Source organism: Rhineura floridana, chromosome 5, assembly GCF_030035675.1.
Source record: "Rhineura floridana isolate rRhiFlo1 chromosome 5, rRhiFlo1.hap2, whole genome shotgun sequence".
Classification (NCBI taxonomy): domain Eukaryota; kingdom Metazoa; phylum Chordata; class Lepidosauria; order Squamata; family Rhineuridae; genus Rhineura; species Rhineura floridana.
In genome coordinates, this window is record NC_084484.1 from 92,322,121 (window position 1) to 92,466,299 (window position 144,179).

Below are 144,179 nucleotides of genomic sequence, written 5' to 3' on the forward strand. Positions count from 1 at the left end.
AAGAGAAAGAAAGTGTTTCATTATTTGAAAAAATTAAAATTGGATATAATTTGTTTACAAGAAACTCATATTCAGAAGAAAGATTCCAAATATTTGATTTGTAAAAATTTGGGTGAAGAATTTATTTCAGCTGGACCAAAAAAAAAAAATGGAGTTGTTCTCTATATTAACCCACAATTGCTTCCTAAATTGGTATTATTGGACGATAGTGGTAGATTTGTGGGGGTTGAAATTACTTTACAAGGTACAAACATTTTGATAGTGGGTATTTATGCCCCCAATGAAGATAAAACAAGGTTTTATACAGGACTTATGGAAAAATTGTCAGAGTTTTCATATGAGCATTGGTGTGTCATGGGTGACTGGAATGGGGTAATCTCACCAAAAATTGATAGGCTTTCTGAAAAAAATATCAAAGAGACACAAGGTAAATTACCGAAGATTTGTTTTGAACTCATGGAACATTTAGAATTGGTGGATACCTGGAGATATATAAATGATAATGCAAAGGAATTTACTTATTTTTCAGAAAGACATAAAACATTTTCGAGGATTGATATGATTTGGATGTCAAAAATTTTAGCGAAGGATATTTTTAAAATGGATATATTACCAAAAACTTTTTCGGACCACAATCCTGTGATATTAACTTTAAAAAAAAAAAATCTTGGATTTAGATGGAGACTAAATGAATCTTTATTACAGAATGATAAAGTAGTACAAGAATGTAAGAAGAAATTAAAGGAGTTCTTTGAATATAATTTATATAAAGGAACAAGTGAAAATATTGTTTGGGATACTAGTAAGGCATTTATGAGGGGATACTTTATTAAATGTAATTCTGAATTAAAAAAAAAGAAACAACAGAAAATGCAATTAATTTTGGAAGAAATAAAACAAAAAGAGGAAGAATTGAAAAAGAATCCAGCTAAAGTTTCTATTGTAAATCAAATTAAAATGTTACAGAAGCAAGTATCAATGTTGACAGTTAGAGAAATTGAAAGGAAATTAAATTTTGCTAAACAAAGGACTTTTGAATTTGCAAATAAACCTGGGAAATGGTTAGCATATAAATTAAGAAAAGAACGTCAAAAAAATATTATTTTAAAGATACAAGAAGGAGATGAGACGCTGACAGATAATGTAAAAATCAAAAAGATTTTTCATCAATATTACTCAACATTGTATAAGTGTCAAGAAATTCCATCTGAAAAAATAGAAGAGTATTTATCTAAACAGAATTTGCCGAAAATTACAGATTTTCAGAGACAAGTTATTAATGGCCCTATTACGTCAAGAGAGATATCTGAAGCTATAAATAAAATTAAATTAGGAAAGGCGCCAGGACCAGATGGGCTATCTGCAATGTATTATAAATGTTTGGAGGAAGAACTCTTGCTACCCTTACAGTCTACAATGAATTCTATTTTGCAAGAGGGAAAGATACCGGATAGTTGGAAAAATGCTAATATAACATTAATACCTAAAGAGGACCAAGATTTAACTAAAACAAAAAATTATCGGCCAATATCTCTACTGAATAATGACTATAAAATTTTTACAATGATTTTGGCTGAAAGATTGAAAATAATATTGCAACAATTTATTCAGGAAGATCAATCAGGGTTTTTACCTAAAAGACAATTACGTGACAACGTCAGGAATGTTTTGAATGTGTTGGAATATTTAGAACAACGAAATGATAAACAAGCAGCTTTGATTTTTTTAGATGCTGAAAAAGCATTTGATAATTTGAATTGGAAATTTATGTTCCAGGTTTTGGAGCAAATGGATTTTGGAGACAACTTTATAAAATGGATCAGATCGATTTATACATCACAGAAGGCCCAGATAATTGTTAATGGAGACTTAACGGATTCATGTGAAATACAAAAGGGTACAAGACAGGGATGTCCATTATCTCCCCTTTTATTTATTCTGGTTTTAGAAGTGCTGCTTAGAGATATAAGGCAAGATAAAAGGATTTCGGGATTAAAAATAAAAAAAGAAGAATATAAATTGAGAGCATTTGCTGATGATTTGATAATTGTACTAGAAAACCCTTTGGAAGGAATTCATATATTGATGGACAAATTAAAAGAATTTGGACCGTTAGCAGGATTTAAGATCAACAATCAAAAAACAAAGATGTTGGTGAAAAATTTAACTTTAAGGGAACAGAAAGAGTTAATGGACAAGACAGATTTTACAATAGAAAAAAAGTTGAAATATCTAGGCATCATCATGACAAATAAAAACTCAAAGCTGTTTCATAATAATTACGAAAAATTATGGACAGAGATTAAGAAAGACTTGCTAAGATGGGATAAACTACAACTGTCATTAATGGGTAGAATATCTGTGATAAAAATGAATGTATTACCGAGAATGATGTTTTTGTTTCAAACAATACCTGTAATATCCTCTGATTTACCTTTTAAACAATGGCAAAAAGATATTTCTAAATTTGTATGGCAAGGAAAAAAACCAAGAGTTAAATTTAAATTACTTCAAGACGCTAAAGAAAGAGGAGGACTGGGATTACCAAATTTGAGACTTTATTTTGCTGCCTGCTGTTTAGTCTGGATAAAGGAATGGATCTTATTGAGGAATAAAAGACTATTGGATTTGGAGGGCCACAATCTGAAGTGGGGATGGCATGGATATCTATGGTATGACAAAGTAAAAGTAAACGTAGACTTTAACAATCATTTTATAAGACGTTCTCTGTTGAAAATATGGAATAGATACAAACCAAGGTTTTATTCGAAAATACCATTATGTGTCTCAAGTCAAGAAGCGTTTTATAGAAGAGAAATGTCTGGAAAAGAGAAATGGTTAACTTATCAAGAACTATTAGAAAATGTACATGGAGAATACACAATGAAAGAGAGAGAACAATTGATAAAGGAAGGATATAGTTTTCATTGGTTTGCCTATTTACAATTGTTAGAAAGATATAAAATGGACAAGAAAATGTATGGGTTTGAAATAAGTAAATCTGATTTTGAAATAGGTTTGTATACAAATGATGAAAACATAATTGCAAAAATGTATAAACTTTTATTGAAAATGGATATGGAGGAAGAACAAGTAAAAGAGTGCATGGTAAAGTGGGCAAAAAATTTTGGTCATAACATACAAATGGATCAATGGGAAAATATGTGGAAAAAAGGCTTGAAATTTACATTATGTTATAATCTTAAAGAAAATTTTTATAAAATGATGTACCGTTGGTACATGACTCCAGAAAAGCTGTCAAAAATGTATAGTAATGTCTCTAATGTTTGTTGGAAATGTAAACAACAAGAAGGATCTTTTTATCATATGTGGTGGTCATGTAAAAAGGCGAAATTATTCTGGGCACAGATAGGTAGGAAGATGCAAAAAATTTTAAAGATAAATATTCAGTCAAAACCAGAATTTTTTTTACTGGGTTTTATGGATAAACAAATAGAAAAGAAATATGGAAGAATATTATTATATATGATTACGGCAGCAAGATTATTATATGCACAAAAGTGGAAAATGGAATCAATACCAACAATGGAAGAATGGCTACTGAAATTAATGGACTTAGTAGAAATGGATAAATTGACGTGTTTACTTAGAGAAAAATCGACAGATACATTCCTTAAGGATTGGAAGCCTCTCTTAGACTTTTTGTCGAAAGATCAAAATAAAATGATGATACTGGGATTTGATGATTAATTAAGACAGCTTATGGAGAAAAGGGATTCTGTATGTACATATTAAGGGACAGGTTTGATGTATATTATATACTTATAGCTGATCTGTGACAAATCGGAAGTCAACCATTTTATTTTTATTTTTTGTTGTAGTATTGTTATGTTTTTTCTTACTTTGTTTTGTTTGTTTTTTGGAAAAATTTGAATAAAAACTATATAAAAAAAAAAAAAAAAAAAGAGAACTCTCGGGTGGATGCCATCCGGGCCCGGTGATTTGTCAGTTTTTATATTGTCCATTAAGCTTAGAACTTCCTCTCTCGTTACCACTATTTGTCTCAGTTCCTCAGAATCCCTTCCTGCAAATGTTAGTTCAGGTTCAGGGATCTGCCCTATATCTTCCACTGTGAAGATGCAAAGAATTCATTTAGCTTCTCTGCAATCTCCTTATCGTTCTTTAGTACACCTTTGACTCCCTTATCATCCAAGGGTCCAATTGTCTCCCTAGATGGTCTCCTGCTTTGAATGTATTTATAGATTTTTGTTGTTGGTTTTTATGTTCTTAGCAATGTGCTCCTCAAATTCTTTTTTAGCATCCCTTATTGTCTTCTTGCATTTCTTTTGCCAGAGTTTGTGTTCTTTTTTATTTTCTTCATTTGGACAAGACTTCCATTTTTTGAAGGAAGACTTTTTGCCTCTAAGAGCTTCCTTGACTTTGGTCGTTAACCATGCTGGCATCTTCTTGGCCCTGGCAGTACCTTTTCTGATCTGCGGTATGCACTCCAGTTGAGCTTCTAATATAGTGTTTTTAAACAACTTCCAAGCATTTTCGAGTGATGCGACCCTCTGGACTTTGTTTTTCAGCTTTCTTTTTACCAATCCCCTCATTTTTGTGAAGTTTCCTCATTTGAAGTCAAATGTGACCGTGTTGGATTTTCTTGGCAATTGGCCAGTTACATGTATGTTTAATTTAATAGCACTGTGGTCACTGCTCCCAATCGGTTCAACAACACTTACATCTTGCACCAGGTCCCGGTCCCCACTGAGGATTAAGTCCAGGGTTGCCGTCCCTCTGGTCGGTTCCATGACCAACTGGTCTAGGGAATAGTCATTTAGAATATCTAGAAACTTTGCTCCTTTGTCATGACTGGAACACATATGCAGCCAGTCTATGTCCGGGTAGTTGAAGTCACCCATTACTACCACATTTCCTAGTTTGGATGCTTCCTCAATTTCATATCTCATCTCAAGGTCTCCCTGAGCATTTTGATCAGGGGGACGATAGATCGTTCCCAGTATTAAGTCCCTCCTGGGGCACGGTATCACCACCCACAATGATTCTGTGGAGGAGTCTGCCTCTTTTGGAGTTTCGAGCTTGCTGGATTCAATGCCTTCTTTCACGTATAGAGCGACTCCGCCACCAATACGTCCTTCCCTGTCCTTCCGATATAGTTTATATCCAGGGATAACCGTATCCCACTGGTTTTCTCCATTCCACCAGATCTCCGTTATGCTCACTATATCAATGCTCTCCTCTAAGACCAAGCACTCCAGTTCTCCCATCTTGGTTCGCAGGCTCCTAGCATTAGCGTACAGGCACTTGTAAGCAGTGTCTCTCTTCAAGTGTCTTTGGCACTTGTGGTTAGGCCTGTGGTAATTTTGCTCTTCTGAATTTATATCCTGTGTCCCTGCTCTCACAATGCCTACTTCTAGGCCTACCCTACACCTCTAGATTTACCAGCTTTTTAAAAACTGCCCTTGTGTTTGTGCCTTAAATATTTCCATCTGCTAATCAGGTTAATTGTTGTGCCATCAAAAATTACACATGCTGATACCTGCAGATCAGACTGTAAAAAGTGCAGCAGCAGGCCAGTTAGGCCATTTTCTTGTGGTGTGAATTCCCCACCCCCAAGCCCTTGGATACTGTATGAGTTTTCCTAAGTACAATTGCCCTAAAGTTTTCTCTCTTTCTGCCTCAGCTCTTCACTTGGCCTTCTCTTTCCCCTTTTCTTGTCCTCCCCATCTTTCTTTCTCTCTGTTTTGTTTCTCCTCATTCAATGGTTTGGTGTGCAGCTCCTCTCTCTCCCTGCCCTCCTCCGTTTTCCTTAAGTTTGCTCCTGCTTCTTCCTAGCTGCTTTTAGCAAATAGTGCTACTCTCCTTCTCCCACCCCCTGCCCCTCCTACTTGCCAAGGAAAAGGCATGAGCCATGAGGTGATTTTAACTTGCAGGAAAAAGTGCACAGTCATTAGCACTAACTGATTGGGTTAAAGAGGAAGTGATTAATAGAAGTGTAGTAATGGGGGATTTGGGGGCTTGAAAGAGACATCTGGTTCAAAAACCCTTCTCAGTGGCAGAACCCACCATGTGCAACTGAAGTCTTTCTTGGAAGAACAAGGCCTGCTGTCATCAGACCACATTAGATTATTTTACAAGGCAAAGGCTCCAAAGTTCATTTGCCGCCTATAAGCTTCTAGGACAAATTTTCCAAACAGGTGAAGTATGCCACAATTTACTATGGGGGAAAAAAAGGGGGGGGACTTGTGAGTCATCATTCAAGCTGACCGGAGGTACAATCTTAAATATGTGGTTTTGTTGAGTTCTGAGTGAGCAGAATCATGAGAATGTATTATAAAAGCAGCATTTCAAGTGTAACATTTGATTTCAAGTGTTGGGGTATCAGTGAGATTCTGTTATGCCATTCTGTTAATCTTATGGATAAAAAAATTATTCTACTACCCCCTGTGTGTGTGTGTGTGTTTATTTTTAATATTGTTTTAGGCTACTTAGATGTGTAGCAGCCAAGGCCAGCGCCTTGTAGGTGTTTTTCTTAAAGTAACTGAAATGTAATTGTAGTGATTATTTTTGAGAAAAAGTAAAGTAATCAGTTACTTTCAGAGCAATTGTAATTGTAACAGTAATTACTACTTTTTTGGTCAAGTAATTGTAATTGTAATTTATTACTTTTTAAAAGTAATCTTCCAAGCTCTGATTCTCATTATGTGGCCCTGGGAAGATCTATTGCCTTGTTAAGCTGAGTTGGGACTCTGAAAAATGCTTGTCAAAGTTGACTTTGAAAACTGGGCAGCACTTGACAGTGAAGAACTTGGAGGCATGTGTCTCTGTGTGGTCACTTCTACTTGTTTTTGAAGTATCCTGACAAAAGTGGTGACTTCCTCTTCAGTGCACAGTTAAACTATGGAATTTGCCCACAGATGTAGTTATGGCCATCAACTTTGGTGGCTTTAAAAGAGGATTGGACAAATTCATGTAGGATAAGGCTGTCAACAGCTACTAGTCCTGATGACTATGTACTACTTCCAGTAACAGAGGCAGTATGCCTCTGAACACCAGTTGCTGGGAATCACAAGTAGGGGGAGAGGGCTACTGCAGCCAGGTCCTGCTTGTGGGCTTCCACTAGGGTTGCCAGGTCCATGGCCTGAGACTGATCCTGTATCTTTAGGACAGCCTTTCCCAACTAGTGGGCCACCAGATGTTGTTGGACCACAACTCCCATCAGCCTCAGCCAGCATTGCCAATGGTGAGGAAAGATGGGAATTGCAGTCAAACAACATCTGGTGGCCCACTAGTTAGGAAAGGCTGCTTTAGGAGAAGAGAAGGTCAGCCAAGTGCAGGTGTTCTTGCAACTCTGTAATGGGAAAAACCAGAAGGTGGTCTCCCTCCCCCCTCCACAACTTTTAAAGATACAGAAGACCTCTTGGTTGCCAGGCCCAGCCTCCAAGACATCTTCTGTATCTTTAAAAGTTGTGCAGGGGGAAGGGAGAATTTCACCTTCTGGTTTTTCCCATTACAGAGTTGCAAGAACACCTGCACTTGGCTAACCTTCTCTTCTCCTAAAGATACAGGATCCGTCTCAGGCCATGGATTTGGCAACCCTAGCTTCCACAGGCATCTGGTTGGCCACTATGAGAACAAGATGCTGAATTAGATGGGCCTTTGCCCTGATCCAACAGGGCTCTTCATGTGATCTTTTGTTGTCCAACCAGCAAGCCAGAAGCAGTCATCAGTTTTTCTGGGGTCAGAGCACCTCAGACAGCCTCAATCATGAAGTTCTTAAGATGTACTGATGTCTGAAGCTAAGCTTGGAGTTCATTTGTTTTTTCATGTTCTTTCCTGCAGTGCTGTCCCATAATGGCCCACTTGCAGCTCTCAGAAGTGTAGCCCTGCAAAGAGACTATTAAGCTGCAGAAGCCCAAGGCAGTGCCTAGCAACCATCTGCTGTACCCTGTAAGTACTTACCTGTTTTTATTGGCCTACCTGCTTGTCAGTCTATTTTCAGGCAGAATTGTTTCCACCTGCAGCTCTCAGATGTGTGGCCTAGCAAGAGGATATGTAGCTGCAGAAGCCCAAGGCAGTGGCTAAAGGACAGTGCCTGTTTGGTGCCAATGAGGGACCATGCTTATACAAAGCTGGCAGGGTCTACCTCAGCTGGGGTGAGGGGCTTCTGCTGGTGTAGGTATATCCTAGTTCCCTCAGCCTGGCATAAATACAAGTTGGATTGCACCTTAATTTGTCTGAATGTATGTCTATTTAAAACTGCCTTGAATATTGAGGATAAAAAACAAGCCAGCTGTGAGGCATAAATTTATTTAATTTTTTTTAAAGGTCAGAAAATGCTACTATATCATCATATGATTCAAAATAGTTCAGCATTGTTTCATCATCGCTTTGTGTTTAGATATACCTATATCATAAATCTGAAAGTAAAGAACAGAAAAGAGAGCGCTTAAATAGGACAAATTTGATAAATATCTAATATATCTGTTCATATATTATAACAAATTTATTTAAATTTGTATGCTGCCCTTCCTTCCAAAGAAGCCCAAATTGGCAAATACCAAAATGTTAAAATAGTACATTTCAAAGTCAAATCAAAACATATTTAAAAAACATTTTAAAATAATGATATACCCTTGCAGTTATTAATTTCACAGTTGCCATGGTCAGTATCATCCATCAAAGCCTGGGTAAGCAGGAATGTTTTTAAATTTCTCCTGAAAATCAGCAATGAGGGAGACAATAATAATGAGGGAGATAAAGATGAAAAAGAGGACAGACCTCCTGTACCTTTAATTAATATCATTTGTAGGCCACTTCCCATCCAGGATCCCGAAGTGGTATACAGAATAAAATCCAACATTAACATGTTAAAAACATATAAAATCAAACAAGTACTGAAATATACATAATATAAAAATATCAATAGCAAAGAACAAACAAATGCCAGGGATATGCACAGTGTCTAAAATGGGCCAGTGACCCAGCTGGGGAAAGCCTGAGTAATCCAATGTGTTTTTCACACTTTTTCAGAAGCACCCTACTGTGGATGCCTCCCCTATAGGAGTGGGGGAAAGAGCATTCCAAAGAATGAGTGCCACTACAGAGAAGGCTTGTTTCTATGTCATCAACAAGCAACACATCATAAAGTGGGATGACCCTAACAAGGCCTCTTCTGACGACCTTTATGTCCTAGCAGGTCTGTATAAGGTGCTCTTCTAGGTATCCGACTCCCGAGTTCTTTAGGGCTTCATACATCAGCAACAAAACTTTTAAAATGGTTCAATAGCTAATAGACAGCCAGTGCAGTGCTTTTAGCACAGGCGTAACATGTGCACGACTGTATTACAACAAACATCTTGTCCGTGCCCTCAAGCCGCAAAAACTGAAACAGATCCCATAAAACTAGGTAAGACTCCATTGGACATCCATCTGATACTGTATCAATAGTATCAATTCAAGTTGGCATAGGTTTTATCTTCAAAGTGTTTTAAAATTTGTCACAGCATGACTCAAGAGTGCAAGCATTCAATTTGCTGGGGTATATGAGAATAATCACTGCACCACTTGGAAAAGCAATGCTGGATGGCTACTCAAGGCTGTGATGGAAGCAGCAAAACAAGCTTCTCTGCAGCCTTCACTGCCATGCAGTAGGTGCAATTATGCGCTCTAGCACATGTCTAGATGGCTTCACTTTGAATCTTACACCACTTGCACTTTAGGTTTTGTTGTCCTGGTATACTGCAGAAAACCAGGAAGCAATCTGGGCTCTACAGTGCAGGACAGGACAATTGGGAGCAATCATGTCAAGTGCCAACCCCCATCTGCATTCCATAGTGACACAAAGACCTCAACAGGATCACCACCTGGCTTTGGTTTTGGATTCCATAAGTCTCCAAGGGCAGACCATCTTAATAGGTTCCCCAATTCTACCAAAGGTGACTAGTACCATAAGTCCAAGCTTTACCAGAGTAACAGTAGGGGTGAGTTAAGCCCCCCTCAATGTCCAGATTGCCCTGTTCACACACTGAGGCAAAGAGCAAAACAAAGGTATGCCCTGCCTTACACTTTGGCCCAGACAGACAGCCCCATGGTTGCAAGCCATGAAATTCCAATGCAGCTTCAGTGTGGATACTGAAGTCCCTCAGAACAAATGTAATGGGGTTCTCAAGCTTGAGACCATCTCTGCCTGCTCAGTTAGGGTGGGCAGTACACCAACAGCATCCCCAATCTGTCTCATTGCCCCAGTGTCATGTACAGGCCCTCATAGCCAACAGCAAGCCACCCCCCCCCACACCTGTGTCTCTCTTACAGCCCTGCCTCCAACAATGGCCCAATATAGATGGCTGCTGGAAACTGCTGATTCAACAGAAGCCCTCTGACCAGTTCAGTAAGTCTACTCAAGAGGAAGATGCCACAAAGAGGTAGCAAGCAAATAACAAGCACAGTCTCTCAGTTCAGGCGGCTGGTCTTACTTCTTTCCCTCCTGCTGCTCTGGCTTGAAGTTACACCTGCTGAAATTCCTTCTTTTACACAACTCTTAAAGGTGATATAACCCTGCCCTTTATTTTGGATCTGGAAACTCTAGTGACAAAATGAAATTGAAAAATCAAACAGATTTATAACTGGTTTTCAAAGCACTGCCCTCTCCAACAGCCCAGGGTCTGACTGTGTGCTACACACAAGAGAAAAAGAACTTTAACCCATATTCTTACTTACTCAAACTGAAGATCTCAAAACCACCATTTTGACATTGTAATGAAGCCTAAGCACTGCCTGGGTCAACAAATCACAAGCCTGGCTCCCCTTATTGGCTACAATCCTGACAGTGGGGGATTAGAGGCCAGAGCTTGGAAAAGTTATTTTTTTTAAACTATAACTCCCATCAGCCCAATCCAGTGGCCATGCTGGCTGGGGCTGATGGGAGCTGTAGTTTAAAAAAGTAACTTTTCCAAGCTCTGGCTAAAAGCTGCTATACAGATCCGTTAAAAAACAGATTAAACAGTCACGGGGGGCTGACGTTTTGGTGTATATCTCGGGAACCAGACGACCTAGAAACGTAGTGTTTTTTTTTAAATTGAAGCTGAGAGTCCGGAGATTAAGGTAAGTTAGCTGGAGACCTGGAGGGAACCCCCAAAACTGGAAACTCCAGCTGAAAATCGGACACCTGGTAACCCTACTCCATCTTGCACCCCCTGATTGACTGCACCTCCTGATTGACTTTACCCCGACCCCCCCTTGGTATGCCACTTGCCTGGGCTGGAGGTTTGAATGTCCCGCTCTTTGGCTGCAGAGCGTTTTTTCCCCCATCCTGCCTGGGAAGCCACTCAGGCATGCAGCCCAAGAGCAGGCAGAGGATTCAAACCTCCCACCTAAAATTCACAGCTGATGAGCGGGCAAGGCCAGGCAGGATGGGGAAAAAAACTCTCTGCAGCCGAAGAGCGGAAGATTCTCCAAGAGGGAAGTGGCTGACGAGATGGCAGCTGCAGGGCTGAAGATAGAGAAAACCACCCTGCCTCCCGGTGCCTAGGGGCGGCTCTGGGTGTCACCCCCTCTGATGGTGTCACCCGGTGCAGTCTGCACCCCCCTAGTGACGCCGCTGTATGATATCTTATCCTTATAGAATGGGTAAGAAAGCTTGCTGCATGAAGGAAACAGGAAATATGTATGTCTTCTCCATCATATTCCTGTCATATAAGCAGTCCTGCCTTTATCAAACACTGAGGAGTGAGAGTTCCTGGCTTCCAGAGAATGGCATTGAAAAGCAAAGATTCATGAAATGGCAGCTCATTGGGAAATGCCAGGATAAAGGATCTTACTGGTGTTCACCAGTTTTTAAAAGGGCACTTGCATTTGTATGCTACAGCATTCACCCCATAAAAGAGATAAACAATTAACAGCGAAATATTTCTCAAGGTCACCAAATGGTGTGGTCATGGGAGCCCAGGAGGAATAGTCATTGGTCACTCAATAACAATGTTGTAGCTAATGACTATTATAACAATGTGATATATAATAGGTTCCCATGGCATTACCACAGTTGTATTCCATACAATTATAACGAACACAAACCAGGAGTCTCTCCACACCCCTTGTTAAAATACTGCCATTTGGATCCCATACTGTACTAATAAACCCTAAATGGAGGAAGCAAGTTGATGAGTCCACCTAAAAAAAGTTGCTTAATTGTATCTGTCTTGAAAACCAGATGGAACTTTATTATGGTTCAAATGATTGTGTAGGTATATGTGGTGGTGGTGAGCTCATCATTATAAGGTTGATAATAACGATTAATATTGTTGAATACAGCTACTTGATTTTTCATATAGATTTCTGAGATATTGGAAGTTTATGAGTTATGTTTTACATTTGTCTCAAGTTACGCAATAGACATGAGTGTCCTTCATGATAAAATCATAGAACTGGAGGGAACCCTGTAGGCAATCTAATCCAATCATGCAGGAAATTCAGAGCTAAAGCACCCCCAACAAATAATTGTTTAATCTCTCCTTGAAGATCTCTAGCAAGGAGGAGCCCCCCACCCCTCTAGGTAACTGGCTTTATTTTTAATTTCCTCTAACCATCAAGACATTTTTCCAAACTGTCAGCCAAAATCTCCCCTCCTGTAACTTAAGCCCACAAGATCTAGTCCTGTCCTCTGGGCCAGCAGAAAAATCTTCCATGGGACAGCCCTTCAGGTGAATGCTATCTTATCCTCCCACATGTTTTCTATTCTCCGGGTTAAACATACCCTGTTCTTTCAACTTTTCACATAGGATTTGTTTTTAATATTGTTGGCTATCAGTTCTCCTCTGAACCAGTTCCATCTTGTCTACAGCCTTCTTCAAGTGCGGTACTCAGAACTGGACACAGTACTCCAGATGAAGCCATCCTTGTGCAGAATAAAGTGGAACTATTGCTGCCCTTGACTTGGAAATAGTACTTCTGCTGATACAGCCTAAAATCATATTAGTGATTTTTACTATTGTGGTACTTTTTTGTTATTTTAACTTTTGTACTTCTTGGGGTTTTTTAATATAGTTTATGGTTTAAGAATCAACATTAAGTTACACCTCAGCATTCATAATTCTAAATTAATTTTTGAATAGGTATGTATTTCCGTACTTTTTGAGCATACATTATTGAGAGCTGAAACTCATATTTAGGAGGCTGTAGTGAATTTCAGTTTTCATGTATTCACAAAGTATGTTTGGGACTGTCAATGTTCACCAAAGTTTGGACATTCACTCTAGCACATATATTATAAAAAGTCGTATCTAATTGGTGTCCTTCCAGTGATAGAAAGCTCCTTCATGCAGTGGAAGCTTCCATCAGCAGAATATGGAGCAGAGCTTGGAAAAGTTACTTTTTTGAACTACAACTCCCATCAGCCATGCGCTGGCTGGGGCTGATGGGAGTTGTAGTCCAAAAAAGTAACTTTTCCAAGCTCTGATATGGAGAGAGGTGATATTTGGTGATTTTCCCTCCTCCCTATAGCCCTCGCGTGTTACCTGCTGTGGTGTTCCAAATGGTCTCCCAATGTTCTGGAGCAGATTTTTGGTGCATGTGGGAGCTATGGGGGGAAAAGGAGTTATCACCAAAAATTCACACTCTCCCTATTTCACAGACAAAAGCCTCTGTTGGATTAAAGAACCTTTGATCAACAAAAATGTGTGGAAAAACCCACATGGGCATTATAGAAATATATATCAGCTGCCCATGGACGATGTCTATGAAAGTGAAGATATGGATAGACTATTGGGCTATAAGTTGACTGTTGCTTCCCTAAGCCTCATGAAGGAAGGAAGGAAGACAGCTTCTGTATGGTTATTTGAAGCACTGTATTCCTAACAACCTGTTAGTCATTAGTGAGATTAGTATTAATCTATTATTTGCAAATGGCTTCCAGGTTCACTGAGGAATAATTCAGCGGACTGGGGAAACGCTCTTTGAACAGGGAGATATCTTCTCACAGAGGTAAAAAAAATGGGTTTTACAGCCTCAGCTATTCATTTTTTTGCTTCCTCCCTCCTCCCTTTACTGGTACAGCTGAACAGGGCAGCTAATAGCAACATTTTGAAAACAGAGCTGTTTTTCATTAGGATTAATGCTATACAGTGACACGGCTCCCCAAACATAGTGTCTGATGTGGCATTCATTCAAAACTTTGCTGATGGTTTAATGAGAAATCCCATATAATATTGTAATTATTTTTGAGCATTTCCTCCCCCCTTCTTGTCACTTCACAAATATTCTGATTTTAATTAGGAACCTGGAGCCTGAAAGCCAAGAATTCTCCCACCTGCCACCACTTCAATTCTTCTTTGTGTTAATGTTTATTTTAAAGTATAATTCAGCTGTCATAGAAACAGTAACAGGGTTACACCTGACCTTGCTGGAACAGGTTCTGAGGAGAACGTGCATTTTTAATGCATGCTGCACTTGAGCTATTTCATCCCCAAGAACGTGCAAGCAAGCTTCGTTTTCCCTTATATTATACTGAATACAATGAGAAAGCATAAGAATTAATTAACCATCCACTGCAAGTGGCCAACTAGTGTTCATTGATTGGTTGCATCTGCAGGGGTAAGCTGTTCTTTTTTTGTTATGTCAGACAGAGTCAAAGAAAGGTGGAAGACAGAATGACATCACAAGGGCACCATGGTTTAGGTTCCAATTTAAGCAAATCATCTTTTAATCTGAACAACAATTCTGACAAACTTGAGAGGTTCATCTACTGAAACTGAAACCATCTGTTCTCTCTAACAAGGATATGTTCCAGAATTGAGGCATGTGAGTGGATGTGAATGACATGCATGTTAAAAAGGAAATATTCAGCTTGGATGTTACCAGAATTTAAAACAGCTTTTCTCAGAGGCAGGACTGGTGCCAAAGGGCAGCCAGGTTTGGCTCTGGCTGAGGGCCCCTACAGTCCAGAGGGGCCCCTAAAGGGGCCCTCCTTAGGGTGTGGGGGTAGCACTCCCCTTCCAGAATCCTTGGCAGGGTTGACTCCCAGCCCTGCCGCAGATCACAGAGATGGAGCTCCTAGCCCGCCCTATAGACTGTGCAGGCCCATGGTACATGCCCTCTCCACCTACCTCTCTTCCCTTTCTGTGAATGCCCTGCATGCTGTGCACGCAGATGCCATCAGCCAAGATGGCAGCAGAGACTTCTCTAAGGGGCCCATGCCCCTATCACTATCTTGATTGATGGCAGGCATGTGCACGCACACAGCATAGCATACATGTGTGCCATCAGCAAAGATGGTGGCAGGGGTATCAGCCCTTTAGAGAAGCCTCCGCCACTATCTTCGTTGATGGCAGTGACCTGCGCACCCAGCGCGCAGGGCATTCACAGAAAGACAGAAGAAGTAGGTGGAGCGGTCCCTCATGGTCTGTGGGGGGGCTGGGAGTGGGGGCCCCAGTCATGCCTGACACCAGCCCTGCTCAGAGGCCTGCCATATATACATGTAGAAGTGCCTTGCTGTATGTCAGGTTGGAAGGGTATTCCCCCCCTTCCCTGCCCACCACCTGCTCTATGAGATACCCAGGAACTCCTCTTTCGTCTGCTCCCTGCAATGTCCTTAGGTGAAGAGCAAGGAAACAGGCACTGGCTCTGGGTGCATGTATTGAGTTCTGTCCCCAGGCTTAATTTGAGTTCTGGTGCAGTTCTAGAACTTGTGGAAGAGCAATAGACAAGAGTTTTCCTGGTTATGTGCTCAATGCCTTTCTCTCCTCACTGAGTAGCATCCGTCAACTTCAAAGTTTATCTCAAACTAGGTACAGAGTTTGAGGCCCAGCACCGTTATTTTTATAAATTAGACCGGGGTGGGGGTATAGCCCTCCCGATGCTGCTTGACCACAGTTCCCATCATCCCTGAACACTAGCTATGCTGACTGGGGCCGGTGGGAGTCCAACAATGTCTGGAAGGTCACAGGTTCTGTACCTCAGCAGTAACCAGTACTCTGTCTCTTCCTGCTGGAGAGTGGGGAAGATGATATTTGAGCTTACCACCCATTGCCTAAAGCTACCTGTGGCCCTCCCAATGTTGTTGGACTCCAACTTCCATCAGCCCCAACCAACAAGGCCTATGTGCGGACATATTAAGAACAGTAGCTTGGCAGTATCTGGAGGGCATCACGTTGGTGCCCCCTGCTCTAGGAAGCTCTTCTATTGAGGAGATGGACATATATTCTAAGCACTCAAACAGCAGTATTGAACAGCTGCAGGAATTGTGATACATCAAGCCAGATGGTACATTAATTGTTGATGTCGTTGAGGGGAGGTGTTCTATTGGAGTTGTAGTCCAGCGACATCTGCTGAAACATGGTTTCCCACCCCTATTTTACTAGTTAAAGTCAACCAGCCCTAAACCAGTGTGGTGATATTACTACCATGATGAGAATTGGGAGATAGCACCCATGCCACCTGCCTCATGCAAACGTTGAGGGACTGTTCTATCCCAGTGAACTTGTTTGGGAAGGGCCTAAGCATTAGAACAGTAATGTAACTGGTCAAGGGATGTGCTAGAATTCCACCCAATTCAGATTTGGTACCGAATTTTCCAATAATTTGCTTATTCTCTATTGTTGCTGATTGGATTTTTATGTAGCAATCTTTCATGGCTATTTTCAAAAATGGATTTCTTAAAAAAACCCACCTCTAAACTATCAATATTAAGAATGATAATTTTATCAATATTTCCTTTCATTTATTGATATTTCCTTTAACAATATTGATATTAATATCAATATTTTTGTAAGGGGGAAAGTGGATCAGTAAAAGCAGGCTGGCGGACAAAGAATGAACTCAAAGCAATACCGGCCTGTTAAGTTGACGGAATGCTTTTGAATCAGAACTGGCCAGCAGATCCCATCCCTAAACTAGCCTTTATTCTTCAGTGGCTACACATCTTTCAAGTGTGTGGAGCAGGCCCTGTTAGCATAATTGGCCCCTCTGCTGGTGATCTTTGGGGTCAATGGTGCCTTCAGGACTCAAGAGTCAGATTTGGTAATCCTCCCTTCATCCTTCTGATGCCTTAGGGTGCTCTAAAGCCTGCCGTGTCTTCCTTTTCCTCCCAGCAACTCTGAACCTGCCTCTTGAGGGGGGTTGGAGAGGAGAAGGAGGAGCTTCTTTCTTCTGGCCAGTTTAGGAATTGGCACAAAAATATTCCTAATCAGCCCCACTGATGACCAACTCATGCTGCACTGTCTGATATTTGCCACTGTGGGTGAAAACTGCTGCCAGGGAAAGGTGTGGTCACCTTAAACCTAGCCATGTCTGCTTTTGATTGGCTGAGTTGCACAAGGCTCTGCAGATACCCCAGCTGCTTCCCTGTGCTTCAAATGAGTGGAAGCAAAATCCTACTCCCACCGTACAGGTAGGGGTGGAGAGTTTTGTTTTACAGACTTCCAAGCCTCTGGCCTCAGAAAAAGAGGCAAAATCTTCCTTTTTTAAAAAAGTACTGAATGCAGAGGATCAGACGTATAGCATGTGCATGTAATCCCTGAAATAAGCACCATGCAGATATGCTCCAAGTTATGTATTACTTATATAGTCCTTTTCCTTCACCAGGTCAAATAATTCATTGTTAAAATGTATTGATGTGTGCAATAATAACTGGAGACATGCACAATACTTTTAATACAATCCACATGCTAATTATCCTGCCATATCTACTCTCAAGGTGGCTTAGTCCTATTGATTTTAATGGGGCTAAGCCAGCTTGATTTTAACTATACCGCCACAAGTAGTCTGTGATTCACAGCCTTCTGTTGCAGGTCTGTTGCTTGTTTCTAAGTTTGTTAGGCACGCATTATGGCTCAGTCATTAACAATGACTAAAAGTAAGTAATTGGTTTAATAAACACAAAGAAAGAAAGAAAGGGAATTTGTCCTTATTAAATATTCACAGCTTGAGTAGTAATGGCTAGAAGAGAAGGTTAATTTTTCTCAGCTATAGTAGGAAGTGCAAGAGCGAGGACAGAGGCTTCCCACAGCAGTGGTGTCCTATGTCACCTAACACTGCTATGCCACGAGAAGGACGAGGAACTGAACAATATTGGATCTGCCAGCACACCACTTTTCCTAATGAATATATAAAGTTAACACTTAAGCACAATCCGCTTCTCATCAAGGATCTCATTAGTTTCCAGGAACTTTGTAAAGCCAGCTTCATGGAGCTTGTGATAAAGTGCTTTCAGGAATGACGCTTTTGAATGGATGTTTTCAGCAAAACCAAACTTTCGCTTGCTATCACATTTCACGCATGATCTTTCCCAGTGCAATTAAGTCCTCATGGGGTTCAATAGCTTCTAATTTCTTCCCTTCCCTCAGGACATACTGTACATATGGACACATGCAGAAAATTACAGGGAATGGGAGACTGTAGTCACATGTTCCATACCGCCAACTAGGCCTCCCTTTTTGTATGCAGTAAGTTACTGGAGATTCAGATATTGATTACTTTGACTAGGGATGGACAAATCTATCCATTTCAGTTTCTCACTTCTCCACCCTCAAGTTCAATTCACCCCATTTCCGCATCAATTTGTGAATGTTTCTTTAAAAATTCGCACACAAATATGAATGCATTTTTGTTCTGAGTTCTTCTACACTATATAATGTGGCTTTGTACATGATTCCCACTATGATGTGAATTTTGTGCACACTTTTTGGTTAGAAAACTGCTTCCCAAAATTCACAGAAGTGTAGATTGTGAAGAATAGCTCTGTTTTGGTTTGGTTCAGGAAGTATGATTTAGGCAGTGAAACAGCCTCAAACCATCTCTGTCTTGTGAACGCAGTGCGTTGAGGGTTCTTGCATACTCCCCTAGTCTGTATCTACACAGACACCTTATATGACAAATGTTGTTGTCACCTGAGCTTCCACAGTTTTTGCCAGCAGTTAGGTCTGTCTAGGTGAGCTAATGATTGGAGGTCCCACCAAAGAACATACTAAGGTTTAGGGATATCTCAGGAAAAAATGGGAGTTCAACAGCAGATTAACTTTATAAATCTTATAATATTTATTCTTTGCATATTAAACATCTTTACTGGTAATGCATACAGTGACCTTAGCCATTGAGTCAGAATCAATTATGATCAGAAGTCAAATATTAGGCTTGTATATCAGTATACATTGCAGTATAATGTTAACATATCTTAAAGTATAATGAGCTATCAGTTCAGACTTATATATTATGCAAGTTACACTGCTATAATTGTGAAGTCATATTGCAAGGAATCAACATCAAACAAGTTACATTTCCACATAAATACATTTCAATCTCTTGTCCACAAAGAAATTGAATCATCTCACCCTTGTGGGAGGCAGATCTCCGATTATATGCAGCAACATAGTAGCAGTGTATCTTCTGCCAAGTCTCCAGGGAGACTGGCCAAATACTGCTCCTGAATTCTATTTATAGGAATGTCTCAAGGCTATGACCTTGCTCAGCAGCTGTCTAATTAACAGCTGCTTCTATGCAGCATCTCTCCATGTTGCCTTGCAGAGGCAGCAAGTGGGACCAGCCAATGTTCCAACTAGTCACTTTAACCAGAAGCAGGTGTGGTCCACACCATATAAGGCAGCTGTAGCTGGAAGCTAGGTGTTGTTATCTCTTTTGTTTTTGCAAGCAACAGTACATTGGCTGACTGCCCAGAATTAGAAGGGGGGGGGAGAGAAAAACTTGTTCCAGTTTGGACTTTACAAGGCTTGACCAGATACTATGAGGAGGTCTGCATACCTAGACATATAATATTCTATGCATGGGGATTAATACATATAAAGACTCTTAGATGAGAAATTTACACTTAACATAGGGTCAGTCCATAACAGCAGGTTTGCATGAAAGTGATAAAATTTCCCTAATCTTGGTCAGCAGAGAGAACTTAACTACCTAGCACTTTCTCTTTTTCTTGGGCATGGGCTATAGCCTACATACTTACTTTCAAGCTACTTCGGGTAGCATCCATTTATGTGTTCCATCAGCACAATGATTTATGTTTGCACAACCAAACTTCTCCCCCCTCCTCCCCCATGCCTTCCCTAAATGTGTTCTGGGAGTTCCCTCAACACTCTGGAGCAGATATGGGAAGAGTGTGGGGTGCACACAGGGGGAGAGAAGAGAGGAAGTTCTCTTCTGCAAGTGTAAATCCTTGAGTTGATGGAATGAGTTACTTAGTGATACACTGGACAGAAGCCTTAGTTTTCTGATTGTCTATACGCAGTTCATTTCCTAGTGTCCAAGATGTCTGCATACCACTCTTGCAGCAAAGTAAGGATCTTAAAGGAAAGCCTAGGTCAGGAGGTATGAAAATCTGCCCTGAAGAATTCTGTAACTCAAATAAACTATGCAAACTGTAATATATTTTTTATTCTGGTTGCACTCTGCCCTCCTCCACTGAAACTGTAGTGTTATATGACTGGGAGATTAGGGCAGATGAAGCTGTAAGTTATTGGTTTATACCAGTGATCCATCTAATTCAATATTGTCTATTCTACCTAGCAGTAGCTTTTCAGATACTTGGGATCAGATCTTTCTCATCCTTGTTATGCAAGGTCTTTGGGGCTGGATATTTCACCTGGGTCTTTCTGCAGCTTTGTATCTGAGCAATGTCCTTCCCATACCTAGGGATGGAGGAAAATTTCATCTGGCTCTCAGTTTAAAACAAACCAACCCAATTTGCTGGTCCCAGACTTATTTGTGTATTGGAATGCAACTAACAGTCAGATTGTGCTTTTCTCTGAGTTTTGGGATCACTTTCAATTTGAAAACAAACGATAAATGCCTTTTAGTGGGAAAAAGTTATGCTACGTGAGTGACTTCCTCCTTGAAAAGCCATTCTGCATCCTGAATGATTGGACAACTACTGCCCAATACCAACTTATCCCCTTTTGGGGCAAGGTAACTGAGAATATGGTAGCTGGACTTCAGGTGTGCTTGGAGGAAACTGATTATCTAAATCCATTTCAGTCTGGCTTTGGGGGCACTATTGGCACTGAAATAGCCTTGGTTGCCCTGGTTGATTATTGGAAAAGAGACAGGGGGAGTGTGATCCTGTCAAGTCTTGACCTCTCAGCAGCTTTTGATATCATTGCCCATGGTATACTCCCAGAGTGGTTCTATGGCAGCCTTTTCCAAACTTTGGGTCCCCAGATGTTGCTGGACTACAACTCCCATCAGTTCCAGCCAGCACGGCCAATGGTCAGGAATGATGGGAATTGAAGTCCAGCATCATCTGGGATCTCAAAGGTTGGGGAAGGCTGCTCTATGGGTTGGGAGTTGGAGGCAGAGTGTTACGGTGATTCTGCTCTCACCTGCAGGGCTGCTAGTAGAGAGTGGCATTGGGGGACCTCTGCTTAATCCCTGTGGGATCACATAGACTTCCATCTTGTCCCGCATGCTATGTAACATGTATATGAAGCTGTTGGGAGCAGTCATCTGGGTATATGAAGTGTGGTTTGATCAGTAAGCTGATGATACTCAACTCTATGCCTCCATACTAACTAAATCAGGTAAGGCTATGCAGGTACTGGATTGATGCCTGGAGACTGAATGGGGCCAATAAATTGAGGCTGAATCCTGACTGATGGGTGCACTCTTGGTGGGTAGTTCTTGTGTCTGAGAACTGGGAAGATGAACTGTTCTGGATGGAGTTACACTCCCCCTAAAGGGGCAATACTTAGCTTGCACATACTCCTGGATCTAGCATTGTCATTTGAGGCCCAGATGGCTTTAGTGGCAAGCAGCATCCATATTTGGCTGTGGCTGGTTCTTCCTGGACATAGATAGCCTGATTACAGTGACTCATGCTCTAGCAACCTCCCAAATGGACTACTGCAATGTGCCTACTCTTGATACTACCCTTGAGGACAGTCAGAAAGCTGCTGCTGGTACAGAATGTACCTGCACATGTTGTGAGTGGTGCAGCAAGAAAAGTTCATATAATATTGATCTTGGGAAACCATATGTCTTTCAGCTACAGAAGCAATTCAAAAACAGTTCATAAGATCATTATTGTTCTTGACAGGAAATATGTCATCTGCTATTGTTAGGTTTGAAATTGACATAATTTCTGCTGCAAAGTCATGTCCACTATAATATGATTGCAGCACATGGAGAATGGAAGGTTGCCTAAGCTGTATTTTGAAGAAATGACCTATGTAGATAATTCATAGCCACATTTTTGGCTGTACTCCCACCCCGTAAAAATGGAACAGATGTGGTGGTGGTGGGGTCAGGAAAGGTGTGTCATCATTCTCAAACTTCTGATGGCTTTCTTTCCATCCACAATACTCCAGAGAGATTTCTTAATCAATAAACCATCTTTTTAATTATCAGCTCCCAGGACGACAATTCACTGACCGTCAACCAGCCATTAACATCCTTTTGCCTATCGAAAGATATGGCCAGGATAGATGGCACAGGTTGGCTAGCTTTCATAACAATATCCTATATCTTTTTTTAAACAAAAACAATAACAACTGCTTTATGGAAGCCACATGACAGTCAGAAACACTTCAGAAAAATATATCATAAACAGTATTTACATTACCTACAGGAATGAATGGGAGTGTGTGGAGGGGATGCTGTGGAGCCAGCTTCTCCACACTGGAGTTGATGCAGTTCATGTGGATGTGGGAGTGGTGCAGGGCAGCTGTGAAGCTGGGGCTGTTTGAGAGCACTGGCAAGAGCACCAGATTGGGTCCACCAGTATGCCCATGCAGCCCTGACCTTGCTACTGCCCTGCTCCACCCACACCCCACCCAGGTAAGCTGCAGCAATGCCAATGTCAGGAGGCAGGCCTCACAGCACTGCCTCACCATGCCAGCAGCTCCAGATTACCTTGGCTGCCATATTCTAGAGAATAGGGATGGAAAGATCTGTCAATTTTGGTTCTCTCTGTTTCTCATTTTCTAATCTTAAATTCAGTTCTCCACATTTCTGCAGCAATTTGTGATTTAAAAAAACAAACCAAATTCTCATGAAAATTCTCCAGCATTTTAATGCAATTTTCTCCTAATAAACACATTTTTGTAGGCAGCTTTCACTAATGTACACATTTTTGCAAGCAATTTCTCATCATGAAATTCATTTTTGTACATTATTTTCATTCATATATTCATTTTTGGACCTACTTTCCCCTAACATTTGCATTTTTGTGAACATTGGTTGATTGTTGAACTTCATTCCAAAATCCAAATAAGTGCAAATTTCAATGGATGGCTGTGTTTTCATATTGTTTCAGAAAATGTGAATTTGATAGATTCAGCTTGAAATGCAAACTGAATCTAATTTCTCGGAACGGAGAGAAGAGGAACAGGACAAAGGCTGTTTGGCTTGCACAGGCCAAAGCTGCCATGATCAAGAAATGTCATTTCCCCAATGGATTGGAGCAAGAATCTTATAATATATGAAAATATGATAATTAATATATGAAAAGAACATCACCATACATTCAAAACTTTCACAACTCTCATTGGATAATAGTCTGACATTTACTATTTATTCTACAGTAACTCGGAAAATTCCATTTACCAGCAGTGATTTGATATGTTGGATAAAAGCACAAGAACCCCTTTCTCTTTAAAACTGAACCTGTGAAACTCAATAGACAAAGAGAAATTGCCCACAACATCAAAACCGTTGAAGATTAATACTTTGACAAAACTAGCAGAAATTCATGTGGATGCAAATGAGAGAAATTTATTACATGGTCAGGCCATTTTTAGCTTCATACAAGTGTGTCTGTTTAGATGTTATACTTTTACTGCAGATGATTTCATCCATTTTTTGCTCCCTAAATTTTTGGAGATCAAATGAGGAGCCTTTTTTAATGGAATTTACTGAATGTTAAATCAGTTGTTTTGAAATAATGCTTCTGTGCCCAAATGTCAACTAAGCTAAAGCACTGAGAAGAGGGAAAAAAGCCATAGAGAACAGTCACAGCTGTGCTAAATAAAAGGAAGAGACAATTTAATGGAATTTTTCATACTTTGCAGAAATCTGATTGCTTATTTTTCTCTATGTAGATTTCTCATTAAAGTAGCTACAGCTGCTGTATGAAAATTGTATTTTCCCCCTGTTGATTGTGGTACTAGAACTTGTGCTGTATGGTGAGTTTAATGCTTTGTTTGGATGCAGAATAGTTTCAGAATAGGGGGAAATGACAACACAAACTCCTGTTTATTAAGGGGGAAAGACCTAACCTCTTTAAAGTACTTTCATGGTTAATGAATTTTAAAAATAGACAGAGTTACACTACAGGAAGGAATCTCCAGGGTTATGAAGTTCAACTTACTACAGTATGTAGGCTTCAGTAATTCCACACAATGTATGCCAGTTTTTTTTAATTAAATAAGTGGACATACATGCACAAATGTAAATGTAAATGGAGGTAGTGAAACTGCAATTTTTTATTATGGCCCAACATGCATTGGAAGGTGGTGAGGGGAGGGGACGGAATCAAGCCTAATTTGTAAAAACCATTCATAAGGGCAATGCCATGAGATTATTGCAAAACTCAGCTTACCAGAGATGTTATTAGGAGGTGGCCAAGGGGTCCAAGACCATGAGTCTTTTGTAGTTGGCCCCATATCTCTTGCCTCTTTCCCCCTCCACTTTTAAAAACTTCTTTTTACTTTGCATATAGGACAATTGGCTGCAGTGCAAAGCACAGCACTACCATCTAAATTTTCTAGAGGCAGCTATACATATAAATTAGCATATTCAAATATAAATTAACATATTTGAATATTATGCAAATTTGTGACATGGCCTGTTCCCTGAGTCCTTTAAATACTGTTGCGGAATTCTTTTGGTTCAGGTTTGCGTGAACTCTCCAAAGTGGCTAGGCCCAAAATGTATTAGTAAAATGTATTAGTGGAACTGCTGAAATTGCACTTATAAAGCTAGGAGAAGAAGTAGAGTAAAGGTTATAAATATATGCTTGCTTTAGAGGTCAAATACTTATTAAGGAGATATGATGGAAATGTAGGGAAGAGGTTGGAGTAGTTGTGTCATGGAGTAGTTGTGTCATGGAAAAGGAAGAGAAAAAGTTATCTTGACCTGCATATTTTAGAACATATAATAATGCTTATGCTATGTTAAGAATGTTTATACCAAGTCATTGTATTGATTGACATATGTTGACGTGAAGATTGAGTAATCAATGTAACCTTGAAAAGAGTATATAAGAAAGATGTGTGTTTTATGAAAGGGCTTACATAGAGACTTGTTCTCTGTGCACCTCTTCCAAGCAATTGCTTGTGAGTAAATAAAGACTTCTAATCAAAGAATCAATTGTTGTGTCTTGAGAGTTTGGTTAGGGCCTCCCAGCATTGAACTATAGCAGGCAATAGCCTATTTAGGCTCCTGCGACAATACTCACAAGTGCCCCTTAAACTTACAATAAACTTACATTGCCAAATTCCTCTACATGATTGCCAAATTCCTCTACATGATTGTGGAGACAGTGATACATGATTTCATGGAGAGAGGCAAGTGTGCACAAGGTATGCACACAAGGAGCAAGAGCCATTCCCATCACAGGAATGGGGGAAGGTGAGATGGCAGCTAGACAGGGGAGGTTTGAGTTGGCAACGCTGGCTTCACTGGTGTGTACCCACTTATGGGGCAAGCCACCACCAGCCCAGATGTCCCCCAACCTTGCTGCTGCCTCATCCCACCATCTTCCAGTAACTGCACCAGGATGATACCACTGTCACTCTGTCCCCCACCCCCACTGGAAGCCAGGGACTGAAGCTGCAACCTTTTGCTATAGCTATTCTATTTTGTATTCTCATTCCAGAATGCGTACACCAATTCTTCCCAATCCACCTAACAAACATTTAGCACAGTCAAAGCCTATAGTTTTGGATATATGGCTGAAGTTTTCCACTCTGCATGTTTCACTCTCGAATTGACCGGGAACTGCTTTAGCAATAGGCTATCCCATGGGTAGATGGACCAGGTGATAAGGAGCAGAGGAGAAACATGAGAGCACCTGTCCTCCTCACTCCCTGATAGCCCTGCTGGCCCTCGGACTTGTCTCTTTGGGGCAGAACTGTGAAGGAAGTGAGTGGAACTGGCTGTTGGTGATGATCACCGCCCATCCAGAGAACTACAAAACCAACACTGCTAAGGAAAACAGGGCCATTTGTCAATATTTTTTGTGTTTGGAATGCCTCTTGTGCAGTTGAATTATCTGAGGGCACTCCTTGGTAAGAGAAAAGAGTAGCGGGGGGGGGGTGCCGTTTCACTCATCCTTGTATGAGAGTCTTGGATGGGAGATAGCAACCTGAGTGAGAGCCAGATTACTGTCGGGAACCGTACATCTGTGTGATTAATAGGTGGCAATTTGTATTGTTATTTACACAGTTTCCTTGTCTCCTTGGTGTTTTTGCAGTTCTTTTTTTGTTAGGTGATAGTGACTAGAGATAGTGCTTGGTGACTGAATGGGATTTATTGGAGTGTTTGAGTGGATGGTGTATCTCTGTGTACTGGTGGATTTATGTGCGGTGTGAGGGTAGAATAGAACGAGTGCTATTGAAAGAGTAGTAGGTATTGTATGATTTTTGTAGATGTAAGGCAGAATTTGGGGTGCTGTGTGGTGTTTTGTGAGTCATGATGTGCCGTGGCAAAGGGGAGGTTAAAAAGGAAAGGGATCCCTGACTCTAATGATGTTACAAAATGTGGTGCTATGCTTTTGTTTTGTTTTTAAAGATTTAATAGCATTATTGTATTGTACTGTAGTTTCTTTTAATATTGCATAGCACTGTATTGTATTGCAGCTCCTCAGTTTCATTGTTTCACAAACTGCTTAGGGACCATCTTAAGTATTAAGTGGTATATAAATATATTTAGACAGACAGACAAACAAACAAATGGGTAGCCAACATTGGGTTTTCCAATTGTTGTTTGGCTACAACTCTCAGCATCCATGTTTATTAAGCATGCTGTTGGGATTGGTGGGAGTTGGAATCCAACAACATCTGGAGGGCACTACATTAGCCAACACCTGAGCCACCCCACTGCAGGCTTGAATATAGGTGCCAGAAATGAAATAATATAAGGAAACAATGTTAAGCTAGGCCTCCAGGAAGAATCTGAAGGCAACTTAACTTCAAGGAGAAATATGACCATCCACCATCCTGTCATGATAACTGCATTCCTACATGCTCTCTGCTTCACAGCTGGTGGATACTGATGATACCATGAGGAATGTCTATCAGCATGTCGTTTAACAAAACACACTCTTCTAAAACTCTCCTGTCTGTAAGACAAAATTGTTCTGCTTTTCCAGCAAACTAGCACTGAGTAGAAAATACCTTATCTTTGGCTGGAGGAATTAGATGTCTGGTAAAAGGACTGAGAAGAAAGAGGTATAATAGGAATAGGTAGAGTGTGTAGCATAATAATGGTTTGTGCATTTATTTATTAAAAATATGTTTCTGCCTTTCTACTACCATCAGTATAATTATGGTGGTTAACATAATAAAGAAAAACATATTACACAGAACCACATAAAACACAAACTGGACAGTAAGGACCCATCCACACTACACATTTAAAGCACTTTGAAAACATATGGCTTCCCCTGAAGAATCCTGGAAACTATAGTTTAACCCTCACAGAGTTACAATTCCCAGCACTCTTAAACTACAGTTATCTGAATTCTTTGGGGAAATGATGTACTTTAAATGTAAAGTGTGGATGTGACCTAAGAAATAAAAAATGTAAAATTACGGCATAAAGGTAACAGAGTGCTGTGCCACAATGTTGCATCCTCCAAGTACCACTGTTTAGGGAGGGGTGGAGAATGGCTTCCCCAACCACCCCAAAACAAAAGTGCCCTTCTCACTCCCCAATAAGTCATTTAAAGAACATTGACTTAACATGACATCTGAAAGACAGAAGTAAGGAGGCAGCCAAAATGTTTTAGGGAAGTGACTTTCAGAATTTGGATTTCTCCATTGAAAAAGGTCCATCCTCTTTCTGGTCTGTGTTTGACCACCTATGTATAGATTCACAAAAGTCTTTGAAAGGGATCAAATCATCTTTCATTGTGTTCTTTATTCAAGGATCAAAAGAGTGTTCTAAGGGAACCTCTATGAATGAAAAAATGATGAAACTGAGGTTATCATACTTTGGACACATAATGAGAAGACATGATTCACTAGAAAAGACAATAATGCTGGGAAAAACAGAAGGGAGTAGAAAAAGAGGAAGGCCAAACAAGAGATGGATTGATTCCGTAAAGGAAACCACAGACCTGAACTTACAAGATCTGAACAGGGTGGTTCACGACAGATGCTGTTGGAGGTCGCCGATTCATAGGGTCTCCATAAGTCGTAATTGACTTGAAGGCACATAACAAAAACAAGGGAACCTCATGAGCCGCTTTAGAGCAGAGGACCTCATGTAGGCTACATTAGAGCGAGCTAGGTTCTGCCAAATTCTAGAAATTCCTGTAAGGTTTTATCAGGGATTCCTCCATGATGAGATTAGCAATGATGAACAAGCTGCCCCAAAACATTTTCTCAACCACTACCAGCCTTCCCCTGTAATCCACAGCTGCAGGGATGTTAAGTGTCATGTAAGACACATTCTCAGTTGATGTGGGGCAAAGGTGAAACCAGACAGGGCTGGCCAATGCCCCATGTACACCCTGGAACACACCCCAGAATTCACTGCAGCATTACAGTGAATACCTCTGAATGCAGATATGGATTAATTCCTCAGCACACAACTTGATGCAGAGTGGGTTCCCTAAAGACAGGAAGTTTGAAATACTCAGACACTGCCTTACAGAAAGAGCAGAATCTACATGCAACAATTGTATCAAAACATGTAACCTGAATCACAATTCTGGGTGCATAATTGAATAATGGATTATGCCATTCATATTAATACTAGATATATTATTCTCTTTCTCCCTCCTCAAGTGGTGATGAATAAATTCTTTGCAACATAGTGTGGGCAATCGCTTCTTACGCATGTGTTATCTGTTCAAAATACTGTATGAGGTATTTTGAAAAAACATATTGGCAAAAATTGCAATTTGAGAACTCGGAGGTGGGAAAGAAAATCTGCCTTTATGCACAAACAGTGGCTTGGGATGGAATCACAAATTAAGTGCAAACAAAACCCAGATGACTACTTTTGTTATGGAAATGTCACTTTGGGAGGGTATGCTCTGGAGCAAAGAAGTGGCTGCCTCAGTCAGGGAGACAGTTACTCTTCTCCAGCCCATAGTTTTCCCAATGTAGCTCCTCCTAATCTGCTTCCTCCTATGGGACTCCAGAGTCTTGTTTACCCTTTCAACCTGCCACTTCTCCAGTCTAATAATAATAATAATAATAAAATTTTATTTCTAAGCCGCCTATCTGGCCGAATTAACGGCCACTCTAGGCGGCGTACATAAAAATTTAAAATACAACATATAAGTACAATTATAACATCAGTCTCTAATTAATCCCCCCCCCACATCTTTACAAAATAAAACCAGATTACCCAGGAGTCCCGTAGGCCCGCCTAAACAGCCAAGTTTTCAATCCTCAGCGGAAACCTGCCAGGGAGGGGGCATGGCGAAGGTCATATGGCAGAGAATTCCAGAGTGTGGGGGCCACAATCGAGAATGCCCTCTCTCTGGTCTGCACCAGCCTAGCTGTTTTAACTGGTGGGACCGAGAGAAGGTCTTGTGAGGCTGATCTCGTCAGGCGGCATATTTGGTGATGCTGGAGGCGCTCCTTTAGATAAACTGGACCGAAACCGTGTAGGGTTTTAAAGGTTAACACCAACACCTTGAATTGGGCCCGGTAAACAACTGGTAGCCAGTGCAGATCTTCTAGCACTGGAGTGATATGATCACGGTGGGGGCTGCTCTTAATCAACCGTGCCGCCGCATTCTGTACCAGCTGTAATTTCCGGACCATCTCCAAGGGTAACCCAACATAGAGTGCATTACAGTAGTCTAAGCGAGAGAAGACCAGGGCATGTACCACCCATGGGAGCAGATGGACAGGAAGGTAGGGTCGCAGCCTCTGTATCAGATGTAATTGATACCAAGCTGCCTGGCTCACTGCCAAAACCTGAGCCTCCATAGACAGCTGGGAGTCAAGAATGACCCCAAGGCTGTGAACCTGGTCCTTCAGGGGCAATCTTACCCCATTCAACACCAGGTCAATATCTCCTAACCTTCTCTTGTCTCCCACAAGCAGTACCTCGGTCTTGTCGGGGTTCAGTTTCAGCCTATTACCTCCCATCCATTCACTTACGGACTCCAGACACTTGGAAATAGTATCCACAGCCAACTCTGGTGAGGACTTAAATGAGAGATAGAGCTGAGTGTCATCCGCATATTGGTGACACTGCAACCCAAATCTCCTGATGATGGCCCCCAGCAGCTTTACATAGATGTTAAATAGCATGGGAGAGAGGATAGAACCCTGTGGCACACCACAATTGAGAGGCCAAGGGTCTGAAACCTCATCTCCCAATGCCACCCGTTGGTGCCTGTCTGAGAGATAGGAACGGAACCACCGTAAAACCGTGCCCCCTATTCCTATTCCCTCCAGGCGATCCAAGAGGATACCATGGTCAACGGTATCGAAGGCCGCTGAGAGATCCAGGAGGATTGAGGAATGAATGTTCTCCCCTATCCAACGCCCTCCTCAAATCATCCACCAGAGCGACCAAGGCTGTTTCAGTTCCATGTCCAGTCCTGAAGCCCAATTGGAATGGATCTAAATAATCTGCTTCCTCCAAGTGTGTCTGTAACTGTTTGGCCACCACTCGCTCGATCACCTTGCCCAAAAATGGTAGATTAGAGACTGGGCGAAAGTTGTTCAACTCTTGGGGATTCAAGGAGGACTTTTTCAAGATGGGCTTTATTACCGCCTCCTTGAGGGCAGATGGCAATGCACCCTCTTCCAAGGAAGCATTTACCACTGCCTTGATCCCTTTGCTCAGTTTCTCTTTGCAGCCCACAGTGAGCCACATGGGGCAAGGATCAAACAGACAGGTGGTCGGCCTCACACTAGAGAGCACCTTGTCCACTTCCTCAGAGGGAAGAGGCTGAAACCAATCTCACCGGACCGGAATGCAACTGGCCATCTCTGGCCCACTTCCTGTATCCACGGCGTACGGAATCGTGCTCTTCAGGCGCTCAATTTTATCAGCAAAGTGTTTGGCAAATGCATCACAGGAGGTTTAGAATGCTCCATGGGTTCCTGCGCAACTGGACCGACCAGGCTTCGGACCACTTGGAACAACCTCCTGGGACAACACTCTGCGGATGCAATAGAGGCAGCAAAGAAATCCCTCTTTGTTGCCTTTGTTGCCACTTGGTAGGCAGCTATTGCTGCTCTAACCAGTGTCTGATCGTCTTCGGAGCGAGATTTCTGCCACCGGTGCTCTAGTCGTCTCACCTCCTGCCTCAGACCCCGTAAGCGTGGTGTATACCAGGGTGCAATCTGAGTTCTATTCAGGGGGAGAGGACATTTCGGAGCCACCTGGTCTATTGCCCCGGTGATCTTCCTATTCCACTCTGCCACCAGGGTTTTGACCGGGCAACCTTCTGACGGCTCCAAGTCTCCCAGCACATTCAGGAATCCCTTTGGCTCCATCAGGCGTCTGGGACGGACCATCCTAATAGGTCCCTTTCCCCTGCGGAGGGTGTGCGGCAATGAGAGGTCCATGTTCACCAAATAGTGATCTGACCATGACACGGGGTTCGAAGAAACAGCCCCCATTTTCAGAGCACTTCCTTCCCCTCCCGAGACAAATACAAGGTCAAGAGCATGACCGGCTACATGGGTGGGCCCAAAATTACTAAGGTGCAGTTCCCAGGAAGTCATGGTTTCCATGAAATCCCAAGGAGCTCCTATGAGAGCCGCCTCGGCATGCAGGTTAAAGTCCCCCAAAACCAAAAAGTTGGGGGAGAGAGCCCGCATGCCCGAGACAACCTCAAGCACCTCGGTCAGGGAGTCAGCTGTGCAGCAGGGTGAGCGGTACACAAGCAGAATCCCTAAACTGCCCTTAGGGCCCAACCTCCAGTACATGCAGTCAACAAACTTGGTCTCGTGGAGAGGGAGTCTGGCAAAACTCAAGGACCCTCGGTAGATGACTGCCACTCCCCCTCCCCGCCTACCAATCCTCGGCTGCTGTGCGTACTGGAAACCGGCTGGACACATGGCCTCAAGCACAGGAGCTGAGGCCTCATCCAGCCAGGTTTCTGTAATACACAACAGGTCTGCATTCTCATCCATGATCATGTCATGGATGAGCAATGTTTTCTGTACCACAGACCTGGCGTTACACAACAGCAGTCGAAGGTTGGATGGAGTCGTACATCCCCCAGTTATCTTCTGGTGGTGAGCAGGCCCGGAACAGGGGATGGATATTATGCATCTATCCCTTGTTCCCCGAAACTGGCCTGGCCTGCTCCTCACACCCCTCCAGCATCTGCCGCCTAGCCTCTTAATATCGTGGCTTCCCACCCTCCCCACAGGAACCCTCTCTGATATGCACATGTCCCCCTCCCACCTGGGACTCGAGCAGAATCCCCCACCCCCAGACAAGTCCATGTAAAGTTGTCAAAGTGCTTCGTTGTCCTCCTCCCTTCACAAATCCTGTTCTTCCGGAGCAGCCGGAGCGGCCATATCGATGGTACTCTTTCTCCTCCTCTCTTCTGTGTCTAAGTCACAAGGGACAGGCAGGCAGCCCCCCAACCCACTGCTCCACGTCCTCCACGTCCTCAACCAGCCAACTCCCACACTCAAGAGACATCTTCCAGCGGCGACAATAAGGTCGCAGCGGCAGCTGGCAATGGAGAACACCAGTGGCCACCGAAGGGCATGAGCCAGGGCGCCCGCCGGGCCGACGCCCCCAATCCCCCTCAGCGGCACAGGCCGCGTCCGAATTCTGGCTGTTCTCCGCGGCGTTCTCTCGCCACCGCCGGGCTGCCAGACCGCGCCCAAACTCTGGCCGCTCTGCACCGAGGCAGGGAAGGGAGGCCACGTCCAGTCTCCGGTCGCTCTCCGCGGCGCTCTCTCGCCGCTGCTGGGCCATGCTCAAACTGCGGCCGCTCTCTAGCCGCCGCCGGGCCCAATGCTCTCCACGGCCTCTCCATGTCTGGCCATTCTCGGCGGCACTCTCTCGCCGCCGCCGGGCCCAATGCTCTCCACGGCCCCTCCACACCTGGCTGTTCTTTGCAGCGTTCTCTCGCTACCACCGGGCCAATGTTCTCCGCGGCCCTCCGCACCAGGGCAAGGAAGGCAGGCCAGGCCCATCTCCAGCCTGTCTCCGGCCACTCTCCGCGGCGTTCTCTCGCCGCCGCCGGACCGATGCTTTGGCCGCCCTCCGCCTTCCGCTATGTTCTTTCGCCGCCACCGTCACTCTCGCTCTCGCCCCAACGCCACACAAGGTAGGGAAAGTAGGCCTCATCAAGTAAAGAGGGGGGTGAGTCCCAAAAGATGTTAAAAGGCGGTGAAATAGGTGTTAAAGAATTTGGCTTACGGAGCTCTGACTATAGCGTCGTCCTCCTATGCCGCCATTTTACATAAGTCTAAGGCATCCCTCCGCAGAGTGGTTACACACACACACACACACACACACACACACACACACACACACACACACACACACACACTGCCCTGTAATATATAATTCCTCTCTCAGTATTTCAGAAGATGAGGCCAATTATTTTCACAAGCATATTTTATTGTAGACTCTGAATGTTGAGGTGTCTGGCTGGGAAAAACAACTAAGGAATATGCTCCCATTAAAAACAAAACAAAAAACCTTTTCCTCTTACAGCTTGTTGTTCCAGCCAGTATTTTGGCCATTAAGCTCAACTGGTGAACAATGAGTGAGAGCCCTACTCATGGAGCATGCAAACAAAGCTTAAGCAATATTTGCTGACATGCTTTTGCACTGCTTTCCTAGAGGTAAGCTGAACCTCCTTTAACTCAAAAGAGTTTGAAACTGAGAAACGACACTCTCAGTCCCAGCAGGAATGGATTTTCTCAACAACTGAGATGCTACAAAGCATTGAGAACAAACATTCAGAAGTACTTCAAGATTAATAAACCTTGCAAATACCTACAATTCTATCTTAATCAACAATCCTTCTATACAAGCCCATGGTTCCTTTATTTCTTTGGTCTGAAAGGATTTAATTCTTCCCTCAGTTATCCGGCGTTTCATGTGTTCTACGTTTTGAAAGGCCCTGAATGTTCTTTTCAACAACAGGAGTTGTTCTTGGTATACGGACAAGATAGTCTGAATACACAACACCAGTCCTGGCATGGCTGCATTGGCTACTAATTAGTTTCTGGCCCAATTCAAAGTGCTGATTTTGACCTATAAAGGCCTATGCAGCTCAGGACCCCAATACCAGAAGGACTGCCTCTCCCCACATGGTCCAATTCTGCATGTACTCCCTCCGAGGGAGGTACAGAGGGTGGCAACATGAGAATAGGCCTTCTCAGTGGGGGCTCCCCATTTCTTGAATGCTCTCCCCAGGGAAGCATGCCTGGCACAATCACTATGCTTTTAGGCACCAGGCAAAAACATTCTTATTCAGCCAGGACTTTTTGGACCTTAATTTTCTGCTTATCTTTTAGTAGGGTGGGGTTAGTTGGATCTCCTCTTTTATATATATTACTGGTGTATTTTAGGTTGTTTTATCCTTGTTTTTTACACTTGTTTTTAATGTATCTTTTGGAGGTTGCTTTGAGTTCACTTTTCTGGGGGGGGGAATAGTTCCCACCCACCACCTCTCCCAAAATGAATGGAAAACCCTTCAAGATTGGAAATCTCCATGTGCAGCTTGCCCAGTGCGGCGGAGCTGCAATGCAACACTACCTTCTTGGAAATGTCATCACTGCCACGTACCAGGAGGGGGGGGGGAAGGAGGGAGGTGGCAGAGAGATCAGGGCTGTGGAGGCACACTGGCAGATCCAATCCAGTGCTCATGCCAGTGTGTCTGCATAGCACTGATCCCTCCACTGCTTCAATGCTTCCCCTTTCCCTCCCAGTAGGCATCAGTGACCCAGTTGCTGGGAAGCTAGCATTATGGCTCCATTCCACTGGGCAAGCCATTTCTGTCTAATGCATCCATTCCACAGTGTTACTTAGTGGAAAATGCTGCAGCCAGGGTGCTGATGGGTGCCAGGTGATTTGATTCTATTACACAAGGTTTATATTATCTGCACTGGTTGCCATTTAGTTTCCAGACTCAAGTCAAGTTCCTGGCATTACCCTTCAAAGCCCTTACTAGCTTGGAACCTGGTACCTTCAGGACCACCTTCTTCCATATCTCCCTCCTCACATGCTTTGACCATCATCTGAGACTCTGCTCCAGATCCCTTGCCCTTGTGAGCCTGGTGTCAATCAGGATTAGGGCTTTCTCTACTGTGGCACTCACCCTGTGAAATGCCTTGCCAAGTGAGGTGCTACTCAGCTGCTTCCTCCTTAGTTCAGCATTGCACTTGAAGAATTCAGCAGAGGAGAGGATGAGGACAAAACCAGAATTAGGTGGCTCTGCCTATCGCTGGCTTTGGCTCCACCTATTGTTGATCTCCCAGCCTTCCACCCACCCACCACTACTCAGACCCCATCTTTATATTGTGTTAAGTAGTTGGTGAACACATGGTTTTTAAAGAAGGTCTTTCACTAACTAATTAAGTTCTTCACCAGCTTAGTTTTGTATTTCTTCAACGACTGTTTTGGAATTGTTCAATTTGCTTTTCATTTTATGTTAATATCTTGACTGTGTGACTGGGTTTAATTTGAGAATGGTGATTTGTTTTTATATTGTTCTGTTATTGATGTGTTAGCTGCCTTGAGTTTCCTAGGGAAATTAGGTGGCATAGATTTTGTTTACAATAAATAAAAATACATGCCTCCAAAACAGGCTATTGGATCAAGGCTACTGAGTTCAATTGTGCAGGGATGTATCCAATTCATTCTTCAGTTCATATGAACAAGCAATTAAAAAAAAACTCATTGTAATTCTACAGAAAGGGAAATGCAAAGTTGGTGTCAATGTGAGCAGTTACACTGGCAAAACGTGTTACCTTTGAAGTGAAGGAGCATGAAAAACTGAAGTGTTTATTTTTAATCTTGACCACAAGGAATTCTCTATTAACACATAGTTTGAAAGACTGCTCCTTCTAAATTTTCATGTAAAGCAGAATTGCTCTGATCTTCCAGAAAGCCAAAACATGAGTAGAAAATAGCTACTTTTTGCCTGGAGAAGCTAATGACTGGCAAAAGAATCAGAGAAAAATAAATGGAAATGGACTGCCTTCAAGTCGATTCTGACTTATGGTGACCCTATCAATAGAGTTTTCATGGTAAGTGGCATTCAGAGGTGGTTTACCATTGCCTTCCTCCGAGGCTGAGAGGCAGTGACTGGCCCAAGATCATCCAGTGAGCTTTATGGCTATGTGGGGATTCAAACCTTGGTCTCCCACGTCATAATCCAACACACTAAACACTGCCACACTGGCTAAGGTAATAGAAAATGCAATGCTATGTGCAGTATGAAGATTTGGACACTGCAACTTTTCTTCTGTGCCCAGAAGAAATTAGTTTAGCTACTTATATCATGACATGGTTGAATTGTGTTTGGAGAACACTTCATTATTGGTAGTGATGAATGTATTCCAGACATCCATGGCTTCATTGTGCAGGCATGGAGAATATTTCATCCTAAAATCCCTCTTTTTGTGTTTTATTTTGTCTTTTAAACAACCTCCTCTGGGTTATTAATTTGTTACTAATACACTTGAAAACATGAGGCTTAAAAACCAGAGCTTGGAAGTAACTAGTTACAAGTAACGAATTACTTGTAATTCATTACTTTTTTGAGTAACGAGTGTGTAATTCCTTTACATTTTGATTGTAATAGAACTAGGAGTAATTTTACTACTTTTGTGGAGTAATTGTAACAATTCCAGAATTACTTTTGGGCATTACTTGGGGAGGGGGAGCAGGGGAAGTCTTCTGCTCCTCTGATTTGTGGATGAAAATCATGTGCCTCAAACTGGGCTTCTGTCACTCTTTCCTCATGCTCTGTGGATGGGTAGGAGGCGACGAGGGAGGAGGCAGAGAGTGAGACGGGGTGGAGTGGAGAAAACAATTATTTTTAAAAAATGGATAGTGGTGGTGAAGAATGGAGTGGAGGGAAAAAGGATCCAGAGGTCAAAAACATGGATAAAGGTGGAGAAGGAGGCAGCAGAAATGGAGATAAAGAACTGTGAAGGTGAAAGATGATGTACGTGTGTGTGTGTGTGTGCGTGCGTGTGCGTGTGCGTGTGATAGAGAGAGAGAGAGAATACTGTGTTTGCACTTGGCACACAAAGTGGCCTCCACCCCCACCCCCCTCTGCCTACTGTGCTGCATTTGCAGTATTTTAACCTTTTTGCATCTCAGGGGAAAATGTTTGCTTGAGTGAGTGTCCCTTAGTTGGTGGCAGGGCAGGGTCTGGGAGGTGGTTAAGTGAGAGAAATTATGCTGGCTGGCTGAGTGGGGGAGTTGCACTTGGTTTGGCGTGCAAAGATCTGAGTAGTGGCCTCAGCCTCCCTCCACACCACCCTTACCAGCGGAGAGACCACCATTGCTATCTTATGAATAAAAATAATTATTCTACTACCTGTTTATTTTGAATGTTGTTTTAGGCTACTTAGATGTGCAGCAGCCAAGGCCAGCACCTTGTAGGCAGTTTTTTTAGAAAAAGTAACTGAAATGTAATTGTAGTGATTACTTTTGAGTAAAAGTAAAGTAATCAGTTACTTTCAGAGCAATTGTAATAGTAACGGTAATTACTACTTTTTGGGGCCATGTAACTGTAACTGTAATTTATTACTTTTTAAAAGTAATCTTCCAAGCTCTGTTAAAAACAGAAAGAGAAAGCCTGGGGAGTGTTTCTTGGTGCAGAGGGCAGGTTCATAAAGTCATCACTCTCAACCAAACTCAATTTGCTAACTGAACTGTTATTTTGGAGTTTTACAAGGAGACTGTTTTATTCTATTAGAGTTTAGGTATTCTTTTAATCTGTAAGACGCCTTGGAGACTTTCTTATTTGTGAAGATGGCATACAAATGTTTTAAAGTGAAAAAAACATATGACAAATGTTTGCCATAGAATCTTAGAAGCTTGTTTTTTACTTGCGGGTTATTCAAAGAGCCTAGAGACATTTTTTGACAGGGATGGGGAACCTGTAACCCTCCAGATGTTGTTGGACCAGCTCCCATGAACCCCTGCAGCATCTGGAGGGCCACAGGCTCCCTACTCTGTTTTAAGTGAATTTTGAGCAGACCCAAACAATCTGGAATTTCATTCTGTCCCTAAACAAAAAATTATTGACATACAGCCACAGGTAACTAACTACATAAATCTTGATAGAAGTTAGTGTTTATGGCAAAATAGATTTTCCTTTTTTATAATTATATAGAGCTTACTGCAAACACCTCTGTACAAAAGCTAGTTTTAAATGGACAAACTAAGCAGGAGCAGAGCTTGGAAAAGTTACTTTTTTGAACTACAACTCCCATCAGCCCCAGCCAGCATGGCCACTGGATTTGGCTGATGGGAGCTGTAGTTCAAAAAAGTAACTTTTCCAAGCTCTGAAGGAGTAAAGAAATATGGCTTGTGGCTGTTGGTGAACAGAGACAGCTCTGTAGCCTGGTGGTCACAATTTTATCTAGACAGAAGCAACATACATATTGTACATGGCATTGAAAATCTGGGATGCGAATACATCCCTTGATTTCAGTAAATGTGGAGAATTGTGTTTGCATCTGTTGACTACCCTATTATTATTATTGCTGTTAAAGTAAAAATGGATAACATCCAGTTCATGAACTTCTATGTATCTAAACAGAAACAGAAAGATTTTGTGATTATTTGGTTACAAAGTTCAATTCCTCTTTTACATCAGTTGATTTTGGATCCCATAGTAAACAAATGCATGGCATACTTTGCTTGCAAGGATGCATTTTGGGGATTGTTTCATTCAACATAAAATCATTTACCCATTTCCAAACTGTGTAATGCTTAATGTGTGGAACTTCAAAACTGCTCAAAATCTTGAGGGAACCACTTCACAGTAGCTGCCACAGGCCTGGCCTAAACATTCAGCAAAACGAGGTGATGAAACACTGAGAAAGTAAAATAGACTGTACAGCTTCAGACTGCAGGTGGTAAATGCCATTTTCCAATAAAAACAACAAAGATGAACAAATTTATTATGGCGTAAGCTTTTGTGGACTCAAGCCCACTTTGTCAAATGCATGAAGCGAAATCTTTGTTGACAGGTATATAAATGAGAAAATTTGGAAGGCGAGAGTTGAATGGCAATGAGATGGCAAAAATTACAGTTAGAGATAATTAGAGCTTAAATATATGTTAAATAGGCACACCTTTTATAGTAGCTGATTAGAGAAAATTTACCATCGCTAAGATGAGTGTATTAACATTATTTATTTATTTACTTTGGCTGGTAAGACAGCTGTGGCCGTTCCTGGACCGGGATAGCCTGGCCACTGTTGTCTATGGACTGGTAACTTCCAGGCTCGATTACTGTAATGTGCTCTATGTTGGACTTCCTTTGAGGTTGGTCCGGAAGCTGCAGCTGGTGAAAAATGCAGCGGCAAGACTGCTCACTGGGGCAGGGTATCGCCAACATGTCATCCTGCTACTGGGCCAAGTTGAAGGTTCTAATCTTGGTGTACAAAGCCCTATACAACTTGGGACCAGGATACCTGAAAGACCATCTTATCCCTTATATACTCAGTCGATCACTGCACTCTGCAGGTGAGGGCCTCCTGCAGATACCATCTTATCAGGAGGTCCATTCTGCACAACATAGGAAACGGACCTTTACCGTGGTGGCATCTACCCTGTGGAACTCCCTACCCTTAAATATTAGACAGGTGCCATCTCTGTTTTCTTTTCATTGCCTATTGAAGACCGTTCTCTTTCAACAAGCCATTGACGAACCCCAGGAATACAAAACCTCCCTATCAGAGACTCAGCCCACACACAAATCTTTAATTCAACAGAATGTCACAGGACTGAATCTGCCGTCGTTAGGCTGGGCTATGGCTGTTACAGATGAACTGAGACTGATGAAAACTTACATTACTGAAACAAATAATCTACTAACAACTCTAATCAAGCTTTTGAGGCAGCCTCAGACAGTGGATGTAAATCCCCCTGACTCTATTCCACATGCTTCAGCCACCCGAGAAGGCTCACTACGGAAACCTGAACTGAAAGCTAACAATGTCAAGGCAATGCAATTGGATACCCGAAAAGTAAAAAAAAAACAAAGAAACCAAAGAATATAAAAAATTACAAATCTGCTGCCGCAAGGAAAATGAATGTTAAACCCCTATTCAAGCTACTAGATGCTCCAATAAAAAAACAGCAAGCTCCCGTGCAAAATAACGAAATAAAAACGCCTCCAAGTGCCAGTCCTCAGCATCCGAACAAACCAAGCCTCTTGAACAGAGAACCCGAATCTCTAGTTGAGTCCTGTATAGAAACACCAAATAATAAACCCAGCGTCTCAGATGCCGACAAATCCTCGGGCTTACGCCATTTTCAGCCAAGACACTGTAACGCTTCAAATTGGAACCTTCAACTGTTAAGAGATAAATTAGCAGTAACCTTTTTATTCATGACATCGAGATACGGGCCCATCACTTCGTTAAGGCAATATTTTGAATCCAGCCTCAGATCTTATCTCCCCAGCATTTCAAACAGAACCTGCGTCAAACACATGACTCATTTTTATTCACACGCCTCTGAAAGGCGCGTTATATTCACCTTCCAATCAACTGGCATCGCAGACCGGATATATAAAATCAGAGAGGACCTCTATTCCCATGGCATCCGGATCCAACGATACTTTGTAAATAAGACCTCACAGCCCTCGCTTTTTAGCCACTCTCTCCAAATAAAAAATGAGAGATCTCGATCTCAAACTCTCCCTAGTAGGCAGGAAAACCATGAACACTTCAGCCCTTTTAGCGTTTCGTCTCAACGCCGACCTCAGTTTAATTGGCAAGAGGATCCCGCTCCTGAAGAGCTCCTACTCATGGAATCCTACGACCGCCTTCCAAAATCAGAGCAGGAAGGAATTATTCAAAGATTGACTCACCTAATTCAAAATTTAACCAGCAGAAACCCTGAAATGAAAGGAGGCAATTTACCTCAAGGTCCTTCTCTAGATGCAGATAACCTTACTAAATCTCCCTATAGAATAGCAATGAACCAACCTTGCTCACAATTTTCGCTAACAAGCAACAATAATAAGCCCCCAAACAATATAAAAGGATGGGGGCCACCCAGATCTTATCACTATGACCCGATTCCGGGTGTAGCTAATCCAGCAACAAGCTCCGCTTGGCTTGAGATGCGCCTATTGCACTCAGATGAACTGGGCTCTCCAACTGGTACTCGGGAAATCAAACCTAACTCCCCCCTTAAAACCACACGAGCCCCTAGAGTAATTTCTAACATAAGTACACTCACTCCGGAAATAAACATTATCACCCCATATCCGTGACCACAGCCAAGTGTAAAAATAAAAACAAACAGTTCACTTCCCAATTCTAACTGCCGAATGGCCTCTAATCCAACACATGTTTCGCCAAAGGACTCTCCTTCCCCTTTTTCTATAATATCATGGAACATAGCTGGCTGGAAAAACAAGACGCCAGACTTAGAGCTAATGCAGTTTTTACAAACATTTGATATTATCTATTTACAGGAAACATGGCTAACATCAGGGGAGAATATTGAACTTAAAGGCTATAAATCATGGTCGAAACCCGCCACTAAAATAGCACATAAAGGTCGAGGAAGAGGCGGCTTGGCCTTTTTGGTTGCCTCGAACCTCACCGCCCATATTATAGACCTTAAAGTAGAGACCCCCGATTCCGCTTTAATATTAGGCTTGAAGATACCCGGTTTCCCGCCTTTCATCTGTATAAATATATACATTCCACCAATAAACTCAACTTCATGTGAACCCCCCTGGCCATTACTGGAATCATTACTAGAAGTTCTCCAAAGTAAATTCCCATCCTATGAACTACTCCTAGGTGGTGATTTCAATGCTAGGATGGGACCATTCCACTCCCATAGCGATGCTATTTCTTATAAACCACTGACGGATGCCCAATCTTCGACCAGACCCGCCAGTGATCATTCAACTAATAAGCATGGTTTAGCCCTTCTCCAAACAATCCAAAAATTTGCACTGACCTGCCTGAACGGCTCCTCCTTGGACCTCTCCAAAGGGCCCTTTACTTATCTATCAGGGTCGGGGGCCAGCTCAGTAGACTATTTTCTAACCACCTTTTCCCTAATTAAAAGAATTAAAGAATTTAAAATCCTTGCGAGGCCAGAAAGCGATCACCTCCCTCTAAGGTTAATCCTCATACGCTCCATTGCCAACAGTACTTTTACCCTAGGGGTTTCAAAGAAAAATCTTCCACGCACCTTTAGACGTCTCAAATGGTCAACCAAGATAGGAACAAGAGCCCACTGCTTAATAACATCTAACCCATTTCTCCTTCTACGTCAACTAATTATAACAAAACCCCAGAATAATCTAAGGGAGTATGAATCTTTAATAGACCGGCTCAGCCCACGGATCACAGCTTAACGATGGCTTGGGTTCCAGCCCAATCCAGATCCTGGTTCGACAAAGAATGCAGACTCTCGAAGAAACAACTCACTAAGCAAATCAAAATATTTCATTCTAATAATCACCCTGCTACTCTTCAAAACCTAATTGTACAAAGAAGATCCTATAAAACATTACTTAAAAACAAAAAACACTCCTATTACCAGGCAAACTGGAGGACCTTAGATAACGCAGCTCGAAAGGGAAATGAGGCAGTCTTCTGGCAATGTCTACAGGGGAAACTAGACCCAGAAAACAATACCCCGATGCCCCCTATAATTCAGGGGGCCTGGATAGCTCACTTCAGTTCAATCTTTGGCAGTTTCCATCCTACCAAAGCCGTAGACATCCCTGAAATATTGACTGACCTTCCGCTCTGGCCACCAGTTACCATAGAGGAAATTACAATGCTAATGTCCACCTTGAAAGCAGGGAAGGCCCGAGGGGAGGACATGCTACCACCTGATCTCTTCCTCCAAGATTCGTCTTGGTGGGCCCCATTGTTTGCAGCTCTTTTCACTTACATAAATAAAACTGGCAATATTCCCCAGGGCTGGCTCACCAGTATCGTAGTCCCTATCTATAAAAAGTGCGACCATACGAAACCAGCCAATTACCGGCCAATCAGCCTTCTAGATGTCTCATCCAAACTCTATGGCTATCTGCTATTAAATAAATTAAACGAGTGGGAACAATCTAACCTAATAATACACGAAGAGCAGGCAGGCTTCAGAGCCAACAGATGTACCATCGACCAGGCCTTTATTCTAAACCATCTAATAAAAAAACAAGATCCAAAGTGTGGCCATCTCTCTATATTGCATTTGTTGACTTTACTGTGGCCTTTGACACAGTCGATAGAGGGCTACTCTGGCAGAAATTGGCACAAACAAACATTGACCTAAGGCTCCTCTGGTTGATTAGAGCCCTCCATCAATCTAATACGATCCAGGTTAGCTTGGACCAAAATGGCTCTCTATCACCTAAAATTCCTGTTCACAGAGGGGTGAAGCAGGGTTGTACACTTGCTCCCTTCTTGTTTAACTTTTTCATTAATGACTTGGTAACGGCACTATCATCGCCCACCTTCTTCCCCCCCTCCATAGGGACCAAAAAGATTTCAACCCTTCTTTACGCCGACGATGCGGCTCTTTGCTCCCTAACCAAAATCGGCCTTAAAAGAATACTCTTAAAACTAGAGGAATATTGCCAATCCCAGAACCTAGCGATAAATCAATCTAAATCTAAAATCATGATATGCGGCAAATTTATGAATACCAAAAACAACTGGTCTTTAAACGGGGTCCCCATTGAACAAGTTTCCGACTTTAAATATCTTGGAATTCACCTGTCTAATAGGCTCTCTTGGGTTCCACAGCTAAAAGCAGCGACTTTAGCGGGTACCCAGATTTTGGGCCTAGCTAAAAGATTTTTTTTCACCCATGGTGGCCAACTTATTCTCCCCATGCTCAAAATTCTCAAAACTAAAATACTCCCGAAGATCCTATATGGATCCTCATGGAGGACAGGGCTATCAATGGCTACTAGCCATGATGGCTGTGCTGTGCCACCCTAGTCAGAGGCAGCATGCTTCTGAAAACCAGTTGCCGGAAGCCTCAGGAGGGGAGAGTGTTCTTGCACTTGGGTCCTGCTTGCGGGCTTCCCCCAGGCACCTGGTTGGCCACTGTGAGAACAGGATGCTGGACTAGATGGGCCACTGGCCTGATCCAGCAGGCTCTTCTTATGTTCTTATGTTCTTATCAGAGCTGTGGGGAACATCTGCTAGAACCACCTTAGAGCCAATTCAAAATCAATTCATAAAACAAGTGCTAGGCCTTCCATCGGGGACTCCGACTCCCCACCTTAGAGCGGAGCTAGGCCTCCCCTCAATCGCAGCACGTATCGATCTAGCCCACATTCGCTACTGGCTTAGAATCCTCAAAATGGATGACTCTGCCTTGGTCAAACAGTGCTGGTACGAACAATTGCGATCTGGTGGTTGGGCATCAGATTGCAGCACAATACTCTTCAAATATGAACTTTTCCAAGATAAACTGCTGGAATTAAACAAAGTTGCCCTCCGCAAATGGTTTTTTGACTGTGATGCTCACCAGGACCGGGCATCCATAATGTCAGCTCCCTTCTCGCCCTGGTATCCCCATTTCAAACTCAACCACTCTCTGACAAACTACGTGAGCACGCTCAATAGAGCCAATATTAGAAGGGCTTTTACTGCCCTCCGTTTTCAGGCCATGCCAACAGCTTACTTAGAAGGCCGTTATAGTGGCATACCTGTGGCTCAGCGCCTTTGTATATACGGCTGCAAGGCCATGCAGGATTTAGCTCACTATTTACTTTATTGCCCACTCTATGAAAATCCTAGATGGAAGTTCTTATCGCCTTTTTTAGAGGTTTTAGTACCCTGTCCAGATAAGGAATTGGTCAGTATGCTTTTATGCGATAATTTTAACCCAGTGACTATTGCAGTAGCCAATTTTGCTCTGGCTGCTCAAAAACTAAGAGAATTTTTCATCATAAATTCTCCAAGCTCAATATAGCCACTTATTATTTTACAAAATGTAATAAATTTTTAACGGAAAACATGTATGTATTTCTACCTGTATCTGTATTTGTGCATAAGACCTATGGTACAAAGTCACAATAAAAATTATACTATACCATTGTCACATATCTGGAATTAATTCTATAAATTTTCTCTATTTCAAGTTCCATCAAATCATTCCAGTCCAGAAATTCCATCGAAACATTGATAGCTTTATCTCTGATATCTTCATCAATTTCTCCAGGGACAACGCCGAATTCCAAACAGTAATATTTATCTCCAGGATCTACAAACTCCAAATATTTTTCCAGTTCCACACTTGATATATCTGTTCCAATCTCCAGGACTTGCATCCTCCCTTCAATTTTTGCCATAAAGTCCAAATCTTTTTCCAATTCCACATTTGATATATCTGATCCAATCTCCAGAATTTGCTCCTTCCCTTTAATTTCTTTTTCTTCTTCTATTGCTTGTCCATCTGCTTCTTTTCTCATATAATCCTTTATTTCTTTCAACTCCTGTTTCACTTTACCAAATTCAGTTGCCATCTCTTGTCTACTCTGTCCCAGTTCTTGTTTCGTTATCTTAATCTCATCCATAATCTTCTGAAACATATCCAGAGGGGAAAACCCTTCCAGGGATACATCCAGGGTCTCTGCCACTTCTTTGATTGTCATTCTTAAAGCCGAAAAAAAAAACCCTTCAAATTTCCAATATAGCCACAATTCCCAAGCAAAGAGTAATTTGCTTCTTTTTCCAGCAATAAGGGAGTTAATATTCCAGGTCTGTTGACATCATCTGGCCAGCACAATTCTTATCTCCCGCACGTCCAAGAATGCAAAACAAATTTGGTTCACAGCGCCAAACAATTAGTAACATACACGAACAGCAGATTCGTCTAAAGAAAGTAGTCCAAGAAAAAGTAGTCCCAGACATATATCAATCAAATAATCATCTAAATCAGATTTTCTCTTCGGGTAAGTTGCCCCTCATCCGTTTTAATCTTTATAGTTTCCAAATTCAGGCCAGCTTTTTGCCATAAAAAATAAGATAAGCTTTTAAAATTTTCTTTCGTCCTCCTTAATTCCTTGTATAAAAGAGAGAAGTGTAACTCACCCAGGTATCTTAATTGCTGATTCTTAAACAAATCTCTTTTACTGTAGTAATTTAAGCCAAATGATAAGATTAGACAGAAGAAAGCTCGCCCGTTGTGGATCGTTTAAAAGAAAAAACGTCTCACTTTTTTTTCAGCCCAGCTTGCTGGAAGTCCTAACTCCGTCCTCGGCTGCTAGGTATGCCTTCCTTTCCCAGGGAATTCCTGATCAATTCCAGCCACCGACAGCCCAACGAAGTTTTTGTGGATAATCTCTTCGGTTCACCCTTGCCTGGGAGAACATTTATACCAGTCAAAGTTCCCTTTTGACTGATTTTAAACTGAAAAAAGCTTCCTCTGAGACAGAGCTCATCTCAGAGGCAGCCACAGGTGGAGCAATCCTTCCGGGAAGTGAGTTTCTCATTTTTCCAATCTTAAATTCAGTTCTCCACATTTCCACATCAGTTTGCATTTTTTTTAAAAAAAAGTCCTCACAAATAATACATCAGCATTTTAGTGCAAATTTCCCATAATATACATATTTTTCTATGAAATTTTGCCTAAAAACACTTTTTGCAAAGCCATTTCCCCTATAATGTATTTTATACGCTGTTTTCATCAATATATGCATTTTATGCACATTTTACCCTAGTATATGCCTTTTTGTACACACTACTGCACTACAGAATTCAGAAGAGTGTGAATTTTGAAGGATGGCTGTGTTTAGGTTTGTATAATGTTTCAGAAAGTGTGGATTAGGTAAGTTTGTCTTTAAATGTGAACTGAGTTGAATTTCTCCCCCATCCCTAGTTCTGGGAGGCTGATATATTTCCCCTCACTCATTTTCTTGATATTGACATTTCTGATGTCAGTTTTGTGTCCATTTACTCTTTTGCATAGAGACCGGCCTGTCATTTTTCCAATGTTCTATATAAAGTAAAAAGAAAAAAAACAAAACTCCTAGCAAGTTAAAAAACAAAAAACAAAACAAAACAATATAGCACATCAGGGAGAAAGGTTGTAATCACCCTGCACCTTGCTGTAATGTTTTTATTTGCAGAGAGGTTTCATTTATTCATTCATTCATTCTAAGGGAGAACTTCAAAATGTCATCCCCCCATTTGCAATCTGAAGTGGGACAGTCTATTTTAGCACCAAAGACTCTTATCACCTCACTATGTGTGGTGTGTGTGTGTGTGTGTGAGAGAGAGAGAGAGAGAGAATGTGTGACCTTTTAAGCTACTCAAAATGATGTAAGAAGAAGAAACTTCTATGTGTGTGTCCCTCATCACAGTGATATCACAGAAGCCTTTACAATGGTTAGACAACCACAATCCAAATGCTGTTCTTGTCATAATAGATGTAATAGGGAATAATATTTTAATCACAAATCAGCTATCTGGAGCAGCAGCAAATGGTATTTTGTGAAGTACCTTAAAAATTTAGGCACTATCCAAACTAGGCACTGTGTAAAAAGAGGCTCTATTTACATTTTAAATTAGAAGGAAATAAAAAAAATTAAAAACTAAACAAAACTGGAAGAGTAACTGGACATAGGGTGGCTTATACAAATGAGTCCTGGCAAATTTGTTAAAAAGTTTTTGTTAAAAAAGATAATCAGTCTAATGAATATTGGTTGGTAAAGAGCTCCATATATAAGGAACAATGGGGGGGAGATATGAAGAGATCACAGGTTTAATAATGAACAAATGGCCAGAAGAACACAAAGGTTCAAGAAGAAAATAGAGAGAAACCAGAAATGAACAAAAAGCAGTGCTAGAGAATAAATACAAAGGTAAGTAACAAATCTTAATCTGATGTACATGACTATATAACACACACACACTATATATTAATGACCACATCTGTGTAGATGCTATGAATATGAAGCATGCTAAATTCAACACATAAAACACAAGCAATAAATATGTTATTTAATTGTATGTCAGTATAATGAAGCCTCTTCCATGCAAATTATAAAATACCATCAAAAATCTTAATTCCCTTTGACAAACCTGAGTATGAATAAACTTGGCTGCAAAAGGCCTGTTTGTCAAAATGTACATCATCCCATAAACTTCCTTCAATGATCATCCTTCTCACGTTGTCTCTGCAGAGCTGTGCTGGATTTCATAGGCAAAGGAAAAGCTGAATCCCATGGTTATTGTGCCGTAATACAAATTCCCATGCTTCCAGTTGAAAGAGACACAAAGTTCAGAGGAAATACCCCCAACAGACATGGGAAACTGCACAGTAATCCGAAGAGCAAACCATTCATGTGTTTAAAATAGGAAGGAACACAGGAAGCTGCTTTGTACAGAGTCAGGCCGTTGGTCCTTCAGGCTCAGTACAGCTCTTTAGGATTTCAGGCAGGATTCTCTCTCAGCTGCACTTGGGGATGTCGGTGACTGAACCTGTGATCTTCTGCATGCAAAGCAGATGCTACGGCCCTTCTCCAAACATTTATTTTGATATTATCTTGTCCCTGCTTTAGATGCTTGGACAAACCTATCATCTGCACATTTATTATATGTGCGGACTAAATATGCGAAGAGAGTTTCTGAGAGGTATGGAACTCAGTGGTGTGTGCTGTCACAAAGTTTCCCTGTGATTGTGCCCCATCTTATATTTGTCTGGCCATTGGTAAAGTGTACCTGGAAAGATGTAGGCAGGAATGGTAGATACATCGCTGCTCCCTCCCCTTTTGACCACCATAGTGATGTGGCATCTACCCATATTCTTAACGTCATGCTCACTTTTGGGACAGACTTTTCAAGTGCAGCTATATATCAAGATAAAAAAACAGGTTTAAATACAAAATGTGCTTCATATTATTTATTATGTTACTTAATTATTTGTAGGCCACTTTTCTGGGCAAAAGAAAAGTGGCTTACAATCTAAAACATCAAAAGATTAAAAGAAAATACTATAGAAATTTAAACTGTTCAACCACAACTCAGCAATAATGTTTTTTAAACAGAGCCAGAAAAAACATAATTTATCCAGATGATCACCCAACTAATAAGCATCAGGCCAAATAAAGAAACTAGCAACCTAGAAATTTGACACAGGCCCAGTGGAAGGGGATTCCATTGTCACAGAGCCTCTCCCTTTTGGCCACCCATCTTACTGACCTAAGGGGTGGACACATCTGGTGAGCCTCCAAAGCAGATCCTAACATGCGGGCAGAATGATGTGGGTGCAGGCAGTCCAATAAATAGCTTGCAGCCAAACAATTAAGGCCTTTATAGATGAAAACCAGTACTTTAAATTGGGCCCAGAAATGCACTGGTAACCAGTGCAGCTGATATAATAAATGTGTTGCAAAAACTAACCGTTTCACACCCGGTAGGGCTGGACCAGCTGAAGTTTATAAACTATCTTTAAAGGCAGCCCTACAAAGCCCACTTTACAGTAGTCTAGTACGGTCATGACTGGAGGATGGATTACTGTGGCAAGGTCAGCTTTCTCCAGATAGGGGCACAGTTGGTAGACCAAGAAAACACTCCTGGTCACTAACTGCACTTGAGCTTCCCCAGTTACGGCTAATTCCAAGAGCACTCCCAAACAGCATACTTAGTCTTTCAGGGGGTGTGCCAGTGCCATCCTATCTAATATCAGAAGTAAACCACCTTCTGGAGCTGGGAACCTCCGTACATACAGTACCTCCATTTTGCTTGGATTTTGCTTGGATTCAGCATGTCTGCCCACATCCATGCAGTGTAATCTGGTGTGCCATGTTCTACAATTTTCACAGTGGGGCAGTTTCAAAGTGTCACCTCCGAACAAAAAAATGAGGTGGTATAGTCCTCATGTGAGAACTGTACTGCATCAAAAATCCCCATAAGAATCATCCCACAAGGGAAAAAGACTGTGTAAAATGTATGTGAGAGCCTAGGAACAAATGACATAGACAGAGGAAGAGAGGAGACATTTGGGGCAAGACCAGTGCCTGGACTCTGTGGTGGACTGGATGAGGGCTAATACACTGACTGTGAATCCTAGCAAGACAGAGGTGCTGTGAATAGGTGGTTCCTGAGTCCAGCATCCCAGAGTGCAGGACATTCATCTTTCAACAAGCTTTTTAAGTAGAGACCTTTATCCTAGTCTGCATCTGTATTGGAATTGTTTTTCAAATATTTCTTAAATTGGTTTTTTTTGAAGATGTTATTCATGTTCCTTTATAAGGGCTTAGATGAACACCTCTAAAGAATCTGCTAGTATGAAGTGTGGGCTTGGCATATTTAGGAAAATCCCTAGCACAAGTCCTGTTTCAAACATCATAGTCATCAAAGGGTTAGAAGCTCAGCTAAGGCCAGTGCAATGTGTTGTGGGCCCATCTATATTATCATAAATGGCCACATTCTGCAGCAGAATTATTTGATTTGGAAATGATGGCAACTGACATTCCTTCCATGGAATGAGAATCAAATGATTTGGAGTCCCTTGAAGATGGTACCACATCCACTGTGCTCTTCAAAGACCAGCTCTACATGCTATCAAGTTGTCTATGTGGGCTCAGTAAATATAGGCTCTTGTAAATTGTATATTACATCATTTATCTGAGTAATCCCAAAAATTAAACCCCTAGTCTGCAAACATTTACATATGTGATTAATATTACATAGTGGTAATCCTTAAGCTCAGGAACATTTTTCTTGAGCAAAGTTAATCACAACAGAGATTTAACAGAACAAAGGGTCAACGCTATCCTGCCCTCTCTAAATAAAGCAGCCAATGACAAAAGCAAAGGAGGCATATAGCCAGGCGGCTGGAGGGGGGAGGGTTGAATCACTTCAGCAATTAGGACAGATGGGATCAAAGCAGTGCAAGCAGAAGCAATCAATTCAAATTTTCATTTCTGATGAGGGATGAGCAAAGTGATCCAAATAAGATAAAACATTTGCTTGGACATTTACCTGAATCAAATCCATACTGAAATTCTTTCTTTGGAGAGTGGAAAAAATCAGTTAATGATTTTCATTTTGCATTACTTCCCCCTCCCCCAAGAATACATTTAAGATGCACACATCAAAAACCACCACAGAACCATGAACTGGACACAAGCCAGAATCTAAGGATACTTTCCATTGAAATGTGAGAGACAGTGGCTGCTTTCACACATGGGGCTGATTGCGTTAGTTTAATGGATTAAAAGGGTAGTGCTTCTGTCCCGATTTCTAAAATCCCTCTCACACTGCAGTACCTCTTGTGTTAAGGAACAGCAGCTCTTTCAGCCAATATACCGGCATTTTGCGCAACTGTCTTTCACATGGCTTGTTTTCGTCCCTCACCCATGCATACTTTTCCTCACTGTAAGATCTCGTCCCGTCGCGATGAAAGCCCTCTCCCTTTAGGATCTGACTTTTTAAATTGTTTTAGTTGTATCAAGACAAGGGTATGTGTGGGAAATGCTGCTGCTATCTGCACTGATGCCGGAATACCGGTACAGTGTTCATCAGGCCAAAAACCCCCAAACCATGCAACTAAAGGGCGGGAACGCACTGCATGCTGGGATGCCTGTCACATGAGCAGCTGCAGATAGCAATAAACTCCTGCAATCTTCTGGGTTTCCAGCCTTGCTAACGGATTATTTCTGGTATCATTTGTAATGGAAATTAGCGCTAAACTTCCACTACATTCCACTAGAATTCTGGAGCTAGCTTGTGTGTCATGTGAAAGATCAAATATAATGCGCAAATTACCGGGTAAGAAATCGTCAGAATAACGGAATAAAGTGCAGCATGAAAGCAGCCAGTATCTGAATAGTTCTCACAATATTTTTTTTTTAAAAAAACCAGACATGTCTCTGTCTCTCCCAGCCCTACCTGGAGATGCTGGGGATTGAACCTGGGTCCTTCCTCTGTCTATTTAGTTGTGACACAAAAAAGAGAGGAAAATATCCCTCTTTAGCCTTCCAGGTGTTAAGGATTTTATTCATTTTATTTACTTCATAAGTAGAGTGTCAGATGCACTGGGATGAAAAGCTCCATGGGACTAAGTCATCTGCAGTGAGTCTTTAGGTCTTTATTGTTAACTTATTTCATCATCAGCATTCACAATGAACTTAGTAGAAATCAAAACTGGGCTTGCAGAAATTGCCAGTTTTAGAGAACATGAATTGCTGCATAAAAATGTTGTTTGGTTAAAAATGTTAGATCTTGCCCTTGTAAAGGTAAAGGTGTCTCCGCACTTGTAGTGCGAATCGTTTCCGACTCTTAGGGTGACGTCTTGCGATGTTTACTAGGCAGACCGTATATATGGGGTGGGATTGCCAGTTCCTTCCCCGGCCTTTTTTTACCCCCCAGCATATGCCAGGTACTCATTTTACCGACCACGGATGGATGGAAGGCTGAGTGGACCTTGACCCCTTTTACCGGAGATTTGACTTCCCCCTTCCGTTGGAATCGAACTCCGGCCGTGAGCAGAGCTTTGGCTGCGTTACCGCCACTTACCACTCAGTAAAGGCAATGTTCAGGGTAATTTACATCATTTAACTGACTGACTGACTGACTGACTGACTTATTTATTGTTACATTTCTATCCCACTTTTTCTCCCAGAAGGTGCCCAGGGTGGCAAACAAGTGATAAAACATCTTAAAAACAATTCCAAGACAGATATGGACTTTAAAACAAAAGACATTTAAAAGCAAAAGAATTATATATCATAAAAGCAAATTACACAGAAGCAGCAGATAAAAACCAACTAAAGTATTAGGATCAGCTATATTACAGTCTAACCAGGCAATGTGAAAGCTTGTTTGTGTAAAAATAAATAAATCAAAAGTCTTAAATAGGCAGCTGAAGACAGGCAGAGAAGTGGCCAAATGGAGTTCTAGTTTGATTCCAACCACAGAAAAAGCTCTCTCACATATCCCAACCAATCTAGACTCAGACATAGCCAAGATATACAGAAGGACCTTCTCCATTCTTCACCTTCCAAATCCTGGGAATACTGCTTGGACATGATGGTGCAACTAGTTCCATGTACCTAAGAGCTTGATTCAGATATAATGCAAAACCATGGTTGTTTTTTTAAAAATCTGAACCAAATCCCAAAAGTGTGGTTTGTTTGGAGCTGTCAAACCAGAATCTGAAACCATAATTTCAAGCTGGTTTACAAGTCATAGGTTGTGTGGTGGTCTGTGGTTAAGTTGGAATTTACAGACCAGTGATTTGACTGACTGTGGTGGACTTAAACTATGCTGCCAAAGTTTTGCTATCCACTGTTTTGCAGTACATCTGAATGCTTCAGTCTTTTGGCCTGTGTTTCTCAGAAAACAACCCTCCATGCCTCATGGCAAATTGTTGTTGAAACTGAATGGACTTTCAAAAGAAGATTGTGGTATAGCATAGGGGCAATCTACTGTTCAAAGAAAAATAAGAACATAAGAAACTGCCTTATACTGAAGGGCTGCTGTCATTGCTCATCTCATAATCTGATCATGTGAGCAACCTTGTGACCACCTGAAAGTGTTCCCTTATTTGTTTAAGGTTCCTTTAATTTGATGCATGCCTGGCCACGCTGGCCATGGTGGATAGGTTTCACTGCATCTGCACATTTGAATGCGGTGGGAAAGGGCTCCTTGCATGTCCTAGTGTTTTTCTCTCTCCCCCCCCCAAGTTTAAATAGCTCTCTCTCTCTCTCTCTCTCTGTCTACACACACACCATCTCCTCATGTACATTTCCCATGTCCAGTTAGAGCAGGGGTCGCCAACCCATCACTCGCTGGTGCCTTAGTGCCCTTGAAGGCCTTCAGTGGCACCCCCAGCAAGTAGCCCAGAATCTGAGCTTTCATTTCTAAAAAATGTAAGTCTCTAGCCCTCCTAGAAAGAAAGTTATAGAGGAAAATGTGCAGGAATTCTATGTGCAGGTGGTGCAAAACTTGGTCCAAACCTGACCAAACACAGGTAAGGCTGCACTATTGTGCATATCACTTGGCAGTGGTGGCAGCAAAGAAAGCTGACTTCATTGCCACCATTGCATCCACAAGTAGCCATTCGCAGAGCTTTTTCAAGTGGTGAATGGGTTTTTGTCATTTTGCCAAGAGAGCATTGCTCTGACACACTCAGAGGCCTGCTGTAACAACTTTGCAAGGCACTTTAGGGACAAAATCGATCAGATTCACACAGAGTTGGATGCCACAGTTAGAACAAGTCCAGCGGAGGCATCCAGAGCACTCTCTGTTCCACCTGTATTGGATCTGTTTCAATTATTGCAGCCTGAGGATGTGGACAAGCTGCTTGAAGACATGCGGCCCATCACCCACCCCCTTGACCCTTGCCGATCCTGGCTGCTGAGAACTAGCCATAGGGGACTGACTGGGTGGGTCCAGGGAGTAATTAATGCTTCACTGGAGGAGGGAGAGGTACCATCTGCCTCGGAGGAGGCAGTGGTGTCTCCCCTCCTTAGGAAGACCTCCCTGGACCCTGAAGTGTTAAACAACTATCACTCAGTGGCAAATAACCCCTTTTGGGCAAGATGCAGTCCAGCTTCAAGCATGTTTGGACGAAACTGAACACTTGGATCCATTCCAGGCTGGCTTCAGGCCTAGCTATGGCACTGAAACTGCCTTGGTCACCCTGACTGATGACATTTATTGGGAGATAGATAGGAGAAACGTAATTCTGCTAGTTCTCCTTGATTTCTCAACAGCTTTTAATACTGTTGACCATGGTATCCTTCTGGAATGTCTCAGGGAGGTGGGGGTTGGGGGCACTGCGCTTCAGTGGTTCTGTTCATACCTCCAGAGCCGCTTCCAAAAATTAGTTATTGGAGGTTACTGTTCTCACGTCCAGGAGGTTACTGTTCTCACGTCCAGGAGGTAGGAAGACAGCCTGTTCTGGATGGGGTTGCTCTTTCCTTGAAGGAATAGGTCCACAGCCTGGGGATGCTCCTTGATCCAGCACTGTCACTGGAGGTTTTCAGGTGGCCTCGGTGGCTGGGCATGCCTTTTTCCAGCTGTGGCTGGTTCACCAGCTTCAGTCCCTTTTGGACAGCAAAGACTTGGCCACAGTGCTCCATGCTCTGGTAACTACCAGACTGGATTATTGCAATGCTCTCTACATGGGGCTGCCCTTGAAGATGACTTGGAAACTTCAACTGGTCCAAAATGCAGAAGCCAGATTACTGGCTGGGGTTTCCATTAGAACTCATATAACCCCTGATTTAAAACAACTGCTCTGGTTGCCAGTTCACTTTTGGGCCCAGTTCAAGGTGCTCATGCTAGTGTTTAAAGCCCTAAATGACTTAGGTCCCAAATATCTGAAAGACCACCTCCTTCCCTACAGACCTTCTCAGGTATTGAGATCAGCAGAGGGGACCTTTTTGGTAGTTCTGCCACCTTTGGAAGTTCAGGTGGTGGTGGCCCAAGAGCGGGCATTCTGTGGCACCCCTAAGCTGTGGAACTGAAGTTCGTCTGTCAACTTCATTGTACAACTTTCAGTGAATGCTGAAGACTCACCTCTTTACCCTGGCCCTTGACACCTGAGATGTATATTTTTAGGACCCACCCTATTTTCTGTGATGTTGTTTAGGTTGTTTTTAACTGCTTTAATGCTGTATTTTAAAATTGTTGTAGCCTGCTCTGGGACCTTTGGGTGAAGGGTGGGTAATAAATTCTGACGATGACGACAATGACAGTGACAACAATGACAACAATAATGTGCAGTGAGCAAGACTAGCTGTTATTGCCTGTCAGTATGATTAGCCAATGAGTGAAGTCAGAGTTGTGATTATTAAGTGAGCTGTTTGGACATCTGGCAACAGGAATTCTTGGGGTCCTAAAGAGCTGCTATTTCCCCTCCTTTTCAGTGCACTTTTCCTGCTTCTGTCTTTTTTCCTGGTCCTTGGAATCTCCACAGTTTGCCCTTCCTTTTCCCTAGCAACTAGGATGCATCTTCCTTGCTGGTTCACCTGAGATCAGGTAGTGCCTAGAAAGTATTTTATGCGAATATTACTACACAATAAGTGTGGGTGCATATTGAAAGAATCCCCCTCCCCCCAAAAGGCAAATGTGCAAACTTTACTAAGAGGCTTAGGCATGTTTTCTGCTTTGCAGGCGCGAAAGACCAGGGATTCTTTAAGAATTCACTGTACAGTTAACTTACGGTACAATAGTAGACATATCCACTCAGAAGTCTCTTTGTGTTTAATAGTACTTACTTCTAGGTAAGTAGGTATGGAATGTCAGCCTAGGCTTTGGTTTAGGGTTGGCATTGGGGAAAAACAGGCTTCTTGTGCCTTTAACAGCTGCATGTCATACAGAAATTCAACAGGTCAAGCCTTTTGTAATATGGAAATACAATTGTGGGAAAAGCTTCACAATCACTACTCCCTGATTTTATGTTATGCCCCCGATAGCAGCCATTTTGGTACTGATGCCCCCAACATTCTCTCAAAATTTGAAATGTGACCTCTGGTCCTCAAAGGTGGCAACCTGTGCATTAATTGTTAAGTGAGAAATACCATAAAATGTCTAAAATATATTGAATCCGAACATAAAATGTACTTATATTTTAAGTACCATATTTATATTCAAAATATTATAAACCAAAACTTTCTTTCTCGCATTAATCTTTTATTGTATTCAATAAAATTATTCCATCTTATCACAAAACTATCATATCTCTGCATGTACTAGTGTATGCATCCAGGAGAGGCGGGACTCTGATTGGGTCACATTTCCCTTGCATTCAGAAGCTCAACAGGTGTTCATTAGTATGTGCAGCGAGCTCTTTCCCACAATGTCCAAATGTGCGGACAGCAAGCATAGCTAATGGCCAGGGATGATGGGAGTTGTAGTTCAGCAACATCTGGAGAGCCAGGGGTTCCCCACACCTGCTCTAGCAGATCTCCACACTGTCAGTGACTCGGAAGTGCTATTGGATCTGGGCATCCCTACCCCAGAATTGGAGGTCACGCCACCAACTGCCTGGGTTTCTATGGCTTACAGGTTGTAGGGGCCACATTACATTCTAGTAGTGCAACAGGAGCTCCAAAGCTGGGAAAACAAGCTATTTTCCAGCCTTTGGGAAAAAATGCTTTTTATGATGGGGTCAATTCTGTGAACTGAGGAGAGTTCATCCATCACTATTGATAGCAACTGCAGACAGAATGCTGGGGTAATGAACCTGAGGTCTGATCTGATAAGACAATTATTATCTTATGCTCTTTTGCCCTCAAAGATTGTTGTTACCAAGTTGCTACCTCACAAATATTCTTGTTATTCTTGCTCCTCCTAGCAGTAAAGGCCTCAGCCCATGTTGGTCAGTGTTGCTCCTGTGAGTGCCCTGCTGGAGCTGATGCTAAAGAACGGTCGTTCACCATAGGGCCACAAGACATCTTGTGGATACTTTTGAAAGTTTTCTGAATCATATATACTAGGGGTGGGGAACCTCAAGGCTGGCGACCAAATGTGGCTCTCTAGGTCTCTCTATCTGGCCCTCAGGACGCATCAGCCATGTCCTTTCACTGGACCACCCCCTTTGTCAGCCCTGCTCCACACTCAGGCTTTTAACTGGCACAGTTGTGTCCTTGAACTATGATAACACCTTTTTGCTTGCCTGATGTAGGTTGAAGAGTTGGTGCATGTGTGTGCATAGAAATCTCTGGTTTTTGCATGGCCAGCATGTCCCATATTGTAGAATGCGAAGAGTCACGTCCTTGGTCTGCTGAGTTTTGCCTCTGACCCTGCCCACCACTGCCATGTGGCCTCTGGAAGATCCCCCACAAGGGAATGTGGCCCTCAGGCTGAAAAAGTTTCCCCAGCCCTGAAATTCAATCTACGAATATCACATACACCTTCAGGAACTTACTGTATATCGTATTTCAGGCTGCAAGTATCTGAGCTCATCCTGTTCCTCTGTTTCTTTTCTTTCACAACTTTCAAGCTATTCTAAAAATAGATCTGGTCAGATCACCTGCAACTGCACTCAGTCAAACCCTATTGAAACCCCCAAGAGATCATGATGTTCCTTAGTCTCTGTACAATAACCCTTGGAGTCATCTCATGTCAGCTGTGGCGCTGGCTTACTAGGGAAGTCGAGTTGTGGTACAGAGAGTTCTACAAATTCTGACAGACCCAGTGACTGCAGGCATACCTTCCAGAAAGCAGTAACATTATTAAGAGGTTTCATGTTTGGTTTGAGCACAAGGGGGAAATGTAGCACTACTTTCTTTACAGCTAGCGTTAGTTGCTCCCCTAACATACTGCTTAACAAGAAGAAAAGAAAAGAATGATAGTCTGGAGGAAGACTCCCCAGAATAGCTGGAGCAGATTCAAATAAAAGATCATCTCTCCCACCCCCACTGACATTGTTTTCTCTCACCATTATCAGTGCTATTTTTACATCCTGGCCCTCTCCATAAAGCTGCCTTTGATATTGGCATCCCCAGGGAACAGCTGCGCTCCACTGGACTGTGGGGATAGCTCCTGATTTAGCTGTATAATTCTCAGTGAATCAACTTGTCTGTAGTGTTTCAGGGAATTTGGCTTATACATCTTACAATGTGGGTTTATTTAAAATAAACCCTAGTCGTGGTTTTCTTAATTTACTAGTTCAGAATGTCCTTAAGGTCAAATATTTTGCTTTGCATCCAATCCACAAACCAGTTCTGCTCCGCCACACACACACTGCAACGACTTAGGTTGCTGAGCCATAGCAAGCCCTAGGCATGCCAGGAAGCCATGCAACTGTACAGTCCAATAACTGTGCCACTGACACTGCTGGGATTGGTTGGAATACTATATTGAGATCCTGATCAAAGCATGGAAGAACAGGATATCTGCAGCTCCTGAGTAAAAATTGTTTCTGCTCCAGTATACAAATAACAACAATGTTGATGTCTGTTGAACCTAGCATCTGAGCAATAAAATGGTCTTCATCCACTAGGGTTGCCAGGTCAGAAGTATCCCAAACCCTGAGATTTCAGAGGTGGATCCTAGTAATGCCATAGGGGGCATGTCCTGGTGATGTCATGGGCCCAGGCCTAGTGATGTCATAGCAGGTGGGCCTAGTGATATCATTAAGCATGATACATTAAGCATCAACTATACTTGCTTGGACCATACCACTCAAACAAATAACATTCTCCGATTGGAAATTAAGATAGAAATCTTAGCTAAATGAGGGTGTTTCCAGGTCCAGCTGAAGTGATGGGATTATTCCTTCTTACCTGTTTAGGTAAGGAACATTTAATCTAGCCTACTTGCTTCTGACAAGAAGGGTTTAAGTGCCCTGAAGCCAGGCCAGTCACCAGAAGGCCGTTGTAGGAAGAAAGCCTAGTGTTGTGCAGATGTTAGATGGGAACACTCAGGGGTAAAGATGGGTGCCCCTGAAGGCTGCAATTCTAAACACATTTACTAAGGGACTAAGCCCCATAGAACTCAACAGGACTTACTTCTCTTTAGATATTATTAGGATTGTGCTATTGGTAAGGTTGACTAGGAATCCTCTGCAATAATATCCATATCAAAGCAGGGTTGGTAACCCCCTGCCTGGAATGCCCTGCCTGCCATTTAACATGGCTGCTCCAACTTCTTTACAGACTTGACCCTTCACTGCAGAGAGAGGTGTGAGAAATGAGTAAGAGCTAAGAAGATTCTCTACTGTTTCCCACCTACTGTGTGGGCTGCTATAAACTCCCTTTGACAGCCAACCCAATTCCAGTGAGTAATGATTGACAGAGAGCAAACACACATGATTTGGTCTACCTTCACAGGCAGTAGATTGGGAACAGCACACTTCCCAGAATGTGAATTCCCTTTTACCACTATCGGGCAAGAACCAAACCATCATGCAAATAACAAGGTGTATCATCAGTGGGTTTAAGGGGGCTGAGCTGACGACATGGAACCACTGTTGTTGCTTCTATGGATGTAAGAGAGTAAGGTCAGAGGTAAATGCAATGCAAATAGAAAAACAAAAACAAAGGACAGTGATGATTTCCTGAATGCAATACCATACCAACACAACAAGGTTCCTATGAGTAAGACAGAAAACTCAGCATCCCACAACCAGTCAGGGTTCCTAACCAAAACTAAAAATATCCTGGCAGCCAGTCAGCCATGGTCACAGAAATCCTCATGCAGCACAATCTGACCTGGGGGCTGCAGTTAGTGCAGAATGCTGCGGCATGATTGCTGACATGAGTGAGACCGTATCAGCATACAATATGTCTGCTCTGAAATCTGCACTGGTTACTGATTTGCTCAGAGCTTGGAAGTAACTAGTTACAAGTAACGAATTACTTGTAATTCATTACTTTTTTGAGTAACGAGTGGGTAATTCCTTTACATTTTGATTGTAATAGAACTAGGAGTAATTTTACTACTTTTGTGGAGTAATTGTAACGTTTCCAGAATTACTTTTGGTCATTACTTTGGGGGGGAGCAGGGGAAGTCTTCTGCTCCTCTGATTTGTGGATGAAAATCATGTGCCTCAAACTGGGCTTCTGTGCAGTGTCGCTCTTTCCTCATGCTCTGTGGATGGGCAGGAGGCGACGAGGGAGGAGGCGGAGAGTGAGACGGGGTGGAGTGGAGAAAACAATTATTTAAAAAAACGGATAGTGGTGGTGAAGAATGGAGTGGAGGGGAAAAGGATCTGGAGGTCATGCATAAAGGAGGATAAGGAGGCAGCAGCAGAATGGAGATAAAGAACTGTGGAGATGAAAGATGACAACGTGTGTGTGTATATATATATACTGTGTTTGCACTTGGCACACAAAGTGGCCTCCACCACTCTCTCTGGCTACTGTGCTGCATTTGCAGTATTTTAACTTTTTTGCATCTCAGGGGAAAATGTTTGCTTGAGTGAGTGTCCCTTAGTTGGTGGCAGGGCAGGGTCCAGGAGGTGGTTAAGTGAGAGAGATTATGCTGTCTGTCTGAGTGGGGGAGAGTTTGCACTTGGTTTGATGTGCAAAGATCTGAGTAGTGGCCTCAGCCTCCCTCCCTACCACCCTTACCAGCGGAGAGACCACCATTGCTATCTTATGAATAAAAATAATTATTCTACTACCTCTGTATGTGTGTGTTTATTTTTAATGTTGTTTTAGGCTACTTAGATGTGCAGCAGCCAAGGCCAGCACCTTGTAGGCAGTTTTTTTAAAGTAACTGAAATGTAATTGTAGTGATTACTTTGAAGGGAAAGTAAAGTAATCAGTTACTTTCAAAGCAATTGTAATTGTAATGGTAATTACTACTTTTTGGGGCCATGTAACTGTAATTTATTACTTTTTAAAAGTAATCTTCCAAGCTCTGGATTTGCTACCGGACCAAGTTCAAGATGTGCTTTTCATGTTACGGGTTCCACATAGTACTTGTTCCGCTCTTGTAAGAAATTGATCCTTTAGTGTAGCAGTACCTATGCTTTGGAACTCCCTACCTATTTATATTAGGCAGGCACCTTCAGTGTTGTTGGTTTTATTATTTTGAATGTTGTTAAATACCTGTCTTTAACTGTTTTTGCCAATAAGTTTTTTGTTTTAATTCCTTCTATGAACCACTTTGAGATTTTTTACAATAAAGCAGTATATGAATGTTGTAAATAAAATATATAAATAAATTTCTGAGTCACTGTGGCTCTTAGGTCTCTTTCCTCTTTTATACTGAGTCAGGCCATTTGGTATCATCTAGCTCAGTACTGATGACATGGACTAGCATTGGCTCTCCAGGATTCCAGGCAATAGTCTCTTCCAGAGATTGAATTTTGGACCTTTGCATTCAAAGCATGTGTCCTATCACTAAGCTACAGCCCTGTTTTAAAAGGTATCTTTTAAAATTGTTATTTTCATTTCACTAATGAATGCACAGCATACCTAGGGCACAGCCACATAATACATTTAAAGCACATGAATCCCACCACAGAATCCTGGGAATTGTAGTTTGTTAAGGGTGGTGGGAACTATAAGGGGAAAGTAGACTTCCCAGGTGTCTTTGGGGGAAGTCATACACATTATATGTGGATTGGATGTGCTTTAAATGTATTGTATGGATCTGCATTACTTCATAAACTTTGCCTGCATATAGATCATTTTAATTAAATTTTAAATGGAAATAAGATACAAAGTTTTCTGGGTGACCATGGACTACACACCATCTCTCAGCTTAATCTGCCCCTCGGGGTGAAAACAACAAAAGGGGACCATGACCACTCCATGGTGCAATCATATGCATGTTTACTCAGAAGCAAATCCCAATGTATTCAATGGGGCTTACTCAGACAGGGAAGCATGCACAGGTCTGCAATTCAGTGATAAGGAACTTCACTCTCCCAATCCAAAATTCAGAATCATGCCAGGTTAACCTGTTTTGCAACTGTTTTATACTTGTGTTATGGTTACTGGGTTTTAAATGGCTTTATTTCTTGTTGTGATCTGCCTTGGTTTCCAACCCTACCTCACAGGGTTGCTGGAAAGACTCCATATATACACACACTGGAGATGTAAAAATGCATACACCCCATATAATAGTTTATTGTCAAAACCTGTTGGCCATTGCAGAACATTTTTTAAAAAATAAGCATCAGTTTCCTGCCAAATAAAGCAGTGGCACCTAAGTAAACCCTGCCTAACTGCTTTAAAAAGGGGATCAGAGGGGGAGAGAAAGATTTACAACACAATCCTTGTCTATGTTCACTCAAATGTCCCATTGATTTTCAGCACAATCCTAACCATGTCTACTAAGTCCTACTGAATTCAATGGGGTTAGCTCCCAGGTATGTGGAATTAGCATTGCAGCTTTACTCTCGGAAAAGCTTCATATTGGGAAGGTTTTCAAAACAGGTTATGAATAAGACAAATAAACTGCCCTGTTCAACTGTCCAGTAACATTTAAACTTGTTTGACTCCTTAATTAGAAAGGTACAACACTATAGCATGTACACTTTTTAAAATTTCTGTTCAGAAATTATTTGAAAGATAAAACGTATATGTCATTTTTGCAAATAATTAAAAAAAACCCTGCATGTACACTTTTATACCTACTAAGATCCTGCTGTGATCTTCTGTTGTAGTGCAATTCTATGCATTTCTGCTCAGAAGCAAGTCCCAATCCTGTACAGGGAAACTACTCTTTACGCTGCTATATATTTACTGAATTCCTAATGTGAGACAAACAGGAAAAGGAAACGGTGAGTTTAGCTATTGCGTGGAGTCAACAAATCTTGTCAATCACAATCCTTCCTTCACTTACTGGCTAAAAACCTGAAAGGGCAGGGATTAGAGCAGCCGCTAGTAACAGAAGTTGGGGTGGGTGGCTGACATTTTGGTTTATATCTTTTGAACTAGACCACCTAGCTTGCTGGTCATGGACCGAAATAAACATTCATTCATTCACTAGACCACCTAGAAAATTTATTTTTTAAAAAAATGAAAGCTAAGCATCCAGAGACTAAGGTGAATCACCCAGAGACCTAGAGAGGGCCCCCAAAAACCAGCATCTCTGGGTAAAAACCAGACACTTGGCAACCCTACCATCCACCAATCTGGAAACCAGACCAAAACTTATTTTGGAATGGTCCAGCTGATGTTATTGTAGTGACTCTGGATAAAATCCTTTGTGATGTCTTATATCATATTTTTATATTTTAATTCATTCCCTTAGTAATTTTCTGAATTCTTTTTTTTAATGGCACCTGTGGTCTGTGGTTTCCTTTATGGAATCAAACCATCTCTTGTTTGGTCTTCCTCTTTTTCTACTCCCTTCTGTTTTTCCCAGCATTATTGTCTTTTCTAGTGAATCATGTCTTCTCATTATGTGTCCAAAGTATGATAACCTCAGTTTCATCATTTTAGCTTCTAGTGATAGTTCTGGTTTAATTTGTTTTAACACCCAATTATTTATCTTTTTTGCAGTCCATGGTATGCACAAAGCTCTCCTCCAACACCACATTTCAAATGAGTTGATTTTTCTCTTATCCACTTTTTTCACTGTCCAACATTCACATCCATACATAGAGATCTGAATGATCCTGACTTTAGTGTTCAGTGATACATCTTTGCATTTGAAGACTTTTTCTAGTTCTCGCATAGCTACCCTCCCCAGTCCTAACCTTCTTCTGATTTCTTGACGTAGCTTAATAGATAGAGGCATTTGATTATTTCTAATTTTTGCTTCCTGAGTAGTCCAAAAGGCTAATGTCATTTGCCATAATAATATATTCCATAGGTTGTTCTCTGTGGTCCCTTTGTCAACTTCACAGCCCCCCAAAAATGATGTATCCATCTAATTCCACATAAATGATGCATATCCTTCATGCAGAATATAGCTTTGATGCTTTTGCTTTCATTGATATTGTTGGCAAGGGCATTGCAATATAGTTCATTCTCATTGTTTCCCCTTCTTCATGACTTGTGAGCCAACATTTTTCATATTATTTATAAATATTAACATAGTTTTCCTGTCTCCGTCTACAGATTTACTATGAGGATGAAATGATGAAACTATTGCTCTTGAAATTTAACTTAAAACATTTCCATTTGTAATTTGCAATTTACAAATACTTCTTGAGATTAATCAATCCATGTAACATGTGCTATATTAGCATACTACCAATATTTCTTAGGCTTCTGGAGCTATTTTGCTCCTACTGAAATATAAACCTGTTTAATTGAATTACATTGCCAGGCATTACACTGAGTACACACAAAAGACAGATTATTTGAGTAACAGAATGGCAGTTGTCCATTTGTCCATAAACAATGAATGCACAGGACAGCCAAAATTAAGTACTTCCAAGCTCACTAATTTCAAGGAAATGGCTAAACATATGCTTATATCTCTCCCATTTAATTTGAAATTAAAGAGCTTCACTTTGACTGGATAGTGCTATTATTTTAGTTATTTATTTATTTTATTTAAGGAAGGTAAGGGCTACATCCATACCAGATATTTATTTCTAGAGTGGTTTAACAGTTAATCCCTCTTCCCAGGAAACTCTGGGAAATGTAGCTGTGTGATGGGAACAGGAGTCTCAGCACCCTTAAACTACAGTTCCCAGGATTCTTTGGAGGAAGCCATGCCTGTAAAAAGTGGTATGATACTACTTTAAATGTATGGGGCAGTTGTGGCCAAAGAGACTTAGTGCAGGAAAAATATGTGGAGGGGGACTCACAGAAAATGGCAAGTTGTGGGCCAGGACAAATCACATACATGAGCAAAACCGAGAGACTCTTCTATGAGATGCCACTGCATCCTGAATGGCCCAGACCTTCTTGTGGGTGCATGGCACAGATAAGGGCATCTTACCTATTTTTCTATATGATTTGGCTATGCATAGATGCCAATGTCCATGCCATGAGCCCACAAGAAGCCCCAGGTCAGGCAGGATGCACTGGCATTTTGTAGAAGACCCTCTCCCTTTTGCTTTGGTGTATAAATTATCCTGGCCCACAGGAGATTTTGGGGTGAGCCTCTCTAGTCCGTTATTATTGTTTTTGCACACTTTTCCCATTTTTGTTGTGTATAGATGCCCTTAGCTGTGCCGTGTACCCACAAGAAGGTCTGGGCCAGGTGGGATGCAGTGGCATCATGAAAAAAAAAGAACAAATATAAACAGCAAGTCTCTTATTTTAGCTAGTAGAATCTTGTGTGCTGAAATAAACCCAAAATTACACTTTTGGCATGAAAACTGGAATATTGAAATTTAACTTTTCATTTTTTCTGCTTTTTGGCCATTTTGGTTTTCTGTCAATTTGGAGGCTTTCCTGGGCTTGGAAGTTTGTGGATTTTGAATATGTTATTCAGTAGGTTATTCTGGACAAGAAACCATTGAAAAATGTACCCTAAACCTTATTTTTCTTGGATTAACTCCAGAGATGCTGAATTCTTTGCCTCTGTCTTCACAGCAGAAGATATAGGGCAGGTCCTTGTGCATGAACTAGCGTTCACAAGAAGGGAGTTTGAGGAACTGAGGCAAATAGTGTTGAGAAGAGATGAAGTTCTAGGCCTTATTGACAAAATAAAAACTGACGATTTGCTGGATCTGGATAGGGTCAATTGATGCCTATTGATCCTGTGGTGGGGAGAAGACCGTCTGAGTGAAGGAGGCCCTGATGCAGCCAGGGTGGGGCAAATGGGTGCACACACACACACCTCTGAGCTGTGCTTCATCTCTCCCCTAAGATTTTTTTTTTAATTTTAATTTGTGACATAACAGACAATGACAACCTCCATATAAAGTATAACAGCTTCTTTTAAGAACAGGAGCATTTAAGAATTGGACCCTCTGAAATATTAAGTGAATAAGGTGGGACAAGTGCACAACAAAAGCCTCATGTTGAACAGCCCCCAAAATTTTGCTCCCACAAGACTTTTCCTGACAGTAGATTTTTCGTGATCACCATCACCCTATAATTACTTAACTGATCCTGAAAAAAACAGAAGCCTGTATAGTAACATGACCCTTGAAGAGTTAAATATTAGAACTTTGTATTATGCTTTCAATATTGTATTGTATATGCCTTTGAAGACGGTTCAGAAACTGCTGCTTGTACAAAATGCAGCAGCCAGATTGGTAACAGGAACCAGACGGTTCGAACATATAAAACCGATTCTGGCCCACTTGAATTGACTACCTGTATGTTTCCGAGCTTGATTCAAGGTGCTGGTTTTAACCTATAAAACCTTACATGGCTAGGGACCACAATACCTGATGGAATGCCTCTCCCAACACGAACCCACCCGTACACTATGCTCAACATCCAAGGCCCTCCTCTGGGTGCCTACTCCAAGGGAAGCTGGGAGTCTGGCAATAAGGGAGAGGGCCTTCTTAGTGGTGGCCCCCAAATTATGGAATGAGTTTTGTGACGAGGTGCACCTGGTGCCAACACTGTTATCTTTTTGGCACCAGATCAAGACTTTCCTCTTCTCCCAGGCATTTTAGCATGTGTTTTTAAATTGTTTTTTTAAAATTGTGTTTTAAAATTTGTATATTTGTTTTTAATGTTTTAATTGTTGTAAACTGCCCAGACAGCTTCAGCTATGGGGTGGTTTATAAATGTAATAAATAATAAATAAAATTATGAGCCAGACTTTGAACTTTCTTTTGCTCTGCTTTTCAGTTACAGCTGTGTTCTCTTCCCAGCCAGGAATAAAGAAGCATGTGTATTTGCCTGCAGTAAAAAGATTTGTTTATTCTTTAATTTTTATGAATAATAGAGCAAGATTTGGTGCTTATTGCTAAAGAGTAAAATTAAGTGATCTGAAAAAGTGGCTATCCTAGCTTTCACTTTACTCTTTTAAAGTACTCACCATGCTTACAATCACAGTGATTATTTTTTGTTCTTTTTCTTGACTACTTGATGGCAAAGGATGAAAACAGTCCTAGAGAACTTCTGTGCACACTACATTTAGCTGGCTGACCACCTATGCTGTAACTCAGGCCTAATTTCAGATTCACCTAAAATGTGCAGCTCAGCATGAGGCCTTTTCAGAGTTTCTGGGCAGAAAAATCACTCCAGCAACCAATAAGAAAAATTCCAATTGCTTTCCACAATTTATTTATTTATTTATTAGATTTATATCCCACCCTTCCTCCCAGCAGGAGCTCAGGGCAGCAATTAGTTTCCAATTGCTTAATTAGTTTTTATATAGCAACCACTTAAAAAGTTTCCCCTTTATTTTCCAACAGGAAGAAAAACCCAAAGTTCAGGAACAAGACTAGAAGGAAGGGCCCTCAAGGAGGAGTTAAACTTTTGAGCATCCCCATGTTCACTGTATCCTTAAAATCCTTTTTTATTATGAAACAAAAATAAAATGCCAGTCATTTAATTCCTGGTGTTCATACTAAATTTTCTGTTCTCTTAACCTTTACATAGCCCAGTATGTAAGTTAACATATTCTCTGCATGGAGGAGGAGTGAAGGGAAGGTCACTGCCTTTTCCTTCCCCTGGCCTGGCCTTCGCATCCTCTCCACCAGTGAGTGGGAGGGGGGATTGGCTGGTGCTTTGCGCCTCCCCCCTAAAAAAATGCCCCACCTAACAAGGAAGGGTCACTACAGGGTTGCTCTGATGTCCTTGCCTGCTTTCCTCACTCTCTTATTCCTTCCTACAGGACGGCTGGGAAGGACATGGGCAATAATCAGATGGCAAGCACCCACACAATTGGTCTCACCCATAAAACCTATAAAAACACTGCAGCAGCACCAAGGGATGAACTTAAAATAAAAAGTTTTCCATGCTGTTGCTGTTACTTCTAAAGTTGTATCCATAGGAACTGTAGGATCTCACACAAAGGCCTCACAATTGAAAAGCTAGATAAACAGGTGTGCACTGGAACATATTAGATATGCAGAAGATATACCTTGTAAACAACCTAACATTCCACTCAAGCTCACCAGAGGCAAAGATGATCTCAGTTGAAAACTCTCATCTTTAGAATCTTCCAACTGGTGTTGCTTGACAATATACTGATTTCTTGCCTGTCAGCAAATGGTACAAAATCTCTCTTTTTAAAGATTCATTTACACTTGCTTGTAAAGGCAGGGTCTCAGTATAGTTGTTGTTTTAAAAAGCTGTGTGTTAAAAAAATAACTTTTATTTATTTATCAGTTCTATTCATTTGAGAAATAGCAACAAATTAAGTTATTTTTTTAAAAGAATGCTATTTTTAAGTGTTAAAAGGAGACTCCGTTATGTATTGAGAGATGTTTGTGCAGAAGGGACAACAGACTAAACTTTGAACTAATTGACAGTGCAGTGACTCCAAAGGAGTTGTACTGGAGTCAGTCTAATTACTTCCTTGAAATTAAACATTTACACTGCTGTGACTGCAATTCTGCCCCACTACACTTTTACATCAAGCACTGGCATTAATATTAGACTGCAGTCCCAGAACTGTCAAGAGAAGGATTTCAGGAATCTATTTATTGACTTAGAAGAAAGGTTACTCACTTAAAAAGAGCTAAGTTCACTATTCATCCATTTTACCTTCCTTGGACTTCTGCATATCTAAAGCCATATTTTAAAAAAGCAAATTCACCAATACACACACAGACACAGACACAATCAGTTAAAGGCGCCTTTTAATGTTCAGAATGGAATAGCCTAAAATGCCACTGAACAATAGGGAGATATGCAGGCAATTACTAATGAACGCTTGAATGAAGCACATGAAAAGGGTTTAAAATTCCAGTAATGGAGATTTACTAGCTTACCGTAATACAGATTTATGTAAGCACCGTGAGTGGATGACCAAAATCTATAGCATTTGTTGGGAAGGAAACACTTTCTGTTGAATGGCTAATGGGGTAACAGTGATAGATCTATTACTATGGGCTCCGTGAACAATCCCCGTCCCTTCACAAGCAATGGATTGTGATGTTGCTCACAAGAGATGTTGTAGAAATTGGATGAAAAGCAATTCCACAGCAACTTGAAAGAAAATGAGGGGGGGAAAGAAGTAGGTGGAGCATGGAATTCATACTTAGAAATGGTAGTATATAATGTTTTTCATAAGTACTTGTCTGGCTTTTGTATTATGAATTGGTGAGTGGAGAGGAAGGACAAAGAAGACAGGATACCAGATGGTCCTGGCTGTTCTCAAAAGTTGGTACATTTCCTCTTCTCTACTCCGTATTTATATTCAAGGCATACAGTACTTTCTTCTTATTTGTTTGAAGATGAATAAGGGTAGGCAATAATGAACATTACTTTTCACAGAACTCAACTTCAATTGTTGCAATATCAAAACACATCTCAGGTGAAAGAAAGTTGCAGACCATTTGCCACATTTGAAATAAGCAGTTCCCAAATTCTAAAGCATTCACAAGAGAACTGCCATTTCTTAAAGCATTGCATCCTCACTCAGGATGAGGAAAGAATAATCCATGGACTCCATGTTCTATAAATAGCATCAGATTTCAAGCAAGGCAGGTCAAATTCATTCTAGACATCCATGATCTCTTTTTTTCTCTCAAAGAAAACCTATTAATGTTTGGAGCACCCACCAACAAAGACTTGGAGACAATGACTCCTAGAATTTTTTTTAAAAAATAAAAACCCTTTTTGCTGCAGCATCTTCTGATATGGTCTATGGGCTTTGTATCAACGTGTCTACTTCTAATGCCACATATTAAATTTAGTGCATAACTAAAAAGGAATCCATGAAAAACTATTGATCACAATCACAATTATGGAATCTAAGACAAAACAGACGCAGACAAATTTATCTACAAAACTTACCACAAATTGATCAGAATGGACTTCCTCCCTGATCAAGTAAAATATACTAGATTCACCACTCACAAAACATTTATCAGTTCATCATGAGATGACACTAGTGCGGTGAAGCAAGATCTCTTTCCTGCCAACACCACTGTGGAGTAGTCACTGAAATGAGTTCTAGCCCATATTTGGTCAAATTCATTGCAGATTTCTGTTCATCATTGATCTAGCTGTCACCCTGTTTCCTTGCTTCCAATTTCTCAGTAGACCACTTCATTAGCTCCAGGTCTGTCTGAGATAATATCTGGGAAAGACTATCAACCATCTTGGCCATGTACTTCTTCTTCTTTCTAGAAAATAACTTTTTTATTAGGAAATTAAGTGTGCAGAATATAAGAAGAATAATCATTATTAGGACAAACAAAGGCAAGGTTATAACCAGCAAACCAGTACAGGATTTAATTAATAAAAAATTCCCACTATACAAAAATTTGTGCAATTATTCCATAATAGTAAAATATTGAGATACCAAAATCCCATTAAAGGGAGAATGGGAGAGAAAATATCTATAGAAAAATAAATTATGAGCAATTCCAAATATATGCATAATGTTTAGGTATAAGCATTATACGGTTCATCTAACATATAAGAAATAAATGGCAATCATATAGCAGCAAAATCCCAGGGGGGGCAGTTTTGCCCCTTTGTATTTTCAGGTGTTAATTTTTCTGAGACTGCAATAAATAAAAGTTTATTAAAATTCTTCTATGCTCAAATTATGTGCTTCCTTTCAATTTGGAGATATCACTAATCTAACTGTGATAGACATAAAAATCATTAAATTCTGTGGTCATAACTCCTCAGCTGGCTCAGGAAATACAGAAAGACAAAACCGCAGATCATATGGAAGACTAACTTGCAGAATAGACCCCATTTCATGAATAACCTGTTTCCAGTAATTCTGCACAATTGAGGAAGACCACCAGAAATACATGCCTCATTCTCCACAACTTCTCCAACAAAAGCAATTAGTAGATAGAGTAATACACATCATTCTGACTGGAGTACAATGCCAACAGTGAAAAATATTAAGGGAGTTCCCTAATGTGAGCAGAAACAGAGACAAATGGTCTGGTGGTCCTAATACAGTTCCAAAACTGTTGGTCAATCTCTGCCCCCATATCAGATTCCCGTTATTATCTTAAAGCCGAAGTGCAGGAGAATGGAATGAATGCGTGACACTAAACCTTTGTAGGGGGTGTCAACCCCCCCCTCAGTATTTCAAATGCTGTAAGAGGTCAGAATGCTCGATCCATGCAAGCTTTGTTGGAAATCAAATCATAGGTTTTTTGAGTCAATAACCAGGTCATAGGGCATTCCTTTAATTTTTCTCTTAATTGCACTTCCAAACTGGGATTTCCACGATGAAAATAATCTCCCAATCTCAGTAAATTCTTACTTTCTACAAGCTTCCCCAAAACCTTGCTATCCATAAAATAAAATGAAGGTTAGTATACTGTAGGGAGGAATTGGGGAATTGCAGGAGAGAAACTTTTTTCCACTGCTTCCACATTCAAAGAGTACAATACAAAAAAGAATTATCTAAATACATTAAGAGATTACAAGGGATGGGAAGAAGCAAACAGCTCTAAGCTCCACTTCTCCCCATCACCCCCATCTCAGTCCTGACCCAAGGCTTCAAAGTATCAATCCTAAGCATTGCAATCAATTGACACAGCTGGAAAGAATCAAATTAAATTGAAGGTGGGGAAATCTCTATCCTCCATTAATCAACCAAGCAAATAAAAGAGGAGGAAAGTCTAGTTCTGTTATTTTTTTAAAGCTAACATATTAAATATTTCCTGCCACTTTAAAATCAATGATTAACGGAGATGAATTGTTAACACCTGAAATAAAAATAGTAACCTGGGCAGGCGACCATTTTCAATGAAGCAACCCTCCCAATAAAGAAATATTCATTTTAGTTGAGGGAATATCTTTTTAAATTTTTTTAGTTAGTGGAGGATAATTAAGCCAATAAAGATGGATTAAGGTTTGTTTGTTTTTGCAATATTGATCCCCAGGGAGTTAAATACTTCAAAGTTATATTGATCCCTGACAAGGGGTGGCTCTCCAATTGTTTCTGGGGACCAATATTAAGAAATGATGAATTAGATTTAGAATAATTTATTTTATAGCCTACAATTAGACTAAACCTGTTTAAAATAGACACCATTGGAAAGCATCCCCCCATATTTCTGAAGAACTTGCTTCAAATAGGGCCATTCCAATGAATCAAAAGCCTTAAAAACATCAAAGATAATCATTGCCAGGGGTTACCTTGTTGTTTCGCATGGTGAAAAGTATTAAAGATCCTATGTATAACTTCTGAAATTTATTGACTGGGAACAAACCCTGCTTGATCAGAATGCATAACATCTGCTAAAGCACTTTGAAATCTAGCCGCTAATACTGCAGTGAAGGAGCAAGAACGGACAATCTGAATCCACCAACTCCAGATTCCTTTCCAGTTTTGGTATAACTGTCCTTTCTTCCAGCCAGGATTCAGATATATTTCCACCACTTAGGATCCCATTAAAAAGTTGCATGATGAGGACAAAAGTAGATTTCAAACATTTATAAAGGTCACCTGCAAAGCCATCTGGACCTGGGAACTATTGAGACTTCAACTTTTGAATGACTGTAATACCTCCTCACGAATATCTTGATTTAAGAGATTCCTAAAATTATCAAAGAATAGTTCAATCAGTATTTCATTGGGAAAGGATATAATTTCCTCTACCCTTGGCCATGTAGAAGAATATAACTTCATTAAAAAACTCCTTAAATTCTTTGTTCATATCTGCTGGATCATATGTCAATTTCCCATTACTATTTTGAACAAAAAGGATCTGATATTGAGCTTGCTTTCTAGCTACTGCATTTGTAAGAAGTCTTGAATTTTTGCTCCCAAATTCATAGTAGTGTTGCTTGAGATAATGTAAATAATTAGAAACTTTATCTCTATCTTATTTATTATTTATTTATTTATTTATTTATTTAAAATATTTCTAGCCCGCTCTATTTTTTTCCCAGAAACTCAGAGCGGCGAACAACCTAAAACCAGTACATAAAAAAGAATAAAACAATAAGATACCAAATCTACATAGATCGAATACAGTTAAAAAATACAATAATTATATACTCGTTACCATGATTTATTAAAATTCCTATTCTACGTATAGTTAAATGCAACCCGAAAAAGGAACGTCTTCACCTGACGGCGGAATGCCGCAAGTGAAGGAGCCAACCGAACCTCAATCGGTAAAGCATTCCAGAGACTATAAGCTATAACCGAGAACGCCCTATTTCTGGTTCCTGACAAGTGAACTTGTGAGACTGGAGGGATCATAAGAAGTATTTCTTCCGAGGACCTCAAAGAACGGGAAGGTTCATAACGAGACAACCGGTCAGACAAATAGACAGGGCCCAAGCCGTGTAGGGCTTTAAAGGTTAACACCAGCACTTTGAATTGAGTCCGGAAGCGAAGCGGCAGCCAGTGGAGTTGTTGTAACAAAGGCGTTGTATGGGCTCAAAGGCCTGCTCCCGTCAACATTCTCACTGCTGCACGTTGAACCAGTTTAAGCTTCCGAACTGTCTTCAAAGGCAGCCCCACGTAGAGTGCGTTGCAGTAATCCAACCAGGATGTAACTAAGGCATGTGTTACTCTCGTCAGAACAGTCATGTTCTGACTGAATCCAGAGATTGACCAGAGCATCTGCAGAACTGCCAGTCCTATCAGCTAGAAAATCCCCTTGAGCTTTCAGAAAACCAGATGGATACATCAAGATCCATAAGCGGACCATCCTAATGCATCCCTGTTGACTTCCAAGCCTAACGTAACTCTAAACCTCAGATAATAATCTGTCTATGCTAAAGGCCCCTCCCTAGCCCTTTCTTGTTTAAATCATGTCCAGTATAAAACATAAAACCAAGTATATGACCAGCCAACTGTGTGGTATCAGATACCAATGGACAGGCCGATAACCCTCATGGATGCTGTGAAACCCATGAATGTTGTTGGTTTCCAGAATTCTCTGGAAGATTTTTCCACCAGTTTGGGTAACTACTTTGTAAATGGTTTGGGGAACTACAGATAAAGAAGGTTCGGATAAATATGATACCTCCTATGTGCTTTCTTCCTCTTTGACAATGCTGCCCAGCCCTCCGCTTTTTCTCTTGATGCCTCAAAATAGCTCAAATTTCCCCTGCACCAAGCATATATTTATGAAAGTTTAGAGCAAGTGGCGGGGGTGGAGAAGGAATTGGAAGCACAATTGACTTGGACTTGCGGTTTCCCATGTTTCTGTAATGTCCAAAGCTTTTAGTAATTATGACTTTCAAAACTATTCTGAATTTTTAGATACACAAAGCATACCGTGGAACACAGAAACAAAATTCAAAGGGACCTTGATAGGCTGGAGCGTTGGACTGAAAACAACAGAATGAAATTCACCAAGGATAAATGCAAAGTTCTACACCTAGGAAAAAGAAACTAAATGCACAGTTATAAGATTGGGGATACTTGGCTCAGCAATACGACATGTGAGAAGGATCTTGGAATTGTCGTTGATCACAAGCTGAATATGAGCCAACAGTGCAATGTGGCTGCAAAAAAGGCAAATGCTATTTTAGGCTGCATTAACAGAAGTATAGTTTCCAAATCGCGTGAAGTATTAGTTCCCCTCTATTCAGCACTGGTTAGGCCTCATCTTGAGTACTGCGTCCAGTTGTGGTCTCTGCAGTTCAAGAAGGATGCCAACAAACTGGAACAGGTTCAGAGGAGGTCAACAAGGATGATCAGGGGACTGGAAACAAAGTCCTATGAGGAGAGACTGAAAGAATTGGGCATATTTAGCCTGGAGAAGAGAAGACTGAGGGGAGATATGATAGCACTCTTCAAGTACATGAAAGGTTGTCACATAGAGGAGGGCCGGGATCTCTTCTCGATCGTCCCAGAGTGCAGGACACGGAATAATGGGCTCAAGTTGCAGGAAGCCAGATTTTGACTGAACATTAGGAAAAACTTCCTAACTGTTAGAACCATACAACAATGGAACCAATTACCTAGAGAGGTAGTGGGCTCTCCGACACTGGAGGCCTTCAAGAGGCAGCTGGACAGGCATCTGTCGGGAATGCTTTGCTTTGGATTCCTGCATTGAGCTGGGGGTTGGACTTGGATTCAACCAAAGTTCAGCTTTGAACCTTCTTTGTGTTTGTTTATTTATTTAGTAGAAGTATTTGCCTGCCCTAAAAATGACAGTCTCTTTGCAACTGAGACCCACACTGTACATGATGCTGTAAGGGTGGGAGAAACAGCTTGTAGCTGGTTTTTAATAAGAAAACAGCCGGGGCGGGGGGAAGCATTAAGAACACTTTATCTGTACAGCAGCCACTATTCCCACACACAAATACATTTGTATTACAACGAAATTTCTAAACTACACGCAACTAAGCATTTGGTCTTAGGAGACCAGATTTTGAGACTTTTTGAGGTTTTTAAATGTGTGGTTAAAAACAAAACTACTGTGGACTCAGGTTATCTTGTTCTTTGGGTGCACAGGGGAGGTGGAAGCGATGAACAAAGTATCTTCTAATCTAAGGTTGTCAGGTCAGACAAGGTCAAGGCAAGTACAGACAAAGTCAGATTGGGCAAAGTCAAGTCAAAGGCATCCTTAAGAAGATTAGGACCCTGGGCATTGTATGCTTTCCAAAGTGGCTAACAATATAAAATCCAAAATACAATATCAGGATGAGGATGTCTCAACCCAGAGCTGACTTAAGGGGCCTTAATCCAATTCTGCAGGCAGTAAATTCTATGCTGCATATAGGGCAGGAAAGTTATTGGTGGCTCACCTTCTGAGCCTGAGGAAGTTGGAGAGCTATGTCTTCAGGCTAGGAGGGCCCAGGAGGAGTTGCTGAGGACCCTCAACCCTGAGCAGAGCAGCCTGAATTTTCTCTACTACTCTTCTCTTCTTCTTATTGTGGGGTGTGGTTTCATTTCCTCTGCTTGACTGAGCTTCAGCTTCTCGCTCACTGTCAAGTGGGGTCTTCTGTAATTCTTCCCCTGCAGACTGTCTATCCTGAGTCTAACAGTTACTTACAGACAGGCTTCTAGTCTTTTTTCATGTAACATAGCAGTGTAGATGGTCAGGTTGCAGGTTGTTGCAGACCACTGCAGGATATTGAGAGATCAAGGACTGTGTGGCAACAGCCATCTTTTAGAGTTTGTGACCCAGGTAGGTCTTGACTGCCGGTGTCCAGCCAGTCCTAACAAGTCAGTGACGTCTGTCAGGGAGATGGTTTGATACCTTTTGGAAGTTAGGAAATGGGCTACTGCTGGATTTCTCCCTCTCCGTGCCAGACAGAACCTCTTCTGTACTTTATGTATTTTATTTATTTATTTATTTTATTTCATTTTTAAACCGCCCATAGCGAATAGCTCTCTGGGCGGTGTACAAAAGATTAAAAATACAGAAATACAAAATATCACAATAAATAAACTGAAACAAAGAGATTTAAAATTGTAACATGAAACACATTAAAATGCCTGGGAGCATAGCCAGGTCTTAACCTGGCGCCGAAAAGATAGAAGCGTCGGCGCCAGGCGTACTTCTTCGGGGAGGCTGTTCCACAATTCGGGGGCCACTACAGAAAAGGCCCTAGATTGAGTAACTGTCCTCCGGGCTTCCCGATGGGTTGGTACCCGGAGGAGGGCCTTAGACGCTGAGCGAAGTGACCGGGTCGGTTCATAGCGGGAGAGGCGTTCCACAAGATACTGCGGTCCCATGCCGTGTAAGGCTTTATAGGTCAAAACCAGCACTTTGAATCTGGCTCAGAAGCAAATAGGTAGCCAGTGCAAACGGGCCAGAACAGGTGTTATATGCGCTGACCGGCTGGTCCTCGTCAGCAGTCTGGCTGCTGCGTTTTGCACTAGCTGAAGCTTCCGAACTGTCTTCAAGGGCAGCCCTACGTAGAACGCATTACAGTAATCCAACCTAGAAGTTACCAGAGCATGAACAACTGAGGCGACGTCATCCCTGTCCAGATAGGGGCGTAGCTGGGCTACCAACTGAAGGTGGTAGAATGCATTCCTTGCCACCGTGGCCACTTGCGCCTCCAGAGACAAGGAAGGATCGAAAAGAACCCCAAGACTACGAACCTGTTCCTTCAAGGGGAGTGTAACCCCATCTAGAACAGGGTAAGCATCCACCATCTGGGCAGGGAAGGCATTCACCAACAGTGTCTCAGTCTTGTCTGGATTGAGTCTCAGTTTATTAGCTCTCATCCAGTCCATTATCGCGGTCAGGCAGTGATTCAGCACTTCTCTGCTAGGGAAAACTAGAGAACAAAAGATACAAAGCCCATGTTACAAGGGTAAAGGTGGGAAGGAGTTTCACTGTGTCTTCTATATGGAATAGAAAATGGAATCTGATTTGGTAGGAGTTGAAGAATGTTGGGGGGTAAGTGTGGGTCAGGCCTGCACAGCTGTGACTCACTGTACCAGATCCATCCCACCAACCACATATGGAGGAAGCCCACTATGGGACTGATGAATCTGCTTGTTCTGCTGCCTACCCCAAACTACAAACTCAAGGAGCTTGTCAAGTCCCTCGTGGGCCACAAGACGTGCCTGCTGTTTTGTGTTTAATTTGGGGGATCACACATGGTGCAGGCTGATGGAAATTGCTGCAGACCCTGTTCCCGGGGGATAGCTTCATTTACAAAGTGTAAACAATTTAATAGAATTGGCTCAGCACAGATCTATAAGGGCTATAGCTAATGAATAAAGAGTGGGGGGGACATGTGCATGGTGGGGGGAATCTACACTCCTTTAATCTTTACACTATCTCACTCCCGTCAAGCAGCCAGTCCTGTAATCTTTCCATTCAGCAGCTGCGCAAGGTTAGTAAGGGACTCAGATGGCCTCCATTCTCTGATTTAAAAGGGACTAGGTTTGCTTCTGCTGCCACTGAAAGCCAAAACCAAGCTCACTTCTTCTGCCTTTTTATAACCCTGTTAACTTATTCAAGGAGCAGAACGAACTGTGTATGGTGACCTCTCTGAGTTGATAAAGCAACTTTATGAAGAGATACCTTGTCTGGGTTGCCAATGCGATGAGATGGTGGAAGGAGGTCATAGAGAGCCTTTGCATGTTGCCTCTGAATCCTCTGAATGCTGTGTCTGGCATTAAGTGCAGGGATCCATCACTTCCAAGCTTCATTCTTCCACTCCATTTTAACAGCAAGCCAATCATGAGTAACTACTCAGACATCTGTGTGCTGATTTTGGCAGGGACAGAGATGCAGATGAGGACTTTGGTGGTATCAGCAAGTTCTTTTTGACAGAAATTGATGCTGTCTGGAGTCTGGTGGAGGTGGGGAGTGAGGCATTTTTGCCACACAGGCAGAAATCTGTGAATGGTGTATTTTCCACCTCCACCCCATCCCAGGCACCCACTTCCATTTTTAATTAAACATACAGTGAGAGCTGCAGATATATAAAATTATAACTATTGATAATCTGTGTTTTTATCTGAGTTTTTTTTTTTTTTTTTTTTTTTAAAAAGCTGGAATCCTCACTATGATGTTGAATCCTCTTGCTAATATTGTGCCATTGTCGTTGTCATGGTTACAGTAGCACCAGCTGCTAAATGTGAAGCATCAGATACAGAGGTGGGGGGAAACCTAGAGAGAAAGCTGAGGCAGAAAAATGTAGAGCAGAGAAAATTTGCCATCACCAGGTGAGTGAGAAGAGAGAGAGAGAGAGAGAGAGAGAGAGAGAGAGAGAGAGAGAGAGAGAGAGAGGAATGGGAGGGGGGGAAGAGTCTGAAAGGGAAACAGAGCAATACAACAAAAGAATTAAGGGATTATTATGTCATTAAAACCACCAGATTCCAAACAAACTGGACACTAGGGATGGAAAGATCTGCCAGTTTTGATTCTCAGTTTCTCATTGTTCCAGTCTTAAATTCAGTTTTCCACATTTCTGCAGCAATTTGCGATTAAAAAAAAAAATCCTCATGAAAATTCTCCACCATTTTAGTGTAAATTTCTCCTAATAAACATATTTTTGAAGGCAGTTTTAACTAGTGTACATGAAGATTACGAGTGAACGGACTCAATATAGGAGTAAGACAACTCCTCTATCTTCCCTGGGCTTTTGAAAACATCTGAAAGGAAAAGTGAGAAACCGGAGAGATAAGCTACAAAGCAGTTTATGTTGAGACCTGGAGGAGGGGAACACACAGGAACAGCAAGCTGAAAACATCGACTGCTTCTTTATTGTATCGCAAGGAAGCAAGGAAGCTCCAGTTTCTTTTCAAGTACATCTCTGTAGTGGAATAGACGTAATTCCAGCGTACATACACAGGTACTCTCTATTATCTTTTTCCCATCGGCTCGGCACCTCACTTAATTAATATAAACATCAATGTAGCTGCAATTTCAACGGAGAGAGAAGAGTTCTAAAACACTAAACTGAATTCTTACTCGTAGGAGCACGAGAGCAGAAGCAAACCTGAACTATAAACTACATAAGGGGTAGAAACATTTTTGTGAGTTGGAAGGAGTAATTCTACATGGACCTTTAACAGCTTTGACGTCACGACCCCCCTTGCATATTACAAACTAATTAGTCTCTCACTCCTACAAAAGCCTTGACTCCTTTCTTTAACATTGCAGCTGCCAAAGTATCTTTTATTGAAATCAGAACAGAGTGCTAGGAGGTGAAGAGAAATTAGTGCTGTTTAAGCATATTTCACTCTTTGAAATTCACCTGACGGGTACAAAATGGTGACCACGCGTGCTCAAAGCCGTAGTACTATAATTAACAGCTCAACTCCTAATCTAATCCAAAAATCAATATTAGACTATTGTGGGATAATTAAAAGTAATAAACCTACAGCAAAAGTAAAAGAGCAGCAGTTGGACCAAAGAACTCCAGAATTAACACCTATGGAGAGTCTGGGTCTCTTTGACAGCACCAGTTTTATAACTGAGACAGGAGATCATCTAGAAGATAGAAGAAACTCAGACAAGCATTCCTATAACGAAAGTCCAACAAACTGGTCCACTGATCCTGATTTGAGAGAAGACACTTTCCAATTTTGTAGACAAACACAACTTACAGTAAGCAAAGAAACTCTAGATTCTTTAAAGGAAAACTCAGGCAATTTAGTTTTGGGAGAAAACGAGGAAGAAACTCCTTCCTCATGGGAAATTTTAAGAGATCAATGTTTTTTAACCAAGCAGACAACGGAAAAAATTTTTCATAACATGGATAAACTGCAGCAGGAAGTCTCTGGCCTGAAAGCTACCATTGGAACTTTAGTTGCCCTTGTAGAGTTGGGAATTTTGACGATAGCCCCTCAGACAAATTTTACTATTCAAGGTTTGGAGGACACCGTGCCACAGAAAGAACAAGCAGTTAGAGATATTCGGCATAAGGAGGATTTCGACCAAAACACAACAACTCAACAACTAAAAGATATACTTGAAGACTGGAACAAGCACTCAGAGACATTCCCTTATGTTGGTAACCAAGAGCAAGCTCTCAGCAATAACGATGTTTCCATTTTAAATCTCACACCCTCCGACCCAAGACTTTTAATAATTGATAAATATTCAGACAAGGCCTCTACTCCACTGATAGTGGAAAACATGAGTTGCCCACCTAATATTTTTAAGCAAACCCTGAAAACTCCATCAGAAGAAGATGGTTCAGTCAAGTCTCACCAACAGTCTCCCCGTATGGTTCAGCAACGTAGATGGGAGGCAACCGAGGAACTCAGTGAATCATCACATCCCCTAAAATACAACTATAAAGACAATAGAAGGAAAAGGAGTAAATACAACCCTTTTTACAAGAAAAGGATTAGATCAAAGGAAAGAATACCGAATGACTTTCAAGTGATCATCCACAACTGGTTAGTGAGAAAATCAGGAGGGAGATTAAGTTCGTGGAAAGAACTCCTAACTGATATTCAATCTATATTGGGAACAGCCCTTGATATAAGAAAAGGAGTTTTTTGCAAATGTCTACCCTCTTTTGGTCAACTGGGAAGCATTGAGCTCACATTTCGGAGTTCGGAGTTAGGGTACAATTTCTGGTCCCTATTACATAGGTTTTCCAACAGAGGGCTACTATTTGAACTCATAAGAACACCAAACAAGTCCTCTCAAGGGCATCATAATATTTCCACTTGGATTCCAAAGACTGGAAGTAAAAGATGGCTGGAATATAACACTGGGGAAAATAGAGGCTGGAGGAATCAGAGATACGAGCTCCCCAAATTTGTAACGTACCCAAATAACATCAGGCTGCAAACACAAACCCACAACCAGAAAAATTGGAGAACACAACACATGATCCATATTAAAGATAAATATTGGATCAAGGGTGATAATAATAAGCCCAGAGATTACTCTCCTAAAACCTCTTTGGACTATTCTAAATGACTTGATACAAAATATAAAGGGTTAAAGATAATCTCCTGGAACGTGGCAGGTTGGGAAAATAAGATGGCAGATAAAGAATTTATTGAGATGCTCCAACTATATGATATAGTCTGCTTACAGGAGACTTGGACTAATGAACTCAATTCTCCACTGCTGCGGGGTTACAAATCATTCTATCTACCAGCCACAAAGAAATTCAAGAAGGGCAGAGGTAGTGGTGGACTGGTGTCCTTCTTATCGCTGGAATTAATCGAAGAATCCCAGTTGGTTAAATTGGAATCTCAAAACAACTATCTTCTTCCAGTACAATTAAAAACAGAGACTGGAGTCCCCTTCTTCTGCATAAACACATATTTTCCACCGTCTAACAACCCTGTAACCGTTACCAAGATATGGAAGGATTTAGTATCTTTACTGGAACAGATAGATCAGAAGTTCCTGCAAGCATATATTCTAATCTGCGGGGATTTTAATGCCCGAATTGGGGCAATTTCAGAAGGTTTCTTTCATCCCTTCGGTTTAGATCTGGAAGAGATCTTTCTAACTCCCCACACCTCGATGGACAGCAAATACAATCAACAAGGTCTTAAATTCTTAGAATTTATATACCATCAAAATTTATATTCGCTGCATGGGAGTCCACTGGACATAACTGAAGGTTATTATACCTATCTGAGCAATTTGGGTGCCAGTGTTATCGATCATATAATGGTTTCAGTCTCACTTTTCCCTTTAGTAAGTGCTTTTGAAATTCTTGGAAGAACAGAAAGCGATCATCTCCCCTTAGTGGTGACTTTAAATCCCTTGTTGGAACGGATGCCAATAACAGATACAACTAATCTTACCGGGGAAATGCTGGGCGAAAGGAGACTGAAATGGTCTAACAAATTAAGTAGTAACATCCAGCAAAAACTACAAAACAATTTTCTGATGAGCAGGCGACAACAATTTGGGGATAACTCAGCGAATCATATAGATATTTTCCAGCAAATAGTTACTGAACTTAGACCTTGTTTAATAACAACTAAAGATAAAAGTAAACAGATATTCCAACACGGCTGGTTTGATGCAGAGTGTAAGAAGGCTAAGAAAGTATTAAAAAAAAAAATCAGAGAATCCTGTAAGAAACCTTCAAAAGAGAAAACGGAAGAGTTAATTAAATGTAGGACGGAATATAAAAGTTTACTTAAAAATAAGAAAGGGGTATATATAAAAACTCAGTGGCAAGAATTGGAACAAACAGTAAGGGAACACAATGAAGGTAAATTCTGGGAGCTGGTTGCACGAGGATTAAAGGAAATAAGATCTACCTCGGAGGCTGCAGTCCCTGCTTCTTCCTGGATTAAGCACTTTACTAACTTATTTGGTGGTCAACCTAATGATAGTGCAGAGATTGAGATATCTAAAAACTTTGATAACTTACCTGAGTGGCATCCAGTAACTACACATGAGATAAAGACGCTTATTGCATCCTTGAAAACTAAAAAAGCACCAGGAGAAGATATGCTTCCCCCAGAACTCTTTACAGAAAATGTAGACTGGTGGATACCCATCCTGGTTGGATTATTCACCACAATCAACAGCTCTGGTCAAATGCCTCTCGGATGGAAAACAAGCATAATATTTCCAATCTATAAAAAAGGGGATAGAAATGACCCACAAAACTATCGTCCAATCAGTTTGTTAGACATCCCCTCAAAAATATATGCTCGATATTTACTGCAAAAACTAACTGATTGGCTGCAAGATAATTTGATTATCCAGGAAGAACAAGCAGGGTTTAGAAGAGGTTACAGCACGATTGACCAATGCTTTGTCTTAAATCATATTATAGCGAAATACACTAAGAACAGAAGACATCTGTATGCTGCCTTTATTGACCTCACTGCAGCTTTTGACTCAATCAACAGATCCAGACTATGGGAGAAATTACAAAGCATTGAGATGGATCGTAGACTTTTACAGTTGATTCAAGAGTTGTATAGCAACACAGAACTGAGGATCAGAATTGGCTTAAAGGGTGCATTAACTGAAGCTTTGAAAACTACACGAGGGGTGAAGCAGGGATGCATTTTGGCTCCCACTCTTTTTAATATTTATATCAATGATCTGGTCCCATGGTTAGCTCGAGTAGATTCGCCTGCACCAGCAATTAGCAATAGAAAGATTTTTATTTTAATGTATGCAGATGACTTGGTACTTATTTCTCTTTCTCGTTTGGGCCTTAAAAACCTCCTTGACTCATTCAGCACTTACTGTAAAAATGAGAATCTATTGATAAACTACTCTAAGTCTAAAATTATGGTCTTTGGCAAACGTAATCCAAGGTATAAATGGTGTTTGGATCAACAGGTCTTAGAACAAGTTCGCTCATTCAGATATTTAGGGATAGTTTTCAGCGAGTCCCTTTCGTGGAAACGGCATAGTGAGATGATTAAGCTGAAAGCAGAGAGAACAATTGGAGCCTTAATGAAATTTTATTATAATAAGGGTGGACAATTGATCGAACCTGCCTTAAAGATCTTCGGCAGTAAAGTAGTCACACAAATGCTCTATGGGGTAGAGGTATGGGGAGCAGATACGAATGTGATCACAACCCTGGAAATAGTGCAGAATAAATTCTTTAGAAAACTATACTCCTTACCCCCAGGAACACCTGCAGCTTTCTTGAGAACAGAAACTGGCTGGCCATCTATAAAGATAAAAGCTGTGTGGCTCCGCTTGAATTATTTCAAGCGAATTGCTTCTTTGATAACGGAACGTTTACCAACTTTGTGTTATAAGGAGTTAGAAAATAACCATAACTGGAAGTTAATGTCCCATAACCTCTTAAATAGCTACCATCTTCCCGAGCTAAAATATCTCGTGGACATAGAAAAAAGACACCTAAGGGACTGGCTCCTTTGGATAGACGCTAAAAGAGATCTGTGTCTAATCAAAAAATCCAGATTTTCTACTTATTTTGCATTAGTGAAAACAGAACATTTTAGAGCTTGTTATCTGACTAAATTAAGGCTAGCCCCCTTAAGAATTGCTTTCATGGAACTTCGGTTCCAAGTTATGCCTACAGCGGTACTGGATGGTCGTTATCAGAAAGTGCCATTTGAAAGAAGACTGTGTATTTGTGATCTAGGAGAGGTGGAGGATATTGTGCATTACATGTTAAGATGCCCTCTTTACGATCATCCAAGAGAGAGATTTATTAAACCTTTGTTGTCCCAGGGAAATGGGAACTCCCTGGAGGAGACCTTATATCTCCTGAGTGATGTTAACAGCTACGTGACCCACAAGGTGGCTCTTTTTGCCCTTGCGGCAAAAAAGATCAGAAAAAAAGAATTAGACTACATAGCAATTAACTGCCAGGGAGACTCTGCTTGTTAATTTTTATTATGTATATTTTCTATGTCTTTGTTTATATTCAATATTAAAGTTTTGTACAGTATTTGTCATGGCTTATGGCTAGCACAATAAACATTACTTTGACTTTGACTTTGAACTAGTGTACATATTTTTGCAAGCAATTTCTCATCATATAATGCATTTTGTATGCTATTTTCACTCATATTCATTTCTATGCACAATTTCCTCTAACATATGCATTTTTGTAAACATTGCTTGGCAAACTTCATTGCAAAATTCAAAGAAGTGTGAATTTCCAAGGATGGCTGTGTTTCAGTTCTCATATGGTTTTGGAAAGTGTGAATTTGGCTTGAAATGTGAACTGAATCTAATTTCTCAGCCATCTCTTTTGGACACTGACAACAAAAAAAGTGAAAATCCACACAACTGCTAAAAAGAAGACAAGAGCCTTGCTGATAAAAGGATTAAGACTTTGTTTCTTGTTCCCAGTTGTGAAGCCTTTGAGAAATGAGGAGGCTAAGAATGCTGGGGTCCTGTAATTATACAGCCACAAGAGTGGTTGTATATTATAGTCAGCGTGGATTTTTCACATTCCGCAATGTTAAATTGAAAATACCCCCGTGTCATTCTGATGCTTCCCATAAGCTCATTTCAAAACAAAACCTTTCAAAACTTATAGTCCTGAAATCAGAAAAGCTTGCTTAACAACCCTCTAAATTTTCATGGCAATAGACAAAACAGTCAGAGAGAATCGTGAGTTCAAAGTGTAAAAAGAGAGAGAGAAAAAACTAGACCCCTTTGGGACTTTTTTCTGTCAGAGTTCTCAGAATTTGTTGAAATTCATTAAAAATCAGCCATGTTTACTGAGTATCTGTAATCCTGTTATTGACGTTGCCCCATACTCTGACCTTCATCTTCTGCAGTTTAAAAGTTTTTAAAAAATGCCTAGCTGATTTTTAACTAATTAAGGAATGTTTGCATTCAACTCAATGATAATGTTGGGCATGCTCAGTAAGAACCAACTGTCAGAATTCTAAAAGCCAGACTCCCAGCTGCTTCACTTGCCTAATCAGGGGGCCACACCCACACCAGACCTTTATTTCACTTGAGACAGTCATGGCTTCCCCCAAAAAATCCTGTGAAGTGTAGTTTGAGAAGGGTGCTGAGAGGACACTCTTATTCCCCTGACAGAGCTCCAGTGGCCAGAGTGGTTTAAGAGTCAACTGCTCTGACTGAAGCTCTGTGAGGGGAACAGGGCATCTCCTAGTAACTCTCAGCACCCTTCACTAACTACACTTCCCAGGATTCTTTGGCAGAAGCCATGACTAAAGGGAAATAAAGGCCTGGTGTGGATGTGGCCAGGGACAGCTTTGGTTTAAATTTGGTTGGGAGACTACATGTGCCTTCTGTAGAATGAAAAGGTGAGGGAAACGCTGAAAAAGAATGATACTGTTCACAATGTTTTCCCTTTGGAAAGGGGCTTTCCCTCTACCTAGTGCCCGCCCATCCAATCTCCTCCCCTCCCTTCCCTTTCCTCCCTCCCCCCTCCTTGCCCCTCCCCCAGGTCAGTTTCACCTATCCTAAGCATGGTTGCACAGGAGTAAATCCCACTGAACTCAAAAAGCATGCAAATGATCAAACCTGCCCTCCTCTCCTCCTCCCTCCTATCTAATCCCTCTTGCCCCTTCCCTCCCCCTTCCTCCACTCCTCCCTTGTCCTGCCCAGAGACAAAGGATTCAGACTGCGGCAAGGTGATGTCTTTTTCTTTTTTTATTAAAGTTATGGTTACATCCAAAGCAGTGTGCTTCATATACCTATCTACTCTGACTCACTACTTTCTCTAACTATCCTAACTAAGCAGTCTCTGCAGCGTTTGGGGAGAGTTAACGCAGCACCTGTGCCTTGGAGGACACTGGCTTAAGTAGGGAAGGGTTTTGTGCATAAGTGGCGGCTCCACCTGAGTTTCACCCTTTGAAAGTCTCTCTTCTCGAGCGGGGCAAGGTGGGGGCAAGTCTCAGATGTCCCATCCGACAGCAGGGCTTCACTAGGTGGCAGCATGGCCCCTGGAAGCTGGATGCTGATTGGCTGGGAAGTGTTTGAAGTGTCTGGTGGGGATTCCTGCACGGGAGTAGTTAGCATGACTGGAGAGTCGCTTCCCAACTGCTCAGGTGCTGGACTCACAGGTGGGGCAAGAACTGCCTTGGTGGAAGTGCCAGGCATGGGGGTTTGAGGGCTGCCAGAATCCTCCCCACTAATCTCCCTTCCTTCAGCTCCCCAAGGAGCCTCATCCTCAATTGACTCCTCTCCCTGATCTAACTCTCCCTTCAACTGGGGCACAACACCCCTTCCCTTTCCCATCACCTCCTTCCCCTTCATCCCCCTCCCCCTTCCCATCACCTCCTTCCCCCTCATCCCCCTCCCCCATGTTCAGTTTTACCTATCCTAAGCATGATTGCATGGGAGTAAATCCAATAGAACTCAATAAGGATGCAAATGATCAAACCTGCCCTCCCCTCCTCCTCTGTCCCATCACCTCCCTTTTGCCCCTTCCCTCCCCCTTCTTTCACCCCTTCTCCCTCCCCTTCCAATCCCCTCCTGGACAGGGGGAGTGTGTCCCTGTTAGTTCTACTGGACCTCTCAGTGGCTTTCGATACCATCGACCATGGTATCCTTCTGGACCGCCTTGCTGGGATGGGACTTGGGGGCACCGTGTTATGATGGATGCATTCCTTTCTGGAGGGACGAACTCAGAAGGTGGTGCTGAGGGACTCCTGTTCGATTCCTTGGCCGTTGACCTATGGGGTCCCTCAGGGTTCAGTTTTGCCCCCCATGTTATTTAACATCTATATGAAACCGCTGAGAGAGGTTGTCCGGGGGTTTGGGGTTCGGTGCCATCAGTACGCGGATGACACCCAACTCTATTTCTCCTTTCCACCTAAGGCCAAGGAAGCTGTCCTGGTCCTGAACCAGTGCCTGGCATCAGTGATGGACTGGATGAGGGCGGACAAATTGAAACTAAATCCAGACAAGACAGAGGTGCTCCTGGTCAGTCGAAGGGCAGATCAGGGAATAGGGATTCAGCCTGTGCTGGATGGGGTTACACTCCCCCTGAAGACACAGGTTTGCAGTTTGGGTGTGCTCCTGGACTCAGCTCTGAACTTGGAGGCCCAGGTCTCGGCCGTGGCCAGGAGTGCCTTTGCCCAGTTAAGACTACCATTCCTGGAAATGCCTGATTTGACTATGGTGATGGATGCCTTAGTTACATCCCGTTTAGACTACTGTAACGCGCTCTACGTGGGGCTGCCTTTGAAGACTGTTCAGAAACTTAAACTGGTACAAAGAGCTGCAGAGTATTAACAGGGGCTGGTTACAGGGACCATACAACTCCCTTGTTACAACAGCTCCACTGGCTGCCAGTTTGTTTCTGGTCACAATTCAAAGTGCTGGTTTCGACATTTAAAGCCCTATACGGCCCAGGTCCAGGCTATTTGTCAGACCGTATCTCCCTTTATGAGCCTGCCCGGGCCCTGAGATCTTCAGGAGAGGCCCTTCTGTCAGTCCCAACACCCTCGCAAGTGCGATTGGTGGGGACGCGAGATAGGGCCTTCTCGGTGGCTGCTCCTAGGTTCTGGAATTCCCTTCCTAGGGAGGCACGAATGGCCCCCTCCCTGCCATCCTTCAGTTGGCAAGTAAAGACTTTTTTATTCCGACAGGCTTTTGGGATAGAAGGTGTTTAGGATTGGGCTTTACAAGGCTTGTTTTATTGTTTTATATTATTATTTGCATTATTTTAAATTGTTTTTAGATTTTTAAGTGTCTTTTACGGTTTTAAGGTTGTGCATAGCTTAATTGTATTTTAATTGTATGTTTTTCTATGTTTTTAACTACATGTAGTTCTATTTGTAAGCTGCCCTGAGTTCCAGTTTGGAAAAAGGGCGGGGTAAAAATAAAGTTTCAATTCAAAAAAATTCAATTCAATTCCTTCCACCTCCACCTCCTTCTGCTCCCCTCTCCCCCTTCCTCCATTTCTCTACTCCCCCCTTCCTCTCCCCCCCATGGTTAGTTTTACCTATCCTAGCCATGATTGCATGGGAGTATATCCCACTGAACTCAATAGGCATGCAAATGATCAAATCTGCCTTTCCCCTCTCCTCGCCCTTTCTCCTCCCTTCTTCCTCCCCTCCCCTTCCTTTTTCCTCCTCCCCTTCCCACTCCAGGCCTCCCTCCTCATGGTCAGTTTTACCTATCCTAAGCATGACTGCACAGGTGTAAATCCCACTAAACTCAATAAACATACAAATGATCAAACCTGTCAGCCTCCTCCCCCTCCTGCCTGCTTCCATGAATAGAGAAATTCACTAATAGGGAAAAAACCTTGCAGTTTAAGAATGTACCTATAGCCAACAGATATTTCTATCAAACTTTAAAAAGCAGGGAAATTGGGCAGCTATAGTGAGAGACCTCCTCTCTGAGATATTGTACTGCCTGTCCCGTCCAGAGCCGAAAGAATGAGGCTGGAGTGTGTGTGCAAGTAAATCTCATTTTATTAGAGTAATGGATACATCAAAGGCATTGCGCTTCATAGGAAACCCTACGCTAACTCACTAGAGTCCCTAACTATACTCTAGACATGCTCTGCAGCGTGTGAAGGAAGTTGACTCAACAACCCCCCACTGGGAGTGGCAGGCTTATATAGGAAATGTTTTCGAACGTAATCTCTGACTCCTTCGTAATTCCTGTCTTTGCCCTGTCTGTTTCTCGCGGCGACGGGAACGAGGAGACAGGGGATGCGCATCCAACGGCTCATTTGAAGACACCTGCTCCCGAGCAACGGGCTCAAGGTCAGGGGGCGGTGCCACATTGGAATCCTCCTGGGAACTGCTTGGTAAAGGAGGAGCTGGCACTGTCTCTGAAGCTTCCCCCCACAAGCCCTCTGCATCAACTGGGGGCGGTGCGCTCGGCTCCTCGGAAAGGGCGTTACTCGTGGGAACTGGCTGGAGAGCAGGCTGCCCCCCTCCCGCACAATCCTGCTCAGACACAACAATCCCCAACTCTGCTTCTTCTGGCTGCGGAGGCGCCTGAAACTCATGCCTCCCCCCTTCCTGTCCCTTCTAAGTTGGCTGCAGCGCAACACTGCCCTACAAATTTGTCAAAATGCAAACACAATTTGGGTTGGTCTTTCACAGTTCAATCCACTTCCTGTGTGGCTTCGAAAAATTTGGTAACATGTGCCTCTGAGCATACGCTGAGTGGTGGCAACACCTGCAATCACCCCAAATAACAGAAACAAGACATGTGCTGTGCTGATCTTGTTTTAGCAGGGAGGAAGCAACAATATTAAAATAGTTGATATAGTTCAGATAGTCACTTTAAATATGTTTGATTTACTTTGCAATTTTAGCTGCCCGATTTCCCTACTTTTTAAAGTTTGATAGAAATATCTGTTGGCTATAGGTACGTTCTTAAACTGCAAGGTTTTCTGTCTGTTAGTGAATTCTCTCTATATGTATAAACATTGTTCATAGCTATTTATCTTTTTATTTATAATTTTCAAGATTTCTAACAAATCAATAAAAATAAAATAATCTTAAAACAAACAACAGAATTTATAATCTTAAAATTTATAACAGCTTCAAGTCAATTAAAAATCCTTGCACACTTTCACATTTTAATGATACTACAAAACTTATTATTACACCGAGGCGAAGACTCCCAGGTGAAAAATAGAAGGGGAATAATCTGTAACATCTTTGATTATAACTCTTGCATGTGTATATACAAATCCATATTTAGATGGAAGCTGCAGAAGTCTCCCTAGAAAATTATATGAAGAGAGTTGAGATCAGAGAGAAATCCGCTGAATTTGCTTTGTTTTGGGATAAGTGGATCTGATGGGTGTTTTTCTTCCATAGCAGGATTACTCCAGAAGAGCCACTGATAATGATTTTATACCATAGCCTTGCATCTTTCATCCTTGCAGCTACCAATGACAATAAAATTAATTATTTGTCTAAGGTATACAACTGCTTTTTATCCATAGCATTTAAAATGAGAAGCAGGATATACCTAGGGATATACACACCCACAATGCTTCCAGTACATGCTACCACCATCTCCCAGAAAGACTACACTAATGGACATTTGCACTATAGGTGGAAGTAGGTCCCCTGCACCTCCATATCTATTTCCCCAGAATAGTTCTTAACCCTTTTTGTCATGTGTTTTTAGTTCAGCTGTTGTGAAAAGCTGTAATGTTGAAAGCTGAATCCCTTATGTTAACATTTTAGAGACAATGGACTTGCTTCCATATATGCCTTCAGCCTCTATCTATCCAGGTCCATTTCCCAAACCTTAACGTTGCTTAGGAAATGTGGAAAAGATGCCTCCCACTGTATTTTATATATGGTTGAGAGAGAAGCCTTTGTCAAATGTTCAATGAATGCATGAAGGGGAAGAGGGATCATACCTGCTATCTATGCTCTCTGCTTTTATATTTTATCTGCGGGTGTAAATACAGTATACACAAACTGTATATGCATAGGATCTCTCCATGCACTGAGGAACCATGCAAAAGATAGGGTCCCCAATTGCACTTGTAGACCCAACATACTTAGATATGTAGGCTCTGTTCAGACCTTTGGCTGAACACAGAGTCTGAGGGACAGGGACAGTAGGATAATAACCATTTTATCCCAACTCCTTAGGCTGAAGATATAAAAGGAGCTCAAAGCACTGTGAATGTACGATTAACTGCCTTTTTGTATCAACATCCATCTCTGCTATATCAGCAAATTGAACACTTGTGCCTCTTCGTGTATTTGCGTGTATGGCTAACACGTATTTGCTAATACCATCTTCTCTTCCTCTGATAGAGAAACATGCACTCTACATGAGATGAACATACCACTTTCATTTCAGGTATTCAGTTTCAGGGTGCTTTGTTTCTCAATCAGAGAGGGAACAGACAAAATAGCAGTCAGAGTGACTGAGCATGAAAGGGTCAGACCCTAGGGGAGGTCTCAGTTTTGGCCCTCTGGTGGATACCCATGTGAAAGACCTGAAACACAGCACTGTACAGGTCTGGGTATTTTCTATCCCAAGAGATCCCTGCCCCAGAGTTTGTTCCCATTGACCATTTCCTGCAGAAAACTGCATAAAAGGCCCAAAGACACCTAGGAACAGTGTTGGGTCAAAGGCTGTTCTCCTATGCTGTTCTGGCATGTAGATCAGCTCTCTTTCTCTAATCCTAATTTCTGCTTTGATTGTTGGACCTAAGCTTCTGATTGGCATATCCATAAATATCTGCATTAAGATAGGGGTGTGGGGAATTAAAGAGTCCTACTCAGATAAGGTGTGTTAAAATGATCTTCTGCATGTTAGTTAATTTCTGTCTGGCAGGAAAAAGAAATTAAAATTCAATTTTAAATTAGCTCTGGTATTTCTTCTTATGTAATAATCCTGTTTCACTGAAATAGAGACAGGTCAGCAATAGCTTCAGACTCCTGACCAATCAGTGTTCATCTCCTAAAAACCTTCCCTAGGATTTCCCCCACTTTAGGATGCACACCTTAACGTCGTGAGGGGGTTTGAGAGTGTTGAAGAAGCTGTGAGCAATGCTTTCAGGAGTCTAGACCAAGAGGCTAGATTCCTAGCAGGGGCACCTAAGGCGGAATGGTCAAAGCTGAGACACCAGACTAAGATGCATCCAAACTCAGAGGAAGGCAATGGTAAACCACCTCTGAATACCTCTTACCACGAAAACCCTATGAACAGAGTATCCAAAATGCAACACAAGATAGTGCTGGAAGGTGAGACCCCCAGGTCAGAAGGCACTCACTGAGCTACTGGGGAAGAACAAAGGACAAGTATGAGTAGCGCTGTGACTAATGACGCAGCTGGGTCAAAGCCAAAAGGAAGCCCAGAGGCTGATGCACTCTGATGCAAAAGGAGAGTCCAGAGTTGTACGATGCACACATAAGCTGGTTGGCTGAGGTGGCTTGGGAGACCCAGTGTCTGCAGGAAGAACGGGACTACCACCGCCCAGGGAAGAAGGAGAGCCATCTGCTGCGGCTGTCTGTCTGCCTGCCTGCCTGCTTGCTTGCTGCTGCTGCTGCTGTTTGGCTACCACCACCGCCCTCTCCCTGTTGGACTTCTGTGCTGCAGCTTGCCACACCTTGCAGGACCAGGCCCCCAGGTACTCAGCCAGCTGTTGCTGATTTCATCCACCTGTCCCTTCCCTGGAGGGGATACATAAGCTGGCTGGTCGAGGTGGCTCCTGCTTTGTAGATTCCCTGGTTTTTTTGTGGGACTTGTGGGTCTTGAGTTATGTGCCTGGGAGAAGACTCAGAGCCAAGCGGGGAGACTTGAGGTGGCTCCAGTTAGTGTAGTGATGGGTAGAGGGAGATATGGCATTGTGAGGAGGACTTGCCAGGTAAGGGCAATGCAACCCAGGCAGTTAACAACTGTGCCTTGTTCTGGTCCTCCCCACACCCGCAGTTTTGTTGGTTGCCCTCTCAGTCAGCTCTCAGACCTCTGGATGCTGCTCCTAAACACCAGATTGGTGCATAATAAGATCTCCCTCATTCATGATTTAATTGTGGATGAGGCAGCCGACCTGGCATGTATAACCGAGACCTGGGTAGGTGAGCAGGGAGGAGTCAGTCTCTCCCAGTTATGTCCGCCAGGGTACCTGGTTCAGCATCAGGGTAGACCTGAGGGTTGGGGAGGTGAGGTTGCTGTGGTCTATAAGAGCTCCATCTCCCTCTGCAAGCGTCTTGTCCATGTGACTACTGGTCTGGAGTGTTTGCACCTTGTGTTGGGTCAGCGGGACAGAGTGGGGATTCTGTTGGTGTACCGCCCACCCCGCTGCCCAACAGACTCCCTAGCTGAGCTGACGGAGGTGATCTCGGGTGAAATGTTGAGATCCCCCAGACTGTTGGTTCTGGGAGATGTCAACATCCATGCCGAGGCCACCTTATCCGGGGCGGCTCAGGATTTCATGGTTTTAGGCCCAGTTTTGGCACCGAAACAGCCTTGGTTGCCCTGTATGATGACCTTTGTCGGGAGAGGGACAGGGGAAGTGTGACTCTGTTGATTCTCCTTGATCTCTCAGCGGCGTTTGATACCATCGACCATGGTATCCTTCTGGGGAGGCTCGCAGAGTTGGGAGTTGGGGGCACTGCTTGGCAGTGGCTCTGCTCCTACTTAGCGGATCGTCACCAGAAGGTAGTGCTTGGGGAACATTGCTCGACACCCTGGACTCTCCATTGTGGAGTCCCTCAGGGGTCGGTCTTGTCCCCCATGCTTTTTAACATCTACATGCAGCCTCTGGGTGCGGTCATCAGGAGTTTTGGAGTGCGTTGCCATCAGTACGCTGATGACACGCAACTCTACTTCTCCTTTTCACCTTCTTCAGGTGAGGCTGTTGATGTGCTGAACCGTTGCCTGACCGCGATAATGGACTGGATGAGAGCTAATAAACTGAAACTCAATCCAGACAAGACTGAGACACTGTTGGTGAGCTCTTTACCTGCCCAGATGGTGGATGTTCAGCCTGTTCTAGATGGGGTTACACTCCCCTTGAAGGAACAGGTTTGTAGTTTGGGGGTCCTTTTTGACCCTTCCTTGTCGCTTGAGGCTCAAGTGGCCTCGTTGGCGTGGAATGCGTTTTACCATCTTCGCTTAGTAGCCCAACCATGCCCCTATCTGGACAGTGATGATCTCGCCTCTGTTGTTCACGCTCTGGTAACTTCTAGATTGGACTACTGTAATGCGCTCTACGTAGGGCTGCCCTTGAAGACCATTCGGAAACTTCAGCTAGTGCAAAACGCGGCAGCCAGGTTGTTGACGGGGACCCATTGGTCCGCGCATATAACACCTGTCCTGGCCCGCTTGCACTGGCTACCTATTTGTTTCCGAGCCAGATTCAAGGTGCTGGTTTTGACCTATAAAGCCTTACATGGTGTGGGACCGCAATATCTGATGGAACGCCTCTCCCGCTATGAACCTACCCGTTCACTTCGTTCAGTATCTAAGGCCCTCCTCCGGGTACCAACCCATCAGGATGCCCGGAGGATTGTTATTAGATCCAGGGCCTTTTCTGTGGTGGCCCCCGAACTATGGAACAGCTTACCTGAGGAGATACGCCTGGCGCCTACGGTACTTTCTTTTAGGCGCCAGGTTAAGACCTGGTTATACTCCCAGGCATTTTAACGTTCATGTTTTATATTCAATGTTTTTTACTCTACCTTGTTGTGACCTTGTATGTTTTATTGTAACTTTGTATTTTAACTCTGCTGTTCACCGCCCAGAGAGCTATTCGCTATGGGCGGTCTATAAATAAAATAAAATAAATAAATAAATAAATAATGCCATTGGCCCAACACATGTAGCAGGGCATACTCTAGACTTGGTTTTTGCAACTGGACATGGAGATGGTGATCTGAATGTGGGGGGCTTTACATCAGTCCCTCTGTCATGGACAGATCACTGTTTGCTGAAGTTTAGACTTACAGTGGCTTTTCCCCTCTGCAAGGGTGGGGGACCTATTAAGTTGATCCGCCCCCAGAGATTAATGGATCCGGATGGTTTCCAAAGGGCTCTGGGGAATTTTCCAGCTGATAAGGCGGGTTGAACTGTGGAATACAGAAATGACCTGGGCAGTTGACATGATTGCTCCTGAGCGCCCTCTCCTGTGTAGAGCTTGTACGGCTCCATGGTATACCCCAGAGCTGAGAGTGATGAAACAATATAGGAGACGGCTTGAGTGCAGATGGAGACAAACTCCTGGTGGATGCGTTGAGGGGCAGTGAGGGCAGCAAAAAAACAATATTTTGCTGCCACTATCAAACCATCAATCTGCCGCCCAGCGGAGTTCTTCAGAATTGTCTGGGGGCTATTACATGCTAGCCCCAAGGACATGATAGGACCATCTGAGGCCCGCTGTGATGAATTTGCTAGGCACTTCCAGGATAAAATTGTTAGCATCTGCCAGGACTTAGACTCCAGTGTCCTTGCCCTTTTTGGCTAATAAAGGCTAGCAGGGATGGAACAGCCAGCTGGGCCAGGGAAGTGATTAATGCCTCTCTGCTAGAGGGGGTGGTCCCTAGCTGCCTGAAAGAGGCGGTAGTGAGACCACTCCTGAAGACACCCTCCCTGGACCCAGAAAATCTTAATAAGTATAGGCCGGTAGCAAATGTTCCATTCCTGGCAAGGTTCTTGAACGAGTGGTGGCAGGCCAGCTCCAGACACTCTTGCATGAGACTGATTATCGGGATCCATTTCAGTCGGGTTTCATGCCTGGTTTGGCATGGAAACAGCCTTGGTCGCCCTGTCAGGAGAGAGAGAGGAGGAGTGTGACTCTGTTGATTCTCCTTGATCTCTCAGCGGCTTTCGATAGCATTGATCATGGTATCCTTCTGGGAAGACTGGCTGTGTTGGGAGTGGGAGGGCCTGCATGGCGGTGGTTCCGCTCCTACTTGGTGGGTCGGCTCCAGAAGGTGGTGCTTGGGGAACATTGCTTGGCACCCTATACTCTCCAGTATGGGCTTCCGCAAGGGTCAGTTCTGTTGCTCATGCTGTTCAACATCTACATGAAACCATTGGGTGCGGTCATCCGGAGCTTTGGAATGTGTTGCCATCAGTATGCTGATGACACACAACTCTATTTCTCCTTTTCATTTTCTTCAGGTGAGGCTGTCAGTGTGCTGAACCTGTGCCTGGCTGCAACAATGGACTGGATGAGGGCTAATAAATTGAGGCTCAATCCAGACAAGACTGAGATGCTGCTAGTGGGTAGTTCTTCTGACCGGATGGTGGATATCCAACCTGTCCTGGATGGGGTTGCACTCCCTCTGAAGGAGCAGGTTCATACCTTGGGGGTTCTCCTAGAACCACCTCTGTCACTTGAGGCTCAGGTAGCCTCAGTGGCACGGAGTGCCTTCTACCAACTTCGGTTGATGGCCCAACTATGCCCCTATCTCGACAGGGATAACCTGGCTTCAGTGGTCCATGCTCTGGTAACCTCCAAGTTAGCAATGCACTCTACATGGGACTGCCTTTGAAGACGGTTCAGAAACTTCAGCTTGTGCAAAATGCACTGGCCAGATTGGTAACAGGGACCAGACGGTTCAAACATATAAAAGATACAGAAGACCTCTTGGAGGCTGGGCCTGGCAATCAAGAGGTTTTCTGTATCTTTAAAAGTTGTGCAGGGGGAAGGGAGAATTCCACCTTGTGGTTTTTCCCATTACAGTGTTGCAAGAACACCTGCATTTGGCTGACTTTCTCTTCTCCTAAAGATACAGGATCAGTCTCAGGTCCTGAGCCTGGCAACCCTACCTGCTATAGGTCTTTGTGTTTCTCAAACAACAGCTGCTCACATGCCACACAGCAAGCTACTTTGAAACAAAGAAGGCTTCTAATTAGTTCCATTTTATTTATATTAATATCATTTTACTGTGTTAATGTTGTATCATTTTAATTTATACACTGCCTTGAGATGGACTGTAACAGGCAGTACATAATATTTTTTAAAATAAATAAATAGATAGCCATTTGGAATATGGTACTTGGGCCCGCTGTTTAAAGATTTTTATTTTTTTTTAATCCAGCTGGCATGCCAAAGTCATTGGGAATGCCTAAAATGGCTCTTTGGTTCCCAACCAGAGACAGGTGGTAAGGTAAGATCTGGTCAGTTTTATTTCAAGGCTAGCTGCCCAGACAGAATAGTATACAGATGCTTGAAAAACCCCTGACACAGGCTTCTATATCTTTACTTTAAAAAAATCAGCTTTTAGGTTACATTTTAAAAATGACATACAGGAGGAACCAGGAGATAAACAGCCAAATCAGGTAACAATGTTTAACTAATATCATTTTGTTTGTAATTACACTATTTTCAATATACTATGCCCCCGACGATTGCTGTAGCTTGGTAAAACAGTAAACAAAAGTTGTCCTATTATACTCTTCTAGTGAATAGGATTACCTAAGAAGAGAACAGTTTTACCAATAAGGCACCGGTTATTTTGCTCTCTTAAGGTTGATAATTACTTCAAGTGGAAGGAGTCATTTTCAAACTGATACTTAGATAAGTATGTGCATATCTGTGGAAATTGATATCATCGATTCCATTTACACCCTGGGCAGAATAAGGTTCTAATTGACAGGCTCTTTCATTTTAGCCTCCTTAACCCCCCCCCCTTTTTTCCCTATCATCTGCAAAATGAAATAAGTAATCCGCGGCTTAGTTTCCTGCTGATAGCTATCTGCGCCAAGACACCATCACACACCAGATGCTGGGCTTAACCCCATGTGTTAGAAGCTTGATAGCAGAGCCTTGGCTATGGAGAAGCTCAATGGTGAGTTAATATGGAGATTGAAGAGCATCTCTCCCTAGGGAAGAGTGCGCTCACAGGTCAGCACTAAGATAATCGACAAAGCAATCCTGGGAAATGCCTTTACTGTGGTTGCTTGCATCTGTGGCCTCTGCTGTTATGGTTCCACCCTTCACCTCATTGGTCAAAAATATTTATACTCACCCCTCCTTTCCCAAGTTAAGGAGAAAAGCAGAAGGTTGAAGAAATTTTCACTCTTGTTTTAATCAAGAGTTGTCACAGCAGGAAACATCAGCTGCAGGTTGATAATTGTTCAGTTTATACACACACACACACACACACACACACACACAGAGAGAGAGAGAGAGAGAGAGAGAGAGAGAGAGAGAGAGAGAGACTTCTCTCAGTTTTCTCTCAGTTTAATTACTAGACTGTGTATCTTTGTCACTGTAGTCCTTATCAGCACTGCAGGAGACAGTGATTGCTGTGTATCTGGAAATGATCATGAAATTAAAGCTTAATTGGTTGTTTAGAAGAAGTATGATATCAACCTTGAAGGGATTTAAACATATACATTAAAAATTGCTTTCTGGTTCAAAGGCAGGCTAAGAACACATTGCAATAGCAGCCATGAAGAATGAAAGAATGAAAGAACGAAATTGCTGGGGATGAGTCCTATCGTTGAGAGAGAGAGAGAGAGAGAAATTTGTTCACATTGCCAAAGGGAACACTTACCTTACACTTTGTCTCTTTTTTTCTTTTTCAGGGCAATCATCTGTGTGCAACTAAGGAACCAAAAAACAAACACACAATAAATAGATGAAAACTGGCAATAGGAGTGCTAAACTTCTGTTATGTACAAATATTCCTGCAGGGAGGGGGTGGGAACAGCCCTAAAAGACTTGGGGGGGAAATGCTAACATGAAAGGAAAGAAGGGATAGGTGAGAGCGCTGTAAGGCATCACGGAGAGATTATGCAATGTAGACAATAGTCAACTTACTTCATGCCCTCAGATATACAAGTTGCTTCAGTATCTCTAACAAGCACCATGCATATGTTTGGCCGTTGGGCACATGTTGGCCCTGTGTGTCTAATTCCTGAAAAACTGCATGCCTCCCAGCCTAAGCAACTGCCACAGTTTGTAATGCTCTCAACAACTACTCTGGACTGAAATATTGTGAAAGCTTTTGCTAAGAGCTTTAAAAGTTATCTTCTGATTAATTTGGTGAAACCATTGTCAATGTACCATCCATGAGAATCTCACATGTACCCCCAGGTACAAGTCATGTTGAATTACTTCCTGTGGAGGTGCTTTCCATGTGACAAGCAATTCCAGTGTACTGGATCAGCAGGTGAATCTAGCAATTTTTTCCCCAGGAAACCACAGGATCCTTCCACCTCCCTGTTGAAAAACTGATCTGCAGCTTCACAAAGACCATAAAATAATATAAAGTAACCTCTGTGCAACAACTCTATAGCAGTGATGGCTAGTGGCTCCATGTCTGTGGGACAGCGGAATCCACTCTGGATTTTAGTCCGAGCTTTCAAGGAGCTGTCCAAGGCAGTGAGAAAGTCCACTTTAACAGGTGACATCGTATGGACCATGGAAAATTAATGAACACACAAAGCGATCATATCGCAGATTATACAGTCGTCTGGATGAGCCCACAGACTGAGTGGTGGGTAGGCATAGGAAGATATGTGCATGTAGCAGCATGCACATATCCAAAGCCCACTGCTTCACACCTGTATCTCTGAACTGGACTCAAAGCTATAAGGAAAGACTGATGATGAAAGGTTGAGAGTAACTGAATATGTTTAACTGGGAGGGGAAGGAAAAGGAGGTTAAAGGGAGATGTGCAACTATTTTACTGATTTACGTAAAAGGATTTGAGAAAGAAGAGAGGTGATTATTCATCCTGTCCACTGAAGGCAGGGGCATAAGAAGCAATGATTTTAAACTGCCGGAAGGTAGAATTAGGGCAAACATTAGGCAAAGCTTCCTAGCTACAAAAGCTGTCCAGAAATGGAATAAGCTGCCAAAGGAGGTTATGGAATATCCTTCTGTGGAGGTTTTCAAGAAGGGTTGGCTAGACATCAGTTGAGATGCATTTGATACAGGATATTCTGTCTTTATCTGACTGCTTTAGTTCACTGCCAGTGCTAAATAATAGGGAATTTAAAATGTGCATGCATTTAAGTGGATTAACATGCTTTTTTTCTTCTTCTGTGGGAGGTGGTAATCCTAGCTCCTCAGTAGTATTGGTCTCTTTCTGAGCAGCAAATCACTCCTTTATTTTATGGGAATTAGACTTTGTAAAGTAATTGGTTATTTGAATAAGGCCCCTTTGTCTAGGCAGTTTCTAATCTCTCACACACATTCTGAGTGTTTTATCAGGTCACCCAGGAGAAGCCTATGTTCTTCATCACAATTGCAAGTTGGGATGCAATCCCAGGCTACATTATAGGAAACCAACAGTTTGCTTAGCTGAGAGAGCAATTGCGGAGATCACTTTTATAACCAAGACAACAGTGCAAAGTGCACATATGTCTAGAACATGCACACAAATGGGCTGGCATGATGCTAGCTAGTTTGTTACTAGATGGTTTCCATATATAGTACTATTAGAGGGCTAAGCCTTTTTTTGCTTCAGCATTGTAAAAGTGGAGACCTTTTCACCATCTGCTGCAGCTTGGCTGGTCTATGACCGTAATAAAATTAAATCAATCAATCAATCATCTGCTGCAGCATCAAAGCCACTGGCCTTTATCTCTCTGTACTCACCCATACTACTGTGACCTTGGTGATGGGAAAAAGTCTTTCACTGCACCTGAGGGCAGTAAGCAAGCTTATGGGTGCAGAGGAGCACATGGTTTTGTCCAGTCTCTGACCCTGAGCCTCTGCCACCTGAGAAGGCTGCTTCACTCTGCATAATGGAAGGGCTGGCCCTGCAAAGTGCTGCCTTAATATTAAAGCCAACAGGGGCAGCACACTGTCAAATTGTCTGGTGAAATATTGTCAATTGACCATATTCAAATATTGTTGAGCATTCCATTAATGCCACTAACGTTTTATTGCATTAAGTTGTAACTTGTTAGCAAGGGCAGAAAAAGAGTTGCTTGCTTTCTAGTCCTATGGTGGGGCAAATCTGACAGTGTAACAAATATTTTTTTTCTGGCACCTGCTAGAACTGTAAGCATCTCCAAACAGGGATTGTGATGGCATGAGCTGTAGCCTGCACCATGACAGAAAAGGAAGGAACCCCCTAACCCAGTCCTTCCTTTCTGATAACTTCACCACCACCAAGTGTATACTTTCTTTCCTTGCTGACTCTACTCAATAGCCTTTTAGCCTTTGATACTTTCAAGAAAATGGTCCAGGCACCTCTCTATACTGAGCAGATAGTTAAGACAACTAGGCATGGGGTGAACAATAAGGCCTCAGAAGCATTTAAACACAAATATGCTCAGTTTTTACTAAGGTTTTTTGTAGGGTAACAAGTTTAATAGTTTTTGAAAGTATGTTCTTTAGAAACCCTTGTTTTAAAAATGGTTTGAACAGTTTTCCATACAAGCAAAATAAAAACCACAGAATGACACACATCCAGCTAAAGCCAGACTAGACTCTAAGCTGATACATTTACAACCCTCTCAGAGTTCATCTTCTGGTTTCATTTGCAGCTGTCTGTTATAGCTCCTTTCTTTTACCAATCATGCTCTCTAACTTTCACAGTGTTCCAGCTTTTTTTTTTAGTGTTTCATCTCTTTCACTCTAACTCTTTTATAAATTATTTCAACTACCTTCCCAACATCAGGATCAATCAGAAGAGGAGCACAAAACCTTTTGCTGTTCTGACAAAAGTTAATGCTTTTAGAAAATACTTGGCCATTATTTGACAATATTTGACCAAGAATTGACCAGCTTTTATTTATCCAGTCAAATGCTCAATCCTAAAGCCATCCCTAGAAATATGATTGAACAATGTTACTAAATTATGAATCCCAAAATATTTTGATCATAGGGCACATAGATTTAAAAATATAGTGTTTCTTTACATTTTGTTGCAGCAGGGGTACAGTCCTATAAGGGCACATATATCATGCTTAGAAAAACTATGCTTAGAAAAATTGTCAAATGGAACACTGCCATCTTTTCTTCTTAGTCTGTGGTTGTGGATGTATTTGGCAGGAGTATCTATCTAATTCCAAGAGGAATTATTTTAGAGCCATGAGCTTGTTCAGTGATATATTTGTCTGGTTTTGCTTCATTGCAATCGCAACAGTGACAGCGTGTTTCAGGACAGAATGCACATCCATGGTAATGTACCAGCAGTGCATAGTGCAAAATCCATATAAGCAACAGCCTTTTCATCAAAACCAACTTGCTTCTAGAATTTCCTCAGGTGATGCAGTAGTTTGCTGAAAGGGACAATCCAATTGCCAGTTGTGGAAAAATCATTGCAATTTACTTTCCTCCTTTTGTACTCTGATTTTCTTTGAGTCAGTTATGCTAATGCTATGCTGAGTGAAATGATATAAACAGGCACTTTGTAATAATAATAATGGAACACAGTGTAGTCTTTTTATAGCAGTAGATTACATGGGAAAGGTACCTGATGAACCAGTGTAGTAGAATAACTAAAACTAAAGCTTAGATTTAAGGGAGCACAGATTCAAACTTCTACTCAAGCTCAAGCTACACGTTATTATTATTATTATTAGTAGTAGTAGTAGTAGTAGTAGTAGTAGTAGTAGTAGTAGTAGTAGTAGCAGCTACATTTATATCCCATCGTTCCTCCCAGAAGGAGCCCAGGGAGGCAAACAAAACACTAAAAACATCTTTAGAATCATAGAATCCCACAGTAGTAGAGTTGGAAGGGGCCTATAAGGTCATCACATCCAACCCCCTGCTCATTGCAGGAATCCAGCTTAATGCATACCTGACAGGTGGCTGTCAAGATGCTTCCAGTGTTGGAGCGCCCACGACCTCCCTAGTAATTGGTTCCACTGCCGTACCATTGTAACAGGTCGGAAGTTTAAAACATCTTAAAAACAAAACATCTTTAAAACATCTTTAAAGAAAAATCTAAAAACATTTCCAACAGAGACGCAGACTAGGATAAGGTCACTACTTAAAAGGTGTGTTGAAAGAGGAAAACATTCTAAAACATTTTAAAAACAGACTTTAAAATACATTAAAAATGTTTAAAAACTTATTAAAACAAAACATCTTTAAAAAAACACTTTAAAAACATCTTAAAAACCAATTCCAACACAGATGCAGACTGGGATAAAGGGTGCTTACACACTGCACTTTATTCCATTATTCTGATGATTTATTTCCTGTTAATTTGCGCATTAAATTTGAGCTTTCACATGACATAACGGGTAGCTCCGGAATTCTGGTGGAATGTAGTGGAAGTTTAGCGCTAATTTCCGCAATAAATGATACCAGAAAAATTCTGATAGCAGGCTGGGAACCCAGAAGATTGTGGGAGTTTTGCACTAGCTGCCGCTGCTCACGTGACAGCCATCCCAGCATGCAGTGCGTTCCCACCCTTACCAACAGCCCTCCCAGCATGCAGTCTTCGTTCAGCCTGTGCTGCTGCTGCTTGTGCTCAACCAGAGCCTCTGCTGCTGCACTGCCGCGCCTCAGCCAATCACGATCGCGCCTCTCAGCTGATCGCGATCGTGCCTCTTTCAACCCCCCCCATGCACCGAAAGAACAGGCCTCAAACCAAAGGTAGATGAAGACCTGCTCATCCAGTGTCGCGTAAGGCCGAATGAAGGGGGGGGGAGAAAAACTCTGCTCTGTGTGTGAAAGACTGTTGCGCAAAATGCTGGTATAACAGGTACTGCAGTGTGAAAGGGACTTTTGAAATCCGGAACAAAGCACTACCTTTTAAATCCGTTAAACTAGCGCTATTAGCCCCATGTGTGAAAGCAGCCAAAGTCTCTACTTAAAGGCTTGTTGAAAAAGGAAGATCTTCAGTAAGCACCGAAAAGATAACAGAGATGGTGCCTGTCAAATATTTAAGGGGAGAGAATCCCAAAGGGTAGATGCCACAACACTAAAGGTCCACGTCCTAAGTGTTGCGCTGTGTGTATGTGTGCTTAATTTCGTTTAAAGCAACACAACAGCAGCAGAGTAACAACAGATGTTGAAATGCGAGTGTGCCAGCGTGTGCGTGTGTTTGCCTAAGAAAGCAGGCTTTTACCCTGCATCAGCATCACTGAGACTGGAGACTTAGTAAAATAAGAAAAGCTACTTTATTTATAGAAATACATAGTAGATAGAAAAGCAAACCTAGTTCTAACTAACTAACTAAGTTGGAGGCATAATGCCCAGGTGTAGGGGTTAGCCTCATGGATTGCAGAGAGCAGAGACAAAGGGATGTCTCCTCTCTCCTGTACAGTCGGAGGACAAAGGAGTGGAAAGGGAGGAAGGAAGAGGGGCAGGTAAGCTTCCCTAAAGTCTTCACAGTCTAGCGCCAGAAGGAAGTTAGTCAGAGCATCACAGGTAAGGGTAAACATGCCTATCCATCTGGAGGATCCTAGCTCTATCTCCCTTCTGGAGCATAAACAAAAGAACAAAACAGGAGTTGCTCTTGCCCCACTTCCAACACTAAGTTGTGCGGAATGGGCCTCCTAATAAGATGGTATCTAAAGTAGCTCATCACCTGCAGAGCACAGTGATCAACTGGGTATATAAGGTGTTACGAAGGGACCTTGAACTTCCTCATGAGCAGAGCTCACTAGAAATCCAAATTCCCCAAAAGAGAGCAGCAGGATCTTTTGCTGGAGTTACCCGCACGTCACCCCCAGAACATGTATAATTTTACCCTTAACCCAATAACACATACACTGAAAGTAAAATAAAGAGTGGTTTTATTAAGAGAAGGAACAAGGAAAAATATTGCAGTTTACAACTGCAGTTAACAATGAGTAGTTTTCTAACTATTATTCATTCATTCATTCAGCAACACTGGATAGACTAAAGCAAAGAGACTAGCCCTATAAACACTTTCACATTAAGCTCACCCACACAGAAAGAAAGAAAAAAAGAAAGAACAAGGCCCAGATAGCTGCATATACCTTTCCTGGAGAGTTGCTGCAAGCCTAAAGCTGAGAGAGAGAGACTTTCGTATCTAGCCCAATGAGCAAAAGCTCCACCCTTTGTAACCAGCGCCAGACTTGAAAGTTCTCACCCAAATCCATAGCTCTGAAATTGTCCCAAAGATGCTAGCGTGCGTTGATAAGAAAAGCAGTTGTTGCAGCCCCCCAGAAGATGAACTGCCTTTCCCTTCTCACTCCTCATGTTTTATACCTTTTCCTAACTAAACTGACCCCAAAGTAAACCCAAAGTAAATGTGATCAGGAAGGTGGGAACCCACTCATTTCCTGATAAATTCCCGGATGATAGGTGTGATCTCCCTGCTGTAGATTCCTGATGATTCCTCAAGGTTAAGATTATCATAATCCTTGTGTAAAACAGTTTCTTTGTTTAACAGGAGTTTATCCTGTCTTCTCCAAAGGCTTAGAAATGCACAACACCTCCTAGTTTGAAAGGAGCTATTCTGTTTCCTCCTGATGGCCTAGATTATCATAAACATTTCCTTTGTTTGAAAGAGCGCCTATTCTTACTGGGTGACAAATCCCAAATTTCCATGAGTCAGGAAGTCTGTACCTTCAGGCATTGCAAGATATGTACTCAGAGGTCACAGAGGGGCTGTCTCCCAGGAATCTTTGCTGTTGTAGGCCTTTTCAAACTCTGGTTCACTGAGATGAATCAAAGATTAAAAATTCCAAATATTTGATACCTCATAACAAAGGGGTAAGACAATCTTTCAGGTATCTTGGTCCCAAGCTGCATAGGTCTTTATACACCAAAACCAGCACCTTGAACTTAGACTGGTAGCTAATGGGCAGCCAGTGGAGTTCTTTCAGCAGCTGAGTACACATGATGGCAGCAGCCCCATTTGTTTAAACCTGGGACAGCTTTGATCACACATAAAGTGTGGATGAGGAGCCTCATTTTTAAAAGCAAAAAGAGCATACAGGCGAGGAAACAAAACTCTCTCCCTTCTCATAACTTACCTCCCAGAATCCGCACAGCATATCACCCAAACTCCTCTATCACATGCGGGTTTGACTGAAAGAAAGTCTTTGAAGGGAGAGCCTGTGAGGAGGTAAGCTGAGGAAGGAACAGAAGAAGGATGAAGAACCTATACTTAGTCAGGCCCCTGGTCCATTGAGGTCAGTATTGCTGACACTGACCAGTAGTTTTAAGACAGGAGTCATTCCCAGCCCTATGTGGAGAGGCTGGGGGTTGAACCTGGAAGATTTTGCATGCAAAGCATGTGCTTTACAATTGAGCTATGGTTGTTCCCCTGAGCTATGGCTCCCTTGAACTGTGTGTCCCTGTTTGCCCTTAAAACCAGGGTCCCCGAGCCACAATTTATACATGACTGGGGCAGATCTGGGTTTAAGCAAACTGGTTTGCCATTATGGTGTGTAATCAGAGCTTTAGCTATGAAACTAATTGAGTAACCTTTGGCAAGTCACTCCCTCTTTGCTGAGCAAACCTTACCCTGGAAGGTTTTTCTGAGACAGGATATAATGCCTTGGGTCCCTGTCTTTGACTGTGCCTTCTTTATAATCATTTCATCAAGGATTTCTCAAGCATGTGGTTTCCCCAGAATGTTAATTCTCAGTGGAACAGTTGGTACTTTGCATATCTGAATATCCACCACATGGCTGATTGGGGATTATATGTCTTCTTACATGGAACGGACCTCTTGATAAGATGGTATCTGCAGCAGGCCATCATCTGCAGAGTGCAGTGATCAACTAGGTATATAAGGGGTAAGATGATCTTTCACGTATCCTGGTCCCAAGTTGCATAGGGCTTTGTATACCCCTTATCCCCATATCTGAACTTGACCCTCTCAAAATTCTGAAGAGCCACTGTTTGGTCTTGATAGCATAGGCATCCCAATGAATGAGGATTGACTGATAGGTTGCTTTGTGTGTGATCCGGTTTTACTAATGGCTTGGTTTGAAGTCCTGTGCTATGTGCCAAATAATACAGCTATCATTTTGGGCATCACTGGAAAGGCTTCCATCCAAGGGGACAGATAAGAAGTGACACTGCAGATGGGCTGGATCCTCCAAATGCATGTTTTCCTCTCACCTCTATGAAATGGTTTAGCTTCAAAGGCAATCAGCTTACTTGGTTAGCAGAGGCACTTGGACTTGAGATATTTGGTTGTTACTTTCCTCCATCTTACACACTCGGGTTTATGCTGTCCTACAAAGGGCGCCTTCACATGCTACATCCATGATGTGGGAGCCATTCTAACATGTATCCAACCTTCCTGGACCACAGAGCAAATGAGAGAAGGCCCAGGCATGTGAGAGGAGCCAAGTGGAACAGGTTGTCTAAGTCACCCCAAATGTGGATTCCTCCCTGTGGCCAAGGACTTCATTGCACAGGAATGAGATGCATGGCACCAGTGCCCACCCTGTGAATGTAACCTTAGTGGAGAAGATTCTTAGTGCAGGGGTGGGCAGCCTGTGGCCCTCCAGGTGTTGTTCGATTCCATCTCCCGTCAGCCCCAGCTAGCAGGGCCAATGGCAGTACCAGTCAGCTGGGCAGGGCAGGATGTGGCTACACTGCTTACCTGGCTTCCCAACACTGACTGGTGGCACTGCTAGTTACCAAGAGGGGGAAGGGAGGGGTGATGGGGAAGTTGGGATGGTGTGGGTGCAGCAGCAGGAGTGTTGAATTGGCTCCACCGCTAGACCCACAAGTGCCAACCTCCCCTCACCCTCACTCATGGTAACAGGCAGTGACTCTGACATTAAGAAACCAGGTGAGCAGCGCAACCCCACCCCACCAACTGCTATTAGCCAGAGATGATGGGAGATGGAATCCAACAACCTCTGGAGGTCTATCTACCATCGTGCCTTAGTGGCTTGGCTACCAACAATTAATGTTCTTAGCATCAAGGTCACCTGCCTCCTAGGGTGTTCTGGCTTGGGAGGGTGGCAGAGGAGAAGCAGGAAGAAATGGGTTGTGTTTAGACAATGAACAAGAAAAATGGTTGAATTTTTGTAACTGGCTTAACAAGAAGTGCTTGGAGGGCTGCTATTGCTTTAAGAAATCAACTTATCTGTATATTTGCTCACTATCCCTGGTACATTGCCACTTTACATGTACATTTGTAAATAAACAATTTGTTATAAAAGGCGCCATAATTCTCCAGTACTTTCTTCCCAGAAGGAAACTGAGTCTGTATGAACATTTTTTCTCTCGTAACAACAGTCTCTGGGTATTCTAATTCATCCATGCAGAAATTTAGGTGCTATAGCTGTATTTCACAGTTGTATAAAATTTCGTTCCAAAAATAAAGAAATGCAGTGCTACTGAGATGTCATAATGTTCCTAATGGGAAAATATTTCCACATCAGCAGCTTCATTATTTCAGGAGGCAGTTTTAACTTGTAGCCTTCTTAACCTGAAACACTGAAATTTGAAAGGAAACAGTAAAACAGATATGCTCACATTGTTTATTACTCTTTCAGGTAAAGTAAGTAAAGCCGCCCTTTGTAATTGAATTTATGATTACAACGCAGCTCAGGATCGTGCGTCTATTGTAACGGCCCACTTTTCCAACTGGTTTCCAGGTTTCAAACTGAACCATTCAATAGCAAATTATTTAGAAGCACTTAATAGAGCGCCTATAAGAAGAGCTTTTACCGCCTTGAGATTTCAAGTAATGCCCACGGCCTATCTTGACGGCCGCTAACGGGGCAAACCAGAGCGCCTTTGTATTTATGAATGTAAGACAATTGAGAACATTGTTCATTATTTATTTTATTGCCCACTTTATGATAATCCTAGGCGGAAATTTTTATCTTTTCTATTAGACTCTTTAGAGCCTTATACAGATAGAGAGAAGGTCAATGCGCTTTTAGCAGATAATTTTCTGTGACCCTCGCGGTCGCCAATTTTGCCTTGGTGGCTCAAAAAATGAGAGACTCTTTTGTCAAGGAAGCACTGTCATAAAAGAGTCTCTAAACGTTTTAAGTGGTTATAATTTTATTTGTGCATATATGGATGTATGTATAATTGCACATGGCCAATGGCTCCGTTTGCAATAAAGTTTCTATACTATACTACTCTTTCAGGAAGGGTCTGATTAGCACCTAAAAGAGCAAACATCAGCACTACTCAGGGAAAGTTAATTTCCCATTTCAGAAATGTAAAGAATTAACTCAGGACAACATGAACTCCAATGACAGAGGCTCAGCTGTTATTCTAAGAAAAGAGTATTAAAGATTATGCATCATGTCCTATTAATTATGCATTTATTTTTATTTTTACCTACAGAACAAAATTGCCCAGAAAATCTTCCCCTGCCCCTTATAGGTTTATTAGAAAGTAGACATAAAGTGTAGTAGTTAAAGTGTTGGACTACAACCTGGGAGACCAGGGTTCAAATCCCCACACAGCCATGAAGCTCACTGGGTGATCTTGAGCCAGTCACTGCCTCTCAGCCTCATGAAAACCCTATTCACAGGGTCGCCATAAGTCGGAATTGACTTGAAGGCAGTACAATACAGACATTCTCTTTGAGTCATTTCAGACAGGGCACAATTTTTCTCCCTTCTCTCCCACTGCGTTCAGTCCATTCTGAATTCTTGTAATGTTAAGCTGTCTGTGATCTAAATGGAAACAGATTAATTCTGGACCTACTACCCAAATTAGTGATCAGATAAGTCTCTGTGGAGCTGATAATTTATGCCATGGAGGAATTCTCAAAGGCAATCAAGGCAGCTCTTACTGAGGCTGCAATCCCATATGCATTCACTGGAGATGAGTAAGTCCCACTTGATGCACTCAGACATCTAAACATGCCTAGGCTTAGTCTGCAAATTGAAAAGTGGGGGTAATGTTGACTAATTCAGGACTGACAGCTTGCTGATAGTGTTCACCAAGGATCACTTCCTTTGTCCCTCCTTCCTCATCCCCATCCCCTTCCAATATCCTCCTCCTCCCTCCCCCTCCCCCCTCCTCCACCCCCATGGTTTTATGTATCCTAACCATGATTGCATGGGAGTAAATCCCATTGAACTCAATAAGCATGCAAATGCTCAAACCTGCCTTTCCCCTCCTTCCCCTCCCCTCTCCCTTCCTCCTCCCCTCCCCTCTCCCTTCCTCCTCCCCTCCCCTCTTGCTTCTTCCTCCTCCCCTGCCCACTCCAGCCCTCCCCCCCGGTCAGTTTTAGCTATCCTAAGCATGATTGCATGGGAATAAATCCCAGTGAACTCAATAAACATGCAAATGATCAAACCTGCCCTTCTCCTCCCCTCCCTGCCTGCTCCCATCCCAGTCCTCCCCACCCCCTGTGGTCAGTTTCACTTATCCTAAGAATTGATTGCAGGGCAGTAAATCCCACTGAACTCAATAAGCATGCAAATGATCAATCTATTCTCAGAAAACTTGCTCAGGATCCTATTTCTTACCTCCCAGATTAAAAAGTAGAGAAATTCACTAACAGGCAAAAAACCTTGCCGTTTAAGAACGTACCTATAGCCAACAGATATTTCTATCAAGCTTTTAAAAGCAGGGAAATTGGGCAGCTATAGTGAATGCACCAGGGGAGCAGGAGACCTGACCTCCTCTCTGAGATATTGTACTGCCGTACAAATTTGTCAAAATGCAAACACCATTTGGGTTGGTCTTTCACAGTCCAATCCACTTCCTATGTAGCTTGGAAGAATTTGGTAACATGTGCTTCTGAGCATATGGTGAGTGGTGGCAACACCTGCAATCAGCCCAAATAATAGAAACAAGACATGTGCTACGCTGATCTTGCTTTAGCAGGGAGGAAGCAACAATATTAAGATACAGTTGATATAGTTCAAATAGTCACTTTAAATATGTTTTATTTACTTTGCAATTTTAGTGAAGTTTCCTATAGTAAATCAATTTCTTTTGCTTCTGTTTCTGTGAATATGTGAAGCACAGCAACACTTTGCAAAATATAAACTACAAAAACAATTGTGGAATAATAGCATTCACTATTCTGCAGAATAGTCTCCAGCGGACCTCAGAAGTGTCTCAATTTGCACAAGAAAAAACAGTGGGAGGTGAAATATATTCTAGCAAATTTCTAGGTGTGCTCTATGTTTTTAATTGACCATGCCCACCTTTCCTTAAATGAAATGGTTTAAACATAGCAGGCTGAAAACATGCATCTTGGGCAGGCCAAGTTTGGTTTTTTCCAACAGCTAGAGTCATTGCTTCAGTAGCAACATATTGTAATCCATCTTGATTTTACATCAAACTGCTGTTAATGCACCCAAAATAGAAACAGAACATAACCTCCAATTTGAAACACAAAAGGGCTGTCTTCACCATCATATGACACTGAGTAATAAAAAGGCTTTGAAATTAATAAAAATAAATTTGACACACTTTTCTAGGATGAATAATGAGGGAAATAAAATTTTCTAGATTAGATACTCTGTAGAAACAATAGTAACACAGGAAAGAAGCAAAGTAAGAATTATTTTTATTTATTTATTTAATTCAACTCTTATACCCCCCATAGCAAGGCTCTCTGGGCGGTGTACATCAAATAAAAACACGTCACATATAATTTAAAAAAAACCATCTGTCATCAAGTTACAAAAGGATGTATCATATCACTGTCTGTTAAAACATCAAATACAAATACTAAAATATTAATATATTAGGTATTAAAATTAAAATTAAAATGCCTGGGCAAAGAGGAAGGTTTTCACCTAGCGCCGAAAGGATAGTAATGTAGGCACCAGGCGAACCTCGTCAGAAAGGGTGTTCCATAGTTTGTAGGCCACCACCAAGAAGAACACCAACAAACATACAAAAATGTAATTCTCCAACTTTGAAGGTGGCAGGTGTTGCCACCGCTCACTGTATTGTTGTGTGCCTCCTCCAACCTCCGAGCGGTGAGATTTCGAGAGTCCCTGCGCTCATCCAAGGTTTGGTTTCCTTTGGGAAGAAGGTCAGCAGAGACTGCAGTGTCTTTATGAAATATGGTTTGTTTATTTACACACATTCCAACCTGAACTCAAGGATGGAGGGGTTCAGTACATCAGCAGTCTAATATCCAGCTTTTCCATCTGGGTTGCAGGAGGCACCCCAAACGCCATGGTGCAGAGAGCCAGTCTCTCTGCCTGCCTTCCAGTTCCCAGCAATTTTCTAGACACACACAAACTAAACACAACTTCTGCTAGCTGCCAGGAGTGGGGGGGGGAGGCTCTCCTGTAGAGTTTAAATGACAAAAGGGGTCTTGCTGGCCCATTCTCCGTTGCTAGGCAACTGATCAGCCCATTATCTTACCTGGCCAATCTATTTGGTTAACAAAAGACTCATTTGACCAGCAAAGAGTTCCTCAGGATTCCAAATCAGAGGCTGGATTCCAAATCAGAGGCTGGAAAGGTGACCCACAGGAATCATCCATCCCAACCCCCATGCTCATAACAGTATGCTCAGAGGCACATTACCAAATTCTTCCAAGCTACACGGGAAATGGATTGGACTGTGAAAGACCAACTCAAATTGCGTTTGCATTTTGATAAATTTGTAGGACAGTACAATATCTCAGAGAGGAGGTCAGGTCTCCTGCTCCCCTGGTGCATTCACTATTGCTGCCCAATTTCCCTGCTTTTTAAAGTTTGATAGAAATATCTGTTGGCCATAGGTACATTCTTAAACCGCAAGGATTTTTGTCTGTTAGTGAATATTTATGGATATAATCCTAAGCATACTTCCTAGGGACACAAGTCCACTGACTTTGCCTGTGGCAAACTCCTGAGTAATTAATATGTTTCAAACTGGGCTGTGTCATTCCCCCGGCTCCGTCTCTTCTTTTCTTAAGCCCTTTTGTTTTAAATGGAAACATTATATTTTCATCTTTTGTCCTGTGATGTAGCTATTCATCCCTTGCGTTTGGAATACAGCTCTAAGTAAAATAAATGCAGGGTCTGTGTTGGGTTAACCTCCTTATCATAGAATAAAGATAAAAGAACTTTTTTTTTAAAAAAAGTGGTATTTTGGAAAAAGCATTCTCACGATGGGCAAGTTGCTTGTACCTCAGATATGTGTATATGCAACTCTGTAAGCTCAATAACTTGCAGGCATGTGATGGGACCAAGTAATGGGAACATTTTAAAAATTAATTAGGCATAACATCCAAGGCTATGATTTCTACATAAAATATTGCAGATTTAACACAACCTGAGCAAAGAATGTTGATTTTTGGTTTTACATTAATAGGCCTCATTAACTCCTGCTTATATAATTACAAGATAGACTATGTTTGCTGGAGGTTAAAGCATTTGCTTCATAATCACAGTGTAACTTCTGTTTTTATGTATGAGAGATGTGCTTGGCCCATAGTTATCTTTTCCTTTACTGCAAAACCTCATTACATAAAAACTGCAGATAAAACAGCAAAGAAGGCAAGAAACACAATGGTGGATTCCCCCCCCACATAAATGTTAGCATTGCTGAAACATTAAACATTCACTTTATCACTCATCCGTGACGTGATTGCTTAATTTATAGTAAATTAAACCAAACATGGGTTATTTTTTGAGACAATTTTTGCAGCTCTGTGTCAATACAAAGGTAATTTTGTATCTATTTTTTTACTTTACAAAAAACAACTGTTTCATTACCAAGGCAACATTGGGCCTTGTAGGTGTTCTGGATGTGGCCCAGCTCCCCTCATTTGCCATGCTATCTCTAAACTTAGCCATGCTCTCTCCAAAGCCTGACACCCTACTTCCCTTCATCCTCCCCATACCTCATCTTTTCATCTAATAAACTCCATTCAGGAACAACTTAGGAAGCCGCTGTACAACACGTGAGACCAGTGTTATGCAACCCAGTATTGCCTACACTGACGGGAACCAGCTCTCCAGAATTTCTGACAGGGGCCATCACCAGTTCTACTTGGAGATGCCAGGGATTGAACCTGGGACCTTCTACATGCAAGGCAGATGCTCTGCCAGTGAACTACTTCTTATTCATTACTTCATTCTCTTCATCAAACCCACCTTTCTCCACCTTTTCCACCTTCTTCTCATTTCCATACCCACTTCTTCTCCCCAATAAGCTGACTTTTCTGTGCTTCCTCTTTACTTCCTCCCTTCCTCTGACCTTTCACCTTTACCTAGATGTGAATAGCAGCATTGAAGGTGCTTGGCATCTAACAGTTTTAGGCATTTTGCTGTCCTTCCTCCCAAATGTCTATACATTGACATGGACTAGAGATGGGTGAGAATTCCACCAAAATTGGACATTGGACTGGATTTTTTTTTTAATCTGCACGTTCACTCTCTTTGCAGACCGAATGCTTTGGATTTCCACTTTTTTCCAACACTGGATTTTTTTTAAAAAAAAATCACAGAATATTATTATCTTCCCTATTTAAAGGGCTAATGCTACAGAGATTAACAGGGAATTTTAAAGCATCTCATCCATGTTAACGTGATGTTGTAGGATTCCCTTTTAATCTCTAGAATTAACCCTCTAAATGCTGTTCTTCCACTAGGCCTGTTGCCATAGAGGTGAGACGAGGTGAGCACTGTGAGCAGGTTGATCTCAATCTCTCTCCAGAGCATGTGGAAAGTAACCTGGGACTTTTCTTTGGTTTTTTTGACCTTCCTTGCACCTTTTTAGCTTTAGAGAAGCTGCTGCTTGACCTCACTGGGCCTCTCCACAGACTCCTCAGAGCAGAGCAAGAGAAGCTGGATTGCCCTCAGAGGGGAATCCACCTCTCCAGTCCAGATTACAGTGTCCTCTGCCCTTTCTGGTGCTGTGGAGGTGGCCAGAGGGACTGGGAGAGCCTGCAGTGCCACAGAGATCCTGGCACAGCCAGTGGTAAGCCAGAAACAGGAGGGAGGGGAAGGCCTGGGATCCCTATCCTCTGTTCCCCCAGAAACTCTTCTATGGCACAACACATACTTCTGGTTCCTGTTCCTATTACAGCCCCTTCATACTGAACTGGAGCAAAGCAGAAGTTTTTGGAAACAAAGCAAGTCGGGATGGAATTGCATTCCAGTTCAATGGAATGCAAGCAGATCAGTCCCAGCTAGTGGATCCCATGGACTATCAGTATCAAGGAAGTATAAACATGAACAGTTACTCATGCATAAGACGACCCTTGCTGGATCTGACCATAGGTCCATCTAGTCCAGCATCTGGTGCTTATAGTGGTCAACCAGATGCCTATAAGAAGACTGCAAGCAGGACCAAGTGCAATAGCACTCTCCCCACCCCACTAGTGCTTCCCAGCAACTGGTATTCAGCGGCACATACCCCTCCAAGCCTTGGTTTCATATCTTTGAGATGGGATTCTGTTAGAAAATGAGACTGCTGAAGTGGTCCAACCAGAGTCTTTGTTAAGTTAATGACTCTAGCCAGGTCTGTTAAGTATATCTCTAAAGTCTACAGATGACTGGCTGCCTCAGAAACTACTAACTGGAGATGCTTCCAGAAGGTGGGCTAAAGGGGGAAAGCTTCTTCTTTCCCTTGACTGGAGATGATGTCATCAGTGAGTGTATAAGAACAATAGACAAGGGGCCAATCACATCTTGGACTGGGCTGAGAAGAGAGACAGAGGCTTGATTTGCTCCTTATCTTGAATCTAAAACTGTGGCTTGGCCCATCTCCCCACAGAAACTGAATGGGGAAGCAAGATCTGTTGGAGTGTTAATGCTGTAAGCATTATCTGTCCAGGAGACAGATAGTCATACATATGACATTCTGTACAATACATTGAATAGCCCCCAGCTGCCTAACCCATTTGTTACCTTGACACTATGTCAGCGGGAAATCTCCAGTTACTACCTGGGGCTCCCTTGCTAGGTTGCTCTAAATCTCACAGTTGCTGCAGCCAAGTAGACCAGGAGCACCTCCTCTGAAAAACACAAGGAGGTGTGGCTTAACTATTTGCCTGCACAAAATCCCAGTGAATAGCAATTTGAAAAGGGGATGGAGGTCAGTTTAATCTCCTGGGCATGGGGATTTTTTTCAGGAGGGTAGAAAACGGTTTTTAACTGAACAAAAAGTTAGCGTTTGCGGACTACAAATACTCTGAGCATGTGCAGTTTCAAAACTCTCAGCAAAACACAAACAAAAATGTTTTGTCAAACTTGATTAACAGAAAGAAAACACTCTGAGAATGTGTTTTTTCACATTTTAACTCAACTCATTGTTTCCCCTCAGTTCTCGTTTTCCTTAGTTACTTGTTTGCCTTGAAGATAGCACACGACTTCTTTTGTGGTACCTTATTTGATGTTCCTTTCTAGGACAGGGGGCCCCTATTATGGAAACTGTAGCAGGGCCCCCAATGACACTAATATTGCCTTGATTGCTTCATGGATTACCACAAATGCTGCTTGCGGCCTATTGCCGAAATAAACACAGACACCATTCATTGGGTTAAATCCTGGGCCACTTTATTAAAACAGAGTCAATTATAACAAATGAACCTACAGAGAGACAATCCAGTGCGGGGGAATTCTGCTGATCCAGGCGAAGCCTGCTTGCAGCTATGGGGCAACCAAACCTTGCCTGAGCCTGGGGCTGCCCTGTGCCAGGCCCCAGCTCCAGCCACACCCTGAAGATGTGTAGGGGGTCCAACCCGCATCACCGCCCCCCGGAGCCCTGAAACTCCGAGCGGATGAGGCATGTTGGCCCCAAAAATGGCCCGTGTTCTGCCCCCGGGCCGTATAGCCCTGAGCTGCAGGCCCCCAGACCGCCAATCACCCCCAAAGGTGCCTAAAGGTGTCACCTAGCTGCCCTTTCCCTTTTAACCTTTCCCCCATGCTTCCTTGACCAGTGACCATTAAACTATTAAGCCAAAATGGACCAATTAGCCTATTAGCCCCCACAGGCACCCGTGCTAACCCTTGACCCTCCCCTACAACCACAGTGTGGAGTAGGCAAAAGAAACCTGCCAGCAAAGCGAGGCAGGCAGGCCAAAAATTCCTAGTCGGCCCCGTAGCGACCAAATTAATCACATTGCACCCAAGGGAGGGTCGGGCGGGTGCTGCCAAATTTGCAGTGAGGGTGGGCGGCTGGTGGCACGGCCTTAAATGGCTGTCTGCCACCCCGCCCCCTTGCTGTGTGCTACATCAGTGTGCCTGCGTGCTGCGTGCACGCACACCCCACCAAGATGGCAGCTCGGCTGCGGCCGCAAACACGCCCCTTTGCCCGGTAAGTCCTGGGCGCGGAACGGGGTTGCGGCCTATTGCCGAAATAAACACAGACACCATTCATTGGGTTAAATCCTGGGCCAGTTTATTAAAACAGAGTCAATTATAACAAATGAACCTTCAGAGGGACAATCAAGTGCGGGGGAATTCTGCTGATCCAGGCAAAGCCTGCTTGCAGCTATAGGGCAACCAAACCTTGCCTGAGCCTGGGGCTACCCTGTGCCAGGCCCCAGCTCTGGCCACACCCTGAAGATGTGTAGGGGGTCCAACCCGCATCACCGCCCCCCGGAGCCCTGAAACTCTGAGCAGATGAGGCACGTTGGCCCCAAAAGCGGCCCATGTTCTGCCCTCGGGCCGTATAGCCCTGAGCTGCAGGCCCCCGGACCGCCAATCACCCCCAAAGGTGCCTAAAGGTGTCACCTAGCTGCCCTTTCCCTTTTAACCTTTCCCCCATGCTTCCTTGCCACAAAAGGGGGGCAAGCCTCTGCTTAGTCTCCCTTTACCCCATACCCAATAAGAATCCGGTGCACACCCCTCTGCAGGTCCATCAGGAAGATGTCATTGCCCCCATCAGTCAAGTGCATGCCATCTGGCCTAAACAACTCCAGGCTATTGTGCTTGATCTCTGGGTGGTGTATGACAGAACACCCCAGGCCCTTGATGGCCCTCTGAATCTTTCTATTAACCTTCTTCCAGGCCCTGTCCATTCCCCGTGGGTCACCAGCGCGGCAGGATGTCAGACCATACCAAGTGCACCCCTGGCCAGCGCAGCGCAATGGCCTGGAGGTCACTACATGCCTGTTCGATTAGGGCCTTGCCCTTCAACAGACCCAAGTCATTACCTCCCAGGTGGATGACCAGCACCTGGGGCAATGCCCGGTCTACAGCCGACTGGAACAAGGTAGGCAGGAGACCGTCCCAATGCATCCCCCGGTGTCCCAGCCACCGCACTGAGGCCCACTGACTGAGCCCCAGCTGCGTTCCAATGCAGGACTTCGCCGCCCTGCGGCCTGCACAGAAAATCATGCTGTGGCCACAGAGGAGGATACTCACTTGCTCCGATCTTTCCCAGCAGCCTGCCAAAAATGACAACAATTGCCATTAGCCACTGGCCTCATGCATCTCCGTTAGTGGTCTAACATAAGTCTTATATGCATCCGAGGACCACCTGCCCGCTGCCTGTAGCTGCCCCTTGGAAAAACCCAGGTGGGCGGTGGTGGAAGCTGCTCCTATTCGGAAGGAGTGTGTCCCAAACTTGCGGGCATCCACACCTAGCCTCTGGAGTGTTGCCTTTGTCACCGACCAAAACTGATACTTGGTAAGGGGCTGGAGGTCCCTGTGCCTGAATAGGTACCCTGGCTGCAGCCCCCGGGTTGCCAGAAAAATGCATAGGGCCCTCACCGGGTAGAGCTCCTCCTGTTGGCATGGGGATAACACAATCAGACGACCCTTCTGGTGTTGGTCTGTCTTTGACTGCCTGAGTTGCAGGCGGACCCCCTCTGCCTCCCAGCTGAGATCAGAAACCAGAAGGGCCTGGAGGGAGCTATCCATCTTAGAACCTGCCACCACCTCCCCTATTTGGAAGGCCCCAAAGAACAAGGTGAGGGCCGCAGCATGGTATAGCAGTGCCTCAAAATGGGAAGAACATAGCACCCTCCACTGTCCCCGCAGACCCAACAGTAGCTCTGGGGAAAAGGGGGCGCAGGCATCAGGTGTGTGCGGGCGCTCACGGGACCACCCCTCCAGCATCTGGCAGACCCTAAAGTCACCGGAGTAGTCCTGAAAGCCCCGTGCTTTCCCTAGGAAGGATAGACCTGCGAGCTTACCTCTGATGGTCCTGACTGAAAGTCCCCTCTGCTTCCCTTCCACGCAGAACTCCATAAGATGCTCCACGGGGATGGGCCACTCCTGGGTGTAGCCTCTGGACTCCCTGAAGCTTGCCAGGTCCCTACCTGCCCCCTGGTAGCTGGCCAAAGTGCTGGGTGCCACAGACAGGCTTATGGCCTGTTCTGATTCGGTCCTCCAATCTCCCATAGCGCTGGGGGTACCACGTCCGGCTGAGCCCTTGCCCATGGCACCAGCTGGTGAAATCTCTCCATCTGGTTCCGTGATAGAGCATCAGCAATACTATTATCAATACCCGGGACATGGCGTGCAAGGAACTGTATATTATAGCGAAGACATTGGAGCACGAACACTTGGACCAGACGCATAACATTGGGGTTTCTAGAGGACAGGGTGTTGATGACATGCACCGTGGGGAGATTGTCGCACCAAAAGTGGACTGAGGAATTGCCCAGTTTTTCAGGCCAAAGGTGTACGGCCACGACAATGGGGAAGAACTCCAAAAAGGTCAGGTCTCTGGTTAGGCCAGCCTGCGCCCAGTTCTGTGGCCAGCTGCCATGACACCATGAGTCATGGAAAATGACCCCAAAACTGCAGGAACCTGAGGTGTCGGAGCTCACCTGTAGCTCCGCTTCCAACAGACGATCCCTTCTCCATAAGGAGACCCCATTGAATTCCCGCAGGAAGGTGGACCAAACTGCCAGGTCCTCCCGGAGAGCGGTCGTAACACGTGTGTGGTGGTGGGGGCGTGAGAGGCCCGCCGTGGCATCGTACACGCGCCGCAAGAATGCGCGCCCGGGTGCTACCACCCTGCATGCAAAGTTCATATGGCCTGCCAGCTGTTGAAGTGTGGCCAATGTCACCTTCTTTGCCCCAACCACCTCCGAGATTTTCCCCTTAAGGGCCACCAGCTTATCCAGCGGGAGCCTGCAGCATTGGGCCACTGTATCGATCTCTATGCCCAAAAAAGTGAGGGTGGTGGACGGGCCCTCAGTTTTCTCAGCCGCAAGGGGAACACCCAGTTCCCCCGCCATCCCTGTGAACTGCTCCATAAATGCCTGACAGGCGCCCGAGTCTGCAGGGCCCGCAAACAGGAAGTCGTCCAAATAGTGCACCACTGATTGCCGGCCTGCCCATCTCCTGACTGCCCACTCCAAGAAAGAGCTGAAGCACTCAAAGACCGAGCATGAGATGGAGCAGCTCATAGGCAATGCCCTATCCAGATATTTGCCCATGAAAGCAAAGCCTAACAGCTCAAAGTCCCATGGGTGCACAGGGAGGAGACGGAAGGCTGATTTGATGTCACACTTTCCCATGAGGGTGCCAATCCTGCAGTCCCTAACCATATGAACCGCACAGTCAAATGATGTGTAGCGGACAGAGCAGAGGTCTGATGGGATGAAGTCATTTACTGACCCACCCTGGGGAAATGACAGGTGGTGTATAAGGCGAAATTCGCCTGGTGCCTTCTTGGGAACAAGGCCCAGCGGGGAAACTCTGAGTGAAGGGATGGGTCGTGCCGCAAAGGGGCCCAGCACACGGCCTGCCATGACCTCCTTTCCAATTTTCTCCCCCACGACCGGTTCCATGCCCACCACTGATTTGAGGTTGCAGGACATGAAGGGGTGCCTGGGACCCAAATAGGGGATCCGAAAACCCTCTGTAAAGCCCTGGAGCAAAAAGTGGGCGTCTTGGACTCGGGGGTAAAGGCAGAGCAAGCGCTGGAGTTCATAGAGTTTAACTGGACTGGGGCCCCTTTCCTTGAGCTGCGCTAGCAGCTCTCGGTCTCCTCTCGCCAGCTGAGTCCCTGTTCCCACCTCTGAAGGGGCGGCCCCTGGGGCAGGCAACGCAGGAGTGTGGACCCCCGCATATTGCGCACTCATGTCGGAACCTGCAGGGGTTACGACCACAGTGGCCTCGGGAGCTGAACTCCCAGCAGAGCAGGCAGGGTTGAACCCCCTGCCCCGCAGGCCCGCGGAAAGGAGCTGCTGCTGCCTGGCGGGCCAAGAGGTGGCCGCTGTCCTTTCTATCCCCGGCTATGGGCTTGGAGTGTGACATAAACTGTAGCCACAGGTCTGCTTCCTTTTTGTCCCAGGGGAGGGAAGTATCGAAAGCCGCCCTCATACGAAACGCTTCGTCATAGGCGAGCCATGCTGCCCCTTGGAACTCGGAGTAGCCCCAATGTACGATATCGAGATATTTAATAAGAATAGGGCCCCTCTGTGGCTGTTTCTGCATCACCACCCGCATGTATGTCAGAAATGCAGGCAACCAATTAGCCCAAGTGCGTTCTATGCGCCGCCTCTTGGGCTTGTCAGGTTCTGCCTCTTCGCCCTTGTCCTTCTCCCTCCTAACTGGTTCCCTGTATAGAAGTGAGAATAAGTCGACGTACTCCCCCTTCCATATTTTTTCCTTTGTAGCGGACAGCAGGTGAAAGCCCAATGGGGCTGATGTCTCCCCGAAAGGTATAGCCCCATCCCTCACTGAGCCCAGAGGGTCAGTGTCCTCTGCAGGAGGGGGTACCGGCCAGGAGGGCTGAGCCCCCACTCCCATCACTGTCCCGGCAGTGGACTGCCAGACCTGCTCACAGGCCAACCCTAGGGGAGGCTGTTGTTGTGGCGTGCCATGCCCCACCCCCATGGGGGTCCCAGCCTGCCCATACCACTCAGTTTCAGCTGGTGGGAGAAAGGGCCAGTATGGGAACCCCCACAGGGGCCAGCCCCACTGGGGCTGCCCCTGTTGTTGTGCTGCCCAGGGAGACTCACCCACTATGTTGTCTGCTGAAGGCCCATGCATGGGCTGTGGTCCTGGGGCTGCATGCAAAGACAACGCTGTTCCTGCTTCTGCTCCAGGCGCTCTTGCTGCGGCCCCACTAGGCCCTGCCTCCAGTGCGTCCAGTCGCGCTAAGATAGACGTAATAGCCGCAGCGTTAGCCCCGCCAACTGGACGTTGCGCTTTCTCCCGGGGCCGCTTGGGGGGTGGTTCCTTAGTTCTCCCAGTTGCCGGCTGGGCAGGGCCCCTCTCCAGGGCTTCTAACCTAGCCAGTATAGCGGTCCATGGTATGCCTTCCCCTTGTCCCCCATCCTCCGCAGCTGGGGGTGGGCGTCTACCCTCTGCCCTGGGGGCCCTTCCCTTCCTTTTTGGCCCCCCTTGACCTTTTTTGGGTGGCATTTTGAGCTAGAGTGTAGCCTGGTCTATCCTTCACTAATGACCCCCCAAGGCCTATGTCCATTGCGGAAGCAAGAGGGTCGGAGTGCCTCCTGCAGCAATGAGAGGTGGTCAGCGTGGGGATACCTAAAGGGGGACCAGCACCCTCACAGCCCTGCTGGACTGTGTCACCTGCTCACTCCAGTCCCCTGCTGATGGGCCCCTTTATCTCGCCCCAACAATCCTGGCCACCTGGGCCGCTAAGTGACAAATGGGGTGGTGCTATGGGGTGGTGCTATGGGGTGTGTGCTATGGGGTGGGTGAGGGGCTGAGAACCTTCCCACAGGGGTCCCCTGGGTAGTAGACAAAGAAAAAGAACGTGGCCACAAGGCCGCCTCGCCTGAGATCCGCCGCTGCCGCTAGGCCGTGCCGCCGCCGCCGTGCAGCTTCTCTCCGCTGGAGGGCCTCCCGATGCCTAGGGCTCTCTCCGCTGCACCACCAGGTCCCAGATGCCTCCTGCAGGCTTCCCTGGAGTGGAGCCCCACGGCTGCCACCGCCGCCACACCTCCGCCGCTGGAGGGCCCAGGGCTCTCTCCACTGCACCACCGGGTCTGCCGATGCCTCCTGCAGGCCTCCCTGGAGAGAAGCCCCACGGCCGCCGCAGCCGCATCTCCGCAGCTGGAGGGCCTCCCGAAGCCCAGGGCCCACCACTGCCCCGTCAAAGAGCCAGGGGCTCTCCACCGTCCTCGCCGTGCCCAAGCCATGCCGCACCGCTCCTCGCCATCAGCCCCGCCGTGCCAAGGCCCGGCCTGTAGGAGCCCCAAGAAGCCACGTGCGTTGGCAGGCGATCCGAGCTGCGTCGCGCCGCCGATGCAGGAGCCTGCCGCCATTCAAAAAAGCCACCAAATTTGCAGTGAGGGTGGGCGGCTGGCGGCATGGCCTTAAATGGCCGTCTGCCACCCCGCCCCCTTGCTGCGTGCTACATCAGCGCGCCTGCGCGCTGCATGCATGCACACCCCACCAAGATGGTGGCTCGGCTGCGGCTGCGGCCGCAAACACGCCCCTTCGCCCAGTAAGTCCCAGGCGCGGAACGGGGATCTGAGGAAGTGGACTCTCTAGTCCAAGAAAGTTTATGCCATAATACATTTTTTAGTCTTTAAGGTGGTAGTACTGCACTGTTGTTTTGCTAAAATGCTGCTGTGACTTACTTTATAGGGTTGTGAGGATAAAAGGTTATAGAAAACTTTGGCAAATTTAAAATGCCATTACAAAAAGTAGGAAGCTGCGGGTGATGTTTCAGATCAGCATGCAGAGCCTATATGTAGTATGGGGGCATGGATTACACCCTGCCCCCCCCACACACATACACCATAGGACCTACATGTAAAGTCCAATGTTTGCAGGTCTGAATGTTCCAGATTCTTTTTTGTTTTTTTAGATTGGATTTTTTCATGATTCCAAACCTGCACTCCCACTCCTCTCACAATTCAAAACCAGGGAGAGACAGGCTGGAGATGGATTTTTAAAATTTTGTTTATTCCTTATTTATCAGTATTATGTTTACATCCATTCTACCTTTCCCCCAGTGAGCTCAAGGTCTCCTTTTCTCCATGTGATCCTCACAACAACTCTGTGAGGTAGGTTAGGCTGAGAAATGGTGACCGGCCCAAGGTCGCACAGTGAATTTCCTGGCTGAGTGGGGATTTTAACTGTAGTCTTCCAGGTCCTAGTCCACTTAATTTCCCTGCATTTTATTCCACATTCTGGAAAAAAAAGATGTGGAAATAAATAAGCTGGGGGGAAATAATATTTTTGTAAAGGTCTGGAAATGTATGGGGTCCCTTGTTAACAGTCCTATGTGGCACCTTTCAGACTAACCAATTCAGGCTGCAATCCCATACATACTTACAAGGAGCAATCCCCATGGAATTCAGTGGGGATTTACCTCTGAGTAATATATCATTAAGATCCTCCGTGGCACAGAGTGGTAAGCGGTGGTAACGCAGCCAAAGCTCTGCTCATGGCCGGAGTTCGATTCCAACGAAAGGAGGAAGTCGAATCTCCAGTAAAAGGGGTTGAGGTCCACTCAGCCTTCCATCCATCTGTGGTCGGTAAAATGAGTACCCGACATATGCTGGGGGGGGGTAAAGAAAGGCCGGGGATGGAACTGGCAATCCCACCCCATATATATGGTCTGCCTAGTAAACGTCGCAAGACGTCACCCTAAGAGTTGGAAACGACTCGCACTACAAGTGCGGGGACACCTTTACCTTTTAAATATATCATTATTCTGGCATAAATCCACACAAGAAATTGTGACAGCAGGCACCCTTTCTGAACCAACACTTAGGTGCTAAATATTAATAAAACTGCAGTGTTTAAGTGTCCATTGTTTCTTTGCAAAGGAGGAGGATAGGGAGAGGAGCAGAACAGGTGGGGACCACACAATGTTTCTCCCGGTAGAGAAGGAACTGTGATAGCAGGGGCCCCTTCTGAACCAAAGTAAATCATTTTTCAGTTTTGTTAGATGCTAACTCTTTGTAAAAAGCAATGCTTAAGTGTCTACAACAGCCTTTCCCAACTAGTGGGCCACCAAATGTTGTTGGACCACAACTCCCATCAGCCTCAGCCAGCATTGCCAATGGTCAGGAAAGATGGGAGTTGTGGTCCAACAACATCTGGTGGCCCACTAGTTGGGAAACGCTGGTCTACAGTATCTTTCAGGGAAGGATGGGGGGGAATGAACAGCTTGGCCACACTCCCATGACCTCTCATTGTGCCGCCACACTGAAGGGCCTATTGTGGCATCATACTGACCTTGTGATAGGATGGTATCTGTGGGATGCCCTCTCCTGCAGAAGACTGTGATTGGTTGAGTATATAAGGAATGAGATACTTTTAGAGATCCTAGTCCCAAACTGTATAGAGTTTTGTACACCAGTACCAACACCTTGAACGTAGCCCAGGAGATAGGCAGTGATTAATGCTTTTACTATTGATTCAGATGTTTCCTCCACTTTAACCTCTGCCAGTCCATTAGAAAAGGCTTTCAAATGAATATAGCTGCTAGTGATGTCATTTTCATAGCCAGAATGTGTATTGATTGCTGAACACTTCATTGCTTTTCTGAAGAATTTCAGATTATCCACAAGACGTGACAAGTTTGAGGGTGAGAACTGCAAAGTATTCTCTAGCTTTATGTCTTAGAAAATCTCCCAAGACATCCTGTAGCTTCTGAGAAATGCAGTGCCCATCAAGTGTCGTTGCTGAATTCAAATAATTCAATCCTAACCATACTTGTTATGGAGAAAGACCCACTGGGTGCAATGAGGTGTATGGCTCTTTTTCCCTTCTTACATGGAATTTTATTTTAAAATAAAGATTAAAAATACAGGCCGGTGGTTACGCTAGTGCAAGGATTTACGCTTGCACTACAGAACTTCTCTCTCTCGGTTCCCCCCACACCCTCCCCGAATCTGCTCTGGAGGTTTGGAGAGAAACCCAAGAACAGATTAAGGGGTTGTGTGAAGGGAATACCGGGAGAGGAAAGGGAGCAAAACAGCGACAAGTCCTTGTGCTAATGAAACCACTTCGCTGGATTCTGTCCACAGGCAACAAAAAAGCCCACCATACAACAGGTGTCCTAATTAGGAAGCTCACCATTTACATTTCTTAGAATATCATGGGTAAGCTTTTATGACAATTAGAGCAAAACAGCCTAAGGAGAACCTCTCTACCCAATGAGCTAGTTTGGATATGAAAATTATGCAGCGGAATTATAGTCTGATAGATAGACAGAGAACTGGACAAATATGCATCTGTATTTGATTGGGATGCAATCAGAAGCTTGAAGGGCTTCCACAGAGGAGAGGAATGGAAACCATGGTGCCATAGTGTCTTATTTTAAACTTGGGATTCCTGGATCATTAGGTTCAAAATGGTGAAGAAAGACCATTTTCGATGCGATCTGTGGTTTGATGTGGGAAAATTCCTGGCAGTAATCAGCAGCCATGTCCTAGACCTTCTGCACTGTTGGGCATTCCCACCACAGGTGAAAAGACTGAACTCACCTCTCTACACCTCTTCTATCAGTACTGATAGTAGTTTGATGTATTAGGTGAAGCCTTGCAAGGGTAATGTACCACCTACTGAGAACATCGAATTGTGCTTCCTGTACATTTGTGTTAACTGATAAGGTTGCAAAAGAGTTCCAGATACCACCCCACCCCTACCCCTACCAATAATCTTCTTTCTTACGTGCTTCAGCATCAATTTCTTTAGAATTATACTTGCATAATCAATAAAACAAGCATCTACTTTAAACACAAAGTACTAGCATTTTTAAAAAGAAAATGAAAGACAGCTATATATGCATGAACGGGCAGTATTCAAATCTCAGGCTTTGAGCATTATAAGTTAATAAAAAAAGCAAGCCTTCGATACACATTATAATAATATTTACTTTAAAGAAATGAAAGAGAAGCAGGAAGACCCTGTAATAATGCATTCAAGCTTCATTAGGCCTCCTATTCTGTGTTGATTTGACAGTAAAAATCTTCTATATCCAAGTTCTAGTTGCAGCCAATGGCTTAAATAATTGGGAATACGAGGCATCAGCAATAGAAATTTAAAATTGTGTCTTTTCTATGGCACTGGCAAACTCCCACTGAACTTTTATAAATTCAGAGGGTGGTATTCAGTGCTAATCCTACTCAGATAAGACCCACTGAAGCAAATAGACACGACTAGGTGGTGGTGGGCTCCCCAACACTGAAGGTATTTAAGAGGCAGATGGACAGCCACCTATCAGATAAGCTTTAAATTGGATTCCTGCATTGAGCGGGGGATTGGACTTGATGGCCTTATAGGCCCCTTCCAGCTCTATTGTTCTAAGATTCTGTGACTACTTAGGTTCATTAATTTCAGTGGGTCTGCTCTGAGTAAGACTTAGCTAAATACAACTCAGAGTATCAGATATACAAATATTTTATTCTATTATTGCCAGTGTCCAAAGATATGAGCGCAAACATCTAGAAATTCTCCTACACAGGCATTGTGGTAATGAATGGAAATAGGACAAGAGCAGTATCATGCACTTGTGCAGATCCTATTTATTTCTATTGATTCTGCAACCTTTTATCAGAAAGAAGAAATGATAAACAGCTGCTTAATGCTATGTCCTATATATGCATGAGTCTAATCACAGTGAGCCTTCTCAGGGCTTTCAAAAAAGTAAGGTGGATAATGGGTAGAGCAACAGAAAGAAAAAAATCAGCTACACAGATGGATCTTTGTTCATCACAACACATTTCTGTATATATCTTTTTAAGAGAAAGAAGTTCTTACATTTACTTTATTATAAGGACTTTTAAATCTAGAATCTATATATATATATAAAGGATCAATATCTGCAACTAAGGATGGAAAGATCTGTCATTTTTAGTTCTCTCCGTTTCTCATTTTTCCAATCATAAATTTAGTTCTGCAGCAATTTTTTTCAAAAACATCCCCATGAAAATTCTTCAGCACTTTAGTGTGAATTTCTCCTACTAAACAGATGTTTGTATTCTGTTTTGACTAATGTATCTTTTTTTTGCAAGCAATTCTTTCTTATAATGCATTTTTGTATGTTATTTTTCACTTATATTCATTTTTATGCACATTTCCCCTAATGTATGCATTTTTATAAACATGGTTGGTTGGGGAACTGCATCATAAAATTCTGATAAATGGAAATTTTGAAGGATGTATGTGTTTGGGTTCTCACGTTGTTTCAGAAAGTGAGAATTTTACAAATTCGACTTTAAATGCAAACTGAATCAAATTTTTCCCCATCTTTATCTGCAGCTGATTTCATTCTGTGTTGGTTGCTTCTTACAGCTGTTTTTGATCCCACTGAAAGTGTAAGGCAGCCTTTCCCAACCAGTGTGCCTCCAGATGTTGTTGGACCACAACTCCCATCAGCCTCAGCCAGCATTGCCAATGGTCAGGAAAGATGGGAATTGTGTGGTCCAACAACATCTGGAGGCACACCGGTTGGGAAAGGCTGGTGTAAGGTCTGGGCACAGTCCTAGGACAGGATAGTATATGTGGATATCCTTTTAACCAGCTTCTACATCACATGGGCCAGTATTGGATGTAAAGCTAGACCAGAGCTTGGAAAAGTTATTTTTTTGAACTACAACTCCCATCAGCCCAATCCAGTGGCCAAAGAACTTTCCAAGCTCTGAGCTAGACTGTCGTTTAGCACTGCATTAATGAACAGGTATGAGCTTCAAGCTTGCAAACTCCTTCCCTTCCTCTCTCTTTTGTTTGCTGGAGGAGGGGATTTAAAGCTGTCAATCTTTAAACTGCAGTTTCTGATTTCACACAAGTATAGGATTTGTTTGTTTGTTTGTATAAACCAGTTAAGAAGCTAGGATATCAAACCACAGTTTCACCTTGGTTTGATAGCCTAGCTTGTTTGTGGAAATGTAGAGAACTGAATTTACAATTGGAAACATGAGAAACTGAAAGAACCAAAATTAGCAGGTCCTTCTATCCCCAGCCTTGATTCATCTAAGTTTCCATAAATATTATTCATTGCTGAAAGACATGTGAAAGATAGCAAATATATCACTGTGTCAGGCTAGGCTGTGAGCAGCAGTGTAAGGTATTATTTATTTATTTTATTGTACTTATATACCACCCCATAACCGAAGCTCTCTGGGCGGTTTACAGTAACTAAAAACATTAAAACAAATATACAAATTTAAAAACACATCTTTTAAAAACCATTTAAAGCACAATTTCAAAATTTAAAACAATTTTTAAAAAATGCTAAAATGCCTGGGAGAAGAGGAAAGTCTTGACCTGGTGCCGAAAAGATAACAGTGTTGGCACCAGGCACACCTCGTCAAAAGGATTATTCCATAATTGGGGACCACCACTGAGAAAGCCCTCTCCCTTGTTGCCAGCCTCCCAGATTCCCTTGGAGTAGGCATCCGGAGGAGGTCTTTTGAGCTTGAATATAGTGTACTGGTGGATTCGTATCGGGAGAGGCGTTCCATTAGGTATTGTGATCCCAAGACGTGTAAGGCTTTATAGGTCAAAACTAGCACCTTGAATCGAGCTTGGAAACATACAGGCAGCCAATGCAAGCAGGTCAGAATCGGTTTTATATGTTCGGACCATCTGATCCCTGTTACCAATCTGGCTGCTGCATTTTGCACAAGCTGCAGTTTCTGAACCGTCTTCAAAGGCAGCCCCACGTAGAGTGCATTGCAGTAATCTAACTTGGAGGTTACCAGAGCATGGACAACTGAAGCCAGATTATCCCTGTCCAGATAGGGAAGTAGTTGGGCCACCAACCGAAGTTGGTAGAAGGCACTCCATGCCACCTAGGCTACCTGAGCCTTAAGTGACAGAGATGGTTCTAGGAGAACCCCCAAGCTACGAACCTGCTCCTTCAGGGGGAATGCAACCCCATCCAGGACAGGTTGGACATCCACCATCTGGTCAGAAGAACCACCCACTAGCAGCATCTCAGTCTTGTCTGGATTGAGACTCAGTTTATTAGCCCTCATCCAGTCCATTGTCGCAGCCAGGTAAACCATGTGTGACCTGCCAGTTGTAAGGACCAAAGAGTAAGTCAGAACCACGTGGCAAGCCAGGTAGCTGGAGCAAGGAGCAAGCTGGACTGAAGGACAATCCAAGGATACACCAGAACTCAGGAAGACCTTGTGTCAAGTAGAGCTCAACTGGAACGGGAAGCCCTCTTGTATTCATTTCTCTCCAGGAGGATTCAGTGGCCAGGTTGGATGAGCAGTCAGTCAAGGGCCTGAGGGTACTGAGAAGCTAATCTGCAGCTCAAAGATCTGCCATATGGGGGAGCTATACGTAGATCCAACAGTTGCTGGCACACTGTAACCTAAGCTGGAACTATGATTATCCTCCCCACCCCCAGAAATACGTGTTTCCACTAGGGTGTGCAAAAGATTCAGACAAATCCCAAACCAATACCTGTAATGGGCTTCTTCAAACAGATATAGGGCTTGTTAGAGCCAAAGCAGGATCTCTCAGAAGTGCCCTGAATTGAAGTAGTGATCTCCGAAGCCCTTTACACTGCTTTGGAGATTAGGATGTAAAAATAAATATGCTGTAGACAGTTTGTGATCTAAAAGTGAAATCTTGTCTCCAGGCTTGCCATATGATGAAAATAGGGGGAGGACAAGGTAGAAGGAGTATTCTTTTGTGACTGACAGGCATAGTTTCTGTTCAGAGGTACTGATATTACCAGGGTTCTCCGATTGCAGTGCTTTGGGGAATGGATGCTGAAGTAATGTGTCTAATTGTTTTTCTCTGTCCTGTGCTGTTTGCTAGTTCTGCTACTGGTACTTGCTTGGAAAATGCTCAACATTCAAGTCCTTCTGCTTCTACTTCTTATCCGGGGCGGGTCAGGATTTCATGGTTTCCATGACAACCATGGGACTGTCCCAATATGCCATTGGCCCAACACATGTAGAAGGGCATGCTCTAGACTTGGTTTTTGCAACTGGACATGGAGATAGTGATCTGAATGTGGGGGGCCTTACATCAGTCCCTCTGTCATGGACAGATCACTGCTTGCTGAAGTTTAGACTTACAGTGGCTTTTCCCCTCTGCAAGGGTGGGTGACCTATTAAGTTGGTCTGCCACCAGAGACTAATGGATCCGGATGGTTTCCAAAGGGCTCTGGGGAGTTTTCCAGCTAATAGGACTGGAGCTCCTGTCGAAACCCGGGCTGAACTGTGGAATACAGAAATGACCCGGGTGGTTGACATGATTGCTCCTGAGCACCCTCTCCTGTGTAGAGCTTGTACGGCTCCATAGTATACCCCAGAGCTGAGAGTGATGAAACAATATAGGAGACGGCTTGAGTGCAGATGGAGACAAACTCCTGGTGGATGCACTCATACACTGGTAACTGCCTATGGTAAGCTGTATTGAGGGGCAGCAAAAAACCAATATTTTGCTGCCACTATCAAATCATCAATCAGCTGCCCAGCAGAGCTCTTCAGATTTGTCCAGGGACTATTACACGCTGGCCCCAAGGACATGGTAGGACCATCTGAGGCCCACTGTAATGAATTTGCTAGGCACTTCCAGGATAACATCTTTAGCATCCGCCAGGACTTAGGCTCCAGTGTTATAGTAGGTGAATCAAGCGGGGTATCCAAAGCACAGCCTTGACCCGATTTCTTGGATGAGTTTCAGTTGGTACAGCTCGAGGACGTTGATAAGGTGCTTGGAGAAGTTCGTGCAACCACTTCTGTGCTGGATCCTTGCCCTTCTTGGCTAATAAAAGCTAGCAGGGATGGAACAGCCAGCTGGGCCAGGGAAGTGATTAATGCCTCTCTGCGAGAGGGGGTGGTCCCTGGCTGCCTGAAAGAGGTGGTAGTGAGACCACTCCTGAAGACACCCTCTCTGGACCCAGAAAATCTTAATAACTATGGGCCGGTAGCAAATGTTCCATTCCTGGCAAGGTCCTTGAACGAGTGGTGGCAGGTCAGCTCCAGACAATCTTGCATGAGACCGATTATCTGGATCCATTTCAGTCAGGTTTCAGGCCTGGTTTTGGCACGGAAACAGCCTTGGTCGCCCTGTATGATGACCTCTGTCGGGAGAGAGTCAGGGGGAGTGTGACTGTGTTGATTCTCCTCGATTACTCAGCAGCTTTCAATACCATCAACCATGGTATCCTTCTGGGAAGACTGGCCGAGTTGGGAGTGGGAGGGACTGCATGGCGGTGGTTCTGCTCCTACTTGGCGGGTTGGCTCCAGAAGGTGGTGCTTGGGGAACATTGCTTAGCACCCTGGACTCTCCAGTATGGGGTTCTGCAGGGGTCAGTTCTGTCCCCCATGTTGTTCAACATCTATATGAAACTGTCGGGTGCGGTCATCCAGAGATTTGGAGTATGCTGATGACACGCAGCTTTGTTTCTCCTTTTCAGCTTCTTCAGGTGAGGCTGTCGATGTGCTGAACCAGTGCCTGGCTGCGACAATGGACTGGATGAGGGCTAATAAACTGAGGCTCAATCCAGACAAGACTGAGATGCTGCTAGTGGGTGGTTCTTCTGACTGGATGGTGGATGTCCAACCTGTCCTGGATGGGGTTGCATTCCCCCTGAAGGAGCAGGTTTGTAGCTTGGGGGTTCTCCTAGACCCATCTCTGTCACTTGAGGCTCAGGTAGCCTAGGTGGCATGGAGTGCCTTCTACCAACTTCAGTTGGTGGCGCAGCTACGCCCCTATCTGGACAGGGATAACCTGGCTTCAGTAGTCCATGCTCTGGTAACCTCCAAGTTAGATTACTGCAATGCACTCTACGTGGGGCTGCCTTTGAAGACGGTTCAGAAGCTGCAGCTTGTGCAAAATGCAGCAGCCAGATTGGTAACAGGGACCAGACGGTTCGAACATATAAAACCGATTCTGACCCGCTTGCATTGGCTGCCTGTATGTTTCCAAGCTCGATTCAAGGTGCTGGTTTTAACCTATAAAGCTTTACATGGCTTGGGACCACAATACCTGATGGAACGCCTCTCTCGACATGAACCCACCAGTACCCTATGCTCAACATCCAAGGCCCTCCTCCGGGTGCCTCCTCCGAGGGAAGCTGGGAGGCTGGCAACAAGGGAGGGGGCTTTCTCAGTGGTGGCCCCCAAATTATGGAATGATCTCTTTGACAAGGTGTGCCTGGTGCCAACACTGTTATCTTTTCGGCACCAGGTCAAGACTTTCCTCTTCTCCCAGGCATTTTAGCATGTGTTTTTAGATTGCTTTTTTAAAATGTGTTTTTAAATTTGTATATTTGTTTTTAATGTTTTTAATTGTTGTAAACTGCCCAGAGAGCTTCAGCTATGGGGCGGTATACAAATGCAATAAATAAATAAATAAATAAATTCTGCTTCTGTGTCATGTGACCTACCCTGTCAAATCACATCCTACCCTACACATCCTACCCTGTCAAATCACCTTTGTGGTTCATTTCTGTGACTTTTGGTGCCAGTTGAGCAGTGCATAAGTCTGAGCTGTTTTCATCATAATTTCTGCCCCCGTCCTTCTGAAATTTTGTATGTTACTTTTCTAGGGATGTTGCCCAGAAAATCACAGGGAAGGAAGCAAATCCCTTTAAGTTCCAGTGCAACTATCCTTCTGAAATTTGGCACGATTCATCCTCTCAGAAGGGGCTGTCATGCCTGAAAATTTCATCTAATTCTTCCTGAAAATAATAAAACATTGTAGAGTTCCTTTGGGGGAGGACAAATTTTAATCACGTCCAGCACAAAACCTTTTGAACCTATGGTATCTGTCTGTAATTTGGCAGATGTTATCCACTCAGAAGAGGTTAATATGCCGGCAATTTCCATCAAATACTGTCAAAAGGGGGAAAGGTTATAGATTTTTTAAAAATTCTCCATAATAGTGAGGGATGCATAAAGCTTCATTTTTCCAAATTGGGATGTAGGTTTGAACCCTGTCTGGAATCAGACCTCCAAAGTGCTTCTGCCTGAATCTTGATCTTTTCCAAAGCGCTGAAGCAGAGTCTGAACTAAATCTTCAGTGCACACTCCTAGTTTCCACTGTATAAGGTTTATGTGTCTATGACAATTAATTAAAGAGCAAGCTAGCTATGGCCTATATTAAAAGACATATTTCATTTCAGTTTAAAGAGTCAGTCAGTGCTGGCCTCTGGAACAACATCTAACAAACTCCATCAAGCTAATGTTATTATATGATCAGTGGTAATGACCCAAGAAAATAAGGAAAAATCAGAAGTACAATGATTAAAGAGCTATCAAGAAAAATGTAATTAAAGGCATAGGAAAGCCTTGAGTCAGTCAGTATTTCATTGCGGCCGGAGAAGCAGTGAGGAAAAAGTGCTGCATGTCAATGTAATTGAGGCATCTTAGGCTACATAAGCAAATCAGACTGACCTGCTTCAATTAAAGTGATGCTCTCTCCTTGAACTGCCAAGGAGACATCAAAATTTGCATTTCCAGGAAAAAAGTTTATTTACTGGCAAATCAGTTCTATATAAACTTATATACTCATAATCCAGAAAACACATCTCATTCATGCTTAATTCTCTGGGATCATGAGTGCGATCCACTGCAATATTAAAAGCTGAAATATCTGTGTTGGTTTTGTAATCACATGCTATTCTCTTTGAGCCCCAGTTCATGTTTGTTATGCAATATCTTAACATTCTAGCAATGCTAGAGTTTTCTTTCATTCTTGTAGACAACTGCCTAATAAAGCAGATAGTCTATCCAATGTTGTTAGTAAAAAAAAAAAAAAAGTTAAGCGAGAAAGACACATGACACAGTTAAACAATGTGTATTGTTCCAAAGCATTACATCTAAATACTGTGCTACACAGTATTGCCCATGGAAGTTCCAAAGAAAAACAAAATGGAGAGGGAAGGGAACTGGAATATTCACATAAGCCCCCCAATGTACCTTTTTCCATTTTTCATCACTGTTTCCAGTATATTCTACCTTTCTCTTGCTCCAAATGCCATTTATGACTCTTCACAAAATGATTCCACCCAATCATGATGTCATGACCTGGACCTCAAGGACTCAGACACAGAAGCGCAGGACTCAGACACAGAAAGGGAGGAACCAGCCAGGGTGGCAGAGCCAAAACCAGCAATGAAGGCCCAGACCCAGGCCCCAGTGAGGCTGAACCTGACAGCCAGAAGCCTCCGAGAGCCCTGAGATCTGACTCCCGCACCTCCAGAGCCAGACTGTCCCAAGAAACAGATGGGGGGTCTTCCCGAACTGGGACATCTTGCTCCACTTTTCCTCCTCACCCACACAGACAGTGTCCCAGCTGGGAATGGGTGGAGAGGCAGGTTTCAGGTTCTTTGCCTTCTTCAGTGGTCTGTTTTGTTGTGCAGCATGTGTTATACATGGGTTCAGCCAAGGTATATCCAAATATCACCCTTAGTTGTGTCAAAGACAAAAGACAATTGCCTCCAATTGGCACAGGTTTGCAAAAATTGGCACTCACCAGGGAGTTCCAGAGAATAGATGCTGCCACAATTAAGGACTGTTTCCCTGAGAACAAACAATACATGGCACTTGTAAAAGTGCCAGTTTTGCAAATTGAAATGTTCAAGAGGGCATATATGGAGTAAGATGATCCTTTAAGATCCTAAACGGTCCTGATTTTTAGTGGAATCTCTTGAATGTAGGCCTAATAAATGACTTATAAGACTTCCCATTTGTATTGTTTTACTGTGAGAGTGAGGACTCTGTTTTAAAATATGATCACACAAGACTGATTTGTAAGGGAGCAGCACCAAGCAGAGGTAGCGGCTGTCAGTCATCATGAAGCCCTTTCTCAGACATATGTTAACCGTATCCATGTGAAGGGCTAGCACATGAATAAAGGAGAGTGGGGCCACACTGCTGGCCCCACTCCCAAAGTCATGACTGCCTGACACCAACCCTCTGACATTTGTGCATTTGGCAGAGGTCTGAAGGGAGAACATTCTGTACACACATAGGCTCTACTACACTACTGGAAGCTCCAATTGTACAGGGCTCCTGATTGCTTGAAGAAGCCTACCAAAGTACAGGATGTTCACCCTTTGAGACCTTTACCAAATCTGGGGAGGTTAGAGGGGTGGAGCTGGGCAGATGTGGTGATGGTGTGGATGGTGGGTATCCTGATACTGGGGTGAGGGTCAGACAGCATAGTCCTGCTCCCACTCCATGTGTTAGCTCTCCAACTGTTAGCCTTCAACATGGAGAGCTAATGAATGATTAGGGCTGTTGTCTTTCCTGAATCTGGCAAGCAAGAAACCTGTAATGGTTGTCTATAGCATTCCCCAAGTCCTTCTACTGCTGTCTCCTACAGTGTTTTGCTTAACTCCCTTTGAAGCAACTGTGAAAATAATAGTAATTCTATGAGAAACAATGCTCATTCTTGCCATCATAACATTGCAGAGATGAGATGGTTCATTACAGTGCCAGAATTCTGTTCAATTTGAAGTAGAAGTGTGACATTTGGATCAAATGTAGTGTTTGTCATGCTGAGCAAAACAGGGTTTATGGCCAGCTCTAATTTGGCCTTGTTTGGCAGTAATGGTCATTTTCCAAATTGGCAGCTCCAAAGATGGGTAGATTTGGACTAAGGTGGCATTCAGTTTCCTTGCACTTACTTGTTGCAAATTAGTCTCCATCCTTGACATGGTTGCTAGGAGCTCTGTTCTGGCAAACAAGACTTCTTTATCGGTTGAAGAAAATTACTGATATAGTCTCCAAGAACTGTCTTTCACTCTTTTAAAAATCAGAAAAGGGTCCTGCTGCTATAGAATTGTACTGCTATGAAAAGCAAATCTGGTCTCAGAGTTGTTTATTGCATGTCAATCACTGCAGACACAAACATTTTACTTAGCTGGCATGTATTTCAGCATTTAGAGAACACAGGTTTAGTACACAGTTTAATATGGGGTGGGTATCAGATGACCCCTCTTATGTATTGAAAGAATGCATAAGGGGGTCATGTGGCCCCACCACAGAGTGTTTGGAGTGTGTCAGAAGGAGCTATATGCACATACCAATATATACACACAGAGGTCCTCTACATGAGGGTTGAGGGTTAAACTTTGCATAGAGAAGCTCTTATTATTATTATTATTATTATATAATAATAATAATAATAATAATAATAATAATAATAATAATAATAATAATAATAATAATAATAATAATAATTGATATCCTGCCCTTTGTTGGGTGGCAAACAAAACAATAAAAATACTCTAAAACAACTTAAAAACATACTTTAAATATATATTAAAATAAAAAGTATTTAAAAACATATTAAAACAAAACATCTTTAAAAACATATTTTTTAAAAAAGCTTTAAAAACATATTTAAAAGCAATTCCAACACAGATGCAGACTGGGAAAAAGTCGCTACTTAAAAAGCTTATTGAAAGAGTAAGGTCTTCAGTAGGCGCAGAAAAGATAACAGAGATGGTGCCTGTCTAATATTTAAGGGGAGGGAATTCCAAAGGGTAGGTGCCACTACATTAAAGGTCCTCTTCCTATGTTGTGTAGAACGAAACTCCTGATAAGATGGTATATAAGGGGTAAGATGATCTTTCTATGGGCATACATTGTTGTGTGCATAAAAACCCTTCCAATGTACTCCAAGCAGGGTTTCCTCTTGTGTGGAAGAGCTCTTTGAGTGCACATTGGGACATGTCTATGGTCTTTGGCTGCATATATATCATCCTGGGAACTATAGTTTGTTAAGGGTTCTGGGAACTATAGCTGCAGGAGGGGTAAACTACAGTTCCCGGGATTCTTTGGGCAAGTCATGTGCTTTAAATGTAAGGTGCATACACAGCCTGGATGTGGGGCATACCTGACCACTGGGCACATCAGTAGAAGTGACAGAGCTAACGCACATTGCTCTGTGACTGCCCTCACTTGTTATTTTGACACATGAGGGAAGGATACATCTGAATGCACAATAGTGAAGGGTACAAGCTAGGTCTCCTTTACCCACACCTTGTGTACCTCCCACCATCTTATCGCCTAACTCCAGCTCCTCCCACAGTCTCACCAAACTTACCTGAGGCAGGAGAAGGGGGAGGTTTAAACAGTGAAGGGAGAAAATACTCTGCTGTGGCCTTGAGCATGTCTGCGGCTGCTTTCCTTACCATCACTTCTCCGCTCCGATTGTTCTGGGCTTCAGGGAAGGGAGTGGCAATGGAAGTGACTGCTTTGTGGGCATCTTTGAGCCTTTGTGAGCCCATCACTTGATAAATGGGACTTAGATTGTGATTTCAACGGAAGTAAATTTTATTAAATTAATTGGGGCTTATTTCCAAGGAAATGTGTTTTGGTTTTGGATCAGCTTGCCACACTCCCAAGTAACTTTCACAGGCTTTTGTGCCTTGTAATGTACAGTAACACCTCTTTCAGCATCTGTAAGAAAGATAATATGCTGTACTGAAAAGAAAACTTGGCAGGTTATAGTAGCAAAATATCTATTTGCTGCTTCTATGTCAGAAGCAATTACCAATATTAAAAAGAAACAAACCCAAAATAATTGATGTAGGAACAGTGGCACAACATGATCTTTTTTACAGTGCAACCCCATACATGTCTACTCAGAAGTAAGTCCCACTGATTCTACCAAGAAAGTGCATCAAAAATTACACCTTCAATTATTTATTGCTGTGCAGTGCTTCCATTTACACAGAATGGTCTCTCCCCTGTGTAGCTCTTTCTTTCATAATGTACAGAGAGTAGGCAGCAGTCTCACAAACTGCTGACTCGGAGAGGCAGGAATCAGATCCAGGAAGTATATTCAGCTTGTCAACCTCTTAGGAACAAACAAGCCAGCAACCAGAAAATACTCATTTCTCCCTTGAGACCCCCTGTGGCAGTGCAGATTGAGGTGTCCCATTCTTGGGACAGAAGTTGTTTGCCTTCTCTCTGGAAGATTAGTTCAATAGGACTGTGGGTTTTGGTTTTCAGTATGGCAAGAAATGGTTTACAGCCATTATCAGCTGGAGACAAAGAGACAGAGGGGAAAAGGGAAGGCAGCTGTTAAACAAGACATAAGGCTATAAGGTGAACAGCTTTTGGTCCAGCTGAGGGCTTCCACTAATGCAGGAGTGGGAAACCTTCTTCAGCCCAAGGGTTACATTCCCTTCTCAACAACTTTCTGAGCATCAGATGCTGGTGGTGGGTAGCAGCAATGAATGCAAAATTTACTTTTACAAAGGTAGGCTAGTTTCACTACACACGCACACACTCCTTTCTATCATCTATCCAGGCAAGCAGAAACATTATCAGAGTGCAAGGACACATTCCAGCCAGGTGAAAACATTCAAAGAGCGTGCAAAGCAGGGCCAGTGAGGGGTGTGGTTCAGGAGGCTACGTGACCTGAAAGAGTCTAGAGGTCCATGTAGACAATCCTGCAGGGGTGTGTTTGACTCCCAGACCTGAGGTTCACCATCCCTGCACTAATGTAAGAGCAGGAGAGGAATCTTCTCCAGTTCCCACTTTCCACTGCAGACCTTCCCGCCTCAAATCTGGCAAGTTGTTCTGGAGGATCCCCCAACCCTCTGGAACAGTTTTGGTGGGGGCACAGAGGGCTGTCATGGAAAGAGGGCCATTGGAGAAAATCACCTCCCATCCTTTTACACTTGGTCAAAAGCTCAAACCCTGTGAGTGGAATGGCAAAATTGGATTTCACCCATAGCTTAAGACTAAGCACACACACACACACAATTGTGTATTGGTGCTGCACCCCAAAGCAATCAAGTGCATGTCATCCAATTCAAGCACAGTGCAGAAGAACATAATTCCAGGAAGCAACTTTTTTAAAAAAAAATCTCCAGGGCATGCAAGATAACATACTGAGATAAAAGGAAAGTTTACAAAACATTGATTTAATGATGTTAATAAAGCAGAGAGATTAGTTCAATTATGAAAGTAGGGCATCCTGCCAAACCTGACAAGAGGAGGTGATGTATGCAGATAAATCAAGCATTCTCTAGTTTTCAGAGTAATGAGCAAAATTCTTGACTCCATCTGACTTATCACTGGCTTTGATTGATTACTTCTGACTTCAATGGTCGCAAAGAAATTTCCCTATTTCTCTGAATGGAAATTAAATGGCCCCAAATTAAAGTTCATTCTAAGTCTAGTCTGGTTCAGAGCAGGTGGCATTATATTGTTTTCTGAATATTTGAAATAATATTCCAAATTTTAATTTATTAATATTTAATCAGGATTAAGACTAGCATCCAGGCAATCTTAGATGACAAATTGTCTGGGAAACCTTTTTAGCCAGAGAAAAAGACTGAAAATTCCCTTCCACATTTTTATAAGTTTACAAGAGGAAGTCTGTGATGCAGTAAATATTTTTAAAAGTTAAGGTTCAGTCTCATTAACTTCAACAAGAAAGTTTTGCATATTGTCCTCAGCACCACTCTCCCTCAATGCTCGACTATGTAATGTGTTCTTACTAGGGATGGTCGAGAATTCGGCTGAATTTGGATTTAGCACTGGCTTTTTGAATGGTCTGCATATTCTCAATCTTTGCAGAGTGATCATGTTTGCTGCAAACTTCAGTGGCTTTCCCCCAACATCAGAATATTTTTCCTTTGAATACTCCCTCAAATATATTGTTCTTTTATTGATTTTACTCACAGCACAGCACAGTGGTACAGTGCTCACTCTCTCTCTCTCTCTCTGTGCCACCCTCCCTCCACTCAAATAATCCAAGCTCCAAGTGAGGAGCAAGCAAGCCAAGCCTATAGTAGTCTATAATAGTGGAGGAAAAGCAGGAGGAGGAGGAGTGGCTTTCCTTTCAAAATATCAATATTTCCTTTCATTTATTGATATTTTCTTTCAAAGTATCGATATTAATATTGATATTTTGGGGGAGAAAATAACCCCAGACCAAACAGGAGACAAAGAATTAATTCAAATTGATACCTCCTGTTTGGTTGACAGAACGCTTTCAAAGCAGCACCAGCTAACGGACCCAATCCCTAATTCTTACTTGGTTTCTAAACATTTTTTTTAATTGGTGGTGGTTGTGACAGAAGATTGAGAACTTTTAGTTTAACTTCTAAGCAGGGATGTAGTTGTCCAGGATCATGGGGGGTCATAAACCCCTTATCTTTTTGGGAGAAGGGTTCCAGCAGGGTTCCTATGTACAAGCCAATCAGCATGAAAGAGGAGTATGTTAGCCACTGAGAAGAGTCTTCTCACTTGGCAAACATGCTTCCTTGTTTTTTTCATGCTGATTGGACCCAATCAGAGTGAAAGGAGGTGAGTCAATCACTGAGAAGACTCTTCTCAGTAGCTAACACACATTTCCCCTTTCATGTTGATTGGCTCCTAAGGTAAGTGAAAAGTGAGATTCATGGAAAAGGACCTTGGTCTCCCAAATCCTAGTCCCAACCCATGGCTTCATTTCAGAATTCTTAAAATCAAAACATTTCTGGCACCGTTTAGCCCACAGAGAGAGAGATTGAGTGGGAGGAAGCCTATTCACATAGCAGTTTTATTCTGGTTCTATAATTCTGTAATTGCAGAACAGACTGTGAATTCTGGGGGCGTGGCTGTGAGGGGGTGTGGTGTGATTATCATAAAGGAAACCTGCACTTCTGAATTTGCCACTACACTACAGCTTCTAAGTTATAGCATAAACTATTTTATTTTACACATTTTTGTATCCCCTTGTTCACTGTACCCTTAACAGCCTTTTTCCTTATGAGATGAAAAAAATATGCCAGTCATTTAATTTCTGGTATTCATACTAACATTTCTGTTAACTTGACCTTTACATAGCCCATTATGTCAGTTAACACATTCTCTACATGGAGAAGAAATCCTCTGGCCTGGCCCTCACATCCTCTGCACTAGTGAGGGGGAGAGGGGAATTGGTTGGTGCTGTGCACCTCCCACTCCAAATGCCCCACCTAGAAATGTGGCTGCTCCACCTAACAAGGAAGGCTGGCTACAAGGCTGGCCTGAGGCTCTTCCCCACCCCTGGATTAAATTAACATAAATTTGCATATAAATAAAACAGCTTTGAAAAAATTATTTGTTCTTAGATTATGATGCACATGCGCTACAATTACACTGCTTAGAAGAGGCATTTCCTCCCATGTGTAAGTTATTGTAAAAACAACATTAACAAAAATAGTCTGATTAATTAGTGGCATATTTTTAATGGACTAAGGCTGCAATTCTAACCCCACTTCCCTGACAGTAAGCCCCACTGAATTCAATAAAATGTACTTTTGAATACATATGGTTAGGATTGCACTATAATTAATTAACTAAAATTGTAGCCCTAATCAGTGTATGACAAAATACTTACAAACATGTAATATGTAAACTGTCATTTGTTTTAAAACATGTATTATTAGTTAATATCACTCATGATTTGGCTTACCATATCTCACTTCAGAGAAAGCTTCCATAGCAGATTTACTTTGACACTAGCAAATGCTTTCATAATTAGGGTAATCTGACAGGTGATATTTCAGACAAAAATAATTCTGCAAACAAAACAAAAAATTCCATTGTCCCAACAAACTCTGCATTTGGCAGCCCACTGCTCAGTATAGCATTTGAATGCATTTGAATTCAGGTAGCAGAATATAATCAGTAGTGTGACAGCAAAATTGATTTAAGAGAAGGCCAGACCAATCCCGATTGTACATAATTTTCAAGCTTGCTTCTGTTTGCATCTTCCCATGTTATGGAATTCCAATAACTGCTGTGGCCTAGCAATTCTGACTTGTCAGACGATCTTGCAGCAGCTGGTTCAGCATTTAGTGACACCCGTGCATCATCTGCAGGGCTAACCTACTTTTGGATCTGATCTGATTGACCATACATGAGGCACAATATCTAGATTAAAATTTCAGAAGAGTAGATGTGAAAATGTCAATTCATAGCTTACATTTGCAGCATTTTTACTGCTACAAAACCACTGTGTCTGGTTCTCATGCTCCACTAGTAAAGAACACATTTCATTTTGTTTCGTTTCGTTTTCATGTGGTTAGTTAGATCTGTGAATATTCCCATACTAGCATCAGCAGCTCGAGTATAGTGGGGACACTAGTGTAGCAAGTGCCCACATGATGCATCCTATTTGCATGCTAAAATAATCCATATATTACCAGAGGAGTGTGGGAGCAAGTTATAAGCAATAGTATGCTTATAATGAATAGGAAGGGGGGGTTCATTTTAAAAAATTCTGAGACATTTATTCGAAGTTATATATGTGGTAAGGAAACAACACATATGATGTGCTCAGCTTCCACGACATACTGTTTGGACTTGGCACACTTGAGCATAGTTATACTTTTGAATTTAGAGGAAAGGCAACTATGGGGAGACATGACAGAGGTGTGTAAAATTATGCATGGTGTGGAGAATGTGGATAGATTTTTTCTCTCCCTCTTTCATAATACTAGAACTCAAGGTCATCCAATGAAGCTGAATGTTGAAAGACTGAGGATAAACAAAAAAGGACTTCTTCACATAGCTCGCATAGTTAAACTATAGAGGTCAGTTCCACAGGAGGCAGTGATGACCACTGACTGGGATGGCTTTAAAGAGCCAGTGTGGTGTAGTGGTTAAGGTGTTGGACTATTA